At 41.8% G+C, this 117,418-nt stretch overlaps 2 protein-coding genes, 1 long non-coding RNA gene and 1 other non-coding gene across 5 annotated transcripts; 2 read left to right on the forward strand and 2 right to left on the reverse strand.

The window, feature by feature from the left end:
- Positions 1-505: 505 nt before the first annotated feature.
- On the forward strand, positions 506-55,619 carry Limd1 (LIM domain containing 1). Of its 2 annotated transcripts, XM_046437741.2 has the most exons (9): positions 506-2,805; positions 28,115-28,216; positions 43,760-43,827; positions 44,324-44,386; positions 49,140-49,270; positions 49,891-49,942; positions 50,446-50,514; positions 51,811-51,978; positions 52,182-55,619. In XM_046437741.2, exons 1-8 carry the CDS (start codon positions 1,419-1,421, stop codon positions 51,946-51,948), a joined length of 2,010 nt encoding a protein of 669 aa, XP_046293697.1. In that variant the 5' UTR covers positions 506-1,418; the 3' UTR covers positions 51,949-51,978; positions 52,182-55,619. The 2 variants fall into 2 exon arrangements, with proteins under 2 accessions (XP_046293697.1, XP_046293696.1); XM_046437740.2 differs by having other exon boundaries at positions 51,811-55,619.
- Positions 55,620-60,018: 4,399 nt separating this feature from the next.
- Positions 60,019-61,293, reverse strand: LOC124088210 (uncharacterized). Its single transcript, XR_006850291.2, has 2 exons — positions 60,924-61,293; positions 60,019-60,279 (listed from the first exon to the last, which is right to left on the reverse strand). It is a non-coding gene; the product is annotated as an uncharacterized LOC124088210 (long non-coding RNA).
- Trnar-acg (transfer RNA arginine (anticodon ACG)) lies at positions 60,903-60,975 on the reverse strand. Its single transcript has one exon. It is a non-coding gene; the product is annotated as a tRNA-Arg (tRNA).
- Sacm1l (SAC1 like phosphatidylinositide phosphatase) lies at positions 61,290-116,841 on the forward strand. The gene is made up of 20 exons (XM_046437743.2): positions 61,290-61,425; positions 80,696-80,793; positions 83,771-83,845; positions 85,588-85,715; positions 87,947-88,096; positions 90,498-90,557; positions 91,733-91,766; positions 95,385-95,486; positions 97,403-97,488; positions 98,255-98,341; positions 98,818-98,886; positions 102,998-103,077; positions 104,725-104,823; positions 107,448-107,586; positions 109,404-109,473; positions 109,589-109,661; positions 110,686-110,779; positions 110,914-111,006; positions 111,691-111,748; positions 115,004-116,841. Exons 1-20 carry the CDS (start codon positions 61,394-61,396, stop codon positions 115,138-115,140), a joined length of 1,764 nt encoding a protein of 587 aa, XP_046293699.1. The 5' UTR covers positions 61,290-61,393; the 3' UTR covers positions 115,141-116,841.
- The last annotated feature ends 577 nt before the right edge of the window (positions 116,842-117,418 follow it).

Here is a 117,418-nt window from a genome sequence, read left to right on the forward strand (position 1 = left end):
TCGCATGGACACACTTGGGGACCAAGAGTCTCCGTATGAATAAGGTACCCACAAGAGCACCTGTTTTTATCGCCGCACGCAGGACGTCAAAGGCGCGCTCGCTCCAGGGCTCAACCTGACTTTCCTTTTACTTCTTTTCAGAGGACCTGTACTTCCATCTTCGCTTTGCTGGTCACGCTGACATCTTGGCCATCTCTCTCCCTCTCTGCCACAGTCTGGATGACACCAGCCACAGGAGACAGCGCCGATTTCCAATTGTGCACCTCCCTCAAATCGGGCAGCAGGCACAGCCCGGGGATCTGAGGCACGGTAGGGCGAGGAGCGCGCGCGCTCTAGAAACTCTGAGCAAACTTTAAGCCACCGGTCTTCTGCCACCGCAGGCTGCCCAGGCCGCGGGGGCGTTTCCTCGCTTAGGACCCCGCCCCGCGCTGCCAGGGGCGGGGCCCGCGGAGTGCCCGGGACAGGAAGAGGGCGGGGGGATCCGATCCGTCCGGGACTCGCAGCGGGGCTGAAGGGGCGGAGGGGAACTCCCGCGCCATCCCCGGGCGAGAGCGCGGGGCGCACCTCGGGGTTCCCTGGCCCGTCCGGGGGCGGAGGCTCGGCCAGGCTGCCGACACAGGCCTGCCCCGGGGGCCCGCCCGCGCCGTCCCCGCCCCTCGGCAGCCACCGCCACCGCCTCCGCCTGCCGGCCGCCCGGGACGCACCCGGCGGGCTAGCGAGCGGCCGGCACGGCTCCCTGTCCGGCGCACTCACTTCCGCGTCTCGCCGCCTGGGCCGAGCACCCAGCCGCCGCCATCGCACACCCGGCCGCTCCGGGACCCAGCTGCCGAGACTCCCGCCGCGGGGAGACCGCCCGCGCCCCCGCCCCGCGTCGTAGGACCCCAGCTCTGGCCCCAGGAAGCCCCGGAGGACCGAGCGCGCGCCTGCGCCTACGGCCGCCACGCTTTGCTCGGCGGGATCCGGCTGGCAGCCTCCGCACGGTGCTGGCCGACCCGGCCCTAGCCCCGCGGCTGCCCGGTGCATTCCCAAGTTCGGTTGCCTAAGGTGGATGGGATGTGCCTTTTCTTTCTCACTCTCTTTTTTTTCTTCTTGCCTATTTCATTTTCTTCTTTGATTTGAAAAAAGAGAAAAGGACTCCGCAGAGCAGGCCAGGGACAACTGAGTTCCAATCGCCCCCACGTGGACGCTCTCTAGGGGAAAAGAAGTTGGAAGGAAACTTGGTCCAGCTGGTCCGGAGGCCTCAACTTTGACTGGACTCGAAGCCCTAGAGTCATGACCCTCACATCGGACAGGTGGAAGTCTTTACCTGTCCTGGGCTGGACTTAAGCTCCGGCCCTTTACCAGCACTCTCTCCGCACCCCCGTCGCCACCACACTCACATTTGGCATTTAGGCTACGCCTGGACACTGGTCAGCAACATGGATAAGTATGACGATCTGGGCCTGGAGGCCAGTAAATTCATCGAGGACCTGAACATGTATGAAGCCTCCAAGGATGGGCTTTTCCGCGTGGACAAAGGTGCAGGCAACAACCCTGAGTTTGAGGAGACACGCAGGGTGTTTGCTACCAAGATGGCCAAAATCCACCTTCAGCAGCAGCAGCAGCTCCTTCAGGAAGAGACCCTTCCCAGGGGGAGCAGAGGCCCTGTCAATGGTGGGGGCAGGCTGGGCCCACAGGCCCCCAGGGAAGCTGGTGTGGGCAGCAAGCTGACTGTGGATGGTGCTGCCAAGCCCCCTCTTGCTGCCTCCACAGTGGCGCCTGGGGTAACCACCACCACTTCCACTGGGCAGCCTATATACCCACCCCAGGAGCAGAGGGCCAGGCCACATATCCATGGCATAAGGCCTGGTAGCCAGGACTGTGGTTCCAGGGAGGACCCATTGAGTTCTGAGAGGTCTGCTTTCCACCGTCCCTGCGAAGATCCTTCCTGCCTCACTCATGGAGACTATTATGATAACCTCTCTGTGGCAAGCCCACCATGGGAGGACAAACCAGGAGTGTCCTCCAGCATCGGCCTGGGTGTAGGGAGTATGTGGCCTGATTCCTCAGGGAGTGACTCCTCATTGCCCAAAACCTGTGGGGACCATCACCTGTACCAGCCACAGCTCTCCCTGAGCTCCAGCAAGTCTTTTGAGAGTGGCCTTGGTGGCCAGGATGGTGGTGTCGGTGGCTGTAGTAGTGAGAAGCCAGCAGGACTTTGGTCTACTGCCTCCTCCCAGAGGGTGAGCCCTGGCCTTCCTTCCCCAGGCTTGGAGAATGGGGCTCCAGTTCAGCCCAGGAACCCTTCTATTTCAGCACCCCTGGCCTCCAATTGTCCCACTCAAGGAACTCTTTCAAGGACAAACTTAGGGATGGGTTGTGAGATACCAGGTGTTTTGTCCAAACCCACTGTGGACCCTCAACCCTGGTTTCAGGATGGACCCAAATCTTATCTTTCAAATTCTGCCCCATTATCAGCAGCTGGCAAGGACAGTTCACAGCTAGGTAAGGTCCCTGGGTTGGGACCGAAGTCGGGATGTGCAGACCTTGGCACTGGGCCCAAGCTCAGTACCACCAATCTTGTCCATCCAGTGATGTCCACTTCGCCTGAGTTATCTTGTAAAGAGGGTCCTCCCAGCTGGTCCCCTGACAGTAGCCTAGGACCTGTGCTCCCAGAGAGCTCCAACTCATCCAGGGTGAGGCTGCCCTGCCAAACTCTTATCCCAGGCCCTGAACTTGGACCCTCTGCTGCAGAATTGAAATTAGAAGCCCTCACCCAGCGTCTGGAGCGAGAGATGGATGCTCACCCAAAGGCTGATTACTTTGGTGAGTGAGAACCTGCTGGAGCTGCCCATGGTGGGGTGATGGGTCTCTACCAGGGATGCTGTAGCTGTCTTGAGACGCCTGTGTTATTAATTTTTTTTTACTTCCTCTTTAAACTGCTTGTCTAGTTCAGAAACTTGAAAGCATCCTTGGGCAGAAGTAGATCTTGCAGCTGGGAGTTACTCATGTGTGAAGGGTAAAGCAGGGTGGGACTATCTTAAAAAAAAGAACGGAAATGCTGTGACTTTGGATTTCAAGGGTTTTGGGGTGTGACCTTAGAGACTCTTACAGTGACAGGCTTGTAAGATCGGAGTAGCTTCTCAGGGACAGACACTTCTGAGCAGTTGGTCTGTAGCTCTCAACCGCCCGTGTGTGTGGGTGTGTCTTGTGGTTCCCGTGTGTAACTGAAGCAGGTGAATCACTGCTATTGAAGGCTGTTCTAAGGACAGTGTGTCTCTTTTCTTCTTTTCTTGCAGTTCTGGGGATTGGACCCAGGGGCACTTTGCCCCTGAGCTACACCTCCAGCTCTTTTTATATTTTTATTTTGAGACAGGGTCTCACTACGTTGCTGAGGCTGGCTTCAAACTTAAGATCCTCCTGCCTCAGCCTCCTGAGTAGCCAGGTTTATAGATTTGTGCTATTGCACCTGGCTAAGGCAGTGATTCTTGAAGTGTATTCCCTGGACCAGCCACACCCTGGTTAGAAATGGAAGCTCTGAGCTCTACCCCAGACCTACTAAATCAAAAATTCTGGGATAGGAGCGTGGACTCCACCAGCCAGGTGATCCTGATGTGAAGGGAGATTTGAGCCCTGCCTCTTAACTGAGCCCACACCCAGTACCAGCCAGCAGCCAGGTGGCACCCACAGCTGTGTCTTGAAGTAGGATGGGAGATGCTCCTTGCTGGTTTTACATAAATGTGCAGATTTTGTTTTATTATTTTTTTTAAGCCACAAAATCTGGGTGACTACTTGATTCAACTTTTTTTTCCTCTGTTGAGTGATGATTTGCTTATTTCACAGAACTATCTAGAAAGTCAGCCTATTCTGTCCGAGACCTGTTATTTTCCACTTTTGAACTCTGGATAATTGGGCTCTGATTCTCCCATAGCCTCAGTCCTGCAGCTCTGTGGAGGGAAGGGGCAGAGAAGGCCCTGGGTGGGGGGAAGATGGCTGGCTTACTGCTCCTAACCTATGCTTGCTGTCTCCCCTGAGGTCCTTGGAGAGGGTGCTAAGTGGTGGGCCAGTGGATAGCTCTGCAACCTATGGTAGTGTTTTTGCCCCTCATGAGAACTTCTGGGAGCTAGCTTTCCCCCTGCACTCAGCAGTTGGAGGTCAAGGTTACTGTTTGTTGATTTATTTTTTAAAGAAGGTATAGCACGTTCTACTGTGAACTGTCCTTTCCTTGCAGAGTCTGACCTTGGGGATAATATTTAGTTGGAGATGTCATGGGTCTTTTATTTTTAAAAAACTTTTAATTAAAAATATTTTTTTTTCTTTTCCCCATGATACTGGGGATCGAGCCCAGGAGCTTTCTGCCTCTGAGCTTTTAAAGTTTCATCCTGAGACAAGGCTCTTACTCTGGCCTCAAACTTGGGATCCTCCTGCCTCTGCCTTCTTTTTTTTGTTTAAAGAATGAGAGAGAGAGAGAATTTTAATATTTATTTTTTAGTATTTGGCGGACACAACATCTTTGTCTGTATGTGGTGCTGAGGATCGAACCCTGGGCCATGCGCATGCCAGGCGAGCACGCTACCACTTGAGCCACATCCCCAGCCCCTGCCTCTGTCTTCTGAGTAGTGGGGATTAGCTAGAATTATGTGCGTGTACCACTGTGCCTGGTTCCACGGGTCTCTTAATTTTTATTTTAATTTGTTTAGTTTTTAATTTCAAGCTAACAACAAAAAACCAGTTTTATTTATTCAGGGATGCAAGTTTGCGCTCTGGGTCAGGGCAGTGATTAGTAACCAACACTATTAATTCATTCAGTATCTATACTCCGAGCCTGTATCCTGAGCCAGCTGTATTCTAGGCGTTGGGGATACAGAAGGAATAATACTGACAGAAACCTCTTCCTCCCTGGACAGACAGTGCAGTAGAACAGGCAGGAAATGAGCAAAGCAAATGAGCAAGAGAGAAATGGGATTTTCACCTTGAAGTGAAAATGTACATCTTTCTCTCTGCCTGAGCACTGTTAATGCTGCTTGGAAGATGTTGGGTTCCTATTCAGCTGGCTCTTGGGAGGTGCTACCTGCAGGTGCAGGTGGCTTCTGTTTGCACAGCTGTTCTTGCTGCAGAGGGATGCCGGGTGGGCATGTGTTTTGTTATGCCCTGTCCTGCTCCTCTGGTTTTGGGTCCTCTCCTCATTTACTAAGGAAAAAGGACACAAATAACCACCTGCTGGGCTGGATTTCTGGGGAAACTGATTTTTAGAGTTTAGTGTGCAGGGGGCTTATTAACAGGTACTATTGGGGTTCCCACCTGTGGATGGGAGGGGAAGGAAGCTGCAGAGAAGGAGCTGGGGGTTGGAAGAACCCTTCCTTCCCATCCTGAGTTGGGCTGAGATGACCTGGCCTTCACACTCCCCATGCTCAGCCATTGGATGTGGGCCACCCTGGGGAGATGGAGACCTTGGGCAAAGTAGCTCTGTGTAGCTAGGACAGTCCCTGCAGGGGACTGCCAGCGGCACAGCAGAAGCTGGACCACTCTGCTCTTTCAATGAAGCATCCTCCACATTCCCTGCTCTTGGGGCAGGTGGCCATGGGCACTGTGGGTCTAATAATTGCTACTATCTGTTGAGTGCCTATGATGTGCCAGGCATTGGGTTAAAGCTTAGGGGGTATTATTGTCATTTAACCTTCACACAGGTATGACACAGGCTCCATTGATCTTTGTTTATAACTGAATCCAGAGAGGTTAAGTGACATGCTCAAGACCACACATGTGTGAGTAGAGACACTTTTACCCTCCTCGGGACTTTTCCTTCCACTCCGGTGACTCGCTTGGTGGAAATAGGTGGTCATGCGTGTCAAGTTGGGTGCCTTGTCTTTGCCTCTCCAGATGCCTCCAAGTGCACTGGGGGCATCTGTATGCTCCCTGCCCTTCCCAGGTCTCCTTCCCCTACAGTCAGGACTCCAGACTAATGTGTCCTCTGGACCTGCAGCCCCTGTGCCCTTCCTCCCTGTTGTGGGCAGGCCTGAGGATTTTTCAGTGCAGAAGCCACCCCAGGACAGAGCCACACACTCCCCAGCGGGGAGAAGGCTCTGCCACCTCTGTTAGGCACTGGAGGGTCAGGAAGGCAGGAATACAGAGGTTTCAGGGTTTCCTTTCTCCCACAAATGGATGGATGGCCTCCTCTCCACCCGTAAGGAGAGAGAAGAGACTGGTTATGTCTTTAGTTTATACTTTTTCGTGGTGCTGGGGATCAAACACAGGTCCTCATGCATGCTTAGGCACAACATTCTATTAGCCAGCTACATCCCCAGCCCCAATTTAAAAAAAATAATTAATTAGTACTAGGGATTGAACCCAGGGATGCTTTACCACACAGCTACATTCCAGCCCTTTTTATTTTGTAAGAGAGGGTCTCCCTAAGTTGCTGAGGGTCTTGCTAAGTTGTTGAGGCTGACCTCTAATTTGCGATCCTCCTGCCTGAGCTTCCTGAGTGTCTGGTATGATAGGCTTGCGCCTCCACGATGGCTGTCTTTAGTTTTTCTGACTTTGGTGGACATACCTGCTGCAATATTTAAACCCAGAAAGGCAGAGCCCACCCCCAGCCTGGGTGCCTGGAAACAGTTGCGATTTCTCCTGGGAATGGCTCTGCCCTTGCTAGGGCCCCAGGGAGCCTGTCCTGCCTGACCTCACTTTACTGGCCATGCAGGTGAAATGAGCTGTCCAGATAAGGAGCACCAGGAGGTCATCCCATCTGCCCCTTCCCATTTGAGTCTCCTGTCTTAGTGACCTTTTAAGCACCTCTTATCTGACTTTATTAGTGATAGATGTGTGACAAAAGGGGCTGAATTCTAGCCTAAATGGAAATGGGGAGCATTTTTCATATAAAAGGAAATAACATGGGCCAATCCTCTCATAGAGCAGCATCTCCAGAATTCCAGGACAGGGGTCTGTCAGTGCATCCCAGAGAACCCATCTACCCCCAGCCCCTCCAATATCAGACATTGCATTAAACCCAAGGCAAGTACTAAAGTAGAAGGTGGTAGGAGCTCATCAGCTACTCTGCTCTGAGTGTGCTTTCCTAGGAACTGGCAATGCTTTTGGAGATTTTCTGCCATGCTTTGGAGTCTAGGCTTCCACTGGACATGGAAGTTAATTTCTGATCCTCTGGGTAATTTTTGTAAATGACATCCAGGATTCCAGTTCTGCCTGTCTACCCCTACAGGTGTACACCCTAGGCTATGGGGATGCCCAGACCTTGAAAAATTGTTCACGTGTTTATTTATTTATTTTTTTAAGTGGACTAGGCAGTCTGCCCCTCAAGGTTAGGAAGGCAATGACTTTTTATCGATGCATATAGTGTAGGCGTGCAGTAGGTGCTCACAAAGTGAACACCAGCATCCAGATCAAAACAGAACAGGACCATCACTCAGGAAGCCCCTGGGGCCTTCACTGTCATTGCCACCCTCTAAGGATCACTGCAGCCCTGACTTCTCACAATAAAAATGAGGTTTCGAGCAAGCGTGGGGTTTGAAGTAACGTATCATGGCGTGTCTGAGGATGGGTGGAGATGGTAAGGTTGGGACACCGTGTTGGCCCACACTTTAGCTCTGTCCTTGTGTGCCAGCTCTCTCTCTAGCATCTCTCTTCAGAGTTGCTGGGGGCAGGGAAGAGGGGGAGATGGAAATGATGCAGCCCCTCCCAGACTTCACCTGGAGTGCTGCATCTCTTTATTCAGTCCACAGATACACAAGGGGCATGGGTGGTGTCCCCGTCATGCCCTTCTTGCTGGCCTGGGTGTGTGTGGAAGGGTACACGGGGATCACAGGCACCGGGATTCAGTCCACATCTCACGTGGGCTCCCAGGCTGTGCCCACTCTGGCCTTGCCCACTCTGCCCCTGTTGCACAATCTCCCTGCTGTTCCCTGAGTGAGTTCCTTGCCCACACAGGACCCTGCCTTTGCTGCTCCGGTGGACATCCTTCTGGCTAGCGCAGTGCCACCCCTGCTTCTGGTGCCCTCCAGGTGGGTGGGCCTGCTGGAGTCGCCATGTGCTGACATGGGTTCCCACAGCATCTGCCTGTCCCATCACGCCTGCTCTCTGGGTCCTCCCCTCCTTGGGATGGCATGTGCCTGCTCTTTTCCTTTGTGACCAGGAAAGAATGTCTTGTTTTTTTCCAGCTAGTCTTCCTGCTTTTCCCATTAGCAATCAGAGCATGAAGTGGGTCTTTTGGCATGGCCATTCTTGCCAGAACTCTTTAAAAGGGTTATGTTTCTTTACATTTGTTGATTTATGACTTTCCCCCGCGAGACAGGACTGTGGAAGAAGTTGTATGGATGCATCTGAGAGCCAGGAAGCCAGGCATCTGGGCCTGATCCTCCCAGCAGCTTAGGGATACTGTTGGGCAGGGTCCCTACCTCTGCTGAGCCAGGATGACCTCTGAGGGGCCTGCCCGGCCAAGGGTCCTGTGACCATGGCATTGGGTGTGTAAGTACATGCCTGGAGCTAACCAAGTAACAAGGGACTAGATGGCATCGTTCAACATCGTTTGGAGTTATGGTTACATTTCTTAATGCAAATAGTAGTCAATTTTTACTTCAGATATTCTGGAAAACATATGGTTGAAAGAAAAAGTATGAATCATTCCTGTGTCTAGCACCTTAGAAAACGTAATCAGTGTTAAGATTTTCTGCAGAAAATTTTCAGTACAAAATCATGGCAGAGCCCGTTGGTGAGGCAGGGTGTATCACACACTGTGGTTTTGGATCTCTGGCCAAAGGTAGACTCATTTATGGAGCTAGAGGCCAATTTGCTCTTGATTGTCTAATTAAAGTGCGATTAGAAAGGACTGAGGGTTTCCTTTAAGAAACAGCCTGACACAACGAGCCACTGGTACTAAAATGATCCCAAACCCTATGGGCCACTGAGGCTCTTGTTCTAACTAATTGGGTGTCCTCAGTGTGGGGAGCTGAGAGCACTCATGGTGCTCATTGTTCGTGGTCACCTCTGTGGACTCCTATGGTACCCTGGGCAATGCTGGGTCTCAGGTTTGGCCATCTGACACAGCACAGTGACTTGGGGCCCAGCCTTGTCTAGGCCGGTCTTTCTCTTCGGTGTCCCAATGCCCCATATCATGTGAGCTCATTGGATTTCTGTTGAGGAATGGAAAGACTTAAGTTAGGGTGGGAAGGGATTTTTAGCTGGGGTTAGGGCTCTGAATAGTTGGGCTAAAAATTCATTGAGAAATTGCTTTCCTAAGCATCCCATGTATGGTAGCTTCCAACAACATCCCACATAGAGTAGCTTCCTTACTTTATTACCCCCATTTTACAGGTGGGAGACTGAGGTACTCAGAAGTTAAGTGACCTGCTTAATCCATTTACTAAGTAGTTCTGCTACGCCTGTGCTGTCTGCCAGCTTCTGGAAGCAGAAGGGCTTTTTGACAAAGGGAACTTCAGAGGGCCCTGTGGCCACTAGCAGGTCAGGGCTGAGGTTCTCCTCTTCTCTGCTAGAGCCAGGGCCACTCTGGGAGCAGCAGAGAAACAGACTGTGGTGGGTATCTGAGCTGGTGTGAGGAGCTGGATCCCTGTCTTGTAGCCCCAGGCAGCACTGAGGTTCCTCTTCTGTCCAGGAGCCCACCTGAGCGCCTCCCTTCGGGGCAGCGTTGGGGCCATGAGGATGTGGTGGCTTAGTGGCCAGGCACCTGAATTCTCATGTTCCACTGAGGTTAGTGAGTTAGGACAAGCAGGCCATGCCCTTGGGGGTGCTTGTGAAACTCAAGACATGCTTCAGGCATGGAAGAGGCACTTCTATTGGGGACAGCTGGGGTACTTCGTCCTGAGGATTAGTAGCAAGCCCAGGCTGTGTGCAGATGTCCTAGAACCAAACTTGGATAAAACTATGCTTAGAGTGCATCTGGCAAACGGAGCAGAAATCTTACCCTGAAATAAAACAGGTTACCAAAATTTCCAAGGCAGGCTAGTGCTTGCCAGCAAATATTTATATCAACTCCATTTTTTATTTATTTTCCCCCTCATGGGGAAACCAGCTGAACACAGGGTCTCGGGGTCATGCTGGAAGGTGGGGGACTTTCTGCTTGAGTGTTTGAGAGGGAGGACTTTAGGACCCGTAGCCAGGTTATTTTTAAAGTTTTGGGAGCTGTGAGTATAGACTTTGCCAAGTTCTTTCCTTTTCCTTCTTGTTCTGTGACTTGTCTCTGTATGTCCCAGGAGAGTGAGGATGGGTTACTCCCCGTTACTGGAAGCTGGCTGGGAACATATCCCTTCCTCCCCGCCCCAAACTTGTATTTGTAACATATAGAAGGTTCCGGAAGCCTGCCATGATGTTGTCTGTCATTCAAGAGGAGGGATTTTGGGCTTAGCAAGAGTCTATCCTGCAGCCATTCTGGGAGTGGTAATGATTGAGGTCTTAGTGGACAGGGCACCTCTCCTGGCCTGCAAGGCAAACACATCGTGGCAGACCCAGGGCTGAATACGTGAAGGTTGATTTCTCAACAGCATTTCAGTTGATAAGTCAATAGCAGATTTACTTTTTGTTGCCTGAAGCCTGTTCTGACACCAACTGCGCTTCCTTGTTCTCCTGGACCTCCTGTCAGCTGAGCTGGTAGATTTCCTTCCAGCAGGGTGGAACCAAGTTTGCTCACATGACGGTCAGGGCTGGCTCGGGGGTTTTGCATCTGCTCAGATATTGCCTGTTCCTCTCCTTCCACTTCGGTTTGCATTGCTTCTTGATGATGCAGTCATCAGGTTTTGGGTTTAGAGAGAGATGGATTCCAGGGCAGCCAGCTGCTCGCTGTGGCCAGGCTCTGGGGCATATGCTGACAGTTGTCCTTTATGTTAACTGTGTAGGCAGCAGGGCCTGATCGTGCCACCTTCTGACAGTGCTAGCTTGGACACCTGGCTTCACCTTTCTGTTCTCAGCTTCCTCATTTTCTGGAACTGAATGTCCTGTGCTTATTATAATTGGGTTTCCTTTCCTGTGCTGAGAGCTTCGGATTTGGGCTGTTGACTGGAGGAAGATCACTCTCCTCCCTGTCCCTGAGAGTGACAGTGGTTCTGGGAAGAGCCTGCTTCAGATATTCTGTGTGTCTGCTTGTGTGCGTGCCTGAGAGAATGAGATGTGTGTACGTGCGTGCATGCTCAGGGACACAGGTTGAACTTGGATGCTTTCCCTCATTTGCTTGCGGAGAAGCCAGCTGGAGTAGAGCAGCCAGGGACAGGGAGGTGTGGAAAACTCGTAGGCAATGACAAGTTTGCTTAGAGCAAGTGAGGTCACACAGTGTGCTGGGGTGCCCTGCCCAGGCTTACTCCACACATACTTATTTTGGCCTGCTGGGGGCCAGGCTCTATGTTGGCACAGAGCCCAGTGGAGGGGCTGGTCGAGTAACATGAGGCTCCTTTCCTGCAGCACCGGGAGCCACCCTTTGCATTCTCTAGTTTCTTACAGTGTCCTTTTAGTGGCTGACTTCACACAGTGGGGGAACTTGTCCCCTTGTGATCTGAAGGGACTTACCAAGAGTCCCATAGTGGTATTGGGTGGCAGCAGTGCTGGTGGTGGTGAGGAGCAGCTCTGGGGCTTCCATCTCTCCCAGACAGTATTCTTTTCACTATATTCGGGCCACCTTGGAATTCTCATAACTGGGTCCAGGCCAGGTTCCTGAGGCTACATGTATAGGTTGGATCTCTAGAAAGGTGGCTGGGACAAAAATTTATATGAGCAGAGCATGGTGATGCATGTCTGCAACCCAGTGACTTGTGAAGCTGAGTCAGGAGGATCACAAGTTCAAGGCTAGCCTGGGCAACTTAGCAAAACCCTGTCTCAAAATAAAAAGGGCTGGGGATGTGTATCAGTGGTAGAGTGCTTGCCTAGCATGCATGAGGTCCTGGGTTTCAGCCCCAGCACACATACACACACAAAGAAAAAAGAAAAAAAAAAAAGTTATACTGGGCTGGGGCTGTAGCTCAGTGGCAGAGCACTTGCCTTGCGTGTGTGAGGTACGGGGTTCAATCCTCAGCACCACATAAAAATAAACAAAGGTATGCTGTCCATCACTTCAAAAAAATTATATATAAAAAAAAGTTATACCAAGTGATTTCCAAAGGCCGTCCTGTCAAGGGGATGGGTCAGGGAATGGAACAACTGGATGGAGGGGTGAGGAAGTCAAGGGAGTTTTAGTCTCAGGCAAAGTCACAGAGGGGGTAGCTTCTGCTTGATCCCACTGAGAGATCTTCTGAGTTCCAAGGACCAGTTCGCCAAGCCCTGGGCAGGTTGGACAGGAGCAGGGGATGGGGTGGCAGGCATGCATGATCTTCTCCAGGGAGATACTCATTTTGTACTAAACCAGGCTTGAGGAACTGTTTGTGGGGAGCAAAGCCTCCAGAGCATGTGGGCTTTGCATCTGTCCACCCTACCTGGTCCCTAGCTGTGAGGCACTGGGCAGGTTATTCAGCTTTCCTAGCCTCGGTTTCTCCATCAATCACATGTACATGTGGTTATGGTGAAGACTGAATTATGGTGAAGACTGAGTATAACCTGTCCAGTGTGCAAGACTGACCACTTGCAGCTATCACACACTTCAGAGCGTGGCTCATTCTAGATGACCGAGGTGCACTAATAGGAGAAAGAGATGGCTCCTCTGAACTGAATGTACTATAAGTGTGATACACTCTGGATTTTGAATACTCGGTTTGGAAAATAGAATCTAAAGTAGCTCATTAATATTTTGAAGTTGATTCTGTGTTTGATGAGACTATTTTGAAGATCTCAGGTTAAGTAAAATTGACATCAATTTCACCTGGTTTTGCTCTTTAAGTGTGGCTGCTTGATCTAAACCCACACTGGCTTGCATTGCTTTTCTGGAAGCACTTAGGACAGGGTATGTGTGGTATGCAGTGGTCACTTGTTCCTAAGCTGCTATTGTATCAAAGCATCTTTACTTTGTCTCAGCTGAAGCCTTCAGAACCATAAATGCTTAAACAGAAAGATGGTGATTTGTTCAAGGGAGGCGGATTTCACAACTGCCATCCACCAAATGAGCCCAGCTAGGCCTTGTGCCTGAGGCAGGGGGTGGCACGAGACTCACAGGCAGCCATAGAGTGTGTGTGTTCCCTGGAGGAAGAAGGTCCTGGGGGCCTGAAGCTGCTGTCTCTACAGGGCATGACGCGGGCAGTGATCATCGCTGAGCCTGTTTTCTGGTACCTTAAAAATGTACCCTGAGCTTAGCAAGTACATGCAGAGCCTCCCCAAACCACCCCTCCCCTCGAGGTAGTTGGAGGAGATGTGGAAGATGACATTTCCCATCCAGAGGGGAATGAGGAAGGTTGGGATTTGGCTCATGTAGGGCTGCGGCTGACATTCTGCCTGTGCCCTGCCCCACTGTCAGGCTCCGGAGCCCTTGCCTGGGTGTGGGCCTCCCTAGAGGCATGTGGGGGGGGGATGGCAGGTGGCCAAGTTGGGGTGCAGGATGGGAGGTGGCTTTCCAGGCAGTTTCCAAAGGCCTGTTTGTCTGGAGCTTGGCCTGATGGAGCTGAGGCTTTGCTCTCAGGTGGCAGGGGCTTAAACAGAAGCCCTTTGTTGGCCTGCCAGAGGTCAATTTTAGAAGCTGTGAATAGACTCGAGCTGGCAGCCCCCTCCTTTGCCCTTGGCCCGTGGCTGCCAACTCTCTGGGTTACCCACGCCTAGTGATGGGCTAGTGGCATGTGGCAAGAGGTGGCTTTACCCAAGTTGACAGCCAGGGAGCAAAGGAAGTAAAGGTGGGGGCAGGAAGAACAGAGATGATGCTGAGAAAACCCATTTGTTTGCGGAGGGTGGAGTGGGCGGGGCACTGTCATCTCTGCCTTGAATGCTCAAGGGTAGGCTGGTGCCACTGGTTCCCCGTCTTCTCTGACACAGCCGTGGAGGTCACTTAGGGTCACTTCTGCTGTGCTCTGAGCAGGCACAAGCCCTCCTACACACCCACTTCTTGATGGGAGGAGTGTCTAGGAATTTGTAGCTGTGTTTTAAAAACGCTACATTTACATGCAGTGGAGTGTGTAGGCTGGTGAGTTTTGACACCCATGTAACTCAGAACAATCCCATCCCCAGAAAGTTCTCTCTCGCCACTTCCCAGTTAGAGCCCATTCTCAGGCAACCGCTATTCTGACTTTTCCATCATTTTTAGTTTTCCCTCTTTTAAAAATATAAATGAGTTCGTGTAGATTCGCGTGCAGTTCCTCCTCCTCATGCATGGATTCTGCATGGGGGTTCCAGCAGAGGAGCACGTCTGCTTGTGTACTGTCCTCCTCTATCAGGAAGGTTGTCCTCTTTGACCGAATGCAAAGCTCTGGAAGAAATGCACATGGAGCCATGAGGGAGGAAGGAGACTCACCTGCCTAGCTAGCCACTTCAGCAGGGCCATTGACCCTGGCCATCAATGGGATGGCCATCAATGGGATGACAGATTGGCCTCACACCCACAGATCCTGAATTTGCATATTTATTTACTTGCTAACATTTAGCAAGAATCAGTACTCAGCATTTTTGGGATCATTCTTGGTTGTGCAGAGAGTGGTGAAAAATTTGAATCCCCAACACCTGCCTTCCCAGCTACAGCCGAGCTTGCCTTCTCACTTCAGGTCTCAGAGAGTAAACAGGTGCCCTTTCATGGCTGATTTAGTGCCATGTTGTTGTTTTTTTTTTTTTCTTTCTTTCTTTTTTTATTGCATCTTTGTGCTTTCTGTTGTGATCTCACAGTTTAAAGCGGCCCCCAAGCGTGGTGCTGAGGTGCTGGCTAGCCTTCCTAAGAGCAAGCAGGCTGCAGTGCCCCCTAGGAGAAAGCAGGGGTGTCGAAGATCAAGTTCATGATTGAGTCACGGCGCTGTTGGCCGGGGGTTCAGTGTTGAGTCAGCAGTGTATAAAACAAGGTGTCTTTAAACAGAAACACACATACACATTTGTTTACTGATTGGTTGATGGAAATCTCGGGGCCAGAGGTTCTCAGGAACACGCACTTTTGTTTGTGCTAGGAGTGATGGTGCCAGATTCTCTGGTTTAGTGTTCTTGGCAATTTTATGGAACGTGATCACTGCAGATAGCAAGAACATGCTGTAGTACTCTTTAGCTTGGCTTCTTTTGCTCAGATGCTATCTGTGAAATTAATTATGGACATATTACTGATTTTTTATTTTCCAATTGAGAAACTTTTTTTTTCTCCTTTCTTTCAGTTTTTTGGCTAGTATGAATGAATCTGCTATTTTCCTTTGTGTACAGTCTTTGATTGGATTGCCAAAAAAATTTTCCAAAGCGGCTGTGCCATGTAATGTTCCCACCAGCAATGTGCGAGTGAGTTCCTCCTTGGATTTGAGCTGTTTTGGGATTTTTTTTTTTTTTTGGTGATACTGGAGATTGAACCCAAGGCCTCACACATGCTAGGAAGTATTCTGCCATTCAGCTACATCCAAGCTCTTTTTATTTTTATTTTGAGAAGTGATCATGCTAAGTTGCTGAGGCTAGTTGCAAACTTGGGAGTCCTCCTGTCTCAGCCTCCTGAGTAGCTGGGAATATAGATGTGCATCACCATGCCTGGCAAGACAAAATACATAGATACTTAATTCTGTCTTTATTTTTGCAATGCTGGGGATGGAACCCAGGGCTTCGCACATGCTAAGCAAGAGCTCTATAACTGAAGTATACCCCTCACCCCTAGATAATACAATTTTAAAGAATCTGAGGGAATCAAAATTAACTTTGTTGTAGAACTTTAGATTTTAGTGCAAGTTATGATGTCTAGTAGAGGGTATAGGAGAAGTTGGAAGTCTCTTTCCTCTTAGGATCCTGGCTGGGCCTGAGAATTAAGTTGGCATAAGAGAAACAAAAGAGAAGCTTGTAAATTTAATATAAATTTTACATGACACTTCATAAAAAAATAAAGATCCAAAGAAGGAAGAAAGTTATGTGCTTTCGTATCAGGTTGAACAAAGAGAGACAGTGGTAGGAAAGTAATTCGATTATATGTGGGGGCTAAAGGAAGATAGGAATTATTTTAACAAGATCTGCTTTGTACAGAATTCTCTCAACTGTTACTAACCACTGAACAGTGTCCCTTTTTTCCTGGTACAGGGAGGGTGTGTTTTACATGGGAGTTATTAATCTCTTGTGGTTTTGTCTATTGATGGTTCTGAGGATGAATCCGGGCCTCAGGCATGTTAGGCAAGTGTTGTACCACTCAGCCACACCCCAGCCCCTGCCTGGGAGTCTTTTATCTCCTTTTTAAGGAAGAAAAAGGAAAGATGAGAGTGGCCTTCTAGCATCTGTTGATTCCAAGTGTATTAGCCCCCGGTAACCCTCTCTGTAAGTGGCCCATTGTGGGGTAGCCACCCTTCCAGGGCTTTCCAGTGTTCAGAGAAGCCAGTAAGTGAAGCAGTTTCTCTTTTAGCCATTTGTTGAAAATGCCTCTTGCTTTGGGTCTCTTGAATTCCTGGGAGACTGTCACCCTGGCTGGTGTCCTTATTTCTTGCAGGGTCAGCCCAGACTCATCTTAGACAAGTAACTGTGAAATCAGAATTTAGACCCCGAGTTCCCTCCCCTTCCAACAGGAATCTTTTGACTTCACCTTGCTGACAAATCCCAGCTCCTTCCCCTGGTCACTTAACTCTTGAGAGGTAGCCTGACAAGTGTCTTGTCAGTTCTTGATGTGGAAAACTCCTCTGTTGATCAGCCACAGTCTTCCTAAAGGTCTGACCCAGCCAGCAGTGTGATCTGTCCCATTAAGACAAAAACCAGGTTCTTCCCACCTCCGTCTCCAGCCCCTGGTCCGCTCTTCCCTCTGTGCGTAGCCATGGGTACTCATGGCTGGGAGCCCATCTCTATTCTGTTTCCTCTCTCTGGACAGGACCTTATTCAGGCCCCTCCCTGGAAGAAGGTCTTGATCTTGGAGATGCCCAGGAGAGTCACACCTGTGTATTCACTGCCAGTGTCCTTGCTTACTGGTGGATTTTAAACCCAGTAGTGTCAGAAAATAGTGTTTTATCTTTTCCAAGAAAAGGGCCTTGGCAGTTTATCTTGTGTTATACTCTCAAGCCAGGTACAAAACACATGTTAAAAGTTCTGTTTTGTGACATGAACCCAGCCCAGCCGCCCCCACCCCCTTCTCACCATGCAAGATTTCCCATGTTTGTTAAGGGTGGAAGTGAGCACTTGGCAAGGGGCATAGATGTTCTAAGGAGAAAATTGTTGGTGGGTGCACTCTTTGGCCACTAAATGGGGAAACTCAACCCAGCCTGCTGGGAGGCTGGATTGCCTCCATCTCTGGGGGAAGAGGAGGACCAGAAGGAGAGAGGGGCTATCTGGGAGAGAGAGAGCAGAAACTCTGCTCAGGTTTTCAACAACTTTTCTCTTTGTCTTCTTTTGTTTCTCTGTCTACTCCCCACCCCCCCACCCCCCCACCCCCCAGTTTGGTAACTATGTATTTAAAGCAGCTCTAAATTCAGCCTGGGAGCAATGGTATAGCCCAGTAATAGAGCGCTTGCCTAGCAAGCAGGAAGCTCTGGTTCTGTCCCCAGTGGCACAGAAAATAAAATAAAATCAGCCTTGTGTTAATTCTGAGGAAAATTCAGGCTTTTGTGTTTTTTTCTAAAAAGAGAAAAAAGAATTTTCAGTTTGATTCCTTTCCATGCGGTCCGCCTTGGCTGGCACAGGGGCTCCTCACTGCCCGTGGTCACTGCCTTAGCCTTTCTGTGTCATAGCAGCCATCTCTGACTCAGCTGTGCACAGTGCCCGGCCGCCCACTGGCGTTTGTGTTTTCTGTGGTTGGAGGGAGGGCAGGAGGGAGCTGGAGGACATGGCAGGCAGGGAGATGGGAGCCCAGAGCCGTGTGACTCATTCATTCCTTCTCACTCGTTCAGCTAATGTTCATTGAGCTCCTGCCTGTGCTGGGCTCAAAGATGGGGCAGCATCCTCCAGGGCTTTGCTGGCCTGTGGGGGACAGGGACAATAGGGAGGGGAGCATGGGGCCTGGGAACAGAGGCCTCAGCTCTGATCCTGGGGGTTCCCCAGGGAGGGCAGGAGGTACTGTGAAGTCCTGGAATGTAGAGTCTGTGGGGACAGCGGTTGATATCTTTTCCTTAACCACTGTCCTTAGGCTTGGAAGGAAATGAGGGAAGAGGACATCTCTCCTGAAATGGAAGGGAGGAAACAGACTTTCACTGGATGCCTCCCGGTGCCAGGAGCTTACATGATCTCTCCCAAGCCTCAAAGCTCCCTCAGGAAGTGTGTGCCATTATGCCCCACTTGGCAGATGAGAAAACTGTGAGATGGGGTTGGAGCTCAGGATTTACACCAAAGCCACTGCAGGTCTTCGGCAGGAGAGAGGCTATGGACAGGGCAAAGAAGCACTTGCCACTGGGAAGCACCTAGAATGTTGGTGACCTGCAGTCTTAGGGAAAGGGCCCACTTGGGAGGTGGTGCTACTTGGTGCTTATTCATGGGTGCTGATTTTTTAAAAAAAATTTCATGTATATTTTTAGTTACTGATGGACCTTTTTTTATTTACTTATTTATATGCAGTGCTGAGAATCGAATCCAATGCTTCACATATGCTAGGCAAGCACTCTATCACTGAGCCACAGCCCCATGGGTGCTGATTTTGAGGAAGGATCCTCAAAATGAGGAAGAATCATTGCATCATATTGTACCATTGGTGTTTTCCTCCTTCCCTCTTTCTTTCCCTCCCTCCCTCCCTTCCTTCCTTCCTTCCTTGTGCTGGGGATGAAATCCTGGGCCTCATGGGTGCCAAGTGTACTCTGTACCACTGAGCTACACCCTTAGCCCCTGAGTTTTCTTTCTGTGTGTGATACTAAACTAAAAATGTTTTTTAACAGCACTCCCTAGAATAGGATAGTGAGGCAGTCTTTTAGAAGATTCATTTAAACTGATTACCAGTTGTGTGCATGAGTAATGCTAGCTCTTCTTTATGCTTGAGCATAGATAGCCAGATTTAACAAATAAAAAGATAGAACATTCATTTGAATTTAAATTTTGCAGTACTGGGGATTGGACCCAGGGATGCTCTACCACTGAGCCACATCCCCAGCCCTTTTTATTTTTTATTTTGAGACAGGGTTTTGCTAAGTTGATAAGCACCTCACTAAATTGCTGAGGCTGGCCTCAAACTTGCAACCCTCCTGCCTCAGGAGTCTCTGGAATTATAGGTGTGCACCACCGCACCTGATTCTAGTGGTTCTTAGTGTATTCAGAGAATTGTGCATCAGCATTTCCACTGTCTAACTTTGGAACATTTCATCACTCCAGAAAGACCCTGCACCCACTAGCAGTCACTCCTGTTTCCCTCTTCCCCAGCTCTGGGCAACCATTTATCTACTTACCATTTCTGAGAACATTTATTTTTGTCAGCATCTTTGTCTCCCGCCACCCAAAACTTCTGTTACATTAACTGGGTCACATGATGTAATTTTCAAAAAATGCTTTTTATACATTGTACCAAAGTATCCATTAGAAAAGTTGTTCAGGGGCTGGGGTCGTGGCTCAGTGGTAGAGTGCTCGCCTAGCACATTCGAGGCCCTGGGTTTGATCCTCAGCACTACATATAAATAAATAAATAAAATAAAGGTATTGTGACCAACTACAACTAAAAAATAAATTTAAAAAAATACTTAAAAAAATTCAATCTTTTGGTTCCACTAAGAGAAACAGGAGTGTCCTTTTCTCTCTACCCTCAGCAAAGATGTTATCATTATTTTCTTTCTTAACCAGTTGGGTAAGTGATAAATGGCATCACCTCCTTGCATTGAACTCCTAGTAGTGCCCAACACTTTGCATGCAGAGTGGTCATTCCTATTTTAGATTAGAGTTGAAAAGGCTCACTGTGGAGTAGAGAGAGACTGGAAGCGAAGGAGGCCAGAGAGAAGGGTGTGCGCAGAACGGGGGGGGGGGGTGCCCTGGTGGCTGGCTGTGGGAGGGTTTGTGTAGGAGGTTGGGGCAGGGGTGCGGGGCTTTCTCCGGATGTCTTCAACTCCTTCCTTTGGAGAGTGGAGGGCAGGGGATCGTTCAGGCCAGAGAGTGGTAGCACCCTTGGGCTAAAGAGCACCTGCAAATGGGTCTGGCTGGCAATCTCAGCATAGTCTGATTGGGACATCACCTTAGAAGCTTCCTTTCCCAATGCAACAAAGTGAGGCCATTGTTGGGTTTGAGGCTTTGTGTGTTTTAATGGCAGCTTCTGAATGAAGAAAGTAGGCTGGTGCAATGCCTCTGTAGCCCAGAATGGCTCTTAAGTACTTCCTTTGTGGCTTGGTGATAGCCTCGTGCGTTTGACTGGGGAACTGTGGAGCATGTGGAGAGAAGCAGAGGCAGGGGATCTCAGGGTGCCAGGGGGATGCAGTGCCATGTGTTGTAGTGTCTGGGTCTAAGGTTCTCAACTGTTCTCACATTAGGATCAGCTGGGGAGCTCGCCTTGTCCCTACATCTGGAGGTCATGTTGGGCGACCCCACCTCGACTCTGCATAGCAGACTTGAGAAGTAGCCATCTGCTTAGTGCATCATAGGCTCAGCGCTAGCTGTCTCTGGGGATGTGTTGTGAACTTATGGGGTGGCTGGGGAGGACTCTCTGGTTCATTCTTTTTTTGATGGGGGATGGTGTTGAACCCAAGGGTACTCTACGACCGAGCTGTATCCCCAGCCCTTGTTATTTTGAGACACAGTCTTGCTAAGTTTCCCAGCCTGAACTTGAGCTTGCAATTCTTCTGCCTCAGCCTCCTGAATCAGTGGAATTACAGATGTGCACCAGTGCCCAACTGTCACTGGGGTCATTGGTTCAGCCTTGCCCCAAGGGCTTGGCTCCTCTTCCAGAACCTGCTGATGTCCAGAACTGTTTGAGTGCAAGACTGCAGCCTTTGACTGAGAAAGAGCCTTGTACAACTTGTGCCCCAAATAGCCTTGCAGAGAGGCTTCAGGCAGATCTGCCATCTTCGAGTTCCTGCCCCCAGACCTTGTCTGAATACAGGGAGTGATTCATGGCTACATGATCCCACATGATGTCCAGTGTTGGGAGCACCTTCCTCACTGAGAAGTGCCAGGGTACGCAGAGCCACTCTCACTGGCTGGCACTGTGGTGCCTTTTTATTTAAAACCTTTTCATCACGACAAGAGATGCTGACCAGGTCACCATCCAGGTTGGCTATGGATTCAATTGAAGGAGGGCCTCTGGCCTCCATGGTCCTCGGGCTGGCTGCGGGCAGGAGGGAAGCAGGAAATCTGCTCTGGCTAAATGTGAAGGCTGCTCTGTTGGTCAGACAGCAAATTAATTTTTTTTTGGCTTTGGGTGTGTAGGAGACAATTCAGTACCAGTTTGGGGTAGCTTGTTTCATGGGGAACGCCGCCCAGGCCAGTGCATTTTGATCCATTATGCTGTGGTACTTGTTTTCAATTCGTCTCCCTGGAATTGCTGCAGGGCCCGGCTGTTCCAGGAGGCAGAGCGGGCTCTGTCCCACCCTAGACAAGTTGCTTCCCTTCTGTCTGTTATATATTTTGAGATTCCACTACTTTTTTTTTTTTTTTTTTTTTTTGAGAAAAGTTTTTATCCATTAAAACAGTTTGAAAACCACCTCTGTGCACAGAGAGGCCAGTCTGATTTACAGGTCACCAATGCCATTGGTCTAGAACCAAAATAATGATGTCAACAGTCTGGCCACAGTAGTGATAAAAAGTCAAATGCCCTTCATGGGAGAACTTTTTGTTTACTTGTGGTGAGTGGAAAGTCCTTAGCAGAAGGCCTGTTGCATTGCTTTGACCCCTTAAAGGTCATTACATTATAATAAGTGATGGTGTTGGTATTTTTTTGTACTGGATACCCAGTTTTTCTTTTCTGTCACATGGAAGACTATATAAAACTCTGAGCAACTGCCTGGGGTCTCCAGGATGAGAGTCAATCAGCAGGGAAGGGATAAGCTGAGAATGACTAGGATCCCTGCCTTCTGGGAGATTCTGCTTGGGAGTGGCCACAGCAGGTCTGGGCATCCTCAGTTAGTGACTATCTTGGCGCCCCGGGGAAGGGAAGCTTTTGCCCTGAAAAACTTTGCAGCCCCTTGTAAGTCCTTCCTGCTGTCCTAGGCATGCAGTGTCTTCTCTGTTCCCTCCTCTCCACCCCGACACTAGATAGAACTTCTTCCCTTTAAATCCAGTGTCTGAGGGTCATTGCCTTCATATCAACTGCCCCAGAATTGTGCACATATCTCTGGCTTTCTTAGCCATGTGGCTCTTCCCTCAACCTTGAGCATCTTCCCCCCAACTCTTGACAATTTTTTTTGTTTTTTTTTCCCATCAGTACTGGAGATTGAAACCAGGAGCATTCTATTACTGAGTTATGTCCCAGCCCTTTTAATTTTGAGGGGGCCTTGCTGAGTTGACCATGGTCTTGAACATGCGATCCTCCTGCTTCAGCCTCCTGAGTAGCTGAGGTTACAGGGGCGCGCCACTGCGTCTGGCTTTTAAATGCATTTGGTGCTTACCTGGCATCTACTGTGTGTGGGACACTTGCTTTTCTTCTATTTATGGGGACACTAAAATATACGGCCAAACTCTGCCCTTAGCAAGTTTTTTTTAAAAAAAATATTTTTTAGTTGTTAATAGATCTTTATTTTAGTTATTTGTATGCGGTGCTGAGAATTGAACCCAGTGCCTCACGCATGCTAGGCAAGCGTTCTACCACTGGGCTACAACCCCAGCCCTCTTAGCAGGGTTTTGGTGTTGCTTTGTTTTGTTTTTGATAGGTGACAGGGAACAAATACCACTAGCCCTTCCTGCAGAAAACCATGAGCTACAAAAGATAGGCGGTATAGTGCTTGAACAGTCCTTGGTGGCTCTTTGTCTCCTGTTGTACATCTTTCACAAAAGGAAGCTGTCCCTAGTCCTCATCCTTTCTGTGGGAAAGAATTCTGTACAGCTATTTCAGATGACTGTTCAGCAGCTTCTTATAAAACGAAACACATTTTTACCATATGATCTAGCAGTCACGCCCCTTGGCATTTGGTCAAAAAGGCTGAAAACCTACATCCACACAGAAACATGCACATCGATGTTTATAGCAACCTTTTTCATAATTTCCCAAACTCAGAAGCAACCAGGATGCCCTCCAGTAGGCAAATGGATAAAGAAATGGGTCCATCCAGACAGTGGAATATCATTCAGCCTTAAAAAATGAGCTACCAAGCCATGAAAAGGCAGAGAGGAACGTCAAGGGCAGTTAGTAAGCCAAAGAAACCAATCTGAAAAGGCTATGTACTGTAGATCCCAACCTTCTAAAAATGGCAAAATTGTGGAGACAGTGCAAAGGTTATTGATTGCCAGGGGTTAGGGGAAAGGGAGGGATGATTGGCAGAGCACAGAGGATATTTTAGACAGTGAACTACCCTATATATGACGCTATAATGGTGGATACATGTCATTACATTACGTATTTGTCTGAGTCCATAGAACATGAACATAGGACACCGAGAGCCCATCCCAGTGTAAACTGTGAACACCAAGTGATAGTGATGTACTGGTGTGAGCTCATATTTGTTAACAGAGGCTCTACTTTGGAGTGGGGGGTGTTGGTGACAGGGGAGGCTGTGCGTGTATCAGGGCAGGGAGAATATGGAAAATCTATACTTTGTGCTCAGTTTTACAATTATCTGCTCTAAAAAGTAAATTCAATTTAAAAAATGCAGAAAGGGAAGAAACCAAAATGCTAAATGTCATATTAAAAAAGAGTCCCCACTCCATCTATTGATTTAGTAATGGTCTTTCACAACCCCACCCAGTTCCCCAGCTCCTCAGGTGGTCCGAGGAAGCAGAGGCCTCACAAACACAAACCTTCTCTTCTGGGCCCCCTCTGTGCCCAGGACCCCAAGAGCCATCTCTGTATGGGGAGAAGGGTGGGCTACCTTCATCTCGAAGCTGCACCCAAGAAGGGGCTCTGCTCCTGCTGGCGAGCTGGCCTGTGGATTTGTTGGTGCCCTAGAATCTGAGGACACTAAGTTTGAGGATGAGCAGAGTGTGTTTGGCCTTCCTTCCTCTTAACTCTCTTAGCCCTTATAAGTGTTAAGGGGGACTGGAAAGGTCACGGATGAAGAGTGAGCCTGACTTTGGGCTTTCTGCTTCATCTTTGAACTTCACTTTCTTCATCTGCAAAGTGATGATTTTATCCACGGTAGGACTGTTGTTCAATGAAGAGGCTGTGTTGTCTAGCACAGTGTTTGGCATGTAGGATGTGTTAATAAATGCACACTCCACAGATGAAAGGATGGGGACTGGGTTAACCCCTAGCCCAAAGCAACTCCAAATAGAAAGAACAAATAAAATTCAGGCACAAGGATAAAATAGAGCATTAAGATACAACATCAGGGTAGGAAGGACAGTAACTTCCCGGAGCTGAGGCCCTGCCGTCACCTTGAGGGGACTTCTAGGCCTTGGCACTAGGAGAGGGGAGGCAGAGCTGGCAGATCCCCCTAGTAGAAATGGAGCTGAGAGTCTAGGAAGACTAAGGTGGAGTTTGTAGCAATAGCCATTAAAGCACTTATATCCAGAATATATAAGGAATGCTCATAGCTCAACAACAAGAACAAAAGGCACAAAGGATTTTTTTTTTTGGTGTGTGTGTGTGTGGGGGGGCGGTTACTGGGGATTAAACCCAGTGGTGCTTTACCCCTGAGCTGCATTTCAAGCCCTTTTTATTTTATAAGTAATCTGGGCTGGCTTCAATTTGTGATCCTCCCTCCTCAGCCTCCCAAGTTGCTGGGGTTACAGGTGTGCGCCACCATGCTTGGCAAAAGATTTGAATGGATACTTCACTAAAGATATAGGAGGGCAAGGCTGAGGCAGGAGAACAAGTTCAAGGTCAGCTTCAGCATTTGGTGAGACCCTGTGTGGAAAAGGGCTGTGGTTATGGCTCAGTAGTAGAGGACCTCTGGTTCAATCCCCAGTACCACACACAGGCATGTGCACACACACACACACACACACACAGAATAGGAAGACGATGGCAAATAAGCACTTGAAGATGCTCATGCACAACATAGTTACTAGAGAAATGCCAGTTAAAACCTCACTGAGAACCCACTATGTATGTACCTATTATAATAGATAAAGACTGTCTACACCAGGAGTTGGAAGGATGTGGAGAAATTGCAATGCTAATAAACTGCCAGTGGGAATGTAAAATGGTTGAACCTTTTCAGAAAACAGTTGGATAGTTTCTTAGGAAGTTAGCTATATACCAGCCATAAGACCCAGCCATTCTTAGCTCTAGAGAAAAGGAAATACGTCTGCTTTAATCAGCATTTTTACCGCTGTGACTAAAAGACCTGATTAGCACAATAGTAGAGGAGGAAAGTTTATGTGAGGGCTCATGGTTTCAGAGGTGTTAGTCCATAGAAGGCTGGCTCTATTCTTCCGGGCTCGAGGAAAGGCAGGACATCATGGTGGAAGAGTGTGGCAGAGGGAAGCAGCTCACATGACGAACAGGAATCAGAAAGACACCACTTGCCAGATACAAATATATTCCCCAAAGCCACGCCTCTAATGCCCACCTCCTCCAGCCACACCCTACCAGCCTTCAGTTACCTCTCAGTTATCCCAATCAGGGGATTAATTCACCGATTGGGTTAAGATTCTCACAACCCAATCATTTTTCCTCTGAACTTTCTTCCATTGTCTCACATGTGAGCTTTTGGGGGACACCTCACATCCAAACCATAACAATGTCCATGCAAACATTTGAATGCAAATATTGATAGCGGCTTTATTTGTAATAGCCCCAAACTGGAAGCATCTTGTATGCGCATCAACATGTGAATGGATAAACGAAATGTGCTGTGTCCTTATAATTCAATACTGTGTGGCAATAAGAAGGAATAAACTATTGATACACAAAAGAACTTGGATATATCTCAAAATAATTATGCCAAGCGAAAGAAACCAGATGAAGAGGAGTACATGCTCCAGATTCCACTTACAGGAACTCTCGACAACACAAAGTAATCTGTGATGACAGAGGGGAGCAGCGGTTGCCCGGGGACAGGAGAGGAAGGAGCTTGGGCTTGCAAAAGGCCCGCAGAGCTGTGGACTCGGTGCTGGGTGTGTTTACTATCTTCATTGTAGGGTGGTGATTTCACAGGTGCATGCATATGTCAAAACTTATCAGATCTCACCCTTTAAATGTGTGCAGTTTATTGTGTGACACTTAAACCTCATTAAAGCTGTTTTTAGAAAAGATCACTCTAGCTGTAGTTTAGAGAATGGATTCTAGGGCAGAAAGTCAAATTGCAGGGGAAAATGTCCTCTTCCTCACTCCTCTTGACGGGGTGTTTTTTTTTTCTTTTTTCTTTTTTTGGTGGTTCCAGGGATCAAACCCAGTGGAGTTACCTCCACCCCACCCAGCCCTTCTTTTTATTGTTTTTTTGAGACCAAGTCTCACTAAGTTGCCTAGTTGGGGCTTGAACTTGAGATCCTCCAGCCTCAACCTCCAAACTGCTGGGGTTACAGATGTGCACCACCCCGGCTTCCCCCTAAAAGTTCATTCCCTTACTCCCCTCACTTTCCTCCTGGCTTTTGAGTCTGGATTATTCCAGTAATAGGTGATGGCGCTTTCTCACTCCCCTCTGCTGAGCATGTCTATAAATCTGATAGCCTAAAGGCCCTGGGAAAGCAGAGGGAAGCTAGTGGCTTGCTTTTTTTCTTCTTGTGGAACCCCAGCCTTTTCTCAGCCTGGGCCACTTAGGCTCAGTGCAGGATTCAGGTGAGGATGGGCAACCCACCTGTCAGCCATGGCAGAGGCCAGTTTCCCCAAATAGGGGCGCAAGTGCAGTCTCATCCTATTGATAGTGTTTGCAGAGAGCCAGGTCACAAGAGATGGAGGAGTGTTTGTGGGTGGATTGATGCTGTACCGACTGGAGGGGCAGTTGGAAGGCACTCAGCAGCAGTGTCCTTGGCAGGAGGGCAGAAGGGACTGTGAGCCACGCATCTTCATGGGAGAGGCCTTACTGTTGAAGTCCTAGGCACACGGCGTGTGTGGGGAAGTAAGGCAGAATGGAGGGCAGGCCAGGTGGCAGGAGGAGATCCAGGGCAGGGGGGCCTTGGGTTTGAGCCCCTGAACATGTTGTGTGTTAGAGGGTGGAGGAAGGTGCTCCCTCATTATGTGAGGGGCCCTGTGTGTGTGACATGAATTGAAAACTCAGAGATTAAAAACTCCCAGTCCAGGCTCTAGCCCTCGGTAAGTACCTTCTTTCCTAGAATGTGACACTTGCATTTCTTGTTTTTTTTTCCTATCTACAAAGGATTTTTCTATCCATTTACTACACGCAACATAGATGAAATATTTTCCTACTGACGCGGCTTTGTATGGGATTGTCCTCGCTCTGTGACCGACGGTTTGGACACAAGTGGCTTCTTTCCTTGCTTTGTATCTGTGCTCAGTGGTCAGAGTGGTGCGAAAGGATGCCAGCAGCCCCAGGGATGAAGCTCAAGCACAGAGAACCGGAGGGAGCAGGTCCCGGGCCTCAGAGAAAGGGGAACTGGAAGAGAGCGTTGGTGGACAGGGTACAGAGAGAGGAGGAAGTGATAAAGTAGCAGGAAGTCTTGGGAGGTTGTCACAATGTCCACTTGAAGGTGCTATTCATTGTGCTGTTTGCTTTATGAGCAACGGGGAGAGGGCGTTGGGTTAAACCCTGACAAGCCGAGTTCCCTTCTGTCTGGGCCCACAGGGTTACACCGACTCATGAGGTGTATCTCGCATCTCCTTTTCTGCAGGCAGTCTCAGGCTGCTCCTGAGCATCTGTGGAGGGCGGAAAGGGGCAGTTATATAAATATGGGAACCTTTGAAAGTTCTGGGCAGGGTTGTGGGTTGACCCAGCGAGGTATTCTGAACATGAACATGACAGTGTGGAGGACAGTGTGAGGCCTGAAGTCCAGCCTGGTGGTGGTTTTCTGCAGTTGAAAGGACTGACCTTCAGAAGGGCGAGAGGGTGATGGAAATACATTTCTAGTGACAGGCTGATTGCTGGGGGAGGGGTGGCATCTCGCTTCACTCATTGGCTGTTTTATGACTTGGTTTTCGCCCATTCCCTTTCTGACTCACTGGTGTGTTCTTGCCTTGCAGGAGCCTGTGTGAAATGCAGCAAAGGAGTATTTGGGGCAGGCCAGGCCTGCCAGGCTATGGGGAACCTCTACCATGATGCCTGTTTCACCTGTGCGGCTTGCAGTAAGTGTGGGTTGTGTGGTGGAAGAAGAGGACTGTGGGGACCGAGGAGGTGGGGAGAGGGAAGAGCATGGGCCTCATGCATGCTATGCAAGCACTCCACTACTGAGCCCATCTCTAGCCAGAAGTGTCCTTTAAGCTAGATTCTTACCACCAGCACGAGGGTGTTCAGCATAAGGTGATGCATCAGAATGTACTCAAGGTCGCCTGTGATTTTGGCGACAAGTTGCATGGATCCCTGACAATGGGGAGAGGCCTCAGAAGAATGAAGGGAGGGGGATGTTGGGGTTCCACAAGTCTACCCTGTTGTCAGTTATCTCCCCCACTGTATGGACCACTTAACTAGAAGGTTGTTCATCAGTCACTTAACTCTATGTGAGGCAGGCCACTTTATAACTCTTTGACTCCAATCTTTGACTTAGAAGCTGCTGTATGAATGTGAGGTGTGTGTATGTGTTTGTGTTTATGTCATTGTGTGTGTGCATGCATGCCTGTGTACTCTTTGCTCGTTAGCACTGTCACTAGGGGACTGCTGGTGGTGATGCACATGGCTCATTCACAGCAGTGCAGACTGTGTGTAGTGGTGGTGCAGTTGATCATGATTGCTTTGTGGAGCTTGACCAGGTGTCTTTTTGCATACTTCAGGGCGTGCATTAAGATTATAGTGGGAAATCAGGAGATGGATCCTTTGGGTCCTTTAATGGCAGCTGCCCCAGTGAAAGAGTCCATCATGCAGGATGGGTGCCAAGTCTGACCAAAGCATGAATTGTGCTTATTTTCTGATTTCTACCAAGGATTAATTTTTGAGGAGCATTTTTGGAAAATGTCCCACTGATGTTTTCCAGTTCTATACTGAGATTATCAGCTCTCGGTGAAAAGGAATCATTACACAGAATGTCAAGGATGAAGGGGTCTTTGTTACTGTCTGGATGGTGAAGCTCCATCCTGGCAGCTCATTAGAATTACCTGGGAGATTTAAAAACCAGTGAGCTCCACCGGGACCAGCAGAATCAGAAGGGGTGGAACTCCTAGAGGGGGTCAAGGATATTTTTTCAAAGCTCCTCAGGTGCCTCCCGTGGGTGGTTTGGACTGAGTACACTGATTTAGTATCCGGCACCTCATTTCCAAACCTCCTGGCAAGGGAAGGGACGAACCTGCTTGTGGCTGGCTTGTGGCTGGTTTGTGGCATGACCCGATTCCCAGTGCAGAGCTGCCCAGTGTATGGACCTGACTCCCTACCTGCTGAGCCCTGAAGGTCCAGGCAGAAGCTTGAGTTCTCTCCTTGCACTTGAGTCCTCACTCCGGTTCCCCCAAAACACATGCCTTAAAGTTCAGTTCATGTGTTGGTCATTGTTCACTTTGTAGGGAAAAGCTGGAAGAGATTTTGACCTGGAAATCTGGGTGTCCTCAGTGGAAACACCTAGGAGTTGTGTGGTCTTCGATTGTCTTGGTCTTTGAGTTCTGTGACACTGTCACCAGGGGACTGCTGGTGGTGATGCATACGGCTCGTTCACAGCAGTGCAGACTGTGTGTGGTGGTGATGCAGTTGATCATGGTTGCTTTGTGGAGCTTGACCAGTTTTGCATCTAGTAAGCAAATTGATTTCTGCCTTCCGATGGCCTGTACATGTGGCTCTTTGCATTCTCCCAGTTGGCCATGTGAGTTGACATGAGTTCAATAAAAATCTTTGACTTGTGTTTGTGATTTATCTGAATGGGAGTTGCAATCAGATAGTCCTTTAAAAATTATCTCTGGCCAGGTTCTGTGGTGCATGCCTGTAATCCCAGAAGCTCAGGAAGTGAGACAGAAGGATTGCAGGTTTAAGGCCAGCCTCAGCAAATTTGCAAGGCTCTAAGCAACTTAGCAAGACCCTGTCTCAAAAAGGGCTGAGGATGTGACTTGGTGGTTAAGCGCCTCTGGGTTCAATCCCCTGTATCTTCCCCCCAAATTATCTTTGACCTTTGATTTCCACAGGTATTTATCAATATTTGCTCTGTTTACCAAAAGAAAGCAAATAAATATGAATCAGAGGTTGTTTTTCACCTTAAGCAGTTACTATTTGTACTAGGGAAGCCTTTGGGGAGAAAAGCCTATGGATGAGTGTCTCGGTGTTCTGGGCTGCTGTAACGTCACAGCACCTTGGACTGAGTGACTTACAAACAGACATTGATTTATCATGGTAATAGAAGCGGGGAAGTTCATTATTGAGGTGCCAGCTGATTTGGTGTCTGGGAAGGATGTCTCTTTCTGGTTCCTAGATGGTCATCTCTGGGTGCTTATAAAAGGGGGACTGAGCTTTCTGGGGCCTCTCAGAAGGGCACAAGATCCATTCATGAGGGCGTCACCTCCCAAAGGCCCTACCTCCGTACCCACTGTGTTGGAGGTTGGGCTTTCAACAAAGAGATTTTAAGGGACACCATTGTAGGTGAATCAGCTGGTTCTACCTGTGGCTGCTGGAATAGCGCTCTATTCCTTCATGGAATAGGTTTACATTGTTTCCAGTTGTAGCCAGCGCAGATACTTAATGACAGAGCTGATGTGGGTTTTCTTGATATGTTCGTAGTCTAGTCCCTGTCCCCTCACTTCCTGCTTCCTATCACAGCTAAACTGGATTTCTCTTTCCCACTTCCACACCTGTAGCCACACTGTTCCCTGCAGTCTCTTCTTCTCACTCATTTTGTGCATTTAAAATCTGTCCAGCCTGAAGACCCCACTCAGGTTCCTCCTCTTGCAGGAAGGAACCTTGGCTTCTGAATCTGGCACATTTTCCTTGCTTGTTCGTGACGTCATGCTCTGGTGCCAGCACACAAGCCCTAGAACAGAGCTGTTGAAGGAGCTGTGCTTGTGCGCAAGCTCAGCAGGGTGCTGTGTGCCATGGGGCAGACACTCCTTCTGTCACCCGCGTCTCTCCATTGTATGGAGCAGTTGGCATATTGGAGAGCCAGGCATGTGTCGAAGCAGCTTCTTTTGGGCACTAGAAGTCATTTGTCTTTGTTCAGTTGACTTATTGCTGCCCTTTAACTTGGCTTTCAGCAGGGGGAGGAGGCGCCCGGTGCTGTGTTCCAGCTCTGCAGGTCCTCGAGTGTGTCTCAGTGAGCTTCAGCACCATGGAGACGGCACACTGAGGGGCCAGGGAGGGTCCAGTTTACCCCTTTCTTAGAAGAGAAAATGGGGGCAGAGAGTGGAGAGACGTTTTCAAAGAGCCAGGAATGGTGGTGCATGCCTGTAATCCCAGCCACTCATGAAGTTCAAGGCCCAGCCTCACAAGTTCAAGGCCAGCCTCAGCAATTTAGCAAGATCCTGTCTCAAAAATGACCAGAGGTGTGGCTCAGGGGTAAAGCACTCCTGGGTTCAATTCTCAGTTCAAAGAAAAAAAGAGAGATGTTTTCAAGGTCCAAAACCTGGCAGCTGAACTAGCACCAGCAACTAGGGCTCCTGCCTCTAGGTTTGACTTATATGTTCCCATTTCTCTGACTCACGCAAAATAAGATGTTTTTTTTTGTTCTTTTTCATGTTCTGATAATAGAGCCTGATTAGTGTATTTCAGAATATATGTGTATGTGCTTTTTTGGTTTGTTTTTTTGGGTGCTGGGGATCAAACCCAGAGCCTTGTGCATACTGGGCAACTGCTCTACCACTGAGCTACATCCCTAGCCCCCTATACATTTTCTATTTTTCCATTTTGTTTTTCATTTTAAACTAGAAAATAATCTAGCTTAAAACCTCATATAGGTCTGGAGGGTTAGGGTTAGGGTTAGGGTTAGGGTTAGTGGTAGAGTGTATCCTTAGCAAAATGAAGCCCTTGATTAATTCCTTGGCCACACCTCACAAAGAAAACCAAACAATGCTCCGCACTGAGAAAAACTCTACTACATACATGGTATTTATCCTTAAATTTTTTATTTTTCCTGCAGTGCTGGGAATTGAACCCAGGGCCTCATGCATGGTAGGCAAACTGTTGCTGAGCCTCTCTCTATGGTATTTAAAACTAGATTATGGCTATATGTGTATATCTGTAGGTCTGCACACACATTTCTTGGATTTTATTGATTCGCATTTAAAATATAATGTTGAGGGCTGGGGATGTAGCTCAAGCGGTAGCGCGCTCGCCTGGCATGCGTGCGTCCCGGGTTCCATCCTCAGCACCACATACAAACAAAGATGTTGTGTCCGCCGAAAACTAAAAAATAAATATTAAAATTCTCTCTCTCTCAAAAAAAAAAAAAGTATAATGTTGAGATACAGTCAAGCTCACATACATTTATAAAGCCAGGCCGACATCTCACTGGTTTGACTGGTAAAGATAGCAAGGTTCTTAAGAGGTTCAAACAGTTTATTACTTAGGTACTGCTATGGTTGGGGTGTTCGTCCCCTCCAAAACTCATGTTGAAACTTAATCCCTGAAGTCATGTGTTGTTGGGATGCAAACAGCATTAGATGAGGTCAATGAGGGTGACGCTCCATGATTGCATTAGTGGCTCTGCATTAGTGGAGGAGACCTGAGCTGATACAGGCTTGTTCCATCTCACCAAGAGATGCCCTGTGCTGCCTGGTACTGTGCCAAGTCCTCATTACCAAAAAGGACCTCATCAGATATGGATCTCCACCCTCAGACCTCCAGAACTGTGAGCTGAATAAACCTGTATTCTTATAAACTACCAGTCTGTGCTCTTCAGTTATAACAACAGAAAATGGACCAAGACACATACACAACACAAAGAATAGGCCAAAGGTGCCAGTATCCTGGGTCCTTGTCCCAGAAACTGAAGGAATGATACAAACCAGAGAGGTTGGGTGACTATGGCGCAAGTTATGGGATGTTGAGAAACATTGAAGGATGTAGTGAAGTACTCCCAGAGCCCGCAGCTCTGTCCTGAATGGAGGGCAGAAAGCCCCCTCCCTCACGAGACAGAGGCTAGTGGAAGGCTCCTGCTCGCATCTTCCTGGGGCCTGCAAGGCTCCATGGTATTCTGCCAGGAGTCGGCAAGCCTTTGCCTATAGGCGGATAGGTACAGATTCTCTTGGGCACCAAGGTGGGTTTACTGAACAGATAGATATGTACATTTCCCCATCCTCTGATGAGAGGCGGAGGTGTTTAGTTCACTTTGAGTTGTGCAAACCACATGAAAACCGCAAAGGAAAAATTTTTTAAGATAGACACAGCACCTTTATTTATGTATTTATTTTTTAATGTGGTGCCGAGGTATGAACCCAGTGCCTCACACATGCTAGGCAAGTGCTCTACCACTGAGCCACAACCCCAGCCCACAGAGGAAAATTTAAAGACAGAAACCCTCATGTTAGCATTGTAGAAGAGCAGCCTTGCCTTCAGTTTTCTCTACCCATTTTTGTCCAAATATATCCACACTTTATTTTAGAGTTGTGATGATAGAATAGAAATATTGTATCTTTTCTGACTTAGCGTTAATTTCATAGTAATATGTCACCAGTACATGGTGGTCCGCTGAGCTGTACAGGGCGTCATGGCCTTGAGCCTGTTTCAGGTTTTCATGTAATCACACATAGTGAGTGTCTTTGTGCATCCACCCCCTCCCTGAATTGTCTGCTCGGTTTTCCAGAATACTTACTCAGGGAGCAATGTGTGGGTGTCTCTGTGGTTTGCTAAAGTTTTCTTCTTCCTTAGGTTTTGGGCCTTGAGTGTGGTTGCCATGGCAATGTGTGCTGAGGTCTCCCTTCTCCCCACTCAGGCCACGCCCATCTGACGTGGCCCTGGCTCCTGGCTGGTTACTCTCCAGAGGCCATGGGCACACCCTGTGGAGGGGGGGTCCAGTGGCCACGCAGGCGTGTGTGTGGAGTGGCCTGTCAGGAGGAGAAGCTGGCGCCTGTGTAGCTCTGGAGAGGTGGAATGAGAAGGAAGAGTGTGCCGACTTGAGGGGTCAAGTGGAGTTCTCCTGGGCACCTTCTAGAACAGACTCTTAGGGAGAAAGGAGAGGCCCTGCATTCTCACCCCAGGCAGTCTTAGGTCCCCCAAAATAAGATTTTGTTCATTTTGTAACAACCAAATTCCATCCCAGAGCCGAGGTTAAACCTGTTGGCTACGTTGCATTCACAGTTGCTATAAATTTTCAGCTGTAAGAACTGGAAAATGTCAGAGCCCTCAGCCCACATACTCTCCCTCCAGGAGCCCATGGAACTTGGGGTGTTCGGGAGGCAGCTGGTCTCAAGGCTCCAAGGAATGAGGAGAGCCACAGAGGGCTGGACCATGTCCCCTCAGGGGATAGTGCTGGGATGCAAAGGCCAGAGCAGGTTGATTTCAGTGGAGGAGGCTCGTGTTTATATTCCTGGGCGAGGGGATGCGCTGTGATCTGCCAGCCTTAGCAAAATGAGAATTCATGCCATTCCTTATCTCGCCTTCCGAAAACCCAATGCCATGCCTCCTAAAGATGGTGACCGACTCTAGTCCTGGAATCCATTACTCATACTGGACCAGTGGAAAGTCTGTCCGAGTTAGCCTTTGCCTAGTTAGGCAAAGGCTGCGTCGAACACTCACAGAACATCATGTTGTCAGCTGAGGTAAATAGGACAGTAGAACTCAGCCTACCCCTGGATCAGAGGTTTTTTTGTGAATGAATACACACTTTGACCCCCAGGTAAGTTCACCTCTGAATTACAGGAAGGCTCTTGTCAGCTATTTTGTTTTTCTTACAAAGTCTCGATACCACCTCTGAAAGCCTCCACCTGTTCCGTTGACTCTGTAAGTGACCTCGGCAGGCTCGCCTCTGGAAATGCTCACACCTCTGACTTGGTTGAGCTTCACCCAGCTGATCACGGCTGCCTGCGGCAGCAGTCATCATTCTGTGTCTATACACATGTGTCTATACTCTCCAGCTTGCTGTGGGCCCAGGGCCACATAAGCCCTTCACCCACAGCTGCTCGCTGAGTGAGTCCTTGTCACAATCCAGTCAGATCAGCATTATTTTTACCGTCCTTTTATAGTCAAGCATTTAGTGGGTTGGAGAGTCAATCTGCTTGTTGTTGGTTACACTGCTCTTAAGTAGTGTGGTTGGCACTCGAACCCAAGACCACGCGGATCCGGAGCCCTCACTCAAGACCACTCTCCTAAAGTGATCTTTGCTTAGAAAGAACACGTGCCAGAGGAAGGAACCTGGCGCTGGGCATGGGCTCCTCCTGGACTTCTCCAGTTTGCCTCAGGGCTGTGTGACAATGAAGACTGAGGTACTCAGCTACCCTCGGGTTCTGAGGGCAGGAGATTGCCCGGGACTTGGAATAGGATGGGTGGTATCAGTTCTGGGATGCCCCAGAGGAGACAATGAGCTGAGGGCTCTGATCGGAGGTCTCTCTCTTTTAAGGCCTTTGATTCTGAATTTCTGAGCCATTCAATTGCCCCAGTGTTTCTCATCACATTCCCCATTTCTGTATGAGCCGAGTGAGTCAGCTGGGTCTAAGGGAGAAACTGAAGATCAGGAATGTGGGAAAGGAAGAGTGGGTAGACACTGAAGGAAGTCAGTGGGCGAGAAGAGGTCAGGGAACAACTCAAATAGACTGGAGCCGGGCAGAGGGCTGCGTGGGTCAGGAGTGTGCAGAGGAGTGATTTTGACTCGGTGGGTTTTCAGAGGTCCCTTGGGTTCATCTCAAGGGTGCACTGGAATGGAGGCCAGACTTGATTTGCCAGGCCAGACTTTGTGGCCCCATCAAAGGTCATGAAGTCCCAGAGAGCAGGACAATATCAGCATCTTCCTGCGTATCCCATGAACAGCCTGCGGGATCTGAACTGTACTTCAGAGTGTAACTTGGGTGTGACCTACACCTCGATTGCCATGCCCACATTCTGAGCCTTTACTGTGAATTAGTCATGGCCATAAGGAGCCTGTGACCATGCAGATTCTTGGCTCTACCTGCAGAGAGAGAGAGGACTGCCAACATGTGGGGCGCGCGTCCTAGGGATCAACACCAAGGTTGGGAACTTGTCCTGGCTCTGCGGCTGTCCTGCTTACCTGCCCCTCTGCTTTCCTCTGGACTTTTTCCCTCTGGCCTCTCAACTCTAGACTTGCACTGTCCATGACAGCAGCCCCTGGACACAGGTGACTTTGGAGCATTTGAAATGTGGCTAATGTGACTGAGGAACTGAATTCTTCATTTTATTTCATTTTTAATTAATTATTTTAAATGGTCACATGTAGATATTGGACTGTACATAAAAAAGAGTCTAATTCCAAAATCTTTTCTAATAAGAGTTTACTGATTAGTAAGAAATTATCAGTAGAATTTATCATTTTGTTGCATTTTAAATATCACCCATTCAATATAGTGATATAATAAAAAATGTACATGGAAGAAGAAAATAATTTGTAACTCAATATCAAAAGGAAACAAAATAAATGTATGCTGTACCTACATAGGCATCTTTGATTTTTTTTTTTTTTTTTTTTTTTTTGGTACTGGGGATTGAATTCAGGGGCACTCAACCACTGAGCCACATCCCCAGCCGCATTTTGTATTTTATTTAGAGACAGGGTCTCACTGAGTTGCTTAGCATCTTGCTGTTGCTGAGGCTGGCTTTGAACTTGTGATCCTCCTCCCTCAGTCTGCCAAGCCGCTGGGATTACAGGCGTGCGCCACTGCACCCAGCTGAAAATGTTTTGATGTTATTTTTTTCAAAGTTTTCTGCTACACCCTTCCTCCCCTCTGCTTCAGGGACTCCAGGGATCCTTATATTAAGCATCTTGAGATTGTCCCATAGCTTACTTATGTGTAATTTGCCATTAACTCATCTAATTTTTTTTTTTTTTCATGCCCGACATTTTAGTTCTTACCTCTTAGAGTTCAGTTGGGGTTTTTAAAATATCTTCCATGGTGCTATTTAACATTTGGACATGTGGAATATAGTAATAAGTAGCCATCATTTCCCTTCTCTGTTTATGGTAATATCTGTGCCAGGTTTGTTCTCTTCACTATGGGTCATGTTTTCCTGCCTCTCTATGCCTGGTGACCTTTGATTGGATGGCAGACATTGAAAGTTTTTTTTTAATTGAGTCCCGGATATTTTGTGTTCTTTAAATCTTCTGAGCTGTGTTGTTCCAGGATGCAGTTAAGTTGTTTGGAAATGGTCTTTCCAGTCTTGCTTTTATGGTTTGTTAGGTGAGTTCGAAGCAGAGCTCAGGCTAGGGCTCACGGTTCCTCACTTCTGGCGCTGGTGGGAATTGGCACTGCCTCCAGCCCTTGTGAGCAAACATCAAGCATTGTTTTTGCTCATCCTTCAGATGCCTGTCCCTGACCTTGATTAGTTCCCTCACATGCATGAGCCAGTCAGCACACACTGCTGAATGCTCAAAGAAGAACCTTGGCACATCTCTGGGTTTTTAATCTCTGCCATGTTCTCCTCCCTGATCTAGATGATAATGGCCTAGAATAGTAGGAATGAAAAACAAAAAGAATGACTCTATGAAACTGTTAAGATAAATCAGTCAACCAACCTACCAATCAAGCAACCTGGGAGTGGCAAGTGAGACGAGAACTGGAGCATGAAGCAGGGCTACTCAAAGGGTGGTCCTCAGACCAGCCCATAGGAGAGGAGCACAGAGGTGGAGGGTATTTAGGAAGTTTTGTAACAATGTGTCATGGTGACTTTGTGTCAGTTGAATTAGATAATAACTATAATTGAGGCTTGGATTTTATGTTTCATTTTTCTATATTACTGTATTTTATAAGAAAATAAAATCTGACAGGTGGAAATTAAAATAAAACAACCTCCAAACCAGGCCCTTTACCACAAATAAACCGAGAAGGAAGTAGTGACGTGGAGGATTTGGACAAAGAGGGAGATGACAGTGGTTGTGAATTTTAGCTCATGTAGCTTTCATATGAGGAAACTGAAGGTCATTAAAGGGACCCTGGCAATAGTAACTTAAGACAGATACTTCATAGGAGCTGGTTCTCTGCTGGGTTCCCGACTGTGATTCCCAGTTCTGTCCTGGCCCTACTCTACACCTTCTGCCAAGGAACCTGAAGGGGTTAGGTGACAGGCCAAGGTCTTCTTTCTGGGAAGAGGCAAAGGTATGTTCGGACCCCAAGCCTGAGTACATTTCCACTTTCCACCTTTCTGCCATGTTCCCTGGCTTACCAAGACAGGTGAGCCTGCATAATCCAAGTTGGATATCCATTTCATTTGAGCTGAAGCAAGTCAGTTGGTTTCTTTCTGTTGCTTTATTATTAGCAATACCTTTTAAGAGTTACCCTCCTCTGGAAACAGCTGTTTGAAGGAGTAGATGAGGTAGAATTTTGTGCTATGATGCGAATGTTCTAGAGCTATCTGGACCCAAGCGGCCATCTAATACTTGAAATGTACTAGTTCAAGAACTGGAACTGAACTTTTAATCCAACTTATATGCAAATAGCTTCGTGTGACTGGCAGCCACTGTAGGTAACAGGTAGAGGTTATTAATTGTGACAGGACAATAAAAATACAATGTAGATGATGATGTTGTGCTAATTTTTTACTTCCTTTTCTCAGGAAGTTCGATCATGATTGGGAAAACCCTGCATTTTTACTTGTTGGAGAGGTTATTTGGGAACTGAAATTTGCGGTGAAGTTACAACTCACTTCTCTTTCTCAAAGGAAGGGGAAATAGTGGGTATTACTGTACGTCCAGTTTTACTTGTCACAGTAAATGGCTGGCCTCTCTTTGCCACCCTCGCTGTGTCCCTCATTAATCCACACTGACTTTATCAGATGCTTTTTTTTTTTTCTTTTTGACTGAAGGTTCCCTGAAGGCAAATATAAAATATTCATTCACTGCATCCATGGAAAGTGTCTTTTGTAGTTGATTCTCTGTGCGCTTATATCAGTTAATATTTCATAAACCATGTTAAATAGGAAAAGGACATCTTTGCTGTAATACAGAACTCAGGAAAGCCCAGTTCTTTGCTATATGCTTAGTGTGCATATTAGTAGCTTTTTCCTGGTGGGGGTGGGGTGGGGTGGGAATTCCTCATCAGGAATCAGGGTGACTCTGAAACTACAATTTTAAAAATCTAACTCTGACAGTTCTACCCCAACATTTTTTGTTGTTGTTGTTGTTGGAGGCTAATTATCTAGGTCATAGTCTAGGTCTTAGAACTTTGACTTGACCAAGATGAATTGTATCAAGTGGAAAATGCTGGTTCAAAGACGGGCCTGAGGGGTAATCTAACTCAGTGGTCCCCAGGGTGGACAGTATTGGACTTTGCCCTGCAATGACTTGGGTTCGAATGTCAACATTTTAAAATTTTAGCTATGTGGGTAAGTTCAACTGACCTCTTTTAGTTTCCCCATTGGCAAAATGAAGATTCACTAAAGCGCCAGCATAATACAGTAAGTGAGGTTCAGATGCTAAAATGCAGAGGCACAATATCAGAAGGTTGATGAGCTGGCCTCATCGTGCCTCCCCTGCCAGCCATGAATTCTCAGTGGGTTGTGCAGCCCCAGTCCGTCCTGGTTCAGGCTATGATTTGGTGCCACCGAGTGGTGGTTAGGTGCTATAACGTAGACGTTAATGAGGATCTTCTGGATCCTGTCCTTGATTGGAACTTTCAGTCAAGTGGCAGCAGTGCCAGGAATTTCTAGGCTAGTTGGTGTCTTTCATTGGTGAGATCTGGAGTGATTTAGCATGGATTTAGTTCATGTCTCGTCTCCCTCCCTTCTTCCCTCCCTCCCTTCCTTCCTTCCTTCATGATAGTGGGGATAAACCCAGGGATGCTCAACTACTGAGCCACATCCCCAGCACTGTGTTTTTCTTTCATTCTTCTCAAGGCCAGGTTGCTTGCTGTTCCCTGCCTGGCCTTACTCTTCAGTGTGCCTTTTCTCCAAAAATTATATAGATTTTAGTCTGTTTTTTGACTGAAGCTTCCCTGAAGGCCATTTACTGTGACAAGTAAAACTGGACGTACAGTAATACCCACTATTTCCCCTTCCTTTGAGAAAGAGAAATGAGTTGTAACTTCACCTGTTACAGGTGGGAGATGGGAGCCAGTCATCAATCAGATTATATCCAAATGTGTGTCCTCACAAGGAAGTTTTACACACATGTACATGGTACTTAAGTGTGATATGATGTAAGTGAAGGGGTCAGTACATAAAAACTCCTTAAATAATGAAAATTCCCTTCTCCATCCTCTGGTAGGAAGAGAGAAACAGGGTTCTGCATATAGGTGTGTGTTCAGTGAGCATTACATCATGGTGGATGGTCCCGTGGTTTACTTTAATCAAGCGTGGGCTTCAGAGTCCCAGACCTGAGTTCCCAGCCTGCCCACCCCGCACTTGGGTTGAGGTTCACCCAAGTGAACCTTACTTATTCCTTACTTATGAAACAAAGACATTTAACACTCAAGTGTCCTGTTGTGGGCCAGGGGTGTAGCTCAGTGGTAAAATGCTTGCCCAGCGATGTGAGGCCCTGGGTTGGATCCTGAATAAACAAACATCATATTTTTGTGAGGAGAAAAGGAAACCCCAAAAGTTGGGAGTGATTTCGAAGCATAGCCAGTCCTTGTATCCTTGTCCTGCTCCATGATACCAACACCATGGCATATCTTATTTCTGCCTCACACTTTGGTGATCATTCTTTTAAGGCCACTGGTTTAAATCTAAGTAAATATTTATCCATATTTTTAATCCTTTCCAAAGTTGAGTCCCAGATAGCCCCACTGAGTCAGGGATAAACGTTTTAGAGTTTTTCCTTCCAAGGAGAGTTAATCACCTATGCTCTCATCAGTCGTTTAGAAGAATATGCAGTGATGGCAATCCCCAGCACTTAAAGTTGATCTAGTAGGTGAAAAAGCCCAATAGTCTGTGTGTGAGCACGCTAGAGGACTCGGGGCTTTGCATGTTGAATAGTCTTCCCTTGGTGATTTTTGGAATAGAGGTCATCTGCCCCCTAGTAAAACAAAAAATGGTTTCCTGCTCAGATTTCTTAGCACTTCCCAGTCCCCATTCCTGGAAGCAGTCGGCTCCTCTCACATTGGATGAGGAGGCTCAGCCTGCTCTGGGAATTCCAGTGTGAGTTTCTGGTGTCCTCCTTGCTCTCTCTAGTGGTCCCATCCGAAACTGCAGCCTGACTGTCTCCCCTTTTCAGAACAGGATTCATCTCTGTGGGAAGTCTTGGACTTTAATTGCAATCAACAATGTGTGACCTGTTTTTTCTTCTGGTTGTGAAGCTTTCAACCTTTCTGATTATGTGGTATTTTTCTGTCCTTGCCGCTTTGCTCTTGGGAAGGGATCGAGGGCAGCAGATCAGCTCTTACCCAATTATCTTTTTTTTTGGGGGGGGGGTTACTGGATTGAACCTAGGGACACTTACCCCGGAACTATATCCCTAGCCCTTTTTATTTTTTTTATTCAGAGACAGGGTCATGGTGTCTGAGCCCCATCCCACCCCCATTTCATTCGGTTTTTAGTCTTTTTAAATCATGCAGAAAGCTGAAGATTTCCTTCCAGTTATTGGTCTTCATACCTCCTTTGTGGTTTGTCTTTTCCCATTCTTTGCCCGTTTTTCATATAGTGCTATTTATTGAGTTATTTGCATAATTTAAGGTGAAATCCTTTTCTGTCATGTAGTGTAGGGATATCATCTTTGGTTGTAGTGTTTTATCTACAGGGTGTATGTGCGTGCACGCACATGTGCATGTGTGTGTGTTTAGAACTATAGGAAAGTATGGTGGGAAATAACCCTTATTTACCTATCACCCAGATCGCACAGACACTTCTACATTGTCATTTGGGCTCTATATATTTTTATAAGGGATGTAAAGTATTATAGATGATGAAAATCCTCTTGGTTGCCCTTCCCATCCCATCCCTTTCTTCCCCGGGGCAGCTGCTGTAATGGATTGAGCATGGCTCTTTCCAGTCCCAGTGTCCCTACTGTTTCACATGAACAACTGCCAGTAAAACAAATCTAGTGCTAGTTCATGTGTGTGTGCTTGAGCTTATGTATGTCATATTGATGTATGTTTGGAAAATTTGCCTTATTCGTAATTTTCGTTCAATTAATAATGATACGTATAGATCTAGCTTCTTCACATTGACTGCTGAGTAGAATCACATCCATTGAATATAATTTCAAATTCTTTCTCAGTTTGTTTATCAATTCTTCTATTTTGGGAAACACGGAAGACACTTCTCGTTTTTCTGTAAGCAACTTTGCATGAACATCTGCACGTACGCCTCCTTTTTCGCATATGGGGATCTTCTCAAGGGCAATGGGCTATAGGTTATAGGAATTTTTAGCTCTTGACAAATTGTTCTCAGGGTTGTCCCAATGGACCCTTGCACCAGCATCACCATGACATGGTGTTGTCGGATTTAGTCATTTTTGTGAATCTGTGGGATTGAGATAGAATCTGTGGCCTTAATTTCATTATCCTGATTGCTGTTGGGATTGAACATCTTTTTAGTATATTGTAGATATTAGGTTTTTATAATAACCTTGCCTATTATTCAAGGTTTAACAGGTTTTCTTTTCTATACTCTTTCTTTTCCTTTTGCTCATTTTGCTTTTTCTTATTGATTTGTTAGCATTTAGTATGGTATATATAAAGAATGTTTATCATATGAAGATATATAAAGAATCATTCTTTACATGATATATATGTATGTGTATATATATATATACTATAGATAGAAAATAATTATATATAATTATATATATTATATACAGGAAATAATTATATATATAGATGTATATGTATATAATTATTTCCTTTCTGGACTGGGGATTGAATTCCGGGGCACTTTATCGCTGAGCTACATCACTAGTCCTTTTTATTTTTTGAGACAAAAAACTCCTTCCAATAGTGTGTGTTTTCTACAACTCAGAAGAAATAAAGTTAACCAATTTGTAGAATTCCCTGGTAGGTTGTCACAAGCATCCCCTGGAGAACATGTCAAAGTGGCTGTCATAAATGCTGGTGGAGTGCCTGGTGCCGTGGCGCACCCCTGTAATTCAAGTAGCTCAGGAGGCTGAGGCAGGAGGATCACAAGTTCAAAGCCAGCCTCAGCAACTTAGAGAGGTGCTAAGCAACTCAGTGAGACCCTGTCCGTAAATAAAATATATTTTTAAAGGCTAGGCATGTGGCTCAGTGGTTAAGCACTCCTGGGTTCAGTCCTCAGTACCAAAAAATAAAAAGCCAGTGGAAAATGGCAGCTTTGTAAGACACTGTTGCCGGCACCCCGCTCCAGTGTGTGCCTCTATCCTCTTGTCGCCTGAGGTTTCTGGCTTCTTTCTAAGCAGAGAGGAGGTCCAGAAGGTGGGCATAGGATGATTCCCTCAGCTCTCAGGGCTTCATACCAAATAGCAGCTTCCAGGGGATCCTTTCTTCTGTCTTAGCCTGCCCATGGCTGAGAATCATGGCATCTTTTAGTAACTGGAAACTTACTGGCAGTTGGCATTTCTTTTTTTTTTTTTTTTTTTGTACACATGTGTTTATTTCTGTTTAAAAAAAAAAAAAAAAGACATCGCCTTTCCTTTCACTCTGTTCTCATTGCACATTAGCATTTCTCTTTTTACACTGTCTTTGTATTTTTTACCTTAGGCCGGAAGCTGAGAGGAAAAGCCTTTTATTTTGTCAACGGCAAAGTGTTTTGTGAGGAAGACTTCCTGGTGAGTATGTCACCCAGCTTCCCCTCCCTGTGCTGGCCAGAGAGACACAGGGCCAGGAGCCTGGGGGGACCCAGACAGTAGGAGGTGGATTCTCTGCACTGCCCAGCTCTGTTGGGAGGCCACACTGCTGGACAGACAGGCCCTGGCTATCTTCTGGAGATGCCAGGGTAGCCCTTATTCCTGGGGTGATGCTCCGGAACTCCTCTTTGAGAACCTCTGCATTTAGGAATTCAGCTTTTTACATAAATCCTGGCACACAGTAGGTGCCCAGCACAGCTGCTGTTAGAGTGGTGGTGTTAGTATTTGTAGTGGCTTTTGTGGCAGAAGATAGCTCCTGACTCAGTGTATGGCTGCATTGTTCTCGGGTAAAATGACAGATTCCTGCCCAGAGTGACACATCGTTCTCATAAATTGCTTATGATTCTCTGGTCTGGTGGGAAAGTGGCTGATTCATCCACCCAGCCTGGGTTTGACTTCTTTTCCCTTTCTTCTGCAGTACTCTGGCTTCCAGCAGTCTGCTGACAGGTGTTTTCTTTGTGGACATCTGATCATGGACATGGTGAGTCAGATCAGCTGAACAAGATCATAGCATCTTGGGAGGAGGAGGCAGTTGCGGGGGGAAAAAAGAAATTAATAATGGAGCACAGTGCTTATTATCTTAATTGGTGGCCTCGGCTGGTTTTATTAAAAGAAGTCCCGGTGAAGTGCAGCCTGCTTCCCTAATAGAACCCACGTTGTTGGCTTTTTGTAATATTCGCAGCTTTAATCATTCAGACTGCACAGTGTTGATTCTGATCTTGTTCTCTCCTTCACTGGACTATTTGGATCACATTGGCCCTCTGATTTCTCTGTGATCTGGTGGCATTTCAGGTACATGCCAAATGCAGCCTGGTTTTACTGCAGAAATCTCAGCCAACTTGAAGTTGAGTGCAGAAAATCAGTTGAATAGGGTTGTTTTTTCCCCTGTATTCAGTCCAGCTCAAGCTCCTAAGATAGGTTTGGGGGCCTGTCATTAACTTCTCAGACAGTAGAATTAGGCCCTGGTTGTATGTGTTCTATCTCTTGTTTGGCTGCTGGCTCTCAGAGCTTGCCCTTAGAGCTTGCCCTTGTCTCTTCAGCAAGGACAGTTTTTCCCTAGGGGGTTGGGTTGTGAAGTTAATGAATACAGGGATTGAATCGTTCACCACTGGAAACCTGCCTTTAAGAATGTCTTTAATTTACTGATCATAGGAAATGATTGTGTGACATACTTTAGTTGGAAAGCATTAAATTCCTCTCTCTCTCATGATCCATCAACTCCATTCTGGAGAAGAGAATCGCCAATCATTACTTCTTTTTTTTTTTTTAAACCTTTTTATTGATAAGTAACTCAGAGTGAAGCGTGCAAATTTTGGGTGTGGCTGATGAATTTTTTACACATGTACCTGCCCACATAACTACCACCCAGATAAAGATTCATGACATTGTTTGAACCCCAGAAAGTCCCTCTTGCCATCTTCCACTTGAGATCTTATTCCCACAGTGGCGACTGCTGTTTGGCTTCCGTTGCCACTAATATGTTTTGCTGGTTCTGAAATATCATAAGAGAAGCATTGTCGAACATAGATGCTTTTGATGTTGATGTATTTAATTTTTGTTTTCTGGGGGTACTGGGGATTGACTTCAGGGCAACTCTATCACTGAGCCACATCCCCAGCCCTATTTTGTTTATGTAGAGGCAGGATCTCACTGAGTTGCTTAGTGCCTTGCTGTTGCTGAGGCTGGCTTTGAACTCAAGATCCTCTTGCCTCAGCCTCCTGAGCCGCTGCCATTGCAGGCGTGCTGCACCGTGTCCGGCGAGCATAGAAGCTTTTGAATCTGTCTTTCCTCACTTAGGGATGTGTTTTTGGTCCTTCATTTATTTTTGTTGCAAGGTAGAATCCCATTGTATGAAATTGATGGGAATTGGGGTGTTTTCTTTTCTTTTTTTTTTTTTCGTGCATGATGCTGGTGGGAACTCTCTTGTGCATCTTTGACAGATATAAACACTCGTTCTGCTGGTTATATACTAACATTCATAAAACAACAGTGAACAGAGTCCTCACTATTCATGAAGAATGCCTGTGGCCATGAAGTATTGATACATTGCACCAGAGCTTAGCCTGCTTAGCCACGTCCTCACTAGTGGCCAGGGCCTTCCTGGGGAACAGGGCCCTCTACCTATTTCCTCAGGGGGAGGCATGTAGGAGACATGTACCCTTCCCCCTACCTTCCCCAGTTGCCTGCCAGACTCTGTAGGGCTCCATTTCTTTTGCAGAATTTGTCCTTGTTTTTAGAGTTCTTCTGACAAACCCACTGCATATGAGATCAGCATTGTCCAAATTCATGAGTACTATTATTCCTTGTTCCTACTTATAGGTGTCCTAAGTCTTCTTGGGCCTTAAGTTATATCATTTATCTATTGCTACATGATAAACCACCCCAAAACTTAGTAGTTTAAAACAACAGTGATTTATTATTTATCATGATACTGTGGGTCAGGAATTAGGTTGGGGCTCAGCAGGGTGATTCTTCTGCTCTCCGTGACATTGGATGGAGTCACTTAGCTTTGTTCAGCTGGTGGCACACTTGAACTGGAACCTCTGAGATGACCTCTCACCCCTAGGCTACTCCCCATGTGGACTCTGATCTTTCTGTAGTTTGGTTCAGGCTCATAAAAGGTAGAGGAAGCAGAAGCTGCCAGTTCTCTTAAGTCCCAGACTCCAAAATCTCAGGACATCACTTCTTCCTTATTCTGTTGATCAAATAAAGTCACAGGCCAGTCCTGATTGGGGAGGGGAGTATTCTCCATTTCTTGATGTAAGGGTCAACATATGCATCTAGGAAGGGGAACACTTGATTTGGGGAGATGGTTTTCTACTCTAGGGGATCATGGAAGTTGGACCTGCAATCTCCCAGGTCTTTTTGAAGACTCAAAACCTCTTGGTGAACGTCTGTCTGGTAGTAAGCCTGGATTTTAAAGACAGAACCCTTGACTGCTGCCAAGAATTTTAATAACACACTGCAAGATTTTTTTCAGATACCACGCTTATTTCTATAGCAGAGCTTCAACGGTCCAACTCTGTATAAATGGTCTGTTCATATCCCTCTTTGTTAATAAAGGGGTATATTCTGGAATAGGACATAGTCTTACATACCAGAATTATTACAGCTAGTCAAGATGGAATGAAATAACTTTTTTTTTTTTTTTTTTACAATCTTGCTTTAGGCACGTCATGGGTTCAATTAATTTAAGGATCTCTTTCTGCCAAGGCAGCATTGGTCTGGAGGAAATGCATTCCAAGGCCCAAATTGCCAAATGGACTTTGAAAGCCCAGCAGTTGTTCTTCCTCTTTGGCAGTTTACTATGGATCCAGAGGGGCCTCTGAGGTAGTGAAACCCAGGAGGGAATGAGGAAGTGTGAAAGCTGAGCCTTCAGAGGTGAGCTAGCAGAGCACAAAGTCCACCTCTTGCCACGCTGGCTAGAGTGTGTGCAGTGTAGAATTATCTGCTTCCAGTGCAAGGAACTGAAACATGATATGTCTTTCCCAGGGTCTCACAATGTCCTGACTTTCCAGTCCCTTTCCTTCAGCCTGTGTGAGATTTCCTACATGGCTTCCACTACTAGGGACAGGTGGCCGCCTGTACATTCTCTGTGCATGGGTGTTTGTGAGCTCCCTTACTTGTGTAGATTGTTTTTGCTCTTTTGTGGCCCAGGTAATTGCAGAGACAAATCTATTGAGTCAGTGAAGTTGCTTTCAACTATAAATTATAGGAGAATACAGACTCATTTTAACTCGAACCAATGATTCCTTAATTTAGCATGCATCAGAGTCATCTTATTAAAATACAGAACTTTACCCCACAGTTTCTGATTCAGGAAGTCCAGGATGGAGTCTGAGGATATACATTTTTACCAGGTTCCCAGGTCATGCTGAAGCTGTGGGTCCAGGGACCACACTTTCAGAACCTCTGATTTAGCGGTGAGGTTTGGAGATAAGGGGTCCCAGGGTGAGTTAATTCAGCTCCTTGCTGATCTCCCCAAGGGTGTTCTTTCCATACCCACCCTCCTCCCTTTGCCTGTGTCCTGGTTTCAAGATGGTGTCAGCAGTTCCAGGTGTCATATCCAGAACAAATGATGCTGAGAAGAAGGAGGTTTGTGGGTATTTGTCTTCATTGTGTTTAAAAACAGCTGCCACTGGGGACTTTGCTTTTACACTTGGATGTGAGATAACCAGGGCTTGAGTTGGGGCTTCTTGATTACCATACTGTGGAGTCACGCCACATGTGAGGAGCACCCAAGAAGCTAAAGTTAGAAGGTTTTTCCCCCCAAATGGCCGTTTCCCGTAGAATTATCTTTCATTTTCTCATGTAATTGCCGCTTGCCAAATTGGTGAGGAATCCCTCTGTGCCTCAGCTTTGCATCATTTCCTGCTTCTCTGTGGTGGCTTTTGGCCCTGGGATTGGCTCAGCCCTATCTCAGCATACCTCTCTAGGAAAGAGTTTCCTGCTGTGGGTGGGGATTGGAAAGGAGTCCCCTTAATTCCCTCCCTGCTCAGCAACCCTGAGAGGTTGCAGGAGAAGGATTCTTATAGATCCACTCCTGTCCATACATATAAACAGACCAGCCTTCCCATCCCTGTGCTCCCTTGACCTCCATCCAGGTGAAACTCTTGGGAGAGCCTGCTCCGTGTTAAGTTCCTGCCAGGTGGCTGGGCTGACGAGATGAGCTGGGTTCAAAGGAGCTGGCTGCAGCAATAAACTAAGAAAACGGCGAAGAAACCACACAACACACGGACATAAGTTTCTAAGACCAAGGGTAGGATGGCTCTTTGACCTTAAGGATCAGCTTCATGCTGGACAGCACTGGAAAGAGCATATACCTGGAATCTCTCTATTTTATAGGAGGGACATATAGAGGAGCTTCGATGGAATGTTCTTCACCAAATAAAGCAGGAGATAGGGTTTCAAAGGTGGAGTCTTGCTTTGTGATGTCTTGTGGTCAGCAATTGATTGACATCTTGGCAAGTTACACCCATTTCAGGTGCTTTGTGGGATCCCAGGCAGAACAAGAGAAAAGGTGCATTTACATCACACAGACCAATCAGCATGCAACGCCAGACCCATCCCCTCATATATCTCCAATGCGCACACACACACAGCCCATGGATGGCTTGTGACATGGAGTGACTGTACATGTGGCCCCTCTGCCCAGAGCACTTCTCTTTCTCCCACTGTCCCTTCTTTCCCTGGAATTCCACTAAGTCTCTGCCTTTCCTCCTTTGTGCCCCCAGATCCTGCAGGCCCTGGGGAAGTCCTACCATCCTGGCTGTTTCCGATGTGTGATCTGTAACGAGTGTTTGGACGGGGTGCCCTTCACCGTGGACTCGGAGAACAAGATCTACTGTGTTCGAGATTACCACAAGTAAGGAGGGAGGGACAGACGGGAACCATACACGTAGGCCACACTGATCTCAGCAGAGAGTGGAAACGACCATGATTACAGTAGCTTGTACCATTTGTCCAGAGTCAGCAAAGGCTTAATGGCTTTGAGGGTACAGCATGGGCCCTGGGGGGTCAGTAGATGCCAGCAGATAGGAACTGGTTGACACATCTCTTTAGTGAAAAAGTAGAACAGTGTCAACAAACCCTGTAACCAGCTTCCTGGTCTCGGGAGGACTCCACCAAGCTACCAAGTGCTGTGGCTCCAGCTTTATCTAACTTTGCCAGGTACCAAGTCAGGGTTGGTTTCTACCACACTGGGTTTACTGGGCTGTACTAGGCATCACAAGGGGAGCGAAGAGCCAGGTTAGTCTTTATCCAGGTGTCTTTGTTATAGCTGGGAACAATCCCAAAGCAACACTGAAGCGTGTTCCACAGAGCGAGCCAGGCTCCGGTCTTCTGGTGAGGGCTGGAGGGATGTGCCAGGATGTGCCACCTGGGCAAAAGGTGGCTCCTCGCAGCCTCCTGGTGCCAGCCTTATTCGGGGCCTCGCCTCCTAGAAACAACACAAGTACATTTTTCTGCTTCTTTGTTTTTCCCCAGGGTATTGGCCCCCAAGTGTGCAGCTTGTGGGCTTCCCATCCTTCCACCTGAGGTAAGATGCTTTCTCAGACATGTTCCTGGGTCTTCTAAGACCCGGGCATCTCCCTTAGGTCAGTCACAAGATTCTGTGTCCTGTCCTTATACCTTTCAGAATCCCAATTCTGAGACAAATAGCATTGCTCCCTTTCTCGTGGGCTGGCTTTCCCAGCCCCATGCCCTTCATGTGCCTGTTCATCCCACAACCAGGTCTAACTCCCCTACTTGATGCTTAGATTAGTAGATGAGCAGAAAAGCTTTTCGTTTTTTTCATTTAAAAAAAAAAAATTAAATGTCCCTGTTGGCCTTTTTGTTCTCTGTTGACTCCGGTGCTCCAGAAGGTGATATTGTCCCTCCTACTTCCTACCTCCTCAGCGAATTCTTCCTCCTTCAAGTGTTAGTTTTCACTGCAGCTCTGTGTTACCCCAGGACACTCTCTGCTCCCCACTCCATGGCCCTTGGCATCCACTGGGCCCTTAGCTGGCCTTTTCCACATGTCTTGCTTTTCTTTGGGCTCAGGGCTCCGATGAGACCATCCGTGTTGTGTCCATGGACAGAGACTACCACGTGGAGTGTTACCACTGCGAGGTAGGCCCCTCCCTCGTGGCTCCCAAGCCCATCTCAGAAGTCCAAGAGGAAAGCCACTTAGGTTACTGGGGCCTGAGAGGGTCGTGAGGTTATGGGTAAGATCTGCCCTCTAGAGCTAATGTGGGAGCAGACGGGGAAGATATGGGTGCTCGGGTGTGAAGGTCTTGATCATTTTCTGCACATCCAGAACTGGCAAGTTCTGAAACCTAAACTGCTTTCCCTGGTGCTGCAGAGCTAGGAGGGTCAGGTGGAGTGTGGGTCTCAGGTTTTGTGTGGGGACCAGGTCATCAGACAGGAGTGTGGTTGGGGGAAGAGACTCCCTTCCCTCCAGCACACAGGCTTTTCCATCTGCCAGAATCTCCTTTCTGAGCTATGCCCTGTAAATCATGAAGAAACCCCTCTTGGAAACAGGCATGTATGGAGGCCAGTGGAGGCTCACCTGCCGCGTGTCATGTGCCAGACTGAATGAGCCACTAGTGTGCCTAATGATTGCCAGGGAAGCCAGAGGTCCCCTCTCACCAGCCCCCATGAAGGCTGACAGTGGGATTTCCACAGGAGATTAAGTTCATTTTGTGATACTGTTGCTGGGGAGGGCAGGGAGCGTAGGTGACACATATTGAAGAACTGAAGGAACAGGTGGGACGCATGGCCAATGATACCCCAGGTCCCTGGAGAAGAGGGTGAAGATATTTGCTCAGCCATCCTCTCTGCACATCCCAGACCAGCCTGTCCAGTAGAGATATAAGTGCCACAAGTTCAAGTTGGGTGTATCACTTCCAGTTTCCCAGTAGGCACATTTGAAATGTCTAAACAAGGAAGTGGGATCAATTTTTTTTTTTTTTTTTTTTGGCAGTATTGGAGATCAAACCTAGGGCCTATGCTTGCTAGCATTCTTACCACTGAGCTATATCACCACCCCTGGGATCAATAATTTTATTCAGCCTAGTAGATCCATCCTAGTTATCCATCCTAGTAGATCCTAGTAGATCATTTCAACACGTAGTCAGTATAAAAAGTTATCCATGAGGTGATTTTCCATCATCCTTTTGTCCTGAGCCTTGGAAATCGGTGTGCATTTGCTCTGTCAGCACATGTTCTTTCCAGCCAGCCCCGTTTCCGTTTCCGGTGCTCTGTAGTGACATGTAGTCAGTGGCATCCAGATTGGACAGGTCTTCACTGGGGAAAGCTAGGAAACAGTGCCCCCTGCTGACTTGGGTTGGTGGCCTGATGTCAGTCTCGCAGTCTGTATTGTTCTGCTTTCATTGGACATTCTTGCCTTGCCCCCTCGTCCCCCAGGACTGTGGTCTGGAGCTCAATGATGAAGACGGTCACCGCTGCTACCCCCTGGAGGACCACCTGTTCTGTCACTCATGTCACGTCAAGAGGCTGGAGAAAGGCCCCTCGTCTGCAGCCCTCCACCAGCACCACTTCTAGCCAGAGCCACTCCCGGACCTCCTGGTGGGGGTGAGGGGCCAGAGCTGCACAAGGAAACATCTGCCCTTTACTTCTGGTGGCCCCTGGGATGGAATTGGGGTAGAGGAAGAGGAGAACGGGTGGGCGAGTTCCTGCATGTGTGGGGTTCCTTTCTTTTAACCAGGGAGGTAGTGCACTACCTGTCTGGTGTATGTATTTCCCAAGTGCTTTTCTCCTTGTCACGCCCTCGTCAGGTGACTCGGGAAGCCACTCCACTGTGTGAGCCAACAGTTCCCGCTTCAGGAGGAGAGTTTTGTGTTGATCACATTCCCAGTATGTCGTGAAGTGACAGCTCAGCAGCCAAGACATTCAGCCCTTCCCGATAGGAAGATGCCTTCACCCGGTCACCCCTTCATACATGTGTACCTCCAAGGCATGATTGAAGACTGCTTTCCATCCCAGATTCAGTACTGCTGAGAGTGGCTGCAAACTTTAGTCGCATTATGGCAAAAAGGAAGCTCTAATCCGTGCTTTGTGTCCTGAGAAGTATTTGCTTAGTAAGTCAGAGCCAAGGTTCCAGACACGGGAGCCCAGGCTCCTCCTTGGGCTCTCACAGCATTCTGTGCCCCTGCCAGTCCTCACTCTCTTAAGGCAGGGTGTGATGTTTGGGGGCCCCATGGAGGCTTGCCCTGTCCCTGTAAAACATGCTTTGGGAGAAGACCTTGGTGCAGGCACCAGGACTCTTTTGCCCACCTATTTGTGGTGTTTTTTTTCTCGGAGCTCTGGAGAGTCTGTGACTTTGGAGCCATTCCTGCAAGGAAGTCTCTGGATCCCATGTGGGAACATGTCTGGCACCTATTTTAGCTTATTTAACGAAGGCCTTTTTGAAAGCCCTGCCCACATTGCAGAGAGAGAACTCCTTAGAAGCAGGGAGAGTTTTTGTGTGTGTGAGATCTGTGAGCCGGCATGGCAGGCAGTGAGTTAATATATTTACTTCAGGGCTTTCCTTCTTGCCTACTTCTGGGCAAAGACATTATGTTTGAAGAAACCAACATAAGGTACACTGCTTTGGCCTATTTTTTTTTTTTCTTTTAATTGTTTCTGTCCACTTTTAGTCTTTCACACACACAAAAATACCTCACAGATAGAGCTTCACCAAATTGCATTTTTAGGAGGGATTTGGCCACCACACTGGACTCAGATACCTCCTTGGGTGTGTTAGGAATCGCTGGCTTCACATGGCAGACTCCAGCTGGTCAGGGTAGTGTGATCATAACTAAATAGCAGCTGGGAATAGAGCTGATGGAAATTCAGCACTATGGCCTTACGCATTTCAGCATACTGGCTCCCAGGTGGCCAGGGCTGGAGGAGGACCACACACTGGCAAGATTTCAAGATCACCTGAAAAGTCACAATTTGCCCTCCAAGTCACTCCAAGGCTGCTGAGGCCAGAGGATAATTCGAATGGGAGAAGCTTTAAAAAAAAAAAAAAGACTGGTTGCCATTTGCCCTCTTCTCCTGTGACGGGATTGCTGGGTGTCTCCCTGCTGCCAGCCAGAGCAGGGCATGGCTCTGGCCTCTGTACTCTGCAGAGTCCTATCCTCACACCCAGAGTGGGCTGTGGAGAGTGGTCAGTGGTATTGCTGGCACAAGTGAATGCAGACTGTTCATCGGGCCTGGCTCCACCTGTGGGCCATGTTTGGACTCATTGGCAGCCATTGTGGGTGAGAAGCACAGAATCAGCACCATGGATTGTCTTTTCCATTTCCTTTGTCCAGATGGCACTCCTCAGTTTCTGGTCCCAGGCTGTGCCTCCTGAAAGCCCATAAATGCATGGGCCTGTGGTGTGGACCCTGAGGCTGGGTCCCTCTCTTCTGAACAAGCCATCCAGCTCGGCTTTGGCAAGGCTGGTGGGGAACAAAGTGAGCCACTAGGTCTTAACCTAGCTCTGTCCCCTAATGTTGGCTTTGCCGGCACACCTTCGCTCCACTTTTGAGTCAAGCAGAGTGAAGAAAATTGTGTTGGAATCACTATCAGAAGGAGCAGGGATTTGTTTGCAAATGGAGTAATTAGTTTAAAACCCTTAGATTAATATTTTGAATGACATTTTTAAAGTGGCCTTGATAGAGGTATTTCAGATGTATTTGCAAATACATTTTATGTTGTGGGAAAAGTACAATACAGTAATTTCCAGATGTCCTAGAAATCCTAGCAGTGGACTTCTCTGATTGTCCAGTCTCTGGAAAGGGCACTGGTAGGGATCTTGAATTGTTTTGTCTGTCTCCATCTCAGGCCCTTGCATGAAAGCCATGAAGAGATGTTTGCCTATCTGTATTTTAAATAAATTATTGGTCCAATAGAACTGTAATGGGGTTGTATTTATGGGCATATAGGGAAAAACCAGGATGAATAAATTTGCTTTGAAAGTTAGAGAAAATAACCTTTTTGGTTTCCTGGACAGTTCTTGGACTTTAGATAAAACAAGGAGGATGAAGGCCTGATCCCAGACCCCAAAGTGAGCCTCCATCCTTCTCTCTTGTGTCATTTCGCCTTGAGATGTTTTTGCACTCTATCTTGGTTCTCTCCTTTTTTTCATCTGCTCACTTGAGTCAAAAGCAACCTGGGTGATCTATAAAAATCTGATAACCCAGTTTGGTCTGTCATGTAGGGATTCTCTCTCATTCACTGTTTCTCCTCCTGAGATGGAGATCGTCTGCTTTGTTATCTCTTACTGAAGAAGGGCATTCCTTCCTGGCATGAGGCAGTGGGTGGGGACTCCACTTCTCAGTTCCACTTCTCAGACTCCACTTCTCTCCACTTCTCAGTTATTAATATCTGAGTGTGCTGTCCTACAACTGAGAACCTCTGAGGTTCTGCTTTTGAGTCCTGGGTGGCTGTTAGAATAACCAAGGCACTCTGATCACCTTCAAGTGCTGTCCTTGCCTTGTGTCCGGGGGCCTGAGTCACATTTACAAGATGAAAAGCAGGATTGTTAGGATTTAAGAGAATTGTTCGGAATTCACAGTCCATTGCACTCCACTAAAGGCTGCTTTTATGTGCCCTTTCTGTGCCCGTGTGAGTGCATGCTGTAAGGTTGATAGTACCTTGCAGAGAAAGGGTGTGAGATTCTACCCCAAATAGTGGTTGCTGGATGCACTTATTAAAATTCTGTCTGTCAGGAAACCAAATTATTTTTGTACTTTCCTTTGCCAAGAATCAGTCCTAAGCCAGGCATGGCAGTGCATACCTGTAATCCCAGTGGCTTGGGAGGCTGAGGCCGGAGGATCACGAGTTCAAGACCAGCCTCAGCAATTTATCAAGGCCCTAAACAACTCAATGAGACCCTGTCTCTAAATAAAATACGAAAAAGGGTGGGGATGTGATTAAGGGCTCCCTGCATTCAATCTTCAGTATGCACCCCCCCTAAAAAAAAGAATCAGTCCTAATTTCCTAGTTAGTATTTGAAGTAACTTTAAAGTAACAACAACAAAATGAGTAAAAATGTACTAGGTATCTTTTGTGTTCTGAGCCAAAACTGGACAGATGTGGGAAATCTCCATATAGTTATGAAAGTTTTGCTGTATAGGAAAATTATTTTCCTCTGTGTGTCTTCTTTGCTATAAAATTATTCAAAATATTGCAACGATACAACTGAATCAATTTGTAGGCTATTAAAGTGTTCTCCAACATAACAGTGTTCACTGGGCCTTTTCTGTGTGTGGAATAATGTGACAGTGTTGACAGTGTTTTTACCCCTGGGTTTTACCCTTTTAGAACTCTGGATTCTTTAAGTAACACATGAGTTTCAAGAGCCTGAGATTTTACCTTCTTAAAGCTAATAAATTAGCATGGCATGGTTTCCTGGATCCTGGCAGAAGTTATGGAACTTGCAGATCAGGACAAAGGACAGTTTATTACTAATAGCAATAGTAGTAGCCTGATTATCAGCATTTGGAATTGTTTACTGAACCCTGTTTTCTACAGGGCTCCATGAAGAGGATCAGACAATACCTGCACATGTGGTGGGTTGCATTACAAGGGGCACCAGATGCTTAGGAAACCCTGTCTTTTATAATGGGCATTGAGTCTGCCTGATCTTTGCTCTGGAGAGACACAATCATTCACAACTGTTCAATGAACTAACATCCTTGAAAAGATAGTCTGGAACTAAGGCAGTCGGTGCCTATGCTCACAAGATTAGTGTTAGAATCTGAAAGGCCTTGGAGAATCATATCCAAGGGTGTGTTGATTTCTATGATGCAAATTCTCCTGTCACACCTAATTTCATTCTACCAACATGGCACCCCAGAATCCACCCCAAAGTTGGGAGAAGATAACTTAGTTATGAGCAAGTATGAGCTAGCCTCATGCATCTGGGGGTTGAAGCAAAGAGGAAATCTGATCTGGTTCTAAATTCCATGATTGCAACATAATAGGTGACATTAATTGTGGGGACCATGTCCCAAATGTTATTTTAAGGACTCCATATTCTCTATCATCCCTCATTTTATGAACATCTGAGAGACATGGATGGTGAAATAACTCTTCAGTAATACATCAGTAAATAGCAGGACCAGTATGCCATCCCAAGTACTTTCATGCAGAGTGGCCTATCTTGGCCACTCTGTCTGCTGAGGGGTTAATCAGTTGTACTTCAGTGTATTTATTCAATAAAGCCACACAGTCCCTAAAATGGCAATGAGGAGCAGCTTATCACTGCTGTTGGACTCTTGTTTTCCTGTTGCTACTGTAGAGTCATTCCTCAAACTCGGTGGCTTAAAATAGCACAAGTTTGTTAAAATTCTGAAGAAATGGATCCTCTGGGTTCACATCAAGGTTGTCTGTAGATCTGCACTTGATGCAGAAGCACTGGGAGAAAATGCATCCTTGCCCATTTCCGGCTTCTCAAGACTGCCGTGTTTCAGGGCTTGTGGTGGCACCACTCCAGCTCTGTAACTCTGCTTCTGTAGTCAGGCTGCCCATCTCTGATCACGCTCCCACCCCCCCATCATAATGACCTTTTTATTATATTGGGATTTTCCAAATAATCCCTAATAATCTTACTATCTCATGATCCTTAAGCCGAAATCCCCCTTGCTTTGTTGGATAAGATATAGTCGTAGATCTTGGACATCTTGATGGACAGCATTATTCAGACTCCAACAGAATATGTTTTTTTTAGGATGGAAATGAAAGTTTCCCTATTTTTTCAAGCATTGTTAAAAGTGGGGTTTGCATTTTTCCTGGATTGAAAACAGAAATGTATCATATATAGTAAACACAATTAGAATCTGGGTGTTAAAAAAGTCAGATGTCATACCGTGATGGGAGAAAAAAAAAAATCCAAGAGGTCTGGTCTGGTTTAGAAGTTCTCAGACATGTGACATCCCCAGGTGTATGACCCTTCTAGGAGAAGTCCTCATTGTATGATACCTCTGAGCTTGTAAAGCAGCTGAAAATACTGCTGCTACCTACCCACCCTCTCCCTCACTCTTCCAACTGATCCAAGTCCTGGAGAAAGGTGGCTGTGGGCACAACAGGTCTCTGAAGGAGTGAAAAATGAGGGAACTTAGGGATTTGGCATGAAGGCAGACTCCACAAGACAAAATGGATCCAAGGTCTATAAGTGGGAATTAGACAAGAAGGGAGCTATAGAGATCATCTGGATGGTGCCAATAATCTGCAGCTTGGACTGTCTGCATGAGAAGGCCCTGGCAGATTTTATAAAATATTCATATATGTATAAATAACAATTTATTATAGGAAAAATTCGGCGACAGATGTCAATTTACATTTACCCATCCTTGATGGTTTCTTATCCTGAACACTGCTGTGCTTAAGAGTCTTATTTTGGCTTATTTGGCGTTTAAAAATCCTGGAAGAATGCCTTTTTCTAACTGTATTCTCTCTCAGTGTCACTAAATGTTCATGAAGGCCTTGGTTTATGGTCCCCAAATGGTGAAGAAGACATGTTCAGAGCAACTGGGCGGGCCCTCTCTGGAGGGCAATGGCCCTTTAGCTGGAAATATTCTTTTCTTAAAACCCAAGAAACACAACACAACTTCAATCCCTTTTATTAAAAGGGAAGAAATGTCCAGAAGCCCAGAGCTGGTGAATAGAAGAATTAGGACTAGAAATGAGGTCTTCTTATGGCCAGTAAAGAGGGGAGAGTAGTATGTGACTGCCATCCATGCTCAGTCAGGGCACAGGACCTGAGCCTGTTCATGGGTGGCCTTCTTGGGTACAGTGACCCCTAGGGCAGGAAAGCCTTGGGTTCAAGAGCCCTCAGTATTCACCACTTAATTGTTCAGTGACCTTAAGGAAATTTAGTTCTCTCTTTTTAAAAAAATGAGGATAACAATCACAAGTTCGAGGCCAGCCTCAGCAACTTTGCGAAGCCCTAAGCAAATCAGTAAGATCCTGTCTCAAAAAATAAAAAGGGTTGGGGATAGGGCTCAGTGCTTAAGTACACCTGGGTTCAATCCTTAGTACCAAACAACAACAACAACAACAAAAACAGGTAACTGAACATAAAGAGATTGTTTTAAGGGTTGATTGAATTGGTCCAAATAAAAGAGCTTAAAGCAATATCATGCATGAAGTAACGGCTCAGTTAAGTGTGATAGTTTTTAAGATTTAATATATTTTCACATCAGGATAATCAACAAAATAAATTAGAAATGAATTAAATAAGAAAAAGTAATACAAATAAAATTTTTAAAAAGTGCATGTGATAGGGACCAGGGTTGTGGCTCAGCGGTAGAGCACTCACTTAGCACACGCAAGGCCCTGGGTTCAATCCTCAGCACCACATAAAAATAAATAAAATAAAGGTATTGACAACTACAACTACAAAATAAATATTAAAAAGTAACGTGATAGAAACAAAATATTAGCAAATTTGAATTAATAAAAGCAAAAATTAGGTTAAAAATATTATAAGGAAAAGATAAATAATAAACTGGCAAAAAGATTATAATGTGTTTGATAGCCAGAGTTAATATCCTTAATACATTAAAAAGTCATATTTGTAAGAAAAAAATTAAATATATTAAGAAAATAATAAGAAATAATGTAAAGGAAGTTCCATTTTTCAATTATGAAAATTAAAAATTATGATTCAATTTATATTCACATTTTATGTAAATATCCAATTTACATACATAAAAATAATCCAGTGTTGGTTAGCATGCATGGAAATAGATGCTTTTGATTGAAGTGTGTACTGGTTTAATCTTTCAGAGGGCAATTTTTAAAATATGTACCAAAAATCTTTAAAATGTCCATGAAATGGATCTTTAAAATGTTCACCTGGTTATCCCATCTAGAAAATTTTAAGACATAGAAATAATCCAACACAGTTATCAGTTTTATAAAGTGTTAAGCTGACTGGTTCCTCTGGCTCTCTGGTGTGCAGGCCATTTGGGGACTGTCCAGCTTCTGATAATGTAAGCCAATCTAATAAATCCCCTTTTATTAAAAAAAAAAAAAAAAAAAGACAGTTCCAACTGACAAGCCGTTCCTCAGAAATTATTTTCCAGACTAGAGAAGACTCACAGAAGGAAGGCTGAGTTACACGATGCTGCCAGCACCTTGGAAAGGGATCTCCCTTCTTGTCAGACCTTCTCTTTGTAACCGGCCTTTATGAATTGTTTGCAAGGGTTACTAGAGCCTCCCTAACCAGCAGGTTGAGGGGAATCAATGGCAAGTCAAATCTAACACACACACAGCATTATTTAACATAAGGAGCTCCAAATAAGTGTTAAAGAGAGGACAAGTGAGAGACATTGCAGCAGACAGTGCAGTCCGCCTGGCTTCATTCACATTGATCTTCTCCATTCTTCATAGAGATGAATGCTACCAACTGACGTTAAACTTCATTGAATGCTTAAAAAAAAAGTGTCAGGCTGGCAACAACCCACATTCCTAAAATATTTAGTTATTTGGTAGAACATCTTCCAAGACTATTTAATGGCTTTAAATCTCAGACAAAAAGCTAAAGGATACAAAACGAGACCCTGTGGGGGCGGGGGGGGGGAATGTGCAGGTAAATCCCTATTAAAGTGCAACAGAAAATGTTAATAGTGATAATCACAGAGTAGGAATTTGCTTTATTTATTTTTGGTGCCTTGTATGTATGTTTAAGCAGCCACTATACCACTGAGCTACATCCCCAGCCCCCGCTTTATTTTTATTCTCAACAAATTTCTGTTGGAACAACGTTATGATGGGAGAAATTAATTGATCATGGAGTAATTGGTTCATACAGTGTTCAAGGCAGCCACTCCGGGGGTTCAAGGCTCCCTGCTGCCGCAAACGTTTTGGGCCTTCTCAGGTCTTGTATCTGGGAACCTGTAAAATAAGGGGTGAATATACTAGATTAGACGGGGCGGGGGGTCTTCTCACTGTAAAATGACCAAGGTTTAAAATTTTCCCGATTTAGTTTAGGAACCAGAATGGTTGGGGGGGCCCAAGCTGGCACCAGGGCTGGAGGCTCCGAGGGCTTTGCGGACCCGCACCACGGCCCGCAAACGCACTGCGGTGGTTCCTCCTTGGCGCGGGCAGAACCGGAGCCCACCCACCTCGGGAAACCCGCGCAGCAACCCTTCTCACGTCGGTACGGGGGTTTCTGCTCCTTGGAGGAAAATAAGGTCTCCTAAAACGCGTTTTTGCGTTTTCGGTAGGTAACCCGCAAGCCGCTCACTCCAAATCGCCACCTCTCAGGTGCGTTTTCCTAAAGGTACTGGACTTAGATTTTATATATATTTTTTTTTACCAGGATTCCTCGTGTGCATCATTTAAGATGAGGGCGCTCTCCAATTTGCAAACCATTTCAGACAGCTTTAGGTTTCAAACATGGCTTAAAAGAGAGTATTATTGGGCAATTCAAGACTTTGACCTTCACAGTTTTTACACATAATTCTTTTCTAAGGACCCTTCCATATCAAACCCAAACGTCGCAAAAGAGCACACGTCGAGCCAGCCAGGAGTCGAACCTAGAATCTTCTGATCCGTAGTCAGACGCGTTATCCATTGCGCCACTGGCCCGTGCTAGCTGGGCTTTCACTGTGCAGCTAATCACCGCTGACGCAGTTTCAACAGGCTTCCTGGCACCAGCTCTCCGTTCCTGCCCCTGCGTCGGGTGTCGTGGCTCCGGCGCTGAGCTGCCGGCTCCGCCTTTCCCAACGAACACGCCGCACCAATCCGCAGACGCTACGTCACGGCGCTCTTCCACGCAATCCAATCCATCGCATCAGGGGGCGTGTCTCTCACGCTCCAACTCGCTTACTAGTTTGTCCCCCGTCGCCTCCGGTTCGCTTGCGTTCTTTCCCGCGGGGCGGCAAAGGGGTGGGGTGAGGCGGGCGCGGTGGCTGGAGTGCCAGGGTGACCGGTAGCGCAGCAGCGGAGGTGGTGGTGAGGCTCAAGGCGAGCCGGCGGAACGGAGAGGAAGAATTGGTGGTGCAGGATGGCGGCGACGACTTACGAGCGGCTGAAGCTGTGAGTTCCGCGGCTATGGTGGTTGACAGAAAGGGCCCGGGGGCGGCAGGTGCGGGCCGGCGTCTCCGGGAGGATCCCGACTTCAGGGTCGGGTCGGGTGGGGAGCTCCGTACCCCGGCCCCTGTCTCCAGGGCGGGAGCACGGATCTTGCCGGCCTTTCTGGGCCCTCTCAGCCTCGGCTCCCGCGGGGGAGCGGAGCTGCAGACCGGCTCCCAGCTCTCCTGGACCGCGTGACTACGCGGCCCTTCTGGGCGCTCCTCCCCACTTTTTTTTTTCCTTTTAAAAGAGAGCTCTTGGCCCAATTTATTCTTATGGCTTAGCAAAGAAAAAGAGGGTTTCCTTTATTTAATGTATTTATAGTAACGTTTTAAAGTCCACATAACACTTTTCTCTTGGTTACGTCGAAGGCTGCTTGACGGGTCTCTAGGGTGCAGGAAAAGAAATTTGCGGTCAGTACTTCTTTTAAGGTCTGGAAGGAGTTTACTTTGGTTTAAATTTTACACAACTGTAGCATAAGCAGGTCCTTAAGTCTTTGCTTCGTTAATCTCTACCGTTTGGACATTGCAAATTGACTTTTTGGTGAAGACAAATGCTTAGGGCTTTGGGAGAAAGAGGCCCTGGATGTTAAAGAGTTTAAAATAGTTGTTTGTAAGGGCTTTGGCTCGTCCTGGATAAATAATATGCATGTATTTCCCCTTAGTATTACCCTCAGCGTCTGCACTTTTCTTGTCTGGGAATAACTTTGTTCTACTCACTTTAATGCTTTGCCTCTAGGCTATTTAAAAATTTGGTAGTCGGGGAATGTTTTTGACAGCAGAATCAAATGTAATTTTTGAGAAGCTTATCCATCCCTCTGTATGTTAAAATATCCTGGTACTTAGGCATAGGTATCACATTTCCTTTGCAGGAAAATGAGGAGGTATGGTTTGGGCACTTCTTGTACTCCCAAGAACCTCAGGCTCACTAATAACTTTCTGAAAGGTTTAGAGTTTAGGGGTGCAGCGTTGGGTGGGAAGATATCTACTCCATGTCATGTAATTTGCAGAAAAGGTGACTACTTTTTCTACATTTCACTCCCTTTGCCCCTCCCATTTATAATAATCCCCTTGAAAACTCCCAGCTGCACACCTCCCTCCACATTTTCTTCACCATTTATTCTCTCCCATTTCCTGTTTGCAAAGTGATCAAAAAGTTGAAATGTCTTTGACTAGGTAACTGGCTAGGCCAATGTTTCGTGTGCTTTGCTGGTGAATTGGGTTATTGTTGTCTATCTGATAGGCATTGAAGGGTTTAATGTGATCTTACACCAGGTCTCAAATGTGTTTAAGCAATATGGAGCCTTGGTTTAATGCAGCTCAGTGTTAGGTTACAGGATGCAGTTGAATTTTCCTGTGGCAAAGATTGAATAAGATAGAGAACTTTAGAATTTTGATGATTGTTTTTGAGCTGCCAAAGCACTAAATTTCACCAGTCCAGACCTCAAAACAAACAACACCCTCTATATCCATAAAAGAGAAAGGAAATTTGGTCCTTAAATGATGAGAATGATGCTTTTGTATTGATTTATGTGAGAATAGAAGCTATAAATTCGTTTCAGTAAAAAAGTAAATTTGGGGTTATGTGAAAGTCATTATCTGATTTATTACTTAAGTTTTGAGTACTTCTTATAAATGTGAGGATAGAACTCTTTTTTTTTTTTTTTAAACCAATTTGTTTTACTTTAGTGGGCTTGTGAGTTGAAGTCTCTGTTTTTATTCCTTTTTTTGCTCCTGCTGTTCAGTTTTTAAATGTGGCCTCTGACCAAAGAGTATTCTTTTGGATGCATCTGGATGTGGAATTGGTTGCTGACCTACATAAGAATTGGTAGGACACAGTAGCCATTTTTTAAAAAGTGCCTGGAGATGTATTTTAAGAAAGTGTCATACAAAAGAGATAGTTTGGTTAATTTTTTTAAACAAATTTGTTGAACAGTGATTATTTAAATGTTAAAGTGCTTGAAATACTAAATATTTTTTCCTACATTATGCCATACTTTTTCTTTGTCCATCCTTGCTCTGCTGAAGTTCATCTTCCAGATGTCTTAATTTCATCCTCTACTTCCTAAGGTACAATTTCCACTTCCTATAGGATCAAGCCCACATTAGTTGGCTGTCCATATTCTTAACCTTTCTATAATCTATTTTCTAACTTTATTTTCTGTAAGTACGCTCCCATCCCCTGCCCATTTCTGCCAGACTTGGCTCACCCTCTTCTAACTTGGATTTATTTTGATCCTTTCACCCGGAATGCCTTTTCCTCTCTCCTCTCTCTCTCTATATGCTGATCAAATCCATGATAGAACTGAGAAAACTCAGGTTTTTTAGTCAGAATAGATTTGGATTCAAATCTTAAACTTGCTACTTGCTTACTTGCTTACTTGCTTTCCAGGGCATAATACTTAATCTCTCAGAATCTTTTTTTTTTTTTTTTTTTGATACTGGGGATTGAACTCAGGGGCACTTGACCATTGAGCCACATCCCCAGCCCTATTTTGTGTTTCACTCAGAGACAGGGTCTCATTGAGTTGTTTAGCATCTCACTTTTGCTGAGCTTCACTTTGAACTCGCAATCCTCCTGCCTCAGCCTCATGAGTTGCTGGGATTACAGGCCGCAGTGCCTGGCTCAGAATCATTTTTTTAATCTGTAAAATCTGAATGTTAATACTTCACAGAATTATTGTATGGTTTGAAAAGGATTGTGGATGAAATACTCACTGTATGTCACAGAGACCTTCTCTGAGAAACCTTTTATTTTCACATTTTTCTTGTCGCTCAGCTGTGATAAGTCTTTGAAGCCAGAAGTGAAAAATTAAACAACAAAAGTCCGAATGATTTACATATTCTGTCTCTTTGGATTGATTTATAAAGCATTTACTGTGTCATGGACAAGAGGACTGAGAGCTATAACCATCCATCCAAAATACTGTTTGAATCAGTCACCTAGAAAGGATGTGATCATGATGTATACTTTGTTTCTTTAGCTGTGTTGCCACTATCTAGAATGTGTTAGAAGCACCTTAATAGACTTCTCCTCTAGTCCTACTCAGTATGTAACAAAAAGCCTGTGCATCTCCTCAGTGAACCTGCATCCCCAGTAAATGAACTTTCCAGTATAGATCACCCACCAGTACTTTAAAAAGAATAGTTTGTAGTAATTTGGAATGTATTATTTTGAAAAAGCAGAGGCTTAAGTCTTTTCATGTATGTTGTTTTCTTCCCAATGCCTCTGTAAGGTCTTAGGTAGGTATGTCCTCTGTCATTGTTGAAGACAGTCAAATAATTACCCTTGGTTACAGTCAGGTCACACAGCCAAGCCACAGCAGAGCTGACCTTGGAGCACAGTTGGTCCAGAGTCCAGTGATCTTTCCATTACACTGCAGTATTCAAATTACCTTTTTTCTCTTTATCAGGTTGATTTCTTCTTAGTCCTCAGACATGCCAGGTATAGAAATGAACTTATAATAAAAAATAGTTGACATATCCAAATGGGTTTTTAATATGGAAAACAATGTAGATTTTGTTTAGAATTTAAAATTTATATACTTTTTAAACTTCTAGGCAGTTTTAAATGTCCTTTGTTGAGACTTCTTTTTGTTTTTTAGAACCTTTATGTAAGCATGGGTAATTTCAAATGTGTATCTGAAATTGTGAAACAGACTAGAAATGTATTATTTCTCCCAACCCCCATCTTGAAAGGTCAGCTGAAACTTGGTGGAAAACAGGGAATCCTTTAGCTACTGAATCTGGCGGCATCTTGTCTCTGAAGAAGTACTGTTTCCTTAGTTAAGAAATTGTCTTTCCTACAAGATTTTCATAGCTGTGAGGTCAGTCAGGGCAGATGTATTGCAAACTAGAGAACAGATGTAAGCTAACCTGCATTGTAATGAGAACCGGTGTAATATGTCCAACATTCACATATCTCTCCATGGAGGGAAGGGTATAGATTATCCTCATGAAATTGGACAAAGATGATAAAAGTTTGTGTCTTAAGAATGGCATAGTTGGATGGAAGTTCGGGCTAGAGAGTATAGATTAATGCTAAGTGATGCGATGTAGCTAGCATCCTTTAGATACATAAACTTTGTGACAATGACAGTTACCAGGTTCCTAGGCAAATAATCGTTTTTTCATTATGATAAAATGTATATAAAATATATTATTTTAACCATTTAAAATGTATAGTTCAGTAGCACGAAGCACTTTCATGTTGTTGGCCAACCATTACTACCATCTGTCTCCAGAATTCTTGTCTTCTGGCAAAACTAAAACTGTACCCATTAAACAACTCCCTATTCTTCTATTCCTCCAGCCCCTGGCAACCACCACTCTAAGTCTTCTGTTTCTGTGAATTTGACTGTTCTAGGTGCCTCATTTCAGTGAACTCATAACACTATTTTTTTTGAACAGGCTTATTTCACTTAGTATGTCGAACTGTGTCAGAATTTCCTTTTTAAGACTGAATAATATACCATTATATGCACAGTCAGGTTGCTTTGCAATGGGAACACATTCTGAGCAATGCGTCCTTAACCAATGTTGTTGGGTAAACATACAGTATACTTACACTTGTCTAGATACTTACACAGCCTATTATACACTTAGGCTACTCGATATGGACTGTTGTACATGCGGCTCATAGTTGACCAGAACGTCTTTATGCAGTGCATAACTACTACCATGTTTAGTTTATCCATTCAACTGATGATGGTCATTTTGATTGCTTCCACCTCTTTGTTGTGAGTAATGCTGCCATGAATGTGGGTCTATAGATAGCTCTTTAAACCCTGCTTTCAGTTATTTTGAGTATATACCCAGAAGTAGAAGTGCTGGATCATATAGTAATTCTATTTTTAATTTTTTGAAGAACTGCTATATTGGCTGCACCATTTTATCTTCCCACCAGCACAGTTACTGGGTTCCAGTTTCTCCACATCTTTGCCAATACTTATTCTTTTTTCATTTCTTCTCTTTTTATTTTCCCCATTTTAGTGGGTGTAATATACTTGAAGTGAGTTAATTTTACTCATGGTGATTGGCAGGATTTTGAAGACATTGCTTGTTGCCTGAAATAAGATATGGATGTTGCATGGGGAAAAACTATGTTTTTAGATACTCAAATCATAATCTAAGAGTTAAAGAAAATAAACTATTTGGTATGTACTTTATTTTTTTTAAAAAGAGAGAGAGAGAATTTTAATATTTATTTTTTAGTTTTCAGCGGACACAACATCTTTGTTTGTATGTGGTGCTGAGGATCGAACCCGGGCTGCACGCACACCAGGCAAGCGCGCTACCGCTTGAGCCATATCCCCAGCCCCTGGTATTTACTTTATAATAAAATATGTTGCTTTTCTTAAAATTTAACAAGGCTCATTTTAAAAAAGTATTCTTAAGAGCTATTGAATCTCAGGTGGCTATAAGATTAAGTGTATTTGTGGGGCTGGGGTTGTGGCTCAGCAGTAGAGCGGTCACCTAGCATTTGCAAGGTCCTGGGTTCAATCCTCAGCACCACATAAAAATAAAATATTGTGTCCAACTACAACTAAAAAATATTAAAAAAAGATTACGTGTATTTGTATTAACTATAGTAGCCAGAATTTTCTTTGTTGAATTTAACTTTTAGTCTCCTGTGGTTTCCTTTTTTAATCCCATACTATGATACTAATCCTTAAGAGCAAAATAATCTACCAAATGAAGGTAGTTAAAGTAGGAAGCAGTTGTTATTTAAGTATTATTTTGCTTTGATATTTCTTCTATTATAGTATGTGGCAACAGAAACCAGAATTCTAGGTGATATTGAATCTTCTTGTCTTTTTTATTTTTATTTTCCCCTTCTTTTTTTTTTTTTTTTTGATATTGAACCCAGGGTCACTTTAACCACTGAGCAGTATCTCCAGTCCTTTTTATTTTGAGACAGGGTTTTACTAAATTTACTGAGGCTAGCCTCTAACTTGTGATCCTCCTTCCTCATCCTCCTGGGTTGTTGGGATTTCATACATGGGCCACTACACCTGCCTGAATTTCCTTGTATTGAATTTAATATATTCTTATTCACTTAGAATTAATAGTTAATTGTATCCATCCCTGCTGTCCTGTCCCTTTACCGCCCCCCCCCCCATCCTGATACTGGGGATTGAACTCAGGAACATGCTATAAACCCAGCCCCCTCACCCTTTTTAAAATTTTTATTTTTGAGGCAGGGTCTCACTAGGTTGCTTAGGCCGGCCTCAAACTTGGGATCTTCCTTCCTAAGTCCCCATAGTAGCTGGGTTATAAAGCGTGCATCAGCTGTCTTGTTTGGCAATAGTTGATTGTATTCTGATCACTTTATCAGATAGTTTATATAGGACCAGAGCCCTTTTTGTATAGCATTAATTTTTGAACCTTAGAGACCTGACTACATAGCTAATGACCAAATAATCTTGAATGGAATCTTCTTATTCTCTAAAGCCTATTTTATTTATATTTTTTTATAAAATAAATAATGTGATAGAGTTCTGTGGAAATGAAGGACATCACAGGGTTGCTGTTTTATTTTTTTCATAGAAAAGTTTTTCCTAGGTTTTTAGTTACCATTGTTTTTCTTCATTTGCATGAAGTCCATCAGTTCTAAGTAATTGTTATGTTGAGAATGCAGTATAACCTGTTGACTCTTAAACTTGAAGAAATTCCTGGGAGAAGGTGGCTTGAGCAATACTCTGTAAACTTTCTTATCAGGGAGAATACTGCTCCCTCTTTCTCATTTCCAGTTTAAAACTTGACCTGTCAAGAGCTTTTCTTAGCAAGGAAAAAGGAAAACAGTGTTTAAAATTTTATTTACTCTATCACTGAGCCAATAAAAACACAAATTAAGGCCCTTTAAAACTATGTAGGTGTTTGCTGACTGAATGTGTCATATTCTCTAAGAAAATTGATTAAGCTGCTGCTTTTTTCTTGTGTGAGAAATACCCAGGAGAATGGACTAAGCTCAGTCCTTGTCTTCAGAGACAGCCATTGGTGAGGATTTTAAATCCAAAAGAGCAGTAAAACCATAAACACCAGCAAAATTACATCATCGAATGTAAGTGCTAGAGGGTGCAGTGTTTGAAGTCTCAGGAGCATAAAACTTATAGAATAGAATTTACTATATGTGACAAATATACTTCAGATCAATATTAAGGCCAACTAATGAGGGGTGGGAAATGAAAGGAGGAGAAAAAGAGGGCAGCAAGGGTGTATACAGGTGTCTCTGACTGGGGGTGATTACTGTTGTGATTAGTAGGATTCTGAGTCATTATTTACAATTATTGTCCTTAGAAATGTTGATGAGCTAATAATCATTGTTCATACTTTCGTTATATCAATTCTTAAGCCCAGAGATAGCAGACATTACCAGAATAGTGTGGTGGCAGCACCCATGGCTTAATTTCTGGCAGCATCTCTCAGCGGTAAAGGCCCCAAGGCCCTTGGGCTAAAACTCTAACTTAATCCATAATCTTATTTGTGTATTTTATTATTTTAATACATTGTTAAACTTTATTTTAATCTTGCCAGTATATGGTTTAAAAGTAAACAGTACCAAAGCTTACACCCTTACCAAAGAACACCCTTCTGTACCCCCAACTCCCACTGTCCTAGATGCAACTTTTTAAGTGACTTCTGATATTTTATTGCATATTTCTAAAGAACATGCTTACACTGCTGTTTCCTGATATTTTTTCAATTTTAGTCATCTGATGACTTTCTTCTTCAGAAGATGACGATTTAGCTTTTACTTCTTCTGAATATAGTTATAGTGAAATATTCAGTGTTCAGAATTTCTTGTTAATGAAATGAGAACAGAGTGTTACAAAAAAATCATCTTGTTTTATCTTCTGTATCTGACTCTGTGATTATCCCTCATTTTAGTGGGACATATCTTTCCTGCTAAGAAAGAGGAAAGAAAGATATTTTTTTCTTTTCTTTCTTTCTTTCTTTATTGGTGGTACTGGAGTTTATTTATTTATTTATTTTGGTACTGGAGTTTAAACCCAGGGGCTTTCAACCCCTGAGCCATATCCTCAGCCCTTTTTATATTTTATTTAGGGACAGGGTCTTGCTAAGTTGCTTAGGGCCTTACTAAATTGCTAAGGCTGGCTTTGAATTTGCGATCCACCTGTCTCAGCCTCCATTCTGAGGATTCTGAATCATTATTTACAACTATTGTACTTTTATTTGGTGTGTTTTCCATTTATTTGGTGGGTCTTTTAGTCTAGAAACTTGTCCTTTGGTCATGGATTAAATTTCTTACTATGGATTTGATAATTTCTTTTTTCCCCCCTCCTTCTTTGTGTGTTCTGGAATTCCTGCTAAATGGAAGCTGAACATCTTGGATTGTGCCTCTTTTTCTTTCTTTCTTTTTCTCCCTCCCCACCTCAATCATCCTCCCTTCCTTCTTCCCTTCCTTCCTTGCTATGCTTTTATCTCACAATTCTTTTTAGTCTGTTCTCAAGGAGAGTTTTTTCAGTTTTGTCTTCCAGCCTTTCTGTTAATTATTCAAATTATTATTTTCATCAGTTCAAGAATATATTCATGCTTTTTTTTTGATAACACCCTGTTCTTATTTTATAAATTCAATGTCTTCTTTCTGAGGCTATCATTTATAAATGTGTTTTGAAGTTGTTTTCTGTTCTTAGCATACTTTGTTTACCCAGAGTTGTTTTACTGCTTGTTTTGATCTTTGTCTTCTCAAAGGGAACCTTTATTTAAGTACCTAGTGACTCTTGGTTGTCATCCCATGTTAAAGAATGAGGCATTAAAAACAACTAATTCAAAGATTTTTTTTTGTGGGTCAGGACTTGTCAACTGTAGCCCTCATTGTGGTGTGATTGTGCAAGAACTCTCATCTTCAATTAGGTTCCTAAATGTCAGCAGTTCCAGATCTTTTTTCTCTTGTACCTATTAGTTTTTTCAGGGACAGTCTTCAGAGTTCCTATGGGGATTGGGAGTAAGTAAACTTGGCCACCATCATTCTGGGAGCCTGGCAGAGGAGGAGGATTGGATGGTCATCTGTAAGTAGACTTCTGTGTCTCCTGACTTTGTCATCTCACACTGAGCTGGTCCTCAGCTGTGCCTGGTATCTGGAGTCCAGGGATTCTCTTGTCAAACTGTTTTAAACATTAAATTCCAGCATCAGGAAGGGCAGGTGCTTGGGTGCTACTGGTTTGGATAAGGATCTTATTGTTCCTTTTACAAACTTCAAACTTCTTCACTTCCATCCCTACTCTTGCCTTTCTCTTATTGCCAAATTCTTATTTACCTTTTTCCTCTGCTCTTGAAGCTATTCAGTGTTTTTTGCTGAAATATGTTTGTGTTGTTGGTTCTTACCTCATAGACAATTAGATTTTCTGGTAATTAAGTTAATTAGCCTATTTCCAAGCACTTTTCCTTCTTCAAACCTGCATTTGAGTGGCTTGGATGTGTCCTCAGCCTGCATCTGCCTGTTGGTGCTCCCCAGATTCTGTCTTCTGAAAGAAGATCAAGGCTTTTTCTGTGGAAGATTTTCACTCTTGGAAATTTGTTTTAGTTTCACCTCAGTTAAAATTCAAATTTATTGATCTTACTTCAAATGTGTTATCCAGACTCAGAGGTGTCACATATTGTATTTTTTAAAAGAAAGTATATTTTCTAACTTTGTAATTTTAAAAATTCTAAGCACATAGTAAAGTCATTAATGTGGTGATTATTAGGAATATTTGTTTTGTTTTGCTGTGCTGGGGATGGAACCCAGGGCCTCACTCATGCTAGGTGAATGTTGTACCACTGAGCCACACTCCCAGCTCTCTAAATCAGTTGTAAATTTAAATGTCAAATTGAGAAAAAAATTTTAATTGCTCATAAAAAGCTGATTTTTTTCCATGTATGTGTACATATGTGTGTGTATAACTTCTTTTTTAATCACTTGATTTTTAACAATGACTGCTTTATTGATTGAAATGTACCTGAGTTACATATTTAAAAATGTACAGAATATGGAAACAAAGTGTGCTTTTCAGTTCATTGGTTTCATTTAGATAGCTTATTTTAATTCTTGAAGTTTTACAGGTGAGAAGTTTAAATGCATTTATATAGACACATGTAGAGTGTAGAAGGATGAATTATTGAGGGCAGGGGCAATAAATATTTCTCCATTGGCTGTTTATTTAGATGCAAGTTTTGATTTTGTGCATTATATAAAAAAGAGGAATTCAGTTTCTGTGATCATATGTTGAATAATCATCTTTTTATATTACTAGTAATTATTGAACAATTCAACTAGTTATTCAGTACAATTCAATTAGTTATGTATCTGGAGACATAAACTGTGGTAGCCCTGTCCCCCACAGTACAACGCTGAATTTAGAATGCAGTCCTTGAACAGCACGAAGAAACTCAATGTAATAAGGACTGGTGGACTTGATTCCATGGTCAGAACTGGGTAGCCCTCCTCAGGCCTTCTCTGTAGCCTGTTAAGTTTGTCTTAGATGAAAAACTAAAGCAGCTGAATAGAAGCTGTAGAAGAGTAAAACAACAACAAAATCCAGGGGTCTGAGGTCACTTAGTAACATAATAATAATGCTCCCATTTCATGGTGTCGCTTCTTAGTGCTGGACATATCATGTACATTCCCTTGTTTACCTTCACTTAATTTTTTTTAATGAAGTGGAGACTGAGCCCAGAAGTCTGGTGCTTTATTCAGGCACTTAGTGTACATGGTGTTGGGATTCAAACCAGATTATAAGAGTCTAAAACCTGTCATTTTTTTCACCATAGTAAAGTACTAGAATTTGAAGATATCATCCTTTGGTAGGCTAGCACAGATATTGTTTAGTTCAAAATAGACCGTGATCCATCAGGAAAGTACTGTTAATTATACTTATTTTAAGAAAAGTCTTGCCAGGTGCAGTGGCACATGCCTGTAATCCTAGTGGCTCTGGAGGCTGAGGCAGGAGGATTGCCACATTCAAAGCCAGCCTCAGCAAAAGCAAGGTCCTAAGCAACTCAGTGAGACTCTGTCTCTACATAAAATACAAAATAGGGCTGGGATGTGGCTCAGTGTTTGAGTGCCCCTTAGTTCAATCCCTAGTACCCCCACCCCCCAAAAAAAGAAAATTCTTCATTTACTAAAAGTTAAAAGACTTCATTAAAAATTATTTTTGGTAGCACTGGTGATTAAATCCAAGGACATTCTACTCCTGAGCTACATCCCCAGCCTTTTTTAATTTTTTGGAGACAAGGTCTCAGGTTGTCCAGGCTGACCTTGAATTTGCAGTCCTCCTGATTCAGCCTCCCAGTTCCTAAAACAAAAGGCCAGTTGTGGTGGTGCATGCCTATAATCCCATCTATTCTGGAGGCTGAGACAAGAAGATCACAAGTTTGAGGCCAGCTTTAGCACCTTAGGGGTCCTTAAACAATTGAGCAAGACCCTATCTCAAATAAAAATAAAAAGGGCTGAGGATGTAGTTTAGTGATAAAGCACTCCTGGGTTCAGTCCCCATTACTGGAAAAAAACAAAAGTAAAATTTATTTTTGAAAATTTTGTCCCTGCTGGGAGGCTGAGGCAGAAGGATTCCATGTTTGAGGCCAGCCTGGGCAACTTAGCAAGACTTTGTCTCAAAAGAAAAAAAAAAAAAAAGATTGGGGATGTAGTTAGTGGTAGAGTGCCCCTGAGTTCAATCCCCAGTACTTCAAAAAAGGCAAGCAGTGGGTAGGAAAAAGAAAAGTTTGTCTCTTAGAAACCCAAACACTAGTATCTAAAAATTCAATTGAGGGAAGAATCTCTTTCCTTGCCACCAGGAATTGAAAGGGTTTGTGGGTGTGTTCTGGCCAAGGGTTAAGGTGAAAGTTATTTCATTTTACAGGAATGAAATTAGCTTTCTGTTGTTCTTGTACCAAATTACCATAAACTTAGAGGCTTTAAACAATATAATATGTATTATCTCATAGTTTCTATAGTTAGGAGATCCTGTTTGAGGCTCACTGGGTGAAAATCAAGGTGTCAGCAGGGCTGCCTTTCAGGCTGGAGGCTGGGGGAAGAATCCACTTCCAAGCTTATTCAGGATGCTGGCTGAATCTGCTTCCTGTGGTTGTGGGGCCAAGTTCCCCATTTCCACGCTGGCTATCATCCTGGAGTTGTCCTTAGCTTCTAGAGTTCTCTATTGCATTTCAGGCACCACCAATAGCTTATCAAACCCTTTTCAAGACTAAACTCTCCTTCTCTTTCTGCTGCATCTTCCTGACTGCCTCTTCTGTTTTCATGTGCTTTTATTTTGTTTATTTTTATGTGGTACCGGGGATTGAACCCAGTGCCTCCTGCATACGAGGCAAGCACTCTACCACTGAGCCACAATTCCGGCCCTCATGTGCTTTTAAGGGCTCATGTGATCACACTGGGCACTCAGGATGAACTCCCTATTTTAAGGCCAGTTGATTAGTAACCTTAATTCTATTTGCAGGGCAGCACCTGGATTAAATAATCAGCAGATAGGAATCTTCAGGACACAGTTCTAGAGTTCTGCCTACCACAGTTACTTCTATAACAAATCACTTCTACAATAAATCTCTTAATTTTTCAGCATTCTGACTCCAGTTTAATTGTTCATACTTTCAGCTATGCAAAGTAAAAATGATTACCAGAAAAAGTAGCATAGTATAACTGACATTTTATGCTTTTTAAAGTTGATTCTGTGCTAATGTTGTCTTTTATACTAAAGACCTTTTTTAAAACATATTTGTATCTTTAATACAAAGTTAAAAAAGACATCCTTTTTATTTACTATTTATTTTTTTGAGTCAGGGTCTCACTGTTTCTCACTTCAGGCTAGACTTGAACTCCTAGGCTCAAGGGACCCTCCCATCTCAGCTTCCCAAGTAGCTGGTGTGCTTCACCATACCTGGTTCATTAATAATTTTCTAAACAAAAAAAAATTTTTTTTTATTCTGGAACATTTATCTTTGATATAAAAATCAGACCTTTGTTTTTTGTGGTCTTGATATTTTGGGTTAATGTTTACAACTCTGCTTTCTTTTGAAATGTAGCTTTTTCCCAGATTTGTTTTTATTATATTCTGGTTTGTAGAATATATTTCTTGTAAATATGTGGATATACATTGGTGAAAATTCCATCCAGATATTTTGGAAGAGAATTATTTTGGGTCTCTAAGCATTAAGAAACTTGGTATTATTATAAGGAAGACAGATTTTTACTATAATTCTGGGGCCAAAAGGTGAAGTCCATGTATTTTTATTTTTAGATTATCATTATTGGAGTAACATCTTAACGCGTATATGATAAAATTATCAGTTTAATACAATTGATAACAGATATGCATTAGAGCACAGTGCTATAGCTAATATGTTGTTATTCATGTATCCCAGTTATATGTTACGTTCAAACAATATATTTGAGTTGGGATATAATTTGATTCCAGTGTTGTTCTATCAAAATTAATTGCTCAGATATTGTCTGTGTGACAAATCAATATCTTCTGCTATATATTATTTCTAATTAAAATTTTTAAAACTTTTAAATTTTGTCTAGTTTTTCTTGGTGCTTTATAATTATACTTACTAGTGGAATTCACTGTGACATATTCATACATGCACAACATAATTTGATCATTCTCATCTCCCAGTACTTCCCCTTTCCCTTTCCTTCCCCCTCCCTAATCCTCTTCCTCTATACTACTGGTCTCCCTTCTATTATTAGTACATTGTAATTGTGTATAAAAGTGGGATTCATTATGGTATATGAATATATATAATAGATGGACATAGCATAATTTGATCAATTTTGTTCCCTAGTAATTTCCTGTTCCTTTCTCTCCTCTGTCTTCTTAGTTCCCTTCCTCTACCCTATTGTTCTTTTTTCTTGAGATTGTTTTTTTCCTTTTTTCTTTTTCCCCCCTCCCCTCTGGCTTCCACATAGGAGAGAAAACACTCAACTCTTGACTTTCTTAATCTGGCTTCTTTCACTTAGCATGATGTTCTCCAATTCCATTTACCAGCAGATGATATAATTTTATTCTTTATGACTGAGTAAAAACTCCATTGTGTATGTATACCACATTTTCTTTATCCATTTGTCTAACAGGTACTTATGAATCCATAATTTGGCTATTTTATTATTTCTTTAAAGCATTCATTGAATAACATTTCTACACCTGCGTTCAGAGTCCCATCCTGATAATTGGCAACTTTTCTTCCTTCTTCTGTGTTAAAGAATGGTACTGTTATTAAAGCGATGGAAGGTAACCATACCTCTGAGTTAGCCCTTTACCTTTGCAAAAATGTGCTAGTCATGGTTCTGTCAGGTAGGTAGGGTAAGAGTTGTCATGCCCATGGTTTGGTTTACTTATAGGCCAAGGTGTCCTGGTTCACAGCCATGCCAGGAGCTTTTACATGTTGTTTCATTTAATTTTTTTAATACGTTGGTTACCTTCCATCCCCCACCTGCTTAATTTTCTTCACAGCATATATTACTGAAATCATTTAATTACTTTCTTGTATAATGATTATCTCTCCCATAGGCCCTAGATCCAGAGATTTTGTAGCACTGATGCCTAGAATAGTACTGGCATCAGGTATTCATATCTTAGCCAGTGTTACATAGGTAGTAATTAGCATGGTCAAGGTTAGAACTCCTTGGGCTGGGGTTATGGCTCAGCGGTAGAGCACTTGCCTAGCATGCGTGAGGCACTGAATTTGATCCTCAGCACCACATAAAAATAAATAAATAAAGGTATTGTGTCCAATTACAACTAAAAAACAATTTAAAAAAATTAGAGCTCCTATACTGTTTATTGCAAATCTGTAGGCCATTTCAGTATAATTAGTTCTCAGGCAGTGTTTTTATAATTTGTTGAAGAAGTGTTTTTATTAGGACTTATGCTCAGTTTTTTGAGGCCTACAAACTATGGATTGATTGATTGTGGATGGTTGCTTTGGCCTCACTGGAACTGAGATAAATCTTTGTTGGTTTACTTAACGTGGATGCAACATTATGGGCTATTTCTTGACAATGATGTGATCACCTATTTTAAAGTCTGGTGAGGAGAAGCTCTTTGTTAATTCATATGATTTGTAAAGTTTCATAAGACACTTAGAATAAGATGTTCTGTGATAGCGCTGGCCATGGATGAAAGCATTTCACGTGGCCCTTTCAAGTCCTAGTCTGCTTAAGCTCCAGAGAATGCAGCGAGACATCTGCTGCACAGGCATTTGAGGGGTTGAGGAGTGTGGGGTGTAGATGGACTCCAGATAGAGGCTTATCAAAATGCCATCTGCATCTAGAGGCAGTACTTCTTTTCAAAAACATTTATAAAGAAGTTTTGTTTTTCAGGTCTGCTTTTTACTTAAAAAAAATTGTGTACTATGTTTTATTCATCACCTACCTCCTAGTCTCCAGTGTTTGTGTAATGCTTAAGCACATGGTATCTTTTCAGTACATGTTAGAAGTGTTACACTTAGAGTATATTTAATGTTTGCATAAAGCATCTTCTACAGATGTGGACTGAATTTTTTAAAATGATTTAAGACTAAAGGTAATAAGAATAATAAAGAATAGCAGTCTGGAATTTTAAAAATATTTTGTTTCAGAACTTCTTCCCTTTTTTATAGCTTTATTAATGTTTCATATGTTTATTAATGTTTCATATAAGCTTTATATATTTAAAGTGTTGTACAGTTTAATGAATTTTGACACATTTTTACATCCTTGAAACTGTTGCCAGTGTTAAGGTAGAGAACCCCATGTCTTTCTCCCTTCCCATACAAGTTTAACATAAATGCACTGTATGGTTGGACCCAGCCATTTCTCTTCTGAGTGGTACCAGAGAGAGATGAATACATGTCAGCTTTAAGACTTACACAGGAATGTTTGTAAGACCTCTGTTCATAATAACCTCAAACCAGAAACAACCTAAATGTGCATCAGCAAGTGAATGAATAAACAAGTTGTGATATATCCATACAATGGAATATATTTAGTAATAAAAAGAAATGAACTATTAGATTGAAGACTGCCTTTTTTGTTGAACATGTTTTTTGCTTGACTTTTGTTTTTATTCTCTTAAGATGTTCCCTAAAATGAAGGAAACTAATCTAATATTAACTGATTTGTTACTGATGAGTCATAAATGGTTGTAAGTTATATTTGGGTAATCAAATATTCCTTAAAGAATTTATGATTCTTCATGGTGGGGTGAATCAGAATAGTGGGAGTAGAATGAAGAAGAAAGAAAAAGCCTTCAGATTTGCTGCTGCACAAGTAGGATTTTTTCAAGTCTGGTTTATGAACAATAAAAGTTAGTTTTTGGGGGACCTGCACACCTTCTGCAGCCTTGCTCAGCTCCTGGGGAGGCGCCTCCCCTGTGCCTTCAGGGACAGCAGCCTTGGCCGACAGACAGCAGCCCGTGCTTTACAGTTCTAAGTAGGTCCTTAATCATGTGTCCTTAACTACGCAGAGTTGTTTGCCTGAGCAAGTTATTCTTTAGGAACCAACTGTTAATTTTTGTTAGACTCTGGTTACAAAGTCAAAAAACTTTTGAGTAATATGCCCCAACTTTATTTGATTGTATTCTTTTTTCTTTACAGAACAGTAAGTTTTTTTTTTTATTGGTTGTTCAAAACATTATGAAGCTCTTGACATATCATATTTCATACATTAGATTCAAGTTGGTTATGAACTCCCAATTTTACCCCAAATACAGATTGCAGAATCACATCGGTTACACATCCACATTTTTACATAATGCCCTATTAGTAACTGTTGTATTCTGCTACCTTTCCTATCCTCTACCATCCCCCCTCCCTCCCCTCCCATCTTCTCTCTCTACCCCATCCACTGTAATTCATATCTCTCCTTGTTTATTTTCCCATTCCCCTCACAACCTCTTATATGTAATTTTGTATAACAATGAGGGTCTCCCTCCATTACCATGCAATTTCCCTTTTCTCTCCCTTTCCATCCCACCTCATGTATCTGTTTAATGTTAATCTTTTCTTCCTGCTCTTCCTCCCTGCTCTGTTCTTAGTTGCTCTCATTATATCAAAGAAGACATTTGGTATTTGTTTTTTAGGGATTGGCTAGCTTCACTAAGCATAATCTGCTCTAGTGCCATCCATTTCCCTGCAAATTCTATGATTTTGTCATTTTTTAGTGCTGCGTAATACTCCATGGTGTATAAATGCCACATTTTTTTTTAATCCATTCATCTATTGAAGGGCATCTGGGTTGGTTCCACAGTCTAGCAATTGTGAATTGTGCTGCTATGAACATCGATGTAGCAGTATCCCTGTAGTACGCTCTTTTAAGGTCTTCAGGGAAAAGTCCAAGAAGGGCAATAGCTGGGTCAAATGGTGGTTCCATTCCCAGCTTTCCCAGGAATCTCCATACTGCTTTCCAGATTGGCTGCACCAGTTTGCAGTCCCACCAGCAATGTACAAGTGTACCCTTTTCCCCACATCCTTGCCAGCACTTGTTGTTGTTTGACTTCATAATGGCTGCCAATCTTACTGGAGTGAGATGGTATCTTAGGGTGGTTTTGATTTGCATTTCTCTGACTGCTAGAGATGGTGAGCATTTTTTCATGTACTTGTTGATTGATTGTATGTCCTCCTCTGAGAAGTGTCTGCTCAGGTCCTTGGCCCATTTGTTGATTGGGTTATTTGTTATCTTATTGTTTAATTTTTTGAGTTCTTTGTATACTCTGGATATTAGGGCTCTATCTGAAGTGTGAGGAGTAAAAATTTGTTCCCATGATGTAGGCTCCTTACCTCTTTTATTGTTTCTCTTGCTGAGAGAAAACTTTTCAGTTTAAGTAAGTCCCATTTGTTGATTTTTGTTATCAACTTTTGTGCTATGGGTGTCCTATTAAGGAATTTGGAGCCCGACCCTACAATATGTAGATCGGAGCCAACTTTTTCTTCTATCAGACGCAGAGTCTCTGTTTTGATATCTAGCTCCTTGATCCACTTTGAGTTAACTTTTGTGCATGGCGAGAGGAGGGGATTCAGTTTCATTTTGTTGCATATGGATTTCCAGTTTTCCCAGCACCATTTGTTGAAGATGCTATCCTCCCTCCATTGCATGCTTTTAGCTCCTTTATCAAATATAAGATAGTTGTAGCTTTGTGGATTAGTCTCTGTGTCCTCTATTCTGTACCATTGGTCGACCCTCCTGTTTTGGTACCAGTACCATGCTGTTTTTGTTACTATTGCTCTGTAATATAGTTTTAAGTCTGGTATCGCTATACCGCCTGATTCGCACTTCCTGCTTAGAATTGCTTTTGCTATTCTGGGTCTTTTATTTTTCCATATGAATTTCATGATTGCTTTCTCTATTTCTACAAGAAATGCCGTTGGGATTTTGATTGGCATTGCATTAAACCTATAGAGAACTTTTGGTAATATCGCCATTTTGATGATGTTAGTTCTGCCTATCCATGAACAGGGTATATTTTTCCATCTTCTAAGATCTTCTTCTACTTCTCTTTTTAGGGTTTTGTAGTTTTCATTATATAAATCTTTCACCTCTTTTGTTAGGTTGATTCCCAAGTATTTTATTTTTTTTGAGGATATTGTGAATGGAGTAGAACAGTAAGTTTTGTTGTTGTTGTTGTTGTTTTAAGTTTTTGTTTGGAACACATAGCTTTCTAACAAAAAGAATCTGAATAGTAAACAATTTTTTAGAAATATTTTGTTAAAAATGTGTTCATTATTATTTTTAGCTAATACTAACCTCTTGCTTACTAAGTAGCAAATGTTGTTCCAAATTCAAAGATTAGCACATTTAATCCACACAACAGTCCTGGTGGTGAGTCTGATATTATCCTTTTTTTTAAGGGAATGGGGTGAACAGAGAGGATGAGTAACTTGCCTAAGGTCACACAACACAGGTAGTCTGGTTCTAGATTGTATTGCTGTCTTCTGCATGGCGGTGAATACAGGTGATAAATTAGATTTGATAATGATTTTCTTGTGTAAGTCCAGGTGATTAATTTTATAGAAATTTTTCTGTAATTTTATAGAAAATTAAAACTTCATCATTGTATAAAGTGTGAGTGAACAGGGTTGCAATAAACTTATGAGGACAGCAAACTTACCACTTCCTCTACTTAGAAGCTAGGAAAATGATGTCACATTAAAACCCTGCTGTAATTTTACAATAAAGAGGGTTTTTTTTTTTTAAGTTTTCATTTCATTTGATTTATTTATGCCTTTCAATTTCTTCTTAGGCATATTACACCTGAAAAATTTTATGTGGAAGCTTGTGATGATGGAGCAGATGACGTACTTACCATTGACCGTGTGTCCACAGAGGTGACCCTTGCAGGTATTGTATAGCTTGAAGTGCCTGAGAAAGATTTTATACTAAATTACAGTCATTAAAATGTTACTCAGAGTTATTTCAGTGTGTGGATCCCTGTATATTTTGGTTTTGCTTCTCTGGATTGTGAAAAACAATTTTTTTTCAGTTTTGTGGGACACTGATTTATAAGTAGATTAATGCAAAATAATTTTGTGATAAATTAATGTATCATGTGGTTTTACAATTAGAATTTCATATTTCATTGGCTTAAAGATTTTAATTTACCTCCAGATAGATTCCATGTTCTTGTTAAAGTATAATATTTGAATAACCTTAGAGCAGGCATTCAGTTAATGTTCTTCGCATAAAGTGAAAAATATGAGAATGTTTTCAGTGAGTTAGTGAACTATAAGAAATGTGTGACTATAAAATTTCCATTTCTTTGGTTATTTGATTATTTTGGTAAGTACCATGCACAGTTTTCCTTTGATCAAATGGAATTAGAGTTCTTTGATAATTTGGCATTTTGTAGTTGTTGCTTGGTGACTATTCTCAAGATAGCTGATTGGTTTTAGCCAATGTTTGTATACCTCTCCTAAAGTTTATTTACACTACTGCTCCTTTTTGCCATAGTGATATAAGCTCATGTTTTATAAGAGCTTTCAAATGGGTGTGTTTTCATTTTTTTTTTGTGTGTGTGTGTGTGTGTGTGATACTGGTGATAGAATTCAGGGGCACTCAACCACTGAGCCACATCCCCATCCCAATTTTGTATTTTTATTCAGTGACAGGGTCTCAGTCAGTTGCTTAGCATCTTACTTTTGCTGAGGCTGGCCTTGAACTCTCAATCCTCCTGCCTCAGCCTCCTGAATCGCTGGAATTACAGGCATGTGCCACTATGCCTGGCACCACTTGAATTTCCTTCCTTTTTTTTTTTTTTTGGTGGTTCTGGGTATTGAACCCAGGCCTTGTGCATGTGTTGACCTTCCGTTGACATGTTATGTGTAAGTGGAGAGTGTAGACCCATTTGAGTAGACTGAAAGCTACTGGTTTAAATGTGAAGACGATGATGATACCAGCAGTCATCAGTGGGCACAGTGCTTTGAGCAGTCAGTAGTGATGAGGGCTGACTCACTCACAGTTTCTCAGTGTTTCATTTTACCAGTAGCTTTGCAAACTGTGGTCACGGAAAGAAGGGGTTTTTTTCCGTCCTTGGGAAACTATCATATATGCTAGGACTTATCACAGTTTTATTGCTGTCATCCTCCAGTTAATATAATTACAGCTTTATCAGTAGTACATTTGAGTTTACCAGATAATCTCAATATATTCAGAATTTACTCAGAGCTATTCATTCATGCACAGGCATTTCTGTTTTTCATGTTGTAATTGTGGCACAGATAGCTAAGAATTACAGGCATGTGCTACCATGCCTGGCTATACTTGAATTCCTTCTCTTTTTTTTTGGTGGTTCTGGGGATTGAACCCAGGCCTTGTGCTTGTGTTCACCTTCCATTGACATGTTACGTGTAAGTAGAGAGTGTATTGGATTATTGGATTATTAAGAGATAGACAAGTGAATTTTAGACCTTTTCTGGAGTTACTTTATTCAGAGTAACAGAATTACTGGTATGACTGCCTTTAAGAACTAGGCCTTGGGTATATGGCAATATTTTAAAAATGGCTTTCAGGATGATAAGTTGCAATTTAAAGGAAAGCTTTCTGCCCTTTTTTTTTTTTTTTTTTTTTTAATTTGGGAAACCTTGGGTTAAGCAGTGGAAAAGTTTTTTATTTTATTTTTAATTACAGTTGGACACCATATCTTTATTTTATTTACTTATAATTATATAGTGCTGAGGATCAAACCCAGGGCCTTGCACGTGCTAGGCGAGTGCTCTACCTCTGAGCCCCAGCCCTAGCCCAGTGGAATAGTTTTCTTCTGCCTTCTCAGAGCCTTTACTTTCCTATTGTGTGTGTGACTTTCTCTGTAGGAGGGGGACTAAAGTGCCACAGTCTGGCTGCAGCAAAATAACCAGGGGGTGACGAACAACTTGTGTACATTGATACAACAGGAGTGGAAGCCGTTTATTGTAGGACAGGAGGGGTATATATACATTCCACACAGCTTATCTTAATTAACATAAACTAGATACAGCAGTCAACCAATAAGGAATCTCTACACTTAATGGCTCGCTGGCATTACTTCACAAACCACTCCCTCTGCAAAATGCCAGGCACCATCTTGACTTGTTTACAGACTCTAACACTAAAGGTAATTGGAGATGAAGCAAAATGAGTGTATTTGACTATGGGACTCTCCCTCTTCCCTTTTAAGGCACTGTGTTTTCAACTAGAGTTCTTCAAAATGCATTTGTGAAACATTAACTGCGAGTTTTAGGAATTGTGTGAAGTGAATCCTGTAAGATACTCTCCAGTTAATAAGGGCATCATTGATAAAATCAAGGTCAAGAATGGTGCCTTCCTGCATACCTGTGAATTGTGGCTAGACCCAAGGAGGAAGCTTTTTCTTCCTCTTTCATCCCTTGGATCTTTGCCTTCATATCCCACATTCTTAGATGTGAGCAGACAAGGCCTGCATGTATTCAGTTAGTTGCATGTTAAGATTAAAAACTTATCTGAAACCTTTACTTCCATTATTTACTTTAATTCTCTTAAAGGAATAGGTTCTTAGTTTCTGGCAAGAGGTTGAATAAATTTGGTTGAAAATGGGCTTTAGAAATGGCCCATGACTGACCTGATGAGGAAGCTAGAGCATATTACTCAACACAACACCCTACATGAGTAAAGGCCTTTATATATCATGTGTACATCTCCACTTGATGCTCTGCCACAGTGGAGGTCTGACATTAGGGCATATTGCTTTTTTAGAAAAATCATGCAAATGAATTTAGTTGAAGTAACTTGTAATCAAACTAAATTTCTATTTCTGTTGGTGAGCTTTTTCTGTGTAACTTTTTTTCCTTTGTTTCTTTCTTTTAAGCCAAGAAAGATGTTCCTCCTTCAGCTGTCACAAGACCAATATTTGGTATACTGGGCACAATCCATCTGGTGGCAGGTAAGAGAAAATAAGCTAAGATCAACAAAGAAGGCAATTAGAGTGTGAAAGTATACTTCATATCATGCTTTCTAGGCTAAGTATTTGTCATTAGTTTCCCTCTCTTCTCTCTCTCTCTCTTTTTTTTTTTTTTGTGGTTCTTGGGGTGAACCCAGGGCCTTGAGTATGTGAGGCAAGCTCTCTGCCAACTGAGCCTCTGTCATTAGTTTCTAAAAATAATGCTCCTCAAATGGTTAAATTTATTAGCCTGGAGTTCCATTTTAAAAGAAAGATTTCATGTTTAGTTTTATTTCAAGTAGATTTGAAATCTGTCATCATTTATACATTTTTCATATATTCTGAGAGTATTTAAATAAAAATTTTGTGCATTGATGGATCAGGATATTCTATATCTTCAGCCCTATCTGGATATGACATAGTGTGTATGTGTTACAGAATGTTACTTGGTTTTGAGTTATTAAAAAGGTGATTTGAGGGCTGCTCAGTGGTAGAGCACTTGCCTAGCATGTGTGAGGCCCTTGGTTCAACCTTTAAAAAAAAAAAAGTTGATTTTTGTTCATCTAAATTCCATTTCATTATGAATTGCATTCTGCCATCATGTATAACAAATTAGAATAAATAAAGAATTTAATAAAGAAAAAATAAATTTAATTGAACTTTTAAAAAGTTGTTATTTCAGTCATTGTGCTAGATGTTGAGTTAGAAAAGAAAGTCTCTGTTCTGTTCATTCACAGTCTCATAAGAGAGCATATAAATAGTAGATTGTGACAAATTTTTGAAGAGATACGTATACAGGAAAACTTCCAGTGAGGACACTTGCAGGTAGAGGATTGAACAGGCCTTGAGAGCTGATCCATTGAGGGCTCAGTACTTAAGTAGTATGTCAGAGTTCTCAGGTTCTATCCCTAGCAACACACACACACACACCCCAAAAAACAAAAACCAGAAGAATTAATATAATGGGAAAGGGTCTCTCTGTTTTATTTGTCTGGGGATGAGGCTGCCAGGATCATGTCGGTGTACTGTGCATGGACCACAGTGACTTCTTGATTCCCAGCAACTCATCCTTGTAATATTGCAGTAACCAGTGAGTTTACTCCCTGTCACATTTTTCTACCGTTTAGAGTGTCTCCAAGGACACAGGAATAGTGTAGAGGAGATGTTGCCCTTGGGTAGCAGATTTTGTGACTGTCATACTTCAAACTATGTGCAGGAAAATGATAGAGACCTGAATGCCTTAGGGGTGATGAGAGAGGAAGTGTTTTCTGTCTTTTCTTTCTTCCTTTCATCCCTCTCTTCCTTTCTGTGCTGCTCATGGAACCCAGGGGCCTCAAGTATACCAGGCAAATGTTGTACCACCGAGCCACACCCCCAGTCCTCTTTCTCCATTTTCTACCTGCTAGGACCACTCCTTTGGTGACCAAAAGGTTTTGTGTTTATCTTCTTGAGAAAAAAATTGACCTTTCAATGAGAATTTTTCTAATATGCTAGTCTCTGTATTCATAAGTTGTATGATTGCTTTTAAAAATGGTACTTTTGAGTAGCACATTACAGTCTCATTTTCTTCTAGCCATTTAAAGTTTAAAAATAAAGACTATTACTCTGTTACTTTGGCTTTTTCTTTTCCTTTAGTGTTGTTGGGGGGTCAAACATAGGGCCTTGCACATGCTAAGCTAAATCCCCAGCCCCACTCTGTGAGACTTTTTTATTATTTATGTGTGTTTGGTCATACTTTTTTGTAGGTAATTATCTTATCGTCATTACCAAAAAGACAAAAATAGGTGAATTTTTCAATCATGTAATCTGGAGAGCAACAGATTTTGATGTCCTTTCTTATAAGAAGACAATGTTGCACTTAACTGATATTCAGGTAAGAACTGGAAGTAATTATTAATTGCAAGACCCAACAAAGTACCATGGGGCAAGGGGTTGCAGAATACAAAGTATATTTGATGAATTTCTTCTAAGCTTAATTATGAGGCAGCCTTTAGGGAAATGTCATTAGACCTATGTTTTTACCTATCCATAGATGATATTTTAAGAAATAGTTCATGTATTTTATTGGTTTTAATGTCTTCTTTTTAAAATAATCTTTAAATTATGAAATTTCTTATAGACAGAAAAGGACAAACAAAAAATGCATCCAGATTTAACTTCATGTTTTCTGTAAAGAAGTATTAGATACTTTTGAAGTTCTGCTCATTTCGTTCCCTTTTTGTGCAGAGAAAAGTTTTCTTCACTTTTACCATATGTGAATAGAAGTAGTGGGTGTATGTGCATGTATGCACGTGTACACAGAATATATGCATGTATTTGCAGGCAGTCCTTCTTTGCCTGATAGGAATCTATATGCACAGATGTCAGTTACCTGTCCCCCAACAACACAGTTTAAATTTTAGTTATCACAATAGATTAACTGAAGAAATAACTTTACAAAGATGAAAGTGTGAAGAAGCAAATGACAACTGTGGAAGTGAAATTGAAATTGAATGCATGCAATTGAACATAAATGGAGCACAGAAGAACTAGCTGACTATAGGCATGCTAACACTGTCTTAGAGGCTGTAGTTAGGCTGGCAGAAGTTGGAGTGAAGGCAAACATACATATTAATGATGAAGTGACTGTGACAAAAAGGAAGAAGAGGAAGTGATAACTTCAAAAACCTTCATGATAAATTAGAACCCTTGTGTTGTGACATTTAAACTGCAAAGTGTCAGAAACTGATTTAGACTTGGAAAGGTGTATGACAGTTTACCAAGGATGGAGTAGGTATTTTGTATCATGAGTTATATAACAGGGAAGAAGGCAAGCACTGTTAGTTTCCATTGATGAAATTTTTAAAAAGAAACAAATATTTTTAATTCTTATGTTTCTAATGCTTGGAGTGTGCTGAAAATATTAGTTTTACTATTTTTTATTTCCATGTACATTTATAACTTACAATAAGAGAATTTTTAATATTTTGACAAACACTTTTAAATATCATGGAACAATCATCTTTTCTAATGAATTATTAAGATGGTTTAAGATTATTAAAGTTAAAATAGTATCATCGTTTTTACAGTTTCACCCACAGTACAAAGTGAAGATGACCTATATACAAACAGGATCTATTTTTGCTTGAAAGTGTATGTAAGACTTGGCACGAATGGCATTACTCTGTACTGGTTGAAACTTATTATTTAAAAATAATATTATGGTTAGATATTTACGCCTATGAGTGTTTTCCAAAGTAATTTTATGTTATAGTGTTTGCCTTAAAAATGAAGTTGTATTTTTATATCCAAGATTACAAAAATGTTTGTTTCTGAAAGACAATATATTTTTCCAAAACACATACCTTACCTGTGATAAACCTTTAAAACAATTAGACTATAGCGCTGTCTTAAATAAGTAAAATGTGGCATGTGATTTTTGTACTTTTGAGTCATGATATTTTTAAAGAAATAAAAATGGCAGTATTCATTTAATAACCCTGGAATATTTACCTGGAATGAATTCTTCCTCATTGCTGCTCTCTCTCTGTGTTGTCAGGCCCTGAGCTAATGTTAGCTTTGCTTGCTACATCTGCTTTGACTTTACCTTCAATTAAAAAAAAAAAAGAAAAGAAATTTAAACTCAAATTAATAATTTTTAGTATGTAGATTTGTAACTCGTGGATTAACATGTTAATCATTTGGTAATCATTAGAAATTATCCCTCATGAATTTGTATGTTTCATTTGCCAAGTGAGGCTAACCAAGGAGGGTTGTTGTGAAGATTAAAGAGAATGAATGCAGTGTCTGGCATACAGTAGGTCATAATCTAAGATGATAATGTTTTGTTAAAACAACTCTTCTACCTTTTGGAGTAAAAATTGTGAAAAGGAGTCCTGCCTAATCAGGTCATGTGATAAGACCCTGAAATATTTGTATGTTCTATGTAAGGAGCTCTCCTAGGTCCTCAGAACATAATGTGCCTCCCCTTCTCTGCCCAGTCCTTGCGCTGGTGCTGCTTAGTGACACTGGACTTAACACATGTTTATTTTGTCTTATTCTCATTTTGACAGATTTCCTTTTTTCAACTATGAAACATACTGATTTCCCCCGCTTTGTTTACAGTTACAAGATAATAAAACTTTCCTTTCGATGCTGAACCATGTCTTGAGTGTGGATGGGTTTTACTTTTCAACAACGTATGATTTGACCCATACTTTGCAGCGGTTGTCCAACACCAGTCCAGAATTCCAAGAAATGAGTCTCTTGGAACGGGTAAGCTTGATCTTCACTTATTTATTCTTAGTTTTCTTTTTAAAGGACATGTCTCATTCATCCATAAAAAAAAATTATTTTTTAATATATATTTCCTTTTTTTTTCTTTTGTGGTATTAGGGATTAAGCCCAGGTTCTCACACATGCTAGGCAAGTGCTCTACCACTGAGTTATACCCTCAGCAGTATTTTGACTTTTCTTTACTCTCAGGTATATATATTAGGATCATGTGTGGCTCTTAGAAAACATACCATGTTTTAAGTGTATATCACTGTCTCAAGTTGAGGGCCCTGGAATCAATACGTGAACACAACCAAAATGGAGAAGAACTGGGGTAGATGTTCAAAAGTCTAGTCTAAACACACATGTAGGCGATTAGAATTTTTGCATCAATATTACCAGACTATCAAGTGCTGACTCTCAGGTTTCAGGTCTTCCAGCATTGCATTCATTTGTAATTCCATAGATTTCAGTGGCCTGTATTGTTGGCAATATAATGAGGTTTATAAAAATCGATTTTCTAGCAATTAATGTTCTTTTGGTAGTGATATTATTTAAACATTTTTAAACTATAAAAGTAACAATTTGTTAAGAGCTTGAAAGTATTCTTTTAAGTTTTTTTGTTATTTTGCCTTTTTTTTTTTTTTTTTAATTAGGCCTCAGATGATCTCAACTAGAACTTTCTGCTATTCAGGAAACTGAATAATTGCTGCTCTGATTTTTTTTAAATTAACAAACCATAGATGTGTTTAGGGGGTAGCCAGAATTTAAAAAGTTGCTGTTATCTCTTAGGTTGGACCATATGAAAGTGCCAGTTATTGACCATTTTTAACCACTAAAAATGATACTTCCATATAGTTCAACCTAAATTAACATTTTAGTTGACTGATCTTTTGAGTAAAATTTTATACTCTCAATCAAGTAAAATTATAAATTCATATGTTAATTTATATATAGGATAAGCAGTCAAGAAGTTTGGCTTTTAAATAAAAGAGAGTGAAGTGTTTTTCATTGTTTATTAAACTTCTCTTGAGTGCCTGTCATGAACCAGCCACTGTATTAGCTAGTGGGGACCCAGAATGAAAAGCTGTGGCCCCTGCTCTGTGGAAGAGCATATAGTCTATTTAGGAGTTGTGTGATAGACACATATATCTTAAATACTTTATCTTAGCTTAAAATTTCTTTATCCATCAGTGTTTTCATGTAGAAACATAGATGTTTCTTCTTTTTTTTTTTTTTTGTACCAGAAATTTAGAGACTGATTCTCACTGAGATGCTTAAGGCCTCGCTACATTGCTTAGTCTGGCTTTGAATTTGCAATCCTGCCTCAGCCTCCTGAGTTGCTGGGATTACAGGCCACATCACCATGCTTTTCTTTTTCGTTAGTTCCTGGATTCCAGATTGTCTTGTCTTTTGTTAATCACATCCATTCAACTTTCCAGTTTGAGTCTTTTAAAGATGAACATCTTAGAACAATTTGTGAGCAGAATCCTGTAGGTTTTTTAGTATGTTCCTTTCTAATCTTTCTTAGTTGCCACTTTCACTAATTCAGTGGCAATTTTGTTTTAGCGACTTGCCCCTTATCAATTTTTATTTCAAATCATTCAACTTCATAGAAATAGCAGTTTGTTTTTAGTTTTATTTCATTAATTTAGAAAACATTTAGTTAATATGCAGTCACATCATTATGTAATGATGAATAACTAGTATGCCTGTCATAAACTAACTGGGAATATGTGTTCAGCTCTCAGTTAATGCCAAGTGTAAGGGCCATTCCCTATGAACTTTAGGTATGATTCAGCTGAGTGCTTAATACAGAGACTGCAGAGAGTTGGTCCATCTGCTGAGTCAAATAAACAGAGGTTGTTGAGGAGCTTCCTCTGTATTTGTAGTTGAGTATCCGAGTAGCCAGAGAGTTAAGTAGAGGTTGCCAGATCCTAGGCCTGTTTAGGCCATGAAGAGTTTGGTTCTTAGATGGCAGAGAGTCACTGAAGAATGTCAAGCAGATAAGAGACAGGAGGTGAGAGAAATCCTCCTGGCAGCACTGAGGAGGATGTGTGGGAGGGCTGATGCCAACACTGGAAGAAAAGGGGGAGGCTGGTGCAGTAGTGAGGCTGGAGTCAGATATTGCTGAGAGGGATGGAGGGAGAAATGTAGAACAGAGTGTGGATTTTGAAGGAGATTTGGTACTAGACAGTTGGCTAACGGAAGGGAAAGAGAGACCCTGAGAGGACTGCCAGGCTTCTCTCAGAGGCAGACAGGAGAGGGCAGATTTAAAGGGGGAGGATGTATTCTGGTGGGAGCCACCAGATGGAGATATTGATGAGTGTAGTTTTTTTTTTTTTCTATAGAAACTCAACATCACAGGAGCTATTTTATTAAGTTTTAAAACTTCTCTCAGGCAGATCAGCGATTTGTATGGAATGGTCATCTTCTAAGAGAACTGTCTGCTCAGCCAGAGGTAATGTAACTAACTAAAATCTGCTTACTTGTCACAGTTTTCATTTATACATGTTATAAAAAGACTGTCTAATCACTAAGGATTTGGATAAATAATTCTAATTTAACTATAACTTACACATTTTGATCATGTCTACCCTCTTGTATCACTCTGGATTGAAGAAACCTAATGTTACTGTAATCTTTGTTAGTTTTCTATCACAGTGACAAAATACTTGAGGATAAGACAGAAGTTTTATTTTGGCCCATAGTTTTAGAGGTTTCAGTCTTTAATTGCTTTTGGGCCTGTGGTGAGGCAGAACGTCATGGCAGGGAACGCATGGTAGGGCAAATCTGCTTACCTCATGGTGACCAGGAAGCAGAGAGAGAGAGAGGTGGGAGTGGGCCAGGTTCCCCATCCCCTTCAAGGGCACACTCCTAGTGACCTAACTTCTTTCCAGTAGGCCCCAACTCCTGAAGTTTCTACCACTTCATAATAGGGTCACAGATTGGTGGCTACTCCTTTAACACATGACCATTGGGGGACATTTAAAACTCAAATAATAGTACCAACAGAAGCCTTAAGTTAAAAAACATTGTTTTCTGTAAGAGAGCTGGAATGAGTCTTGGTGGATGAATAATGAAGAAATGAAGGGCTGTGACTCAGTACCCAGGCTGAGTGGAAAGCTTTGCACCTGTCTTCCTAGGGTTGTGTGAGGCCCTTCTGTCTTGGAGAGAGACATGCCCAGATGCCACCTACCTCTTTCCTTTGTTTATGCAAATGAGTATAAGGAGGAGGCCCTGCTAGAAAAACATAATATATTGATTCTAGGAAAATAGGCTTGTTTACCTTATTTCTTGACATTTGTTAGGCTTTTTTGAGAAAACTAGTTCCAAGCTACAAACAGTGTGGAATGTCTTTTCCAGGAGGAGTGAATTGGTTGTAAGCAAACACTGAGAAGGAGGGAGGTATATATTCTGCAACTTCATGTAGTTTTATTAGTTTCCAAAATTTGAGTAATGAAGCCCAAATGATTGTACTGCATATCTAATGTAATTAGAGACATTCTTTAAAATGAAAAGTTATGTGAAAGCTTACTACCATGTTATGTATGTGTATTACCTCCCTGTGTATAAATGTATTTATTTATTTCTAAGATATGTTGATTCTAAATACATTGTATATCTTCATTTCAGGTTCACCGTTTTGCTCTTCCAGTGTTACATGGTTGTATCCTTACCTGATATTACTCTCTAGTTTCTAGCAGTCTATTAAAGTATATTATAAGATAGATTTGGAGATAGTGTCATATCTGGCATGAAAAGAGTATTTGGGGATTAATGGAAATTGCTACTGATAAGAAAATTAAACTCATTGACATGAAATCTTAGCATTGATTATGAACAACTTTTTTCAAAAGAACTCTCAGACTAAATTATTGTCTGTTCAAGAGTTTGGGGGCTGGTAGTTTAAAGGAAGGAATTTGTGTACTATATTTTGCATTTATTTTATATTATATCGGTGAATTGTGCAGTAGAAGTGTGAACTTGTCTGTTTAAATGAAACCATTCCTTAGTAATTAATAAAGCTAGATTCAGGGACTAGGATGATTGACAGCTTGGAGAGGAGAAATGCAATTAAAAATTTTATTTGCATTTAAAGTAATGATAGAAATGAAAATCAAGTATAAAGAATAATGCTTGGGGAAAACCATAGCACAAATGCAAATTAAGTAGTGGTTGTATAATTGTAAGCTCATTTAAAAAACATGTCCTTAGCAGAGATAAATTAATAAAAATAGGGAAGAGAAATCAAAGTGTGAAATATGATATATCAAGAACAATGTAATGTTTTGAACAACCAACAATAAAAAATTAAAAAAAAAATAGGGAAGAGAAGTGAGCTGGCTCTTGAAGGATAGGTACAGTATATGCTAATGAGTGTTTGTAATTAGGACTGTGGTGTATAGAAATTGAGGTAATATCTTTTTATCAAGTAACCCCAAGGAACTTATTGTCACAACAGTCTTATTTATTCATTATGTTAACAGGATTTTATTATTATATTTGTTCTACTTAAAAGCAGGAAAGTAATAGAAGAAACGTTTTACATAGTTATGAAAGAATAACATTAGAAAATCTCAGGATAAAAGGCTTACCTATTTCACTTTATTTTATTTTTTTTGTACCAGGATTGAACCTGGGGGCACTTAATTACTGAGCCAAATCCACAGCCCTTTTTATTTTTCATTTTTTTTATTTTGAAACAGGGTCTCACTAAGTTACTCAGGGCCTTGCTAAGTTCCTGAGGCTGGCTTTGAACTCATGATCCTCCTGCCTCCTGACCACAGGTGTATGCCACTGTGCCTGGCTCACTTTACATTTAAAGCATTAAATGAGCTTTTGTTTAATGTAAATTGGTGACTAGGAACATAGTTCCATTTTCACATAACATAGAGAGAGGTCTGCAAGTACAAAGGTCTAAGGCAAAAGCTTGGCTGGAGCAGAGTGTAGACAAGGAGAGGCAGGAGCAGTGTTCAGCTGCATTCTGTCATCAGCTGGGTGCAGATAACTAAAGAGTTTTCTGGAATAACTGTAGCTTTTACTTTCACTGTGATGAAAAATTTTGAGGAGGGTTTGAGTTTGAAAATTGGCATGGTAAGACAGTGTCACTCTGATTGTGATATAGAGAATGGGCCAAAGGTGAGCAAGGGTGGATGGATGCAAGGAAAAATTAGGAAGAATGAGTTGGAGTCATCCAGCTGAGAAGTGACGTTGCCTAGGACCAGGGTGGAAATGTGACATTGGTGAAAGATGATCAGATTTTAGGTAACTTTTAAAGACAAAACTAATAGAATTTTCTAATATTGTACATGGTGAATGAAAAAGAGATTAGTGTGACTCTGAGGTTCTTGGCCAGAGTATGGAGGTGGGCTGGAGGTAGAAGAAGATTATCAGAGTCCATTTTGAACTGTTAAGCTTGAGGTTTCCATAGATAACCAAATAAAGATGACGAGAAGGCATTGGATCAGATGGGACTGGAGTTCAGGGAAGAAGTTCATGCTGGAGACAAATTTGAATATGTTCAGGGTATAGATGGCATTTCAAGCCATGGAACTGGATGAGGTCACCAAAGGAAGAAATGTACACAGAGAAGAGAAACAGTTATGGGAAAGGGGTGTCAGGGAGAAATGACCTGAAGGGGAAGGGAGTTCTAGATAGAGAAAAAATGTTAGATCCATGAACTGTAGTCCTCAGTGAGGATGAAGGACTTGAGAAGTGAGGATCCCAAGCGAGTGTGTTAAAACAGTAGGTCCTAGGGTATTCCACACTTCAAAAATCAGAGAAAAAGGAGATGGGGTCATAGCTCAGTGCTAGAGCGCTTGACTAGCACGTGTGAGGCCCTGGGTTTGATCCTTAGCACCACATAAAAATAAATAAATAAAATAAAGATATTGTGTCTATCTACAACTAAAAATAGTTTTTAAAAAGTCAGAGAAATGAATATGAACCAGCAAAAGCCAGTGAGGAAGAGGAAAACCAGGTCAGAAATAGGGTCCCAGGAGCAAGCAAAGTTTCCAAGAGGGTGTGAGTAGCTGATATGCTGCTGATTAGTTAAATATGATGACTATTGGGGAAGGAGATTATGTTTTTGCTTCTCCCTAACTAAGGGATATTACCAAATTTTTAAAGATTTAGGAGAAGGAGAAGACTGCATGCTGAAGGATGCCTGTGAGTAGATGAGGTGGAGTGCTAGGCACGGGTAGAGGGCCCATCATGCTGTTAACCCACCACTGTAGAAGCCAAGCAGAGGTGTGGATATGGGTGCTGGTGGTTGTATGAATGTGGTAGGAGCATGTAGAGGACTTTTATCTTCACAGTGAAATAGGAAACCTTGTTATTGGTTGTGAGTGGACTGAGAGGAGTGTTGGAGGTGAGGAGACTGTGAAATGGACATCCTGGGGAGTAGCAGTGGGTCATGCTGGGAGTTACCTTATTGATAAGAGTAGAGATTAATTCATTCACTTTTTAAAATTATAGTGTTTGTATTTTGTTCTTGAGATATATATATCGTAATCAGAGGGAAGTGATTCACAAAGTAGTCATATTTTCTGGTAGATTTAGCTCTCTAAGAGTAGGCTCATGTCTTACTCATCTTTGTGCCCTGCCTCTAAATAGATAATTTGGGTGAGTAAATGAATAATGCTGCCTTGAAATCTTCTCTGGTGTTGTGGGAGCCTAAGAAGAGCCATTAGTAAGTCTGATGATGCCAGGTAATAGGAATGAATCATTAGCGATTCATATTGCTGGGATCAAAATGGTAACGCCATTTTGTTTGGCATTCTCTTTGTGAATTTGCCAGCCCTCCTCCTGTGTGTTCCCAATACATTCATACCAGGAGATATTTACAGACATGCTCATAGCAACATGTTAGAGCAAAACTATGAATACAAGTTCCATCAGCAGAAGAATTAGGTCTTTTGTGGCATGGTCCTTAAAGATTACACATAGCACTGCAGAGGACTAAAGTGCTTTATGCAATGTTAAGATGAATCTTGGGGACTTATAGGGAAGAAAAAAAAAGGGCTTGAAGTTTATAAATAGTGAAGGACCATTTTTATAAAACTCAAAAACAAGCTCTGTGCTTTTAACTCATGGTTGCATGTATTGAAACTAAAAAGGGGAGTGGCTCCACTTACTAAAGACTTGTGAATATTCATGGGGAACCAGAAAAATTTGCGTGTTCTATCCCTTTTTCTCTTCGGACCATTGATATTAGGGTAACAATAGTCAAATATAGAAATGATACATATATTTCTACATGTTATATTTTTTTAATATGGTTAAGTTATTACTATGCACTCATGTTCTATCAATGGAAAATACTTCAATTGGATTCTCATCTCCAGGAGAAGTTGTTTCAGAGCTGGCGTGCGTTATTATGTAAGAGGTGAGCTTCTTTTTGTCAGTGTGATTCAGTACCAGTTCATATCTATCTCTAATCAACATCTCTCTTATGGTGATATGACTGTAATCTTTTGTGTTTTGTATTCATTATTATTTGTTAAATATTTGTATCCTGCTTCATTATAATAGGTAGGTCTTGTGTGTTTTACTCCAACTACTGTAATCACATGATTACAACGTGACACTATACGCTACTTCTTTAACAGCTCTAAGAGGAAAAGCACGTTTGTTAGATGTTGGAAAGTACAGCTGAACTCTGTAGATTTCAGTAACCTAAACTCATATTAGAATGTTCTTTCTCTTATTACTCTTGATTTATTTACCTGTGTAAAGCTAGACATTTGACCTCTTGCCTTCACTTTGTAAAATGTTTAGAGTTAGAAACTCTCTTGTAGAAACTAGGTTTTCTTCGATAGAAGTATATTTTATAATTGCAATTTTTTAATAGGCAGTAAATTTGCATATTTCAAATATTAAAAAAGATTTTAAGAGGTACTAAAAATGTCCGTCCCATTGTTGTCTTCATCTCCTCAGTTCTTAGTCCTACCAAGTAATCACGTTAGTTTCTTGTTTATCCTTCTGGATAATTTTATGTTGGACAGGTATTTGTTAATTACTTTTCTTCTTTTGTAGACAGTAGTTATACACTTTACATTTTCCTATGCCCTGTTTTCTTCCTTTTTTAAAATTTGGTATGTCTTGGCAATCTTTTCATAAAGAGATCTCTCTCACCTTTTCTTCTCCCTTTCCCTTTTCCATTCTTCCTCCTCTCTTCATTGTTAAAGTATCTCTATATTGTTTCTTAATTGGAATTATGGAAGGAAAAAAAAACAGCTTATGCCTCTGAAGATAATCTTAGGATTATTAAGATCAAGTCATTGCTAATTTGGCTCAATAATTTTGTCCTCTTGTGGTAATACATTAACAAAAACAATAATACTGCACACATACCTCAAAATGGTATATTTGAGAAATATATCACATAGAAAGGGTGCTAAGAAATATTTTGAGAGCTAAAAATCCATTGCTTTCTGAGAATTTAGTAATTTGTGTTAGGGACTAGCTTGAAAGTTGCTTTTGCTTAGCAAGTCTTTGTTAGCAAAAAAATATAAATAACTTTGTAAGGGAGCACTTCAGATACTGGAAAGGACTAAGCTCTGCCAACACTGTAGAGCAGTACTTTCCACACCAGGTTTCATTGGTATATTCATGGAGTTTAGAAGCTCTAGAATCATATGCAGTTTCTGTGTTTATTTTGATAATTAAAATTAACAGGCATCTTTCAGAAATCTTCTGAATTATTATAACTAAACAGTATTACTGTTGTGGGCCTCATTTGCCTATAATATTGTGTTATTACTAAGTATGATCACTTAAGTTGATTGTTTTTCAACTTTCAGAGTACTGTTTTTCAAAGTAGGATTTGTGGACATGCTTGAGAATTTTTTTTTTTTTGGAAGATGTCTCAAGAAGCACTGTTTTAGAAAAAGTTTGTATAAAAAAAGTGACTAGCTTCATTTGTTTATTAATGTCTTTTCTTTTAATATTTATTTTTTAGTTGTAGTTGGACACAACACCTTTATTTCACTTGTTTATTTTTGTATATGGTGCTGAAGATCGAACCCAGGGTCTCGCACGTGCAAGGCGAGCGCTCTACCGCTGAGCCACAACCCCAGCCCTACTAATAGGTCTTTAAAACTCCTGTTTAAACCTGTTTAAATCAGTAAGCTGTTAGTTTTCAGGTCATATGTAATGTATTTGTTTAAATTTTAATTTTATAAGTACTTTCCCTTAAATTTGAACTGAGTTAATTTGTTCTAAGTGAACTTGAATTAGTGAGTTTCTGATGTGTTTCTTATGTACTAATTATAATTAAATCTTAATTTTTTCTCAATTTAGGAATTGATTCTGAAGGCCATGCAGCTAACTTTGTAGAAACAGAACAAATTGTTCACTATAATGGGAGCAGGGCTTCATTTGTACAGGTAAGTTATGACGGTGTCTGGCAGCCTGCCTTTTGGCCTTTTCTGCTTGATCATAATTTTCTGTCATGTTGGAATCTTCCTCCCCTTCCTTTCCCCTCTTTAAGTAATATCTTTGTCTACCATGTGTAAGAAGTACCCCCCTCCCCTCCCCAAAGAATTGTTCATTAATCAGGCACTGTTCTGACATTTCCTGCTCTTAAATACCTAAAGGAGAGGGTAGGGGAGGAGGGGTATGGTTATGGAAATGTAGCCACTTGTCTGAGGATAGGCTGTTGGCTTCTGGTTGGCTTTGCCTGCCTTGCACTTCACTGTGAAGTAATACCTCTCATCTGTTGCCTCCTCATGGAATTGTGGATCACTCCTGCTCCAGTGATAGTGTGTAATGTATTCATGTGTTCATAACTTTATTCATTTAAGAATGAATAAAGCAGTTTTAAAAATTTTCATGCTACCAAATTATATAATAAACATGCCTTATTAATTTTTACTTGTGGGTAAATTGATTTATTTTAGAATTTAGGGAAAATACAAAACTGTCTACTACACAAATGCCATGTATGTAAAATTAGGACAAAGAGTCCTTTCTGAGCATTTTCCTACAAAATATGAACTTTTAGAGTAGGTGTGTATGTACCTCTTCCATAGCTGGTAGGTTGTATTATCTTATACCTTTGCAGAGTCACTAATATTTATACTGCTAACAATGAGTAAGTTGAGAAAAACAGTTTGTATGTATTTGATTTCACATTTCTCTCTTTTCTTTTAGACTCGAGGATCAATCCCTGTTTTCTGGTCCCAAAGACCAAACCTCAAGTACAAACCACGGCCGCAGATCAACAAAGTAGCAAATCATGTGTGTATCTTTCATTGGCTAAAAGTAGAAGCTCAGGGGCCATTTAGGTTTGCATATAAAGCTCTAGTTCTCCATAAGCAGAATTCAACATCTTGGGGTCCTTCTTGATTTTGGCACACAGTGAACCTCTAAACCAAAATGCTTCAAAGATTGCATATTAGAAATATGTGGGAAATGACTGTGCTTGAATGTTGATGGCAAATACAGATTTGAGGGAGCTCAGTAAGATTTACAACTTATGCTGTTGAAAATACTTAGTATATTTTATTTGAGGTTGTGCTCAGAATTAGACTAGTATTGTAGCTAAGAGTAAAATGGCTTGTAATTACTGTTTACTACATAGTATTTAGAATATCTAGAAAGCATCCTGATATGCTTTCTTGAGTATAGAAATGGGACATTTAAGGAGGTACTTTTAAAAAATTATAAAATATTCCTATAATGTAATATGGTAAATATCTATTTCCCCCCTCTAGATGGATGGTTTCCAAAGGCATTTTGATTCACAAGTAATTATTTATGGAAAACAAGTCATAATCAATCTGGTAGGTTTCTTGCATGTTTCTTTGGGGGGTGGAAATAAAACAATAATTTTGTTAATAGAAAATTTATAATTTTAAACATTTTTTAAATATACAATTCAGAGGCATTAAGTATTTCATAGTGTTTTATACCCATCACCACTATTCATTTCTGCTACTTTTCATCATACCAAACTCTGTACTCATTAAGTAATAACTTCCTATTACCTCCCTCACACCAGCCTCTATTAATTATTTTATTTCCAATCTCTCTGAACTTCCCTATTTTAGGTTCCCAATGTAAATAGAATCATATTATCTTTGTCCTTTTGTATTTTACTTATTTCACTTAGTATAAATGTTATAAACATTTTAAAGATTCATCCACGTTGTAGCATGTTTCAGAATTTTATTCTTTTTTAAGATTGAATAGTATTCTGTTGTAGCTGTATGCTACATTCATCTATTGATAGTTATTTAGCTTATTTCTACTTTTTGGCTATTGTGAATAATGCCATTATGAACATTCATGTGCAAGCTTCTCTACTTGAGTCTCTGCTTCCAATTCTTTTAGATTTAATTTTTTCCCCCAGTGCTAGGGATTATACCCAGGGCATCATGCATTCTAGACAAGTGTTCTACCACTGAGCCATATCTCCAACCCTTAATTCTTTTAGGTATATTCCTAGAAGTGGAATTGCTAGATCATGTGATGATTCTGTTTAATATTTTGAGGAACAACAGAACTGTTATTCATAGTGGCTGCCCCATTTCTATTGGCAGTTCAGTAGGGTAGGGTTGCAGTTTCTCCAGTCCCTGGCAACAGTTATTTTGATGATAGGTATACTAATGGGTGTGGAATTGGTGTCTCATAGTGGTTTTGATTTAGATTTATGTAATGACTGGTGATGTTGAACATCTTTTCATGTGCTTATTGGCCATTTGTGTATCTTTTTTTAGGAGCATTTCTTTTTTTTTTTTCTATGATGTTTACTTAAGTCAGTTTTTTTTTTTTTTTTTTTTTGTGGTTCTGGGGATTGAACCCAGGGCCTTGTGCATGCAAAGCAAGCCCTCTACCAAATGAGCTATATATCCCCAGCCCTTGTTTTGTCTCTGTTGTGAGTGGTAGTCATTCTGTCTATATCCTGGATATTTAGAGGTTTTTTTCAAATATTTTCTCCTATTCTTTCAGTTGGCTTTTCATTCTCTTGAGAGTAGTATGTAGTGCACAAAAGCTTTTAATTCTAATGAAGTTCAGCTTATCTGTTTTTTCTTTTGTTGTCTGTGCTCTTGGTGTCATATCAAACAAACTCATTGCTAAATCCATGAATTGTCCCTGTATTTTCTTCAAAGAATTTTCTAAAAAAGCTTTAGATCTGACATTTAGGCCTTTGATCCATTTTGAGTTAACTTTTGTATGTGGTGTAAGGTAAGGGTACACCTTCATTTTTTGCATATAGATTTCTAGTTTTTTGAACACCATTTGTCAAAAAGACTGTCCAGTTCTTATTGAATGGTTGAGACCTTATCAAAAATCAGTTGAACTTATATGCAAGGGCCAATTTGGGGACCTTCTGGCCTGGCTATTTGGGGTCCCTTGAAATTCCATTCCATTGGAGGTTTTTCTATTTCTGCAAAAAATGCCACTGAGATTTTTTTTAAATTTCCTGATTTTTTTTTTTTTTTTTAAATTTCCTGATTTTTTGCCATTGAGATTTTAATAGAGATTATAGGGACTCTGTAGATGACTTTGGGTAGTATTATCATCTTAATATTTTAAGTGTCAGCCCATGAACACCGATGTCTTTCCATTTTTAAGTTTCAGCAATGTAGTTTTGGGGGAACATGTTTTCATTTCCTTGAATAAGTTTATTCCTGAGTATTCTTTCTGATGCTATTGTAAATGGAACTCTTAATTTTCTTTTAGAACTTTTCATTGTTAGTGTATAGAAATGTAACTGATTATTGTGTGTTGATTTTTGTATGCTGCAGCTTTGCTGAATTTATTATCTTTAATAAATATGTAGTTTTTGGTTTTTTGTGGTATCATTGTTTGACTTTGATATCGGGATAATCTTTTTCTTATAAAACAAGTTAGAAATCATTCCCTCTTCTGTGTTTTGAAAAAGAAGAGTGGTGTTAATTCTTCCATAAATGTTTGGTAAAATTCACCTGTGAAGCTATTTGGTTTAGGGCTTTTTGTTGGGAAACTTTTCAGTACTCATTCAGTCTCCTTTCTAGTTATTGGTTGATTGATATTTTCTCTCTTTATGATTAAGTTTTGGTAGATTCTGTATGTCTAGGAATTTATTCATATCTAGGTTATACATTTGTTGATACATGAGTGCTAATATTTTAATATTAATATTAAAATAATACTTTAATCCTTTTTATTTCTCAAAAATTGTTAGTAATGTCCTCACTATCATTTCTAGTTTTAGTAATTTGAGTCTTCTCTCTTTTTTTTTGAATGGAGGGGGGTCATTCTAGCTAAAGTTTTTTTAATTTTATTAACCTTTTCAAACAATGGACTTTTTGTTTTGTTGGTATTCTCTCTTGGTTTTCTATTTGTTTTGTTTCTCTCTGCTCTAATCTTTATCATGTCCTTTACTTGTGTTAGCTTTGGGTTTAGTTTGCTCTCCTTTTTCTAGTTCTAGACATTTGACTCTTATTTTCTAGTTTCTAGATATAAAATTAGATCATGGATTGAGGTTCTCCTTTTTTTTTTTTTTGTATGCCTTTATAGCAGTGAATTCTTCTTAGCACTGCTTTTGCTTTACCTCATAAGTTGTGGCATATTATATTGTCCATTTATCTCAAGTACTTTTTAATTTCTCTGGTGATTTTTTTCTTTGACCCAGTGGTTGTTCAGGAGTATGTTGCGTTCACATATTTGTGAAATTTCTATTCTTCTTCTGTTATTGTGATCAGAAAATATATTTTACTTTTTAAAAATTTATTAGAAGACTTGCTTTGTGGACTGACATATGGATTATCCTGGAGAATGTTCCATGTGCCCTTTGGAAAGATGTGTATTCTGCTGTTAATGGGGTAGAATATTCTGCATATTTGTTGGCCTAATGGGATCTATGTTACTTAAATCCTCCATTTTCTTATGGATCCTCTGTATGATTGTTTTGTCTGTTATAAAAATGAGGTATTGAAAGTTTTCAACTATTATGGTTAGACTTTTATATTGCCAGTGTTGCTTCATTATATTTTTGGACTCTGATGGCTTGTTGCTTCTTTATTTTTAATTGTTAGATCTTCTTGGTGAATTGACTCTTTTATTAATATTTAATGTTCTCTTATAACAGCTTTTCACTTAGAGTATATTTTACCCGATACTAATACAATTGCTCTAGCTCTTTTGATTGCTATTTGCACAGAATATCTTCTTTCATCCTTTTACTTTCAACCTGTATGTATCTTGAAAGTAAATGTCTTATAAACACCATAGGGTTCGTTCTTATTTTCTATCCTTTCTCCCAATCTATCTCTTTTTATTGAAGAATTAATTCACTTATATTTAAATTAATTACTGATAACAAAGGATTTGCTTTTGCCATTTTGCTATTATTTCCTATATGACCTGTAGTTTTTGTTACCTATTTCCTCCATTGCTGTCTTTTGTGTTTAGTTGATTCTTTGTAGTGATATGTTTGAATTGCCTTCTTATTTTCTTTTGTGTATATTCTGTAGCTTTCTTTTGGTTAGCCCGAGGATCATATATAATTTCTAAAGTTAAAACTATCTAATTTTAATTATAACCAATTTCAATTGCATATAGAGCTCTAATCCTAAAAAGGTTTGCCCTCCCTTTTGTGTTGTGGATATTGCAAATTGTGGCTTTACACATTGTGTTCCTAATAATACAGATTTACAGTTTTTATTCATTTTACTTTTAAATCCTGTAGAAAATTTTAAAATGGAGTTATAGAGCAAGATTACAATAATACTGGGTTTTATATTTGCCCTTGTATTTACCTTTACTTATTCTACAAAGTTAGTTCAGATAACTTCTACGTTTGTTGTTTCTGTGCCAAAATGAGAACTTGAAGCATCCTTGTTATTCTTCTGATCTCTCTCTTTAAATAAACAAAGTAATTTATGGTGTTTTAAATTTTTTTTACAGGTAAACCAGAAGGGCTCAGAGAAACCACTTGAACAAACATTTGCAACAATGGTGTCTTCCTTGGGAAGTGGAATGATCAGGTACCTCACTCAGAATCTGTTGCTGGATTTCTCAGGTCCAATATGCATTTGCTGTGGCCAATAGGTCAGGAATTTCAGTCTTTTGTGATTGTTTGGTGTGTGGCCTCTGATGTTAAACACCATATTTTCTGGATCAGTTAAGCTTTTGCATGGTGACCTCATTTGGAACATTACCTATGCCTGTCCTAATACCAGGCAACAGTTGCAAATACTATGTATCCTTGTGAAAAGATGGGATCCTAAAACATCAGTTTCCCTGTGGAAAGGTACAAAGTAAGGCAGCCCATTTGGAGCTTCTCCCTAGGAAACTGGGTGGGTGGTGGGGGTATACAATAGTAAGAAGTGGTTACTAGCATTTGGGGAGAAATTGTATGGAAAAGTTTAAGTGTACACAAAGATGAATAATATAATGAATCTTGGGGAAGACCTTCAGGCTTTCCTGTCCAACTCAAAAGCTCTAGCAAATTCATCAGATCCTCGCTCCATCCATACTTCCACCTTTTGAGAGTAGAACCTGCCCAGACATGCTTTAGGAGACTCAAGAGAGGGGACTCCTATAACAAGGTGTGCCTGAGAATCTATACCAACAGACCCGATGATCGGAATCTCTGGGGTTGGAGTCCAGCTTATGTGTACTGGAAAAAGTTCATCTGTTGGCTCCTGTGTACACCCCTGGTTAGATCCCTGTGCCTATACAGTTTCCATAGGCATTTTTTGCCTCCAGAGTTGTCCTGAGAAATTTGGAGTTTTTAACAACAGCTAACTTTGAGAACTTGAGGTGTGAATTAAGAGTCTAGAGTCATGCCCTTTGGTCAATGTGAAGGTTGCCTACTGCTAAAGAACAAGCAACCCAAAGCTATTTATTTTGTGAACTCTAAAGACCACCAGACAGAGGAACATAATAAGATTGTATTTGAATTTTTAAAAAGTTGATAAATACATATTCTGGCAGGCAGGAAAATCAGTGAGTTGATTTAAATCTGCAGTCAAATGGTAGATTTGTTGTTGTCTCTAAGATGTCTCTTGTACTGGTAAACCTTTTAGTTGTTAAGCCAGTTATTACAATGAGTGAAGCAAGTGGATGAATATGGCCAGAAAAAGAAAAGTCGTATGGCCACACTTATGAAGACTACTAGGACTCATTTAGCAGTGGAAAGTTATTCTTTTGGAAACTGGATGAAAAATACCTAGATGTGTGAGGTGAAGTATCTCTAAGGGTTTCTTCCTAGAACTTGGAGAGAAGTAAAACTGCTCAACCATTGGGTTCAGAGTAAAATAATATGTTTAAAATAATTAATCATCAGAATATAACTCTGTAACTCATTCTTGGAAGACATAACTGATTTAAAACAAGGGTACAAGCCTAAGAATCCAAGTATGTTTAGATGCTAGTGAGCTATATAGATTCTTTTGGTTTGTTGGTTTTCTTTTTTTTCTAATTTCATTTTATTATGGTAGGAACACTTAATATGAGAACTACTTTAACAAAAATTTTAAGTGTACAATACAGTATTGTTGACGAGAGGTCCAGTGTTGTACAGTAGCACTTTCTAGTAGCACTTTCATTTTGCTTTACTAAAACATTATGCCTGCTTAGAAGGAAATTGAATGATTTCTTATCAATATCTGAATCTTTCCTTTTGCTAGATACATTGCCTTTGACTTCCATAAGGAATGTAAAAATATGAGATGGGATCGTCTAAGTATTTTATTGGATCAGGTAGCAGAAATTCAAGATGAATTAAGGTAAGCTATATTGTTTCCTTGTGGAGGTAAAAGGAATGAATGTATGTGTATATATACATATATATAATATCAATCATTTATTATATAATATCTAGTAGACTTACAAAGGAAGTTTCCTTAGTTGTCAGTGCTTTGTATACTATTTTATTTTGGTCCTTGAGTGTATTATTTTATTGTTTAAATTTTTTATTGGAAAGATGAGAATTGATGATTTAAAACTATTCCTAAATTCTTAAAAATGACCCATTTGGATATATTCATACTATAAATTATCTTCAACACATTTACAAGTTTTCACATAACTGATCTGGTTTACCACTGTTCTATATTCAGTTGTTTTCACTAAACATTCCATCATAGTTTTTTTGATTATTAGTCTGCATAGACTTTTTAATGTTAGTGTTAGTGGCTTTTCTGTATTCCGTTAGGTCTAACATGATTTGAAACAAATGTTTTCCTTTACATTAAACATCCAGTTCATTTCCTTTTCTCCTATCCTGAGCAAGCTACAGTGTGCCACTTGGGTTACATGTATATATAGATTTTTACTTCTGTTAAATCCCCCCTTCCCAAATTCTCAAGAGTAGGATTAATAAAGGTCTGAATATATTTGTGGTACTTTCTGTATGCATTTACTATATTATTTATCATGTTGGTTCACAGATTTACTGTATTCTATGCATATGTCTGTCTTCACTTATTTTAAAGGTAGAAGAAGGAATCTATAAATCATTCTATCATTTTATTCTGCCTCTGTGTGATAGTTCTAGACTCAGATATGCCTTTTAATTTTAACTACACAGGCATATAATAAAACTGCTGATAGACTTTTTCTCAGTTTCTTTTTTGTTTTGTTGTTGTTATTGTTACTGCAGTGCTGGAGATGGGACCTAGGGCTTTGTGCATGCTTGGCAAGTGCTCTATCACTGAGCTGCATCCCTAGCCCTTGGTTTTTTAAAATATATTTTTATGTATATTAAGTAATCAAAAATAGTTCTACTTTTTTTTTTTCTGTGAGATTTTTGTCACAAATATTGCTGATGTAGGGAGATTGACCTGTATTGTTGTTGGGCTATTAGAGATCAGTGAAAACATTGGCTGGGCCTGGCATCTTATTGGTGGGTGAGGGGTGGTTCCTTGGGTTCACCCATTAATTGCTGTTATACAAGAAAGTAAGAAAGTAGGAGGATTATACCAGAATCCATATCCATTGCCATTCACTGTGCCACTGAGACAGTAGTAGATTTTACCAGTGACTTTCAGATGACCTCTCAAGATAACTTTTTTTCCAGAGGCTTTTGTGATACTAGAAAGAATCTGGGCTTTCAGGTCTGATTTGTCTTGGTTTAAATCTCAGTTTGTCTCTCATTAGCCTTGTGACCTAGGCACCTGTTAGATATCTTTAAACTTTGGTTTTTCTGTTTGTAAAGTGGAGCTAAGGACACCTACCTCATAGATTTATTGTAGGGTTTACAAAATAATATTTACAAAAATCTAGCATTTATTTCTTAAGTACTAATGGGGTGCCATCACACACACAACATAGACACACACATACACACACACACACACACACACACTCATGCATATGTATACATGTGTGCTAACTCTAAATCTGCCTCACTAGTCCTCCATGAATCTCATGTAGATTTAAACACCTTTTAGGTCTTTATTACTAAGACCATGATTTCTATGTAGCCCTCTATTTATTGTATCTCCTCCCTTCTTTCGAGTTTTGGAGAATAATTTCAATACATTAATATCATCTAGTGTTCATGCTATGCCTCATACACTCTGATAAATACTTTTGTGTGTGTGTGCGTGTGTTATGAATTATCTCATTCAAACTTTAAAGCAGTCTAATTGAAGGTACTATTGCCTCCATTTTGTGGATAAAAATACATTATTTGAAGTTACAAAATTAGGTATTTGCTGTGGTGCTAAGGCTAGCAAACAGATTATTTACTGCCAGACTCCCTTTTCTTAACCATCACACTGAGTGTTGTCAGATTTTTGAATTCCTATCTGGGTAGTTAAATAGAGAAAGGGAAGTAAATTTTTCAAATCATACTTGATTATACTTTTTATATTTTGTACTATTTGCATGTTATCCATTTAAAAAGAAGAAAAAAATGCCTATATAGTATGTAGATCCACCCTTGCTTCATAGATTCTGATTCAGTTGATCTAAAAAGCAGGAATTTTTACTTTTAACCAGAAACCCAGTGGAGTCTGATATGGATTATACAGGGACCATGAAACCCTGATATAAAGGGACTTAGTTGAAATAATAATGTTAAAGGAACCTCTTCTGACCTTGGGAAAAATGAGTGATGTGCATAGCAATCTATATAATACTCCCAAGTCTACTTTTTCACTTCTCTTAGATGTAGTGACCTCTGATGTGCACATCTTTTTTGGATAGGGTGCTGTGTGGCCTCGGCCATTCAAACTGCTATTTGATCTAGAATAATGAAATATGCCTGACCATGCATTCCTGTCAGACTTTTTAATTCATAACTTTTAGTAATGTCACTGAAATGAGACCCATGTTCTAAAACAGTTATACCATTAGTAGATTTGACCTACTTTGGTATGAGAGTGTTTATACAAATATGTTTTAGTTATTTTCTAGTAGACTCTGCCGGCAAAGTGGTGGCAAACCAGGAAGGCGTGTTCCGCAGCAATTGCATGGATTGTCTAGATAGAACCAATGTGATCCAGAGTTTGTTAGCTCGTCGGTCTCTTCAGGCCCAGCTTCAGGTGTGAATTCTTTTTTTCTTTTTTTCCCTCTCTTATTGAAAAACAATATAACAGAAAATTTAAAGAACCTTCATTTTTGAAAACCCCAAATAATGATTCACATTACCCTCACTCTAAACTAAACTTTTAATGTTTGTGTCTTGCCCTCACTGGTGTGCACATTTTCTATAATGGTTGTCAGTGTGTGTGTGTGTGTGTATGTATATATATATATATATATATATATATATATATGCACAATTTTTAATATTACTGTTTTCCTTTAGTATTTACTAAGCCAGTTAAGTTGCTATATTTTTGGCTTTTAAAAAACACTGAAGAAAATATATCTGTTCTTGTTATTATTGTCAACTTAAACTATTTCCTTTGGGTTAGTTCCAAGAAGTGAAATTACTGGATTAAGCTGATGTCAGCAATAAATAAGTGAATTCATTTCATTGAACTTGTGCCAGTGTTAGCTAGTTTTATTTAAAACAACTTTTTTTTCTCTCTCTCTTAATTCTACAAAGTAGTTCTTCCAAGTTGTTCTCATTTGCATCTCTTGTATTACTAGCAAGGGATATTAACTCTTGGCCAAAAAGTTTCTGATACAATTTTGCTTTACCACTAAGATTATACTAATGTGAAAAATAGATAAAAATTTCTTTTTCTGTTATATTTGCAATTAAAAATTTGTAGCACCCAGGTTTCTAAATAACATTGGCATTTGTTGGGTGGGACAAAGTTTATCCCAAATGATTTCCTGCCTAGGTAGTTAGTATGTATTCAGTTTTATTTCTGACTATTATATGATACCCAGGAGGAAATTATGAAGGTAAAATACCTCCTTTAGAATGAATGATTCTTGAATCCTACAGTAACACATGTCATAGGAGTGAGTTCCCTATTTAGGAAGTCTCTAATTTGTATTGTACTATGTCCTTGTCCTTATGAAAATTTTCGGTAGAAACAGTGTTAGGAATGGTTTGGGTCCATGGCTGATTTACCAAAACCTATTTAAATAGATTCTTCAGCCTTAAGTCTTTTACGTTCTAAACCTGACAAACCTTCAGGACTGTGTTGGTAGGAGTTTCTCTAGCAGCATTACATTATTGTGGGGGCTCTCCAGTTGTGCTTTCCTCCTTCCACTGAAGGCAGTGTTTTTACCAGCTATAAGCCATTGAGGGTGGCTCCTGATGTGTCTGAGGGTAGAGTGATCCATTCTCGGTGAGAGGTAGTGAGCTATCATTTGAGGTAAGAAAAAAAGATGGTGGTTCCCAGAGAGTTGGTGGCCTGAGACCAAGGCCACGGCAGGACTTCCTAATCTGTGGTCAGTGGACGTCACAGAGGAGTCCATAGAGGGGATTCAAGAACCCACTGACTCCTATGGTTTGGGGATGGTAGATGTGTAGCATTTATCAGGTTCTCACATGTGCCTGGAATAGAGGGTAGGCTATAGTGAGTCCGGAGTGAAAGCGTCTGGGGATGGTGAACTAGGAGAGGGCAGAGGAGTAAAGCAGTAGAAGGTTAGAATGGGAGGGAAGGAGGAAGTAGTGGCTCAGATCCTACAGCAGCTTTCAGTCTTACTCATGCCCTTCTCCTTGAATATGCTCCTGCTACTTTCTCTGTGATTCTGGGGCTCAAAGGAGCCCCCAAGAGAGTCTTTGCAGTTTGCCCTGGCTGAGAAAGGTTTCTGGTACTTGGGATGCTTCTCTGTCTTACAACCAACAGCCAGGATCCATTTGATAGGATTTCAAGACTGTCTCTGCCTTTTCTTCTTAAATCTTATGTCTGCTGAAATCTATTCCACATAAATACGGGTGTGGTTCTTATTCTAGAGACTAGGCGTTTTGCACGTGGGACAAAAGCTTGAAGAACAAGATGAATTTGAGAAGATTTATAAAAATGGCAAGTAATTTCTTTAATTGAGTCACAGTTGCTCAAATTTCAAAATAAATGTTTTGGATTCAGAGATTTGGTTGTCACTTTTATCATATCAGCTGCTTTGTACTTTTTGTCACAGCCTGGGCTGACAACGCAAATGCTTGTGCCAAACAATATGCAGGAACCGGTGCCTTGAAGACTGACTTTACCAGGTAAGCCGCACTTCTGAAATGGCATTGCTCATCATAGTCCTGGTGACTTTTAGAGTCCTGTGGGAAACTTTTGGGGAACGGCAGCTACAGCAGCCAAACACCAGTACCTAGTACTCACTTTGGCACCTGTTGTGTCGGGGTTAATGGGAGATAAGGCCCAAACACTGGTAGGTTCTTAGCCTCCCTGGAGGATTCTGATGCACAGGGTGTGTTGAGAACACAGCTCTGCAGTGCTTCTCAGCCTTCATCGTGCACTCGAATCACTCACCTGATTCTGCAAATCTGAGGTGTGCCTGAGAGTTGTAGCTCTAAAAAGCTTCCAGGTGATGTTGATGCTGCTTTCAGGGACCGCACTTGATGGTGAGGAGTTATAACATTTCGAATACATTACAAATGCATTTGGGTCTTTTCTGCTGTAGTGCATGTTTTCCCTGGGAGCAAAATGCAGTTTCTAGTCTCTTTGCTGTTTCATACCACTTCACCTGGGCTGTAGGACTGTCTTCATATTTCTTGTTTTTGCAGCTGGGACTGTTCCTTCTTGTGCCTACTTTAGTGATATTTTAGGAAAAGAATTCAGTTGGTCTTCTATATCCACGGGTTCTAAATATGTGAATTCAACCAACCACAGATTGAAAATAGGAAAAAAAAAGTTCTGAGCATGTTCAGACTTTTTTTCCTTGTCATTATTCCCTAGACAATGTAGTATAACAACTATTTATTTATCCAGAAATGACTTAAAGTGTAGGGAAGGATGTATGTAGGGCATATGCAAATACTATGCCTTTTTATATAAAGAACTTGAGCATCTGCAGACTTTGATATCTGCTGGGATCCCCCGTGGATACTGAGGTACAACTGTATGTATTTCTTAGACTTGCTAGTGACTTCTTTGTGAAATTTCTATATTTTCAGTAATGAGTTTTAACATATTTGTAACTCACTTGGTTTCATGACATATGACCTTAAAGCAGTGTAAGAATTTAGTGTGTAAGTATGTAATTTAAAACTGACCTTTTATAACCAGAACTGGGAAGAGAACTCAGTTGGGACTCATAATGGATGGTTGGAATTCACTCAAACGATATTACAAGAACAACTTTTCTGATGGATTTAGACAAGTAAGTTTCTAGTTGATGCTTTCTTTGTTCATTGGATGGTAGTAGTTTTGCATTATTACCCAATAATAATAATAAAATAATAATAATATCACATTGAGTTTGGGAAGTTTCTAATTTCCTTCTCTCTATTCTAGGATTCCATAGACTTATTTCTTGGGAACTATTCAGTGGATGAATTAGAGTCTCATAGTCCTTTAAGTGTTCCAAAGGACTGGAAATTCCTGGCTGTAAGCAACTTTTATGTTTTTCAAGTTTTTAAAGCATTGTTTCTGAAGGGTAGATGGTACCAATTCCCCTTGACTAAAAACAGTGCATGCTATCATTCTAAATGGAATATAAATACTTAGGATTCCCTAAAGAGAAGATTACAGTGCAAAGTAAAGTAATTGAGCATTTGTTTTCTTTCCCTGATACTCCCTTGCACATCCATTTTATGTGGGAACACATAAGCAAAGGAATGTGGAGGATTCCTTGTTCAGGAAGACTGTAGTCCTCTTAGAACTGAGGAATTGCCAGAGATACAAACTTGTAACAATGGAAGGCAAAGTACGCTTTTAGCACTTCTCTTGTTTTTTACCTCTGTTTGCCAAACTTTGCAAGAGCCTCTCATGCTATTGGGCAAAGTACCCTGGGATGGAGGGGAGGCCTGGTAACCTAGATTCTCATTTGGGAGACTTCCTTCTGCTTGGCATGCCTTCATTTGGAGCAGAGATATGCTTCCACTGATTTTGTAACAACCAATGTTGCCTTGGAGTTGTGATTGAACCCCTAAATAAGGGGTCTGTTTAAAAAAAGAAAGATATTATGTATTATCAGCCTGCAAAAGAGTTTTATTCTTTTTCCAAGCAAAACAAGCACAACTGATGTTGCAAACCTTGAATGACGGTGTCTCTTTCTATTATCTTTTCCAGTTGCCTATTATTATGGTTGTTGCCTTTTCGATGTGCATTATCTGTTTGCTTATGGCTGGTAAGTCTGTTCTTATTTTATATTCTTATATTTTTTATTTCTTAGAATGTTGAACTTATACATCTTGAATTTTTTAGTTCATTCAACATTTAATGTTTACCTTTTTAAATTGAAGGAGAATGGAGTAGATGAGACTAGTTGTTTTGATGTTATAAGAAGAAAAAATATATGGTAGTTTAAATTAATTCAGTTTTGTTTGTTTTTGTGGTGCTAGGGGTCAAACCCAGTGCTTTGCGAATGGCTAGGCAAATGTTCTACCACTGAGATACACCCTCAGCCCGTGTAATTTTTTATTTTTGTTTTTTATTATATGTAGTACTGGGAATTGAACCCAGAGCCTCACCCATACATTCTACCATTGAGCTATATCGCCAGTCCTGTTTGGTTTTATCCTTAAGATTTTGATAACTTTTCTTATTACCAAAGTAATACATAATAAGTATAGAAAATAGTTAGGTAAAAAAAAGAAAAATATTATCCTGCCTTCCAGAGAGAAGTTAACCACTCAACATTTTGATGTTTTATTTTTTGTGTTTTTCTTTTGATACTGGGGATTGAATATAAGGGTATTTTACCACTGAGCTACATCCCCAACCCTTTTAATTTTTTATTTTGAGACAGGGTCTCACTAAGTTGCTGAGGCAGGCCTCAAACTTATAATCCTCCTGCTTTAACCTCCCAAATTGTTGGGATTATAGGCATGTGCCACCATGCCTGGCTTGATGTTTTATCTTTATAAATATGTGAATATTTTTTGTAAGAGAGATAGTATGCATTTTTGTAATCTTATTTTTGCACTGAGCAATAGGAGTATTCTCATGTTCTTCACTTTTAATGGCTTCATTTGTGGTTGTATAATTATTGAACCAGGCACTTATCATTGGACAAATAAACATTATTAATAGATTAAAGATATTACTTACCATTAAATTTTAAAAGATTAGGAGTAAAATTACCTAAGAATCTGAACTGAAAGGTCTTTGTTTTCTTTTTCTTTTGTGCTTAGTATTTTCTCATGTTAATAATCATTTAAGCTTAAGTGAAAGGCTTGCATTATGTACTTGTGCTTTGGGCTGAATCCGACTTTGGTATGTCATACCTCTAAGGCACAAGTTCAGGCACTCTGGGAAGAGAGGCCCCTTCAGTTGTCGGCCTCCAGCCTTGTTTGTCTGTCTGAATCCCATTTACTTGGGCACCACTCAGATGCCCCCTCTGACAGTGTCCCTGAGACCTCCACAGAAGTTATCTTTCCTTCTCTGGATTTCCATAGCACTCTCAATACCTCTCTTCCAGCACTGTCCTCTTTGAACTCATAAATACCTAGGGTTTTACTCTAGAGGTAAAATCCCTCTTTAGAGTGTTGGGCAGAACCAGTGTGTATTTCTTTATGGCAATCATATGTATACTTGTTTGTCTTTTTCATTGGGTCAGCAACTTTTTTTTTTTTTTTTTGGTACTGGAAATTAAACCAGGGGCTGTTAACTACTGAAGCACATCCCCGGCCCTTTTTTGTATTTTATTTAGAGACAGGGTCTCACTGAGTTGCTGAGGCTGGCTTTGAACTCACAATCCTCTTGCCTCAGCCTCCTGGCCTCTGGGATTACAGGCATGTGCCACTGTGCCCAGCCAGATCAGCAACTTTCTGAGGGCAGAGAATATGTCTTACTGTTTCATTTCCAATATTGAAGATGTAGTAAGCCCTCAGATGTATGCAGAACTAAGGATTTATTCAACTACCATCCCCACCTCCACTGCTGTTTCTGGCAGTTTCTTGAGGGGGAGGCTCAGTGCCTATTCATCTCTGTGTTCCCTTCCTGTTACACATGGCAGACTGTCACCACTGGAGTGATGGGTAGGCGGAAGGAACCATCCTGTTTATCACTCTAGTTAACACGCTTTTTCTGTAAAGAGCCAGATAGTAAATATTTTTGTCCTTATGGATTACATGCTGTCTCTGTCATATACTCTTTGTTTTTGTTTTTATAGCCCTTTAAAATCAAAACCCATTCTTAGCTCACAGGATAAAAATAGGTTGAGGGCATAGGAATTACCTCTGGCATCACTACAAGTCTTATGTCAGGTTTTATGACAAGAAGGAAGAGGACAGAATGATCTAGAGCCAGCAACCAAAGGCTGGTTCATTCACCCACTAGATCCTGGCTTCTTTCTTAAAAACAATGCCCACTGGAAGCCTTTTCCTGGGAGCCACTCCACTGTCAGTCAGTCTTGTTTTGTTTAGTGTGCCATTTTACATAAAGAACCTTGAGAGCAGTGGGAAAGTTAACACCAAGAGCTCAGCTTGCAGAAGAGGAGAACTCTTTGGGGGAATGTCCAACAGCTTCTGAGCAGCTGCCTTTCTTCTTTTGTCAAGAATTGTTAAGCTTAGGGCTGTGAAAATTATGAGTATACGAGTTTTGGGGTATATTTAGCAAAACGAGATCGGGTACTGTAGATGGTAACATCTCATGTCAGTTAATTGCTGTAAATAATGAACTTTGACATATTTGGGCATGCTGATGGTGTCTGATCTCTAGCCCCTGCTGTGGTTTTCAAGGGCATGAAAAACAAGCGCAGCACAAACTCTGCCAGCATGGAAGGGGAGAGTCCAGATGTTGGCCTTCCTTGTTGGCCTCTGCTTGTGTTGCACTGTCTGCAGATGAGGCCAGTACAGTTATAGGAGAGAAGTGACCCCAAGCTCAACTGTTCAAGGAGTAAAATGAAATAGATCTTTGCCTACTGGCTTGCTACTATATCCTTCATGAACTCCAGACTTTGAAAAATGCCACCAGTAGAGTTGTGCTAAATATTATTAAAATATGTTGTTATGTTTTGTGTTATATATTTGAATATATCCTATGTCTGAAACATATTTTATAAATATGTGTATTTTAGTAGTTTCTTATAGTATTAAAGTTTGTAATCTCAGAATTATCATTTATCATTTGTGAGATATAATGTGAAAGAGTTTAATCCAGTGGTTCTCAGAGTGTGGCATCAGCATCATCTGGGAACTTGTTAGAAGTATAAATTCTTAGAGCCCAGGAGTTGATAGTTCATCAAGGCCTGCAGAAGATTCTAGTACTAATGAGAGTTTGAGAACTGCTGGTTTAAACCTTAATTAAGAGGTTTATACATTTTTCCTGAGGATGGGCTGATAAGCTTTAATGTTGTGAGGACATACTAGACACCTTACTCCTGGATTTGATTTCAGTGAGTGACTTTATTTATCAACTTTTTTTTTTTTTTCATCAACAGGTGACACTTGGACAGAAACACTGGCTTATGTACTTTTCTGGGGAGTTGCAAGCATTGGAACATTTTTTATTATTCTTTATAATGGCAAAGATTTTGTTGATGCTCCTAGATTGGTCCAGAAAGAAAAGATAGACTGAATTTGTGTTTGTGGAAAGCGGCTTGGCTTGGAAGATTCCATGATACAGAACTGGAGTCTTTACTGACCCGCTTTCCACATCAGCTGCTGTCTTTTTAAAGCCTTTATCCAAAAGCACCTCTTGTGCTCTGTGTGGAATGATGACTTAGAATTGATCAGATGTTACTGCCTTGATGATCTCTTTGCTGTTGGGATGGTTATATTTATAATTTGAAGCTATATTATAATTGAAAAATAACCTGAATTCAGCTCACAGAAAAGAAGGACTCGACTCATTGTCAAGTTAATCAGCTGTTGCAGATGATTAATATATTTTTAAAAATTAGCTTCTTTCATTATTTAAAACAGTAAAATTATTTTTCTAGCTGTTTTGTTATTGTCATTGTAGGTGCAGTCACCGTTAGCAAGATACTTTGCCTCACCTTTGGACTTTTCTTCAAAGTTTAATAATGAGCTAACTCTACCATGTCTATAAAATGTAAGTCTCTTACTTACATCAGATAGCTTCATGATATAGTCTGTGACTTCACAGGAAGGTGGAGGAGGATGGGGTCTGGGTTCTTCAGTTTCCGGTGGGCTGCCTCGGCCTCAGTCAGCTTGAGCTACTGCAGTGCACCAGCAGTTTACGTGTAATGAAGGGTCAAGACAGACTTCTGTCTTCTTTACCAGTTGTGAATGGAATCAAAGAATGGAAAGTCTCTTTCTTATGCTAAAGGTCCAAAGCCTCTACTTTTTAAGGATTGCCCCATTGTAGGAAATACCCTTGACTAGCCAGCTGCTTCCTCCTGTACATTTTGATTTCTTTGGGGGTTATTCATTGAGACCCAGAGGCCTCTGAGGGGGTGTCGTGCTAGATCTGATATTGCACTTGGGGCAACAGCTGCTTTTCCACGCATGTTATTGCTTTTCTCTCTGTCACATTTTTTGTTGGCTATCAATAAGTGTGTCTAAAATTTAGTGCTTCCAGGTAGTTATAGTTCTCCAAATCAAGGACCAACTTCAACTTCAATTCCTGTGCAAAAACAAACCTGAAAAATATGCTTCAGAAGCTGTGCATAGTTGTAATTGTAAGTCAGATTGTATATTCAAATTGTAATTATGAGGTTTAGATAATAGTATAGTATGTAAGGTAGTGTAATTACCACTATTTTGAAATAATTCGATTAAACACTGCTACAATATTTCAGTGTTTTGCTTGAAAATATGTACAGGTTTTTTCCTTATGTTGTCCTTAAATATTTCTAAAAGCTCCTTTATTTTAGCATTATCTTTTTCAACATAATCTTTTATAAACATTAATAAGAATTGTTGCTTTTAGAAACTCTGAAAGAAATAATAGCTGGGAAAATGCTGTGTAGCTTAAAATCAGTCATTAAAACTCACAGTAGGGTAAGTAGATAGAGCCACCTATTCCTAACATGTAAATAAGCATAATTTGTTCCAAAGATGGAATATTGACACATAGCTCATGTCTACTGTAATATATTATCCAAATGCTACTGGGCATTTCACAGTAATGATGTGAAACCAACTGCATCAAAGACCAAATCTGAACCGCTAATGTGGCTGCTTTGCAGGGAATGGACTTATTGGTATGTTAGGTCATAAGCTATCAATATTTCAGAACCCTGCAATGATTTTATTTCTTAATTCATGTACTGTACATCCATAAGTGAAAATAAAATGTCATATTCTTTTCTAACTACTGTTGGTTTTGTTTTTTCCTATACTTTATCTTGAAGATGAGTTTTTCTAACTTTTTTTTTTTTAATCTCAAAGCAATGCATGATCATTATGGAAAATTTAGACAATATAAGTAAACAGAGTCAATAGCTTCTGAGATCCTGTTTTCCATTTACCTTTTTCATCGTCTCATAGTTATTGTGCATCAGAAATTTGGGCATTTCAGTTCTGCCTCCTGCTTTAGGGTCTTCTACAAAGGCTGCGAATAGGATTCATCTGGGTCCACTTTCAAGATTACCCCATTGGTTGTCAAGATGCAGTCCTCACAGGCTGCTGGCTGTTGGCTGGAAGTCACTCTCAGTTTCTTGCCACGTGGTCCTCTGCAGTGTAGCAGTTTGGTTTGTCAAAGTCAGCAATAATGTCTGCTAGCAAGATGGAAGTCACAGTCTTCTATGATCTAATCTTGGAAGTGTTATCCCACCACTTTTTATTCTATGCAGAAGTCATCACTGAATCCAGCTCATTCAAGGGGAGAATTTATGAAGGCATGAACACCAGGAGACAGGGACATCTTGTTAGTCTGCCTATCATAGTAG

Source organism: Marmota monax, unplaced genomic scaffold (assembly GCF_021218885.2).
Source record: "Marmota monax isolate L192 unplaced genomic scaffold, Marmota_monax_Labrador192_F-V1.1 WCK01_AAM20220418_F8-fsc00021, whole genome shotgun sequence".
Taxonomy (NCBI): Eukaryota; Metazoa; Chordata; class Mammalia; order Rodentia; family Sciuridae; genus Marmota; species Marmota monax.

Bases quoted from the DNA above. Each gene is read 5' to 3' on its own strand.
- Limd1 (XM_046437740.2), top strand. From the start codon at position 1,419: ATGGATAAGTATGACGATCTGGGCCTGGAGGCCAGTAAATTCATCGAG. The intron at 28,217-43,759 runs GTAAGTGTGGGT...TTTTTACCTTAG, and splicing joins TTTCACCTGTGCGGCTTGCA to GCCGGAAGCTGAGAGGAAAA. The intron at 49,271-49,890 runs GTAAGGAGGGAG...GTTTTTCCCCAG, and splicing joins TGTGTTCGAGATTACCACAA to GGTATTGGCCCCCAAGTGTG.
- Sacm1l (XM_046437743.2), top strand. From the start codon at position 61,394: ATGGCGGCGACGACTTACGAGCGGCTGAAGCT. The intron at 61,426-80,695 runs GTGAGTTCCGCG...ATTTCTTCTTAG, and splicing joins ACTTACGAGCGGCTGAAGCT to GCATATTACACCTGAAAAAT. The intron at 91,767-95,384 runs GTATCCTTACCT...AATATGGTTAAG, and splicing joins TCTTCCAGTGTTACATGGTT to TTATTACTATGCACTCATGT.